Below are 144179 nucleotides of genomic sequence, written 5' to 3'. Positions count from 1 at the left end.
TGTTTAGGTCCATATCTTAGACAACATTAATACCAGAGACACAACTTCTTTAATCAGGTCGTGGTTTAACACTTATACCAAAACAGTCGCATGCTCCTCTTCAGTACGCTGCTTTTGGCTTCTGTGGCATGTCTTCGGCGAGGGGTCTGCAGTTGCCTTCTTTCCTGGTTCATTGCCAGCTTTCTTCTAACTTCAAGCTAACGCTTTGCACGTACTTATTGGGGTTGATTCTCCAAGGCCATGTTGCTGGTGCAGATTGATGCCTGCCGGCCATGCATATCGAGAGATCATGGACAGCGTGCCCATGATTTTCAAATTTGCATCCAGTAATCAAGGCTTCCCACCGGCAACATGAACTCAGAAAATCAATCCCGTACTGTCATGCTATAATTGCTTTGCTTCTCCTTACGTATATTACTGAGTTAACTGTTGGATGACGCTGTTCCATATACTACTAAAATCTATTACAATAACAGTTGTGCTTTTATCTGATTTGCATCTGAACATACTAAGGTGAAATCTCCTCCTGGGTCCCACCAGTGGGATTTGGACAAGTGGGACTGTGCCAATAATTTCCACTCTATTTGAGCAGGAACATATCAGGCAGGCATGCAGTTTGCTCATGAAGGCTTGTATTAATAGTTTGGGCAGATGTTCTGCTGGACCTTATCTCATCAAACCTAAAGCTTCAGACAATCTGACATATCAATCATTCCATTCCAATCATGTGTTAAAGGGAAGCTTGTCATGTAAATGGAAGGAGTACATGCACAGTGACAAACATGTACCAAAGCTACAGCCCACCCTGGTGTCATAAAGTGAGCAGGCATCAAAACAATAACAACAACTTGCATTTATATATCACCAATAAAAATGCCCCATGGCACTTCACAGGAGCATTATCAAACAAAATTTGACACTGAACCACATAAGGAGATCTTGGGACATGGGTCAAAGAGGTAGGTTTTAAGAAGTGTCTTAAAGAAGGAGAGAGAGGTAGAGATGCAGATAGGTATTGTGAGGGAATTCCAGAGCTTAGAGCCTAGGCAGCTGAAGACACAGCCGCCAACAGTGGAGCAATGAAAATCGGGGATGGCAAAACGCCAGAATTGGAGGAACGCAGAAATCCCGATGGGTTTTAGGGCTGTAAGAGGTTACAGAGATGAGGAGGGGCGAGGCCATGGAGGGATTTGAACACAAGGATGAGAATTTTAAAATCGAGGCGTTGCCGGACTGGGAGCCAATGTAGATCAGCAAGTACAGGAGTGATGAGTGAACGGGACTTGGTGCGAGTTAGGATATGGGCAGCAGAGTTAGATAAGGGTTTCAGCAGCAGGTGTGCTGAAGTAGGGGTGTAGAGGGCGATATTACAGAGGTGGAAGTGGACGGTCTTGGTGATGGAGCAGGTATGGGGTCAGGAGCTCAGCTCAGGGTTAATTAGGACACCGAGGTTGCGAACAGTCTGGTTCAGTCTCAGACAAGGCCAGGGAAGGGGGTGGAGTTGGTGGTTAGGGAACAGAGTTTGTGGAAGCGACCGAAGGCAATGGCTCCGGTCTTCCCAATATTTAATTGGAGGGAATTTTTGCTCATCCAATACTGGATGTCGGACAAGCAGCGTGACAAATCAGAGACAGTTGAGGGGTCGAGAGAGGTGGCAGTGAGGTAGAGCTGGGTGTCGTCAGCCTACATTGAGTTTTTCGATGATGTCCCCGAAGGGTAGCATGTGGATGAGAAATAGAAGGGGATCAAGGAAAGATCCTTGGAGGACTCCAAAGGTAATGGTGTGAGAGCGGGAAGACAAGCTATTGCAGCTAGGTTGCGTTACAGTGGCCCTGAAATTCCTGTGGGACCTCTCCACCAGCATAATTAACTTAGTCTAGTAAAGGTTTGGGAAGGATGTCGTGGAATAGCAAACAGGGCGACCACCTCACATCTGCTTCATGTCGCGACCACCTCACATCCACAGAATCAATTACCTTAATCTAGTAAAATTTTGAGGCCTTCAAAAGGCCTGAAAGGGACTTTCTCAGTTAGCATGAGCTCTGCTGAGGCCTTTTAAAAGTGTAAAGGGCAGAATTTTATAGGAAAGCTCAGGAACCCCCTCCTCTCCTCCCTCTGACACATGCATTTGACATGGGGGGGGGGGTTTAAAACCTGCCCATGCCCCACACCTGAATTTAAAGGGGCAGTCTAAACAGGTCTGAATGCCAACATGACTGGATTCCCCACAAAATTCTGGACCCCAGGTGGAAATCAGGCTTTCCGCCCTTAGGAATTTCAGGCCTCATGTCTTTGTGTGTAAAGGCTTTGAAGATGAGAGTGTGCCAAGGACTGATATTGTAATGATAGCTGTAATGTGTTCCCTGTGGGTAAGTATGGTCAGAAATTAAAGAATTGTAAAGTTGGGCAAGGGTGTGGTACAGGCCGGCAGTAAATGTGGAACAGATTAGCAGGCAACATTTGTGGCATTAATATGTGGGTCATTTCTTTGTGAATGGAAGATTATATAGTCTTACCTTGGCAGCTGCCTTAAGGTGTGCTATCTTCTTCCACATCTACTTCCAGGGGCATGATTTTAGCACAGAGGCTGGAACTCAGTGGGTGGGGACACAATCGCTTGGGAAGCCCGGAAGGAATTTGAGCACGTCAGATTGTCCGATCACAACTCAATAGAAGGCACTTAATTTTACTTCCGGGTTTCACGTTTCCAAGCTGCGCAGCGAGCATACTGCACACCCGCATGACACAGTTTAAAGCCCACTATTTAAAGGGCCAATGCAAAAATGGAGTTTGAAGGAGAAAGGAGGAAAAAGAGATATGGAAGGACATAGAGGAAAGGCAACACCCAGGTTCTCGGACCCATCCCTTGAGGTGCTAATGGCTGCTGTGAAAAGCAGGAGGGAGGTGTTTTATCCAAGTGATAAGAGGAAGAAACCTGCTTCTGCCACCAAGAAGGCGTGGCTGAGGGTGAGAGAAGAGGTCAGCAGCAGGAGCACAGTGACCAGGTCTTGGCTGCAGTGCAGGAAGTGTTTTAATGACCTAATCACCCACATCATGTGTTGTGCAACATCCCCCCACCCTCAACCTGTGTTGGCACACCCACTCCTTAACATCACTCATCACATGTAGTTAAATTTCAGCATCAAGTATCCTTCACTTTTTATGTACTTTCCCACCTCCCCATTTATGCATCCAATACTGCCACTCACCCTAATCCTGATGCAATATGATGTATCTGTCTTATAGTCACCCTCTGATGAATCTGTTGCATAGTCAGCCACACCCAAAGCAATCATTCATAGAATCATAGAATGGTTACAGCACAGGAAGAGGCCATTCGGCCCATTGAGCCCGTGCCGGCTCTTTGTAAGAGCAATCCAGTTAGTCCCATTCCCCCGTAGTCCTGCAATTTTTTTCCCTTCAAGTATTTATCCAATTCCTTTTCGAAAGCCATGATTGAATCTGCTTCCACCACCCTTTCAGGCAGCGCATTCCAGATCATAACTACTCACTGTGTAAAACAGTTTTTCCTCACATCGCCATTGGTTCTTTTGCTCATCACCTTAAATCTGTGTCTTCTGGTTCTCGACCCTTCCGCCAATGGGAACAGTTTCTATTTATTTACTTTGTCTACACCTTTCATGATTTTGAATACCTCTATCAAATCTCCACTCAACTTTCTCTGCTCCAAGGAGAACAACCCCAGCTTCATCGGGTGAATACGGCAGCTTCAGTCACTCACAGGTCTGTCGTTTCTCCCCTTGTAGGAGAAGAGAGCACAAAATGCAAGGGAAAGGATGAGAACTGGAGGTGGTCTCCCACAGATAGTGCGGAGGAGGAGGCCATGGAAATAAATTGGACAATTGCATCCCTGATCCATCGGAGATGAGAGATTGGGAACCCGCAGATAGCTGGTGACAGAACTTTAACATCTTTCACACACATGTTGAATTTATTTCATCAATGAGTGAACTGTAACAGATCTCAGAATGTTCATTGGAAAGATTGTCACTTTTCCGATTAATAATTAATATCGCTTTCTGTTGTCTTCCAGGGCCTTCACAAGTTCAAGAAGAATTAGGCGAGATGGAAGACATCGATTCCTCAGAGGACCTCATTCCTACTGAGGGTGCACCACCACAGGACTTACAGCCATGGACCAGAGCAGATATTGGCACTTCGGTGGATCCTGTTAGAAAGTTAGTTGGGTTGTCACTTGGTGATTCACCATTCACAGGTGAGCACAAGCAGACACTGGTGGCAGGGGCAGCTGTGGAAAGTCCGCGTCGGAGAGCACACTCCTCTCCAGGTTCTGTTCAGCTGGACACAGATGCTGAACCCCAGGGGCCATCGTTGAGAAGGAGAATGTTTGAGGTACAGATTCAGCTTTGCGATGTACTGGAAATAGTGCCACGTAGACTCTCCACAATAGCGGAGAGAATGGAGGAGTCCAACTCCATCACTAGTGGATTGTTGTCGCAGGTAATTGCAAGATTGTCTGCAAAGGAGAAAGTGACAGACTCCATTGAGTTTCAAGCACAGTTCCCAAATGAGTCCATTCAGGCCATGACAACAGCCGTGCAAACTCTAGATGCCAAAATGTCTGCCGCCTTAAACAGGCTGACAGATATCTTATCCATGGCCTTACAAGGCAGCACATCTGTTCACCAACCTGCTGTCCAGCAGAGTGGTAGGAGTGATGTGCCATTGGCACAGGAGAGGGATGAGGGTGAAAGGGGACATGGAAGTGGGAACTCCACTCAAAGCGCTCCTATGCCTCACCCGTTGACCCCTTCTCAATCAGTACCCGAAAAGCTGCCTCCTCTCCCGATGGCCGAGTCTGCCCCTGTACAGGTGCAAGTGGAGCAGTCTGTACATGGGGGAAACATTTTTTTACACAGCGAGTTGTAATGGTCTGAAATGCACTACCTGAAAGGGTGGTGGAAGCAGGTTCAATAGTAACTTTCAAAAGAGAATTAGATAAATACTTGAAGGGAAAAAATTTACAGGGCTATGAGGAAAGAGCTGGGGAATGGGCCTAATTGGATAGCTCTTTCAAAGAGCCGGCACAGGCATGATGGGCTGAATGGCCTCCTCCTGTGTTCTATCTACTATGATAAGATACCCATTAGGCAGGTGTGCAATGGGTGTTTGCGTGGTTGAAGGACTATTTTGTGCAAAGGGAAGGGTGGTTGTTCCAGGTGGCCTGAGTATGTCAAATTCTTCACATTGCACATCTCATTGTGAGAACCTGTTAGATATGAGGGCATCCCTGGCATCACGGGCAATAATGTGCGCAGCTTCTCTGGTGATGGGTTCCCATCCTCTTCTTCCTTCTCCTCCTTATCCTCATCCTCATTCTCCTTGTCCTTCTCATTCTCTTCCTCTTCTTCAATGTTGCCGACAGATGAGGATGCTTGATAAGTGCATTTGACCTCCTCCACCTGTAACTCTGTCTGCTGAGCTATGTTGTGCAGGACGCAGCACATGACTATTATTCTGGACACCCTCACTGGCGAGTACTGAGGGCTCCCCCAGATCGATCCAGGCACCTGAAACACATCTTCAACATGCCTATGGCTTGTTCAATGACAGACCTGGTGGTGATGTGACTATCGTTGTACCGCTGCTGTGCCTCGCTGGTGGGGTTTCTCACAGGTGTCATGAGCCACGTTTGCAGTGGAAACCCACTCCCTGCTCAATCTGGCTGATATCCTCGAGAGGGAAGCTCACGTAGTCAGTTGCCCTGGCAAACAAGCCATCCAGCACCTGTCTTACAGACTTATGTGCAGACGACTGACACAACCTGGAGATATCACTGGTGGCGCCCTGGAAGGATCCTGAGGTGAAGAAATTGAGGGCAGTTGTGACTTTAACTGCGACAGGCAATGCATGGCCACCAAGCCTAGCAGGGGGCAACTCTTCCTGAAGGAGGGTGCAGATGTCTGCGACCACCTACCGACTTAATCTGAGCCTGCATAGACACAGCTTCTCAGAGAGGTCCAGGAAGCTCAGCCTCTGCCTGTATTCCCTTTCATGTGGGTAGTGCCTCCTGCGTCATTGGCCCCTCAGTTGGTCCCCTCTCTGCTCTTCTCCAGGACCTTTTGGCGCACCTCTATCTTGTGCACCTGCAGATCCCAGAACTGGATGACGTGCCTGCTGGATGGTGATTTTCCTCCTCCTCAGATGTACTGTGGAATACATCCATTGCGTCCCCCTCCCCCCATCCTGATCTTGTCAGTTTGAGGGTCTCCAAAATGTTGGTAAATTTGTCTGAACACAAGAAATCTCAGTCTCAACAAAGAACTCTCAGTCTCAACACAAAGAACTCCCAACCAAACATTTACCTGAGAGAATTGAGTGACCAGCTGCAATACCTGACCTATTGTTGCGATATGTCAATCACAGGTTTAAAGGGCCAAATGAGCTTCGGCTGCAACTCGCCTCTGTTTCAATGCTGTGTTTCAGAAGCCATGGAAAATCTGTGCAGGAGGAGTTAAAGCCATTTCTTTTGCAGAATCCACAAAAAATTAAGTAGCTCAACTGTTTAAATTACCTATATTGCCCCTTTAACAAGCTGGCCGCCGGCATTTATTAGGGACAGGACTTCCGGGTCTCAGATGCGCGAGCGCATCCTAACACGCCTGGGTTAAACCCGAAAGTGGGCACATTGGAGCCGGGTTGCGGTCCTGCTGAAGAAATCAACAGTTTTTACTACCCGCCCGCCCCCAGCCCACCCATTCTTGGAGGTTAAAATTACCCACCAGGTCTTTGGGCTGAGAAATGCAACATTGAGCTTGACCACCATCTCCTGCCAAACCATCCTGGTGCCCTTTGGGGAGGGTGTCATGGTATGGCAACTGGGCAACCCTCCTCACATCCACCTCATGCAGCAACACCTCCACATAAAACAAGGGGTTCTAGTGCTGCATAGTTCCATCACTCCATCACACACAGTTTCCTTCCTCCACATTTATTGCACCTGACATTTTTTTGCCCCATCACCCTTTAAGAAAGACACAAGTATGTATAAGAAATGCTTACAACTTTTTTAATAGCAAGCACAATTTTTAAGAACTGCTGACACGTGAGCCCCCACCCAGTGAGCTCCTGTTGTCATTCCCAATATAGGCTGGGAGCTCCCTTACATTATTATAGTTATGTTGACCACAGAAATTGCCGTGTGGTCAGCACTCTTCAAATTAAGTAGACACAAATCCCAAAGCACCAGCCTCCCGAAAACTGGGCACAAAGTCCAAAACACCACTTGCTGAAAACTGAGGCTACTAACCCTAAGCAATCTTATGTCTTCAAATTTCTATTTAAAGCCTCTTCCTCCTTCAAACCTCCCCTGACTTCTACAACCTAAGGCAAAAACTCCCCTCCGCGCCTTAGCTTATCAAGATTAAAGCATTACTTCAGGCAATCTGACACATGAATCACTCGTCACCATTTTGGAGTTTCCGCTCAAACTATACACACACCTGTCTGAATACCATTACCCCTGAAAGGTTCTTCACTTCTGCTTAAATTGAAAATAAGTATTTATTATCTTATAGTCAATAAAACCATCTCCAAAATCCTGCTCCAATGGCCACCCTAGGGTTCAAAATAGGGTCCATTACATGATTGAATCTTTGCTTATCAAGCTTTTTCAATAATAAATAGGTGAGTTAATGGTTAGGCCTGTGAGATCTTTTCCAAAATATTTGTGAAGAAATTTAACCTATACTGTCATATTAGCTAGAGTTTTCCCTACACAAATCAATACAATACAATTCTGCCAGTGCTTATAAACTGTTTATATTCACTGTTTCATACTCAGTTCAGATGGAGACTTTGTATGGTTATTTTACATTATGTCAAAATGATATACCATAAATGTTATAGCTTTATATTTTTGCTTAATTTTTGATCAATGTGAGGCAGGTCAGAGCTGAGAAATGAAACACGTTTCTGATATTGGCAGTGAATGTGAGGTTAGGTACAACGTGGACTGATGCTCAGGAAAAGCTGCTCTATTCTGCCCAATGTACCTGAATCTCAACTTCAGCATAGCACCAGTGTTAATTTTTCAATTTCCAAAACTGACTATATTTGACACCTCTGAAAGTGAGATTGCCAATTTAGTGGTAATTTATGTCAAATTGCAGGCAGTTTTGTGCCATGAACCTGCTACAAATTGGGTTGAAAATGTTCAGATTCATTTCATCTTGGACATTTCGGCCTAATAGACAGAGGAGATTTCATTTCAGCGATCTGGATTGGATTTAAACTCAGATTCCAGAATTAAAACTGCAGTATATGAATCCACCATCCCTTCCCATACTCTAACCCATATCTTTGTACACTGTTGTATTATATTTATGAACAAACCAACACACCAACATTCCAATGAAAGTTATTATTTGAAGTTAACTCTCCCAAATAAATGAATTGGCAATGGCAATGGGGAATATGTACATAATGGTACATAGAGGCAACTGGTACATTTTATCAGATTCATAATGTGGTGTGGCTGCAATACCAAGAGCAATAATACCATTGTTTGTTGCTGACCACAGAATAGCAAATTACTTATCTGGCACAGAACAAGGCTGGAGAGGGAGGAAAGCCTGATTTCCCCTGGTGTGGGGGTGGGGGGCAGAATTTGGGGAAGAACCCATTGATGCCGGCATTCAGCATCTCCCAGTCCTGTGACCTCTACCAGTGAGAAGGTATCAGAACAGTAATATCGTGGGAACACCATCACCTTCAAGTTCCGCTCCAAGTCACACATCGTCCTGACGTAAATGTATATTGCTGCTGTTCCTTTATCGTCGCTGGGTCAAAATACTTGAATTCCCTATTTAACATCACCAGGGGAGCACTATTGGCACACTGCTGCAGTTCAATCAAAAGGGCCACCACCACCTTCTTAGGCCAACTAGTGATGGGTAATAAATGCTGCCTTGCTAGCATCATCCACATCCTGTGAACAAATCCAAGAAACTGAAGCAACATGCCAGGACTGGATCGGGTGGGTTGTCAGGTGGGATTGTCTGTGTTTTTTTTATTATATTGGAGGCCGGAGGAGAAATTTCTCAGAGCTATGCCATTTTAAAATTGTACCTAATCTCCCTCCAAAGATCAAATGAATTCAGTGGATCCCTCAATACAGCAAAAAAACTTGATGGGCCGATTGACCCTTTCTCATTCGATACTTCCATTTGTTCTTAAGTCCTTAAGTGTCGACTTCTTTTTTTATTATATTTCCTCTTTTGTTAAGCTGCGTATCCCCAATTTTAAATTAGATTAAGAGATGCTTGTTTAAAAAATGAAATACAAAGAGCAAAGAAAATTAAACGTGCGTCCAATATGCTATAATCAGGTATCATCAAAATAAGATCGTAGAACTGAACTGCTATCACTTACTGAGATGGATTACAACATGCAAAAATTGCTCAAAGTATTGTGGAGGAGGTTATTTTAAATTACTACACTAAATAAACTCATCCACAGTTCCTCTAAAATAATTCTGAAATACAAAGAGAGGACAGTTTTTGATGAAAATTGATACATGTTTTCTTTATTAATTTTCTGCAGTTACAAAGTCATCTTATCATTGCAGCCTACCATGCGGAGGCTGAACGCCAACTCTCTGACACCTCCTCCTACTTCCTCCTGGACCATGACCCCACCGCCGAACATCAAGCCATAGTTTCCCAGACCCTCACTGACTTCATCTCCTCTGGAGATCTTCCCCACATGGCCTCCAACCTCACAGTCCCCCAACCCCGCACAGCCCGCTTCTACCTCCTTCCCAAGATCCACAAACAGGACTGCCCCGGTGGACCCATCGTTTCAGCCTATTCTTGCCCCGCGGAACTTATTTCCTCCTATCTCGACTCTTTTTCTTCCCCTTGTCCAGCTCTTCCGACTTACATCCACGACTCTACCGATGCCCTCCGCCACTTTAATAGTTTCCAGTTCCCCCGGCCCTAACCGTCTCCTTTTCACCATGGTTGTACAGTTCCTCTAAACTTCCATCCCCCACCAGGATGGCCTGCAGGCCTTCCGCTTCTTCCTTGAACGGTGGCCCAACCAGTCCCCATCCACCACCGCCCTCCTCCGCCTGGCTGAACTTGTTCTTAGGTTGAACAACTTCTCCTTTGACTCTATTCACTTCCTCCAAATAAAAGGTGTCGCTATGGGAACCCATATGGGTCCTAGCTATGTCTGCCTTTTTGTGGGATACGTGGAACATTCCTTCTTCCAGTCCTACTCAGGTCCCCTCCCTCACCTCTTTTTCCGGTACATTGATGACTGTATCAATGCCGCTTTCTGCTCTCACCCCAAACTACAAAATTTCATCAACTTTGCTTCCAATTGCCACCCTTCCCTCGCCTTCACATGGTCCATCTCCGACTATTATCCTTCCCTTTCTCTATCTCCATTTCCGGGGGTAGGCCACCGACTCCCACAGCTACCTTGATTATACTTCCTCCCATCCCGCTTCCTGTAAGGACTCTATTCCCTTTTCCCAGTTTCTCCGACTCCATCGCATCTGTTCTAATGGTGACACCTTCCACACCAGTGCTTCCGATATGTCTTCCCTTTTCCTCAATTGAGAATTCCCCTCCACTGTAGTTGACAGGGCCCTCAATCGTGTCCGTCCTATTTCCTATACTTCTGCCCTCATCCCTTCCCCTCCCTCCCAGCGCCATGATAGGGTCCCCCCTGTCCTCACCTTCCACCCCACCAGCCAACACATTCAATGGATCATCCTCAACCATTTCCAACACCACCAGTGTGATCCCACCACCAAATACATCTTCCCCTTCCCTACCCTTTCAGCATTCCGAAGGGACCGCTCGCTCTGCGACACCCTGGTCCACTCTTCCATCACACCCAACACCTGCTCTCCTCCCTACGGCACCTTCCCATGCAAGCGCAGGAGATGCAACACCTGCCCCTTCACCTCTTCTCTTCCAACCGTCCAGGGCCCCAAAAACTCCTTCCAGGTGAAACAGCGATTTACTTGTACTTCTTTCAATTTAGTATACTGTAGTTGATACTCACAATGCGGTCTCCTCTAAAATAGGGAGACCAAACACAGATTGGGTGATCGTTTTGCTGAGCACCTCTGCTCAGTCCACAAACGTGACCCTCACCTGCCGGTCACTTGCCGTTTTAATTCCCCGTCCCATTCCCACTCTGATCTCTCTGTCCTCGGCCTCTTACACTGTTCTAATGAAACTCAACATAAGTTCGAGGAACAGCATCTCATCTTTTGTTTAGGCACTTTACAACTTTCCGGACTCAACACTGATTTCAATAACTTCAGTTCATAACCACTGCTCCCATTTTTTTCAGTCAATAAGTGCTGGTAATGGTTCCACTGTTGCCATTTACAGCTCCTCTAGACCCATCTTTTGTTTCTTAACCTGTCCCATTACCCACCCTCCTTGCCTTGCACCATCATTCCTTTTGTCATTTAATCACTCTTGCCCTCCTCCCTATCACAGACCTTCCCTTTTGTTCTTTCCTCCCTCCCCTCCCCTCCCTCCCCCCTTTCCCTGGCTCTGTACTTGCTTAAAAACTGTTTAATCTTCAACTTTTTCCAGTTCTGACGAAGGGTTATCCACCTGAAACGTTAACTCTGTTTCTTTCTCCACAGATGCCGCCTGACCTGCTGTGTATTTCCAGCATTTTTGGTTTTTATTTAACATTACATTTCAATGCAGAGGTAATTCTAGCATTCCCCATTTAAGAAATGAAGCTGACATTGTAAATGGCCTTGACAAGAATCCTTTTTCATTTTTGTGGTCACTGGCGTGGAAATTCCATCATGCCTCATTGGAGGACCTTTTATTGGAATCATACATACCTTTCATTTTCAGTACTTAACCACCCAAAAACTTAGGGGGTTAAATTGAACAAGGCCTGATACCGGGTGTTGGGGTCGCAGTGCGCGGTTAACCCACACCTGGTGTTAGCGATGCAGGTAGCACGCGAGATTCGTGCTGCATCCTCATTATCATTATTCCCACGTACAGCCAGTGCTACCCGTGCTGTTGAGTGGCTGAACGCACCAGTAGGAGACCCAACATGGAACTTGGCCAGCACTAGGTAAAGGCAGCTTGCACCTCTTAAAAGGGGAGTGCACTGTCAATGGAAGCAGTACAGGATGACAGGCAGAATGGCTGGAGCAGCAAGAGAGTGTGTCCCAAGGCTCTCTGACAGCACAGTGGAGGCCTTAGTGGAGGGAGTGCAGGAACAGAGAGCCATCCTGTACCCACAGGGTGGCAAGAGACCCTCCACACACCAGCTGTGGAGACAGTGGGGGGAAGTGACCCTGGAGGGGAATAACAGGAGCGTTGCACCACGCACGTGGATACAGTGCAGAAGAAAGTTCAATGATCTGACACGAGTGGTCAAGGTGAGCGAATGCAAGTGTCGAGTGGCACATCCTACCAACTGCAGCACTGGTCCACGCATGACACCCCCCCTCACCCACCCACCAACAAACGCTGCCCATCCGTACGCAACACTGCACTTCGAAAACTGCATCTCACCCTCACATAGTAGCACACTGCAATCCACACACTCACCACTCACAGGTCACACACACTAGCAGTTATACGACCAGGACAGGCACATCGCTCAAGTACATTGCAGGACACTCACTAACACACTTCCCTTTGTTTTGCAGGAGAAGGTGGCATATATCAGCCGGCAGACCGAAAGACGCAAGGGAGGACAGGCACGCCTACACGTCCTCACCCCCTTGGAGGAGGCCGTGCTGCGCATCATTGGGCGGGGGACATCGCTGCGGCCGTGGCCACTGGCAGCGCTGGAGGTCCCGACGATGAGGGTCTCTGCATACCTAATCCTCCTTCTCGTTTCCCACATTTCCCTCATCCCACAATCTTTTCTGACATACGTGCTGCAGATAGTGTCAGCACGCCAGTCTTACTCCAATCCCCGCTCCACAACTCAACCTGTGTCCCTTTGTCTTTGCAGGTAGCCAAGAACTGGACCCGACACCGTCCGAGGAGGAGGAGGAGGAGGAGGACACCGATAACAAAGCCACACCATCACTCGATCTGACCCTCACACCCACCAGCTCAGAGACTGACACAATGCTTAGTGTAGAGGCTAGGTTAGAGGAGGGATCTGCACGTGGTGAGACACCGAGCACAAGTGCGCAGGAGCCGGGGCAGGGGGAACGGATACCACAGGTGCCAGCTCGCCGGAGGGTGAGGTTGTACAATGATTCTGCTTGCAGAAGCATCAGATGATGACTTCGATGGGCCAGGCTACAGAAGATAGCTGATGAGCATACACCACCAAATGCTTGGGGCACTGGAAAGCCTGCGCACAATGACAAGGGGCATGGAGGAGTCCACCTCGAACTTGGCACAGGGCTTTGCACAGAGCTTGAAGCCCATCCTTACCCACATGGAATGGGTGGTCACCCCCATCTGCACACCTGTGGAACCCAACATGATGCAGCATCTGATGATCGATGTCGCAACTTCCATTGGAGCACGGACTGATGTCATCAAAAGTTTGCATGCTTCAGTTGAAGCTCAGGCAGCTCAGTCTGCTGCTTTGAAATCGCAGATTGCTGCTACTGTGGCTTTGGGTACCACCGTGGAATGGGGCTTCCAGGGCGTCACAGCACTCCAGCAATCCGTTCTCCAGCTAATCACCAGGAGTGATGAGGCGCTGCCGTGTGCAAGTGGCAGTGACATCATGTCAGTCGAACCTGCTGTCCTCTCTCTGGACAACAGCATTCCTGCTCTCACCCCTGCCACACCGCCAGTGCCCTTACTGTTGCCCGTCAGCCACCAGACCAGATTGCCGCCAAGATGGTGCAGTCTGAAGCTGGGCCCTCCCAGCCCAGAACTGCTCGAGGTCGTCCTCCAAGGCCATCTACACGTTCCTCAATTGAAGGCCAGCAGCCTTCCACCACCTATGCTCCAGCCATTGGGGATGCACCTCGTAGGAACACTCGGATAGGTAATGGCACACGAACAACAGGCACTAAGGGAATGCACAAGGGTGAATAGTCTAAAGTTTGATACTACAGTTAATGTGTTACGTTATAAATATGGATTTGAAGTCGCAGTTGGTGGTGGTTTTTATTTATGCGATGAGCAGTGGGAGGAGGCAATGTGTAATCATATGGAGGGCAATGTGACGGTCATGCGGGAGAGGACAGGTGGTGAGTGTAGGACTGTTGTTGACTTGGAAGGTGTCATTGAGGTTACTGATATCGCTCATGAATAAGGTGAGCACGCAGAGCCCTGGCAGACAGGGCCTGTGCACCTTTTTGCCTCCCTGCGTCTTCCTCCACTTCCTCCTTTGTCTCCTCCTCCTTCTCTGCCTCTAGCTCAGGGTCTTGGTGGTTAAGTGGTGGCAAGGGCTGTTCCCTCATAAGGGCGAGGTTGTGCAGCACGCAGCATACCACGACAAATCTTGACACCCGCTCAGCGGAGTACTGCAGGGCTCCACCAGAACAGTGCAAGCAGCGGAAGCGTTGCTTTAGGATGCCTACGGTCTGCTCAATGATGTTCTGTGTGGCCACATGGCTCTCATTGTATGCATGCTCTGCATGTGTGCGTGCCTGACTGGAGTCATGAGCCACCTCATGAGAGGATAGCCCTTATCACCCAATAGCCAGCCTTCGACTTGCCGAGCCGGTGCAAAGATAGTTCAGATGTTGAACTGCCGCATAATGAAGGCATCATGACTGCTGCCAGGGTAGCGGGCACTGACCTGCATGATGCGCTGCGTGTGGTCACACACCAGCTGCACATTGAGGGAATGGAACCCCTTTCTGTTCATAAAGATGGCCAAGTTAACATGTGGAGCACACATGACAATATGCGTGCAGTCAATGGCACCCTGCACCATGGGGAAGCCAGCAATGCGAGCAAACTCTCATGCTCACTCATTCTGCTTCTCTCTGTCAAGCGGGAACGTGATGAACCTGTTGCACAGCTCGTACAGTGCCTCCATGACCTCTCTTACGCAGCAGTCAACTGCAAACTTCAAGATGTTGCACATATCGCCAGCAGAGACCTGAAAGGATCCAGAGCCATAAAAGTTCAGCACCACTGTTACCCACAGGCAATGCTGTCCTTGTCCCGCACTGAGGCTGCAGCTGTTGAAAATCTCCATCACAACCTCTTTGGTGAACCACAGCCATTGGATGCAATAATCTTCGCTCATGTTGAAGTAAGAGTATTGTTCCCTGAAAGCCCTCATGGGATATGGCCTCTTGCTCAGTGCCCTGCGCCTCCTCCTCCTCCTCCTCCCTCTCCTCGCAGCTTGGCCTGCTCTGCATGGCCTCTCTGCATGCTCCCAGTCGTGTTCCATGCCCAGTTATGTTCAACTCCCAATGACTGCAACTTGTAGAATTTTCCATTTCAAATACCAGCACTAACATGCAAGATACATAGTTCACTAGTCTAAATAAAAATCCGTTCTGTAGTGTCCTTTTGTTTGTTGGTTATGCAGATAAAACTATGCATTGTAATTTCTAACAGGGATTCAAAGTGTAAGCATCTTTGTGTCTGCAAGAGAATGTATGGAGCACAAATGTCGGGATTTAATGGCCTAGCAGGCCACCCATGGTTGCCACGAATCTTGTTCAGCACACTGTTCTAAATGACACCAACAGTAGTGCAGGACCTGCCAGACCACTCTTTATATACTATAGCAACTCTATCCAAGTATAGGAAGCATCAACAAACACGTACAATTGTACCAGCAGCCAGGAGCAGTAATCCAGCCACTAACCTGCAACACCTGCATGATCTCTTTAAATAGCACTGGTCGGGGGTCCTCCAGGCAGTCTACAACCTGTTCAGCTGTTCATGGTTAAGAAAGTTCGTTGGCTGGAGCGTTGAGTGCAAAAATGAGCGTTGAGCGTTGCACACTGATCTAAAGTATATAGTCTCTACTTTACATGATGCCGGCCTTTGTTGTCTGCCCGTGCATAAACACCTTTACCAAAATGGTGTCCGGCGCACGTCACGCTAGAAGCATGCGCGCACATTCCGGATACCATTTTGGGACCTTAGGAGGCCACGCGGTGCCTGAAAAAATGGGTGCTACACGGCCCAATTTCTAGCCCTTCTACATTTCTTGGCCTTGGCTCCTTTTTTTCATCATATTAGAACAAGTTGAATTTTTACTCGTCAGCAGTGAGGCTCAATTCTTGTTCTGTTTCTCATCATGATTTCTTTTCTCTATTTCTCCATTGAAACTTTTCTTCCTTAATCATTCTTCTGATTTTCTGTCCTTCTTGATTCCTTCATCCTGACCTCTCCATCACTTGACACACAACTAATAGGTTTCAAATATATCAAAATAACTCTGATACTGTTTCCACAACTTCAATTGTACTATCCATAGATGTTGAACACTGTTGCTTAAAACTATTTAAATATGAAAAATTATGAAACCCTAAAATCGATGTTGAAGTGTTGTTTTGTATTACTTACACTTAGTTTTCAAGGTTAGTTTTCTAGCCAATTCTTTACTTAAAGAAGTATAGTTTTTATGAAATCATTATTTGTCCTGCCTTTTCTCATTCATTTATAAAACATAATGACATAAATTGTGTTGCAACGCATCATTTTGTCAGTTCTATGAATTTATTAGTTCTCACTCCCCAAACAATATCATGGTCCAGAAATGGCTCCCCACTCCATAGATTTATACTAACCCACAAATTTACCGCAATCTTTACTGGGTGCACGTCATCTAATAGGAAACGGAGAAGAGCTCGGCGTTAGCTCGAAAGAAGCTAGGACCCATGTGAGAAGCAAGAGGAGTACTCTCTCCCCTTGACCAATCAGATTGCAGCATTTTTGACAAGCTGCAAACATTTTCTGCAAGCTGGAACATAAAATCCAGGAAGTGAAAGGTACAATGTTAAAATCATTAGCAAAAACAGTTACAGACAGCAAAAAAAAGGGTAAAAAATAATCTAATTAAATAAAAGAGAAAGAAGGAAAAAGTAAAACAAAAAATGTTTTTAATTTTTTAATTTAATTTTTTTTTAATGACCAAAAACTATTAATATAATGAGACTACATATTTTTCAAGTTAATTTTTAGTTCTTTGGTAGTCATTAAGATCTTCCACACTGTTAAAACATAGTTTAGACCTGGTATTTTTAAGCATACCTGTTTTGTGGCGATATTAGTTACTTTCCAGCTGGGCAGAAGAGCAAGTTGGCGCTGGTCCATTGATTCCACTGATTCCAGCCGGCGATATCCTTTCATTCGAAGCTGTCATATCACCAGCGAACCAGGAAGAACAAGTTCCAGATTTCCACATTTCACTGCATATGTGCAAATGCCAGAACTTGCTCCTCGATTTCGCCACTAACAATGGTGAGCGCTGTTGCGTTCACTATTCTTTTTTAAGCAATTTCTGGCCCAATGTTTGCCAATCACTTTATTCAGAAAGACAGTTCTTCTTCAGTCAATAGTGTTTAAAACTATAAGAAACACAATGGGCTTGATTTTCAGGTGAAGGAGCGGGTGCGTCGGGGGCGGGGGGGGCTCCGAAAATCGCTGAAATCCCGAGTGGGTTCAGGGCCCGTCTCCAACCCGCAGACTTCCGGGTTCCCCAGTGATGTGTCTGGGTGCACGCGCGCCTCACGAATGTGGAAGTCCCACCGGCAATTAAAGCCGGCAGGATAATACTTTGCATAGTTTGAGAGCTAGTTGAAGTACTTGAAGTACTTAATTGTCTCGACAGGGGTGCGATTTTGAAGCATCGTCAGCGTGTTTCCTGTGCTGTGGGAAACACTCCCTGTTGCAACAGATGTGTTTCAGCCAGCAGTCAGTGCGAGATGCAAAGGATTATTTGACAGATGGAGGGAAAACCTCATTTATTGCAGCAGGGCACTCTGTCACTTCAGACAAAGTTTTGGCTGCAAGATCTTTGTGTTTTCACTCAAAATTCTTACTTCCCACCCAAAACTCTGCTGTGCAAACATATTTCACGACTTTGCGGACCCCCTCAAACCGTCAGGATGGGGGGGCGCCATGGCTGTATTCACCACTTCATCCGAGGACGAGCAACATCACCAGCCTCGCCAGGCATGGCGTCCACCTCCGCCACATGGAGCTCCACAACACAGTGCTGCGCCACAGGCACCTGCACAAGAGCACGGAGGGCAACACAGAGAGAGCGACGTCGCAGGAGACCCTACCCCCGCCACAGGGTCTACAGACCGAGGCTCAGCTTCCTGGACCTCTCTGTGGAGCAGTGCATACAGAGGCTCAGAGTCAGTCGCCAGGTAGTCGCAGACATCTGCAGCCTCCTTCATGCCGAGCTGCTCCCAGCTGGGCCGAGCAGCATCTACTTACCTGTCGCTGTCAAAGTCACCACTGCTCTCAACTTCTTCACCTCCGGATCATTCCAGGGTGCCATCGGGGACATCGCCGGGGTCAAGTGCATAAGGCAGGTCACCGATGGCTTGTTTCGGAGGGCCTTGCACTACATCAACTTCGCCATGGACAACCTCAGCCAGACGGAGCGGGCAGTGGGATTCCACGCTGTGGCTGGCTTCCCATGGGTGCAGGGTGTAATCGATTGCACCCATATAGCAATACGAGCACCTCCACACGAGCCAGGACTGTTCATCAACAGGAAGGGCTATCACTCCATCAACACTCAGCTCATCTGTGACCACCGCAAGAGATTTCTTCATGTGTGCGCCAGATTCCCTGGCAGCTACCACGATTCCTTCATCCTTCGGGAATCCAACATCCTGCCCCTCTTTCTCGCGCTGAACACCCTTAAGGGCTGGCTCCTCGGGGACAAGGGATATCCCCTGCACACGAAGCTCATGACACTTCTGAGGAACTCCTTCACCAAGTAACAGCGTCGATATAATGACAGCCACATCGCCACCAGGTCTACAATTGAGCATGCTGTAGGGCTGCTCAGGATGTGCTTCATGTGCCTTGATCATTCTGGGGGAGCACTTCAATACGCACCAGACGGAGTGGGACGCATTATAGTAGTGTGTTGTGTCCTGCACAACATGGCACAACAGAGAGGGGTGCCTCTTGAGGAGGCCCCATCCACATCTGCTACCCACATTGAGGAGGAGGAGGAGGAGGAGGGGGAGGAGGAGGATGAGCAGGAGCAACCCATGGCCAGAGCAGCGGCTCACCTGGCTGCTCATGAGGCCAGGGAGTCACTGATATGTGAATGGTTCTCCTAACATCAGACAGTGTGAAGAGTCCAGTCCTCACCACCCCCCCTCCCCCAACCACACACCCCTCCCTGCACAAAACAGTCCTACAACTACATATACACCCACTGTAGAGTGACCCAATGGGTGGCATCAAGTGTGGACGTTCATGGTGAACCTCATGAAAGGGCCTTATTACAGAAGCCAGTCAAGAATGGCCAAGACGTGGCAGTAGTGGTGACAATAATAATATTTAATGCGAGTTTAACAAAAAGCAAATATAAGTAAAAAACATGACCAACCGTCAAACACCCTTGTGCATCCCCTTTGTGCTTACAAAACCTTTGCCTTTCGTTTCCGTCTACTTCTACGTGGTGCATCCCCTGTGGCTGCAGCAGAGGTAGTGGCAGGTTGCTTTTGTTCATGCCATGACCAATTAGATGCTTTGGGCCGACGCCCTCTGGGTTTTGGTGCCCGTGAGGGCCCCTCCAAAGACTGCTCCACCTGCACCTGTGCAGGGGCAGGCTCGGCTAACTGGCTAACTCGGCTAACTAAGAGGAGGCAGCATTGCGGGTACTGTTTGAGAGGGGGGGCAACGGGTGAGACGTGGAGGCGCTTTGAGTGGTGTCCCCACTTCCATGTCCCCTTTCACCATCATCCCTCCCCTGGGCCAGGCCCACATCACTCCTACCACTCTGCTGGACAACAGTTTGGAGGACATGTGTGAAGCCTTGTAAGGCCAGTGTTAGTGTATCTGTCTGCCTGTTTAAGGCGGCAGAGTGTTGTTCACTGTGAGTCCGAATGGCCGTTGTCAGGGCCTCAATGGACTCATTTGTGAGCCATGCTTGAAGCTCAATGGAGGCTAGCCTTCTCTCCATCGCAGACATTCCCGCACTTACCCGCGACAGTATCTCAGATATGCCCTCACGTCCCTGTGACACTATCTCAGGTAGTTGTTCACATCCCTGTGACAGTATCTCAGAAATTCCCTCCTGTACCTGTGCCACCATTCCATTCATGCAGGAGTTGGACTCCTCCATCCTCTATGCCATTGTGGAGAATGCGCGAGGCGCCAGTCCCAGCACCTCGCAAATGTGCTGCTGCCCCTCGATCATTCTCCTTTTCATGGATGGCCTCCAGGGTTCAGCATCTGTGTCCAGCTGAGCAGAGCCTGGAGAAGAGTGCTCCCACCGACGCGGACTCTCCACTGCTGCCCCTGCCACCAGTGTCTGCTTGTGCTCACATGTGCGTGTTAACTCACCAGGTGCCAACCCAACTAACTGAGGACTAGGACCCACCGAGGTTTGAGTATCTCCGCTGGTGGATGGCTCGCTCAGATGTGACGGTGCATCCTCTGAGGAATCACCATGCTGTCACAGCAGTCGCAGAAGGCCCTGTAAGAGAACAGAAGGCAATATTAAGTATGATCACAGATGTGTCATGTTGCGATGAGCATACTGAGATGCTGAAGATGGCAAGGCATGTTAATATCAATTCATGTGTGTGCTGAATGTTAAAGTTCTGTCACCAGATGTTTGTCGGGTGCCAGTCTCGGCGTCCCCAACGGACAGGCACTCGAGGGTTCGGCTCAGCTCCAGCGCCTCCTGCTCCGCGTCTGTGAGGACGACAGTTTGTTGCGGCCCCCCTCCGGTCCTCGCTCTCTCCCGTGCATTCTGAGCTCTCTTCTCCTATAAGGGGAGAAAGTACAGATGCGTGAATGAGTGATGGTGACATGGCCAACCGATGAATGCATTGGCTTGGGTGCAGCTGATTGTGAAATAGATGCATCAATGGGTGAGTACGAGACAGAGCCATGACATTGGATGAGGATTGGGTTGAGTGGTAGTGGTGGGGTTACTAATGGGGAGGTGAGGAAGTTTTGAGGAAGTGGTGAGGAAGTGTAGCTAAGTTGAGGATGAGCCTTAAGTGGGTGCGGGGAGTGATGTGGAAGATGAAATGTAGGAGAATCAGTAAGTGTACTCACTTTGACTGACCTAGTTAGGCCATTGAAGTGCTTCCTGCACTGGATCCAGGGTGGGAGATGTTGCTGCTGGTGACCTCCTCTGCCACCTCAAGGCCAGGCCTGCTTGGTGGCAGAGGCAGGCCACTTCCTCCCATCCACCGGGTAGAAGCCATTCCCTCCTCCTCCTCACCCCATCCAGTAGCACCTGGAGTGAGGCATCACTAAACCTTGGAGCAGCCTTGCCCCCTGTGCTGCTCCATTGTGGTGAGTGCGCGTTTGCCCCTTTAAGTAGAGCTCCTCCAGCTGACAGCCTGTGATGCGGGTGCACAGTCCGTCCGCTGAGCAGCTTTCGGACAGCAAACCCGGAAGCCACGTTAAGTGGCTCCACATGACCTGCGATCGCGTGGGAAACTAACATTTTTTATTGGGCGGGTTACCCACGTGCCCAATCACCCCCCCCCCCCCCCCCCCCCCGCTGCCATCTTGCCTCCCCGCTAATATTGGGGCCAATATTTTCACACAATGGCTGAACCCCCATAACAATTTAACATGATTTTAGACCTATGGAGTGCTGCACATATGATTTCATCGTTTAAATTTGTATATCCAATCAAAGACGACCAGCATTGCAATTACCTATTTGAATGTCTGATATTGAATCTAAAATGGGAGGTCTCTGTTACCAGGATAACCAATAATAAAGGATAATCACACACTGAAATGTTTTGATTAAACAACTGCACTGAAAATAACAATAATGCTTTAGAATTATATTGACACTATTAGGATAGCAGTAGGAATAGCCAGGTTCTAAGATATTTAGTTGCATTCCAAAAATGAAGCTCTACACGAATGACTTCCAATTAAACTAAAATCCAGGGTAGAACAAAAATCCAGATTAGAATGTGGGACTGGATAGGAAGCTGGTTAAAAAATTAGGAAATACAAAGTGCCTTTGAGAAATGTTGTGTCAGACCTGGGAGAAGTGTTGATGGTCGTCCTGCAGAGGTCAATGTCGGATCCCTTTAATTTACACTGATCATCCGGATACCAAAACCAAATGTAAGCTTATCAAATTTACTACCAACACTAAAATAGGGGGATCATAGAGACAAAGAATGTAGCCACAGTTCTGCAGAAGGAACTGGGCTAATTATGCAACTGGCTAAACAAATGGCAAGTGAAATTTAATACTGACGAGTAAAAAGTATTGTACATTAGTTGATTAAATGTGCACCATATGTACACAGTGAATTAGGTTATACTAGCACACGAAGGGCGCAATTTTCAAATTAAATAACGGGTGGGTTAGGGGTGGGGGCATTGAAAATTGCCACCATTTCAGACCTGCCCCCAACCCGCCCATTTCCGGTTTTCACCGGGGCGGGTCGAGGGGCGAGCGACCAACCCGCTCCCAGGAGGTGGGTCGGGCCATAAAACCTTTCAAGGAGGCTTCAGGCCTCCATTTTTCACCAGTTCCCGATTTCAACCCCAGGGAACCAGGATTCCCAGGTCTTCTGTTTTACATCTCGTGAAAAGAGGCGAGATAGCCCGAGACTAACAGGTGGGTGCCTACAAAGGCACAGCTTGTGGGTCAGGAGGAACAGGAGTGCTTCCCCCAAGCCCAACAAGCCTACCTGCACCGGCCCCCCCAGCAATCGCAGACCCCCGACCCCCAATCACGGAACCCCCTCCGATCGCGAACCCCCCCGACCCCGACCCTCCGCCCCGATCCCAGACCCAGACCCTGAGAGGAGGATGGTAAGAGAAGAGAGGGAAATGAAAGAGGAGGGGAGGAATAGAGAGAGAGCAGGAGCAGGGGAGAGGGAGAAAAGATGAGGTGGAGGAGAGAAGTGATTTCATGATCAGTGCAATATAAGTAACATTCCTTTTTTGAACTTCCTAACAGCACTAGCATTAGCATTAAAAGATGAAAACCATAATGGATGTCCCTAGTAATTATATTTTGCTGCATATGGGAAATGTGGTGGATTCAATCAAAGGGCCTGTCAATCACTGCTGGGAGAAGACTCAGCTGAGGAAAAAGAAGGACCTTTAGGAACTCTGGTGTGGAAAATAAATTTATTAAAGCAGATATGACAGAGGAGGAGACAATTAGAGAAAGGGATGAAGTATTTACTGGAACTGGGGTGGGTAGAAACACAATCCAAATAGTTGTGGGAGTCCAAGCTTGTATTAAATATCTATGGAAAACCTATTGCCAAAGATGGAGAGAGAGAAAGCCAGAAAAGGAATGGAAGAGATGGACCACACGAAGGCCACTAATGGATGAGAATCGGAAACACATTTGGAGTTCTACAATTTTTATTAGCAAAACAGCCAAGTTCTTATAAAATGTTATGATTATTTCAAGTAACTCGACTGCAGAATCTTCCAATATTTCAGATGTTGTCATCATTCTTAAAAACATAAGCTTGTGCACACACTCAACATTGATTCAGGATTTTAACAATTGATTATTTTCAGTTTATTTAATTTAATTGAGTGATGGCTGAAAGGGTGAATAGAGACCCAACACAAAGAACTCTCAGACAAACGTTTGCCTGAGAGAACTGAGAGACCAGCTGCAATCCCTGAGCTTTCCTTAAGATGTGTCAATCACAGGTTTAAAGGGCCAAATCAACCTCCGCATGAATCTTGCCTCTGTTTCACTGGTGAGCTTGAGAAGCCATGGGAAACCCGTGCAGGTAAGGTGAAATTCGTTTCAGGTTCAGAATCCACAAAAAATTAAGTACCTCAACTGTTTAAATTACCTATATTGCCCCTTAACAAGCCGGCCTCAGGCATTATAGGGGACTCGATTTATGGGTTTTGGATGCGCGTGGATGGGTTAAACCCAGAAGTAGGCGCGTGGGAGGCGGGTTGCACTCCTGCTGATTAAATCAACAATTTTTACTACCCACCCACCCGTTCTTGGGAGTTAAAATTTCACCTCAGGTCACCCAGTTTATATAGACCTGGGATTTCTGGGGCTTCCTCCAAGGGAGCCGAGTGCCTGAGACATGAGTGCCAATAGGCATAAACACTGCTTTTCTCTGTAAATGAAGCAGGAGAGAATGTTTCCACCCTTCCCACCTCATTTCCTGTACTTTCTGTATCTCCTGTACTGTGGGGTGTCCATTTGGAGGGGCACCCAGAAGAAGCAGGCCCTAAAGCCTTGCCCCCAAGCTTCTCCAATTGGCTTCCTGTTAGTGATGTTGAGCTAGGGATCTGCTGGAGGTCTTCTAGTTACTGTTTTTGCACAGTAGCCAGAAGGCCGTAGCCATGACAGCCACTTGCACTGAATCAATCACCATAAACATAATGTTATGCAAAATCAAACATGAAAAATGAGGACCCAATTCTCAGCGAGGATCGGCATTCACAAGAAGCTTAGGTTGGATTATTATGGGTTCAAAGCCATTGATCTTCTGTCAATTTAAATGAATAGACAGAATAGCAGGGGCTACGGTCCCTCCAGTGCTCCCTGTGAGCAGCACTCTTCACCAGGGACACCCAATCAGGGAATCGGTCCAACGAAATATCTTTAAAGGGCAAAAGGGGTTCCATTAGTTAAAATGGAAGAGGGACATGATTTGAATGTCATTATTGACCATTCATTGTAAGTCTCCAGTCAATGTGCAGCAGCTGTTATGTGCAAAGGTATTTCGGAAGGCAATCTCAAGAGCATTTGATTATAAAACAAATCAAGTTATTTTGAGCTTGTATAGCTCATTGGAGACGCTATATCTGGAATACTGTATGCAGTTTCGAGCACTCCTATTTTCAAAGCACAATGATGATTTGGAAAGGGTTCAAATAGGAGTGACAAAGATGAAACTGAGACATGGGCTCTAATTTATAAAAAGAAATTCAAAACTGAACTTGTTTACATTGAAGAAAATATTGAGAGGAAATAATACTCCAGGTTTTTATAATGCTGAAAGAAATGAACAATGTAGAATTAAACAGATTATATAACTTTTAAGTGCAGAACTGGATATAAGTATAAAATTAACAAACATCGAGTAAAATGAGATTAGAATTTTTTTTTTGAAAGAGTAATAAATATATGGAATATAGTCCCAGTAAAAGCACTTAATGTTGTGTTAATTAACACTTCCACAAAAGAATAAAGAACCAGATAAATACCCGACCTGCCGGTCGCTTGCCATTTTAATTCCCTGTCCCACTCCCACTCAGACCTCTCTGTCCTCGGCCTCCTAAACTGTTCCAATGAAGCTCAACGGAAGCTCAAGGAACAGCACCTCATCTATCGTTTAGGCACTTTACAACCTTCCAGACTCAACACTGATTTCAGTAACTTGAGACCATAACCACTGCTGCCATTTTTTCGGACAGCGGGTGCTGGTAATTGTTCTGCTGTAGCCATTCACAGCTCCCCTAGACCCATCTTTTATTTCTTAACTTGTCCCATTACCACCCTCCTTGCCTTGCACCATCATCCTTTTTGTCATTTAATCACTCTTGTCCTCTACCCTATCACAGACCTTCCCCTTTTGTTCGTTCCTCCCCTCCCCTCCCCCCACCCTTTTCCCTATCTCTACTTGCTTAAAAACTTTAACTCTCTTAACATCTTCCAGTTCTGATGAAAGGTCTTCGACCTGAAATGTTAATTCTGTTTCTTTCTCCACAGATGCTGCCTGACTTGCTGAGCTTTTCCAGCATTTCCTGTTTTTTTTTAAGATAAATATCGAGTTGGCAATGGATGGAGGGTTAGAATAATAAGTATAGATGACGAATGCCTCTATTCAACAAAATAGTCTCTGATCCTCTAGGACCATGTAACTTTTATATTAAGGAAAGCAGTAGATCAAGGGTGAATGTAAGGTGAGATATATCTTTCTATATGGTCTATGACAGGAATAAACTTAAGGAATCTTACAACACCAGGTTACAGTCCAACTGTTTTATTTGAAAATCACAAGCTTTCGGAGGCTTTCTCCTTCGTCAGGTGAGTGTGGGAATTGGATTCCATGGAAGGTTGCCGCATTTATAGTCAGAGAGCAATACCTGGTGATTACAGATAATCTTTCCAACTGCCCGTTGTCAAGGCAATCAAAGTGTTCAGAGAGATGTTACCTACAGGACCACCGAATACACAAACGGCCAGAACAAAAGACAGACAGAGAGAGAGAGAGAGAAACATCCGAAAGGAAGAGAAAGACAGAGAATGACCCGTTGTATTAAAAACAGATAACTTTTTTTCGCTGGTGGGGTTACATGTAGCGTGACATGAACCCAAGATCCCGGTTGAGGCCGTCCTCATGGGTGCGGAACTTGGCTATCAATTTCTGCTCGACGATTTTGCGTTGTCGTGTGTCTCGAAGGCCGCCTTGGAGAACGCTTACCCGAAGATCGGTGGCTGAATGTCCTTGACTGCTGAAGTGTTCCCCGACTGGGAGGGAACCCTGTGTGAGAACCTCTCTGGATACGTCGAGGGCATCCTCAAACCCATCGTACAGGGAACCCCCAGCTTCTGTCGCGACACTACAGACTTCCTACAAAAACTCAGCACCCACGGACCAGTTGAACCAGGAACACTTCTCACCACGATGGACGCCTCGGCACTCTACACCAGTATCCCCCACGATGACGGCATCGCTGCAACAGCATCAGTACTCAACACCAACAACAGCCAATCCCCAGACGCCATCCTACAACTCATCCGCTTCATCCTGGATCACAATGTCTTCACCTTCAATAACCAGTTCTTTACCCAAACACACGGAACAGCCATGGGGACCAAATTCGCACCCCAATACGCCAACATTTTCATGCAAAAGTTCGAGCAGGACTTCTCCACTGCACAGGACCTCCAACCAACACTATACACCAGATACATCGACGACATTTTCTTTCTATGGACCCATGGCGAAGAATCACTGAAGAGACTACACGACAACATCAACAAGTTCCATCCCACCATCAAGCTCACCATGGACTACTCCTCAGAATCGGTTTCTTTCTTGGACACACGAATCTCCATCAAACACGGGCACCTCAGCACCTCACTCTACCACAAGCCCATGGACAACCTCACGATGCTCCACTTTTCCAGCTCCCACCCTAACCACGTCAAAGAGGCCATCCCCTATGGACAGGCCCTGCGAATACACAGGATCTGCTCAGACGAGGAGGAACGCGATGGACACCTACAGACGCTGAAAGACGCCCTCGTAAGAACGGGATATGACGCTCGACTCGTCGATCGACAGTTCCGACAGGCCACAGCGAAAAATCGCATAGACCTCCTCAGAAGACTAACACGGGACGCAACCAACAGAGTACCCTTCGTCGTCCAGTACTTCCCCGGAGCGGAGAAACTCCGCCATGTTCTCCGCAGCCTTCAACATGTCATCGATGACAACGAACACCTCGCTAAGGCCATCCCCACACCTCCACTACTCGCCTTCAAACAGCCACCCAACCTCAAACAGACCATCGTTCGCAGCAAATTACCCAGCTTTCAGGAGAACAGCATCCACGACACCACACAACCCTGCCACGGCAACCTCTGCAAGACATGCCAGATCATCGACACAGATACCACCACCACACGAGAGGACACCACCCACCAGGTACATGGTTCATACTCCTGTGACTCGGCCAACGTTGTCTACCTCATACATTGCAGGAAAGGATGCCCTCCGCGGAGCATGGTACATTGGCGAGACCATGCAGACACTGCGACAACGGATGAACGGACACCGCGCAACAATCGCCAGACAGGAGGGTTCCCTCCCAGTCGGGGAACACTTCAGCAGTCAAGGACATTCAGCCACCGATCTTCGAGTAAGCGTTCTCCAAGGCGGCCTTCGAGACACACGACAACGCAAAATCGTCGAGCAGAAATTGATAGCCAAGTTCCGCACCCATGAGGACGGCCTCAACCGGGATCTTGGGTTCATGTCACGCTACACGTAACCCCACCAGCGAAAAAAAGTTATCTGTTTTTCATACAACGGGTCATTCTCTGTCTTTCTCTTCCTTTCGGATGTTTCTCTCTCTCTCTCTGTCTGTCTTTTGTTCTGGCCGTTTGTGTATTCGGTGGTCCTGTAGGTAACATCTCTCTGAACACTTTGATTGCCTTGACAACGGGCAGTTGGAAAGATTATCTGTAATCACCAGGTATTGCTCTCTGACTATAAATGCAGTAAACTTCCATGGAATCCAATTCCCACACTCACCTGACGAAGGAGAAAGCCTCCGAAAGCTTGTGATTTTCAAATAAAACAGTTGGACTATAACCTGGTGTTGTAAGATTCCTTACATTTGTCAACCCCAGTCCATCACCGGCATCTCCACACAAAGGAATAAACTTGATCGATTTCTTGCTCCATACTTTCTTATGTACGTACATAGGCAAATATACTGTGTGTATAAATATATATAGGCCTGGAAATTCTGGTCCAATCTGGTTGTGGAATCGGCATTCTCTGGGCACAAAAGAGGAAATTGTGGAGGAACCCATTTGAGCTCGTTTTGCGCCTCTTCCTGGCATCTTTGAGAAACACCAACCAGAGGAAGTGGGTGTGGATGCTTGTCATGGCAGCCCATTTAGAAATAGATTGGAATTCTGGGCTGCCCAAAAATCCTGAACCTTCCCCAGGGTGTACAACCAACAATAAATACACCTGAAGAAACAAGAACACAGCACTCAAGCATAAAGAGTGAGTTAGTGAAATGTTGGTGGGTAATTTGCTACCAACTAATTACCACCACTTACTATTGTACTTGCCATACAATGGCCATAAGTGGGCCCCAAAATGTCATATCCCAATGGATCTCAAGAACAAGAGAAAGAGAATAGCCAGCAAGTTAACTTAGTGCCAATGAAGGTGCCACTCTAATTCCGCTGCTCTGCAGAACAGGTGCCCCAGTTATGGTGTAAATGGTATGACCCCATCCCTGGGATTTGGGATGGGGTCAGGATCAAGGCAGACAGGCAGGTGGTACATTCACCCCACCACACTTCTGGCAGCAAAGAGAAGCTTCAGGAATTTCCTGGCTACAGTATCTAAATCATCAGTACATTTTTATAATAACGCACCTTAATCTCAAAATATTTGCACTTGTACTATTAAACATTTCCAATTCATCTGATTTGCTTTTACTGTGCATTTGACAGCTATCCACTGAAAAAATAAGACCAGCATGACATCCCCAGTTCTTTAAATTGCCTGTTTCTGCTTTTAATCTGCCAGATGCTACTCTCCAAATTTATCTGAAAAATAAAAACATTGATTAACTGAATCTTTTAAATTATATATTTGACCTCTGTCCATTTTGTATCTCCATTTAAATATTGAATATTTCAAACTCTGCAGCTTTAAGATCCCTCACCAGCTCTCCTGGTGACCACTGCAGGAGGACACCACTGTCAGGATTGTCCTCTTCACACTCCTGGGCTCCCTTCTGGTGGCAGGAATCCCACTGGCAGGCCGTCGTGCAGCACTTATGACCCCCAACCCAGGTGAAATGGGTCGAGGTTGGGGCAGATTCTGGGGACGGGGGATGCCTTGAAATCCCATCCTGCCAGAACGTCGCCCGGAAGAGGAGAATCCTGGTCCTTGTGTCTGGGCCATATTCATGAATAAAATGGCCACACAATCTGAACCATAACAGTTCTGGTAGCAAAGAGGGGTTCCAGGAATTTACAGGCTACAGTGTGTAAATCCCCGGTGCATTTTTATAATGATGCACACTAATCTCACTATATTTTCACATGTACAATCAAATATTTCCAGTTCATCTGATTTGCTTTTACTGGCTGTTGGTTATTTATGGTTGCTGTCACTACTTCTACAGAAATTTATACAGTATATATTTAATTGTAAAAACCTTTGACAATATGAACTCTGAGGTAATCGGTTCATTTCTCCTTTAAGAAAGTAACAATATTGAAACACTTGACATAGTTCTGTTTTTACACGCTCACTAATCTGTGCAGTTGGCATTGCTGGCAAAGAGTTGTTCTACACTTTGTAGTGTCATATTCAGGATATCTATATAGCCTTTACTAGTAGGCCATTTGTGTCTATCACAGTATTTACTCTGATGAATGTCATGTGTTTCAACTGTGCAGACTCTGCCGAACGAATCAAGTGATGGAAATTGTCCTCTTGCATCTCCAGGAACTGTACCCCCTGCTAGCTACGTCAACTGTACTTTCTGCATCAGCTGTGCTATTAATGTTCCTGTGGTATTGGTATCAGTTGTAACACCCTACCCAGCTGTGTAATCACTACTAAGGCGTGTCAGTTGTGCCAGCTATGACTCGGCACCATGCTCTCTGTCAATTATTCTTTATATATTGAAAATTTAAAATACTTTAAAATATTATGTAGTATTCTATTATGACTCTTCATCTAACCTACCTGGAAAAATCAAAAGACTAAAAATACTGAATGGTGCCAAAACACAGTTAGAATAACATCAAAAGAGAAAATATTTGGTTATGGTGAAATTATTGCCATCTAGCCCGTCTTTATATTGAAGGCAGATTATAATTCTTTCCTCAGTGGTACATTAGGACAACATAAATATTATTTAGCCAAAGTGTTCAAAGTAGCCTTTAAGACATTGGAACCAATATGTGGCCAACTGGAGATAAACAATTTTATATCAAGTGTTTGTTTGATATTATAATTAAATTATATCTATAAAAACCTTTACAAATCAAATACATTGATTCTGTTGGGGTAGATTTTCGTGTGACCACTTCCATCAACCAGGAGGCAGGCGGAACAAGCCAATTGCCCGCCCGATGGATACGATCAGAGGCCCAACCAATTTTCATGGTCGGGCTTCATTATCATTCCATCGGTGAACTGCTCACGCATTTTGAGCAGCTTGCCAATCGGAAGAGGCCTAAGATCTGGCAGCTCCACCGAGGAGCCCAGCCGGTCTAGGTAAGTTAAAGAGGGGAAGAAGGAGGATGCGATCCCGGAGGAGGGCAGCGGAGAATCGAGCTTCGTGGTGGGGGGGGAGCAGATTTTTGTGGGGCCATGAGAAGTTTTAATACTCCTCCTGATCCCACAAAAGCTATTTACAAATCTTTTTTTCACCCTTTATCTCAGCGGCCATTGGTTAGGCAGCTCAATGCCAAGTACCAGTGAGTGGAGCACGCATGGCACACGTTCCAACCATAGGCATTTCAAAATTGCATCAGGGTCTTATTGACGTCATAGGACCCCGATTTATATGGGCTAATTAGGCTCCCATTGGTTTAGTGCAGGTGCCTGAGCCCCAATAAAAATTGGCGGAGACCCGAACATCGGCAGAAATGGGGGGGCAAGTGCTGCGCTGCTAGTTTAGTCATGCTACTGCCCCATTCCTGCCAGGTAAATGGGGTGAAAATCGGCCCTTATAAGTCATCTCTTATTAAAATACTGTCCCCGCCCCTTGCTTTTGGCACCCAAGCTTAAAGGGTTTGCTGTTTAAAAATGTTTATGCAGTTACTCAAATCATAAGTATCTGACTGTTAATCACAGAATTCTCCATTGTATTTCTTTGAGATAAATGCTTTTTGCATTGTTACCTACTTTCAACCTGTAAAATCTACAACGTTGTACTGTGCTACATATATGCAATATAGTTTTATTCTTCATTTTCTATTTTGCATTTAAAAATTAATGACCAATTTAGTTTTGTAATAACTGATAGCTTTATCATGCTCTAGGTTCAACCAGTTATAAATGGCATTTTCATTTGTGCAAGAAATTGTAATCCTCATTTTGAATAAATTTTGATCTGCTTTCTCTAATCCTCTATTTCATTTGCATCCTCCCTGTAACTGTTTAGTACTTTAAACAGCTACTCAGATAAATTAAGGACCAAGTCCACAAACAAAATAAAACCTGCTGCGTTCCACAATCCATTTCTTTATGTGTAAAGGATCCAGTTATAAAAGCTCATCTGTTGAAAAATCTCTTTTTCAAATGTAATCCGTTATGAATTGTGTTTTTACTACTGGGATTGAGCTAATAAACTACATGTCGCATGCTGACCTCAGTCTTTGACCATGATTCTAATCAATCTAGTAGTTGGAAACTGGGGTCAAAACACTGAGTTCAGTGGGCTACATAATTTCTCATTTTAATCTCATGATTAAAAATGAAGTATCTTCAAAATGGATTACATTTATTTTAGTAGGGTTAAGCTTGATTCACACTTTCATCCTTCCAGAGATTGTGTTCCATTTGGCTTAGAATAATCCAAATTTAAAGTGATTCCCCCCGGGAGGCTATACTGAGAAGATCAAGAAAGGCTATGTATATTCTCAATTCTCATTTGCCTGCTCCAAGTATGAACTGAGTTTTTGATTTCCTGCTGAATCAGCGGGAGATTTGCATTAAAAGAACTTGCATTTATATAGCACCTTTCATGACCTCATGACATCCCAAAGCACATTACAGCCAATGAAGCACAGACACTGTTGTAATGTAGGGAAATACAACAGCCAATTTGCACACACCAAGATCCCACAAACTGCAATGAGATAATGACCAGATAATCTGTTTTAATGATATTGGTTGAGGGATAAATATTAGCCAGGACATCAAGAGAACTCCCCAGCTCGTCTTCAAAAAGTACCATGGGATCTTTTACATCCACTCGAGAGGGGAGACAGGACCATGGTTTAACCCCTCATCTGAAAGACAACTCCTTCGTACTGCACTGAAGTGTCAGCCTGGATTATCTGTAGACTTGAACCCACAACTTCTGACACAGAAGCATGAGTACTACCAATGAGCCAAAACTGACACCAATAGTCGTCTGCTTGCTCCCAGAACCTTCCAACTCCAAAGTCAAGAATTGGGTGAGTTGACTCCAAATACTAAATAAGTTTATACTTGACCAATGTGAATTCTGCTGCAAATTCCAAATAAATGTAAAACTTCCTGAGTTTACTTTTATATGGAGACAATTATTTTTGTTGTTTTTAACTGTTAACTTAATAGTCTGTGTATTGTGAGTAATATATCATCTTCAATGCAAAACATACTATTGTAATTGAAACACTCTAGATACTTTAACTGGATATATATTAAGTTCTTTATTACTTTAATTATTGTACAGAATATATATATATTTTAAAATCCTATATTCTTTCTTTCAATGCAGTATTTTTCTGCACACATCTAAGAAATGGAAGCTATTCCTAAATTCGATGCAGTCATAATTTCTGCTGGTTTGCATCTCCCTCCTAAAATGAATAACAGATCAAATCATATATTTCTGCAGGCATACAATCATTATCATATGTTTTTCATTTTACTGAGTTTATTATTGCATTGTCATTTATTTTAGAAACAGACAAAACACTAACAACATGTATACTTGCATAAAGTAGAAGTCACATGCTTCTTTCATTTCCATGATGATGCTACAATCATTTAAATAGCTATTGTGTGTCAAACATATAATACCCTGAGTATTTTAAAGTGCAACAAATAAATAAATAATCATAGAACGCAACTTTGATTGGAAAGCAGTGAGACTAGCCAATAAAATAAATTGTAAATATTCTATTTTGCTGAACAGTTCTCAAAAGTTGTGCTGTTATGAATGGTTTCAAGGTCTTGGATGCTAGAGGCATCTATGGTGCTGTGATCGCTGGCATTGGTGCTAACCATGGAAGAGATACTAGCTATGAAAGAGTGCATATTTTTGGCATATATGTCTCGAATGTTCATGTAAGGTAAATCAGAACAATCTTCTACAAGTTCTGCATTGCAACGGTCAATGTCCACCATTTTATGCCTCCTATAGTACTTGGAAAATTTATTGAAAATGATAGTAATGGGGAGAGCAACTACCAAAATCCCACATATAATACAGATGCTTCCTATGAGCTTTCCTAATAGAGTAACAGGGTAGGTGTCCCCATATCCAACTGTGGTCATGCTAATGGTTGCCCACCACCAGCTCATAGGAATACTTAGAAGCCCTGATTCCTTTTCATCTTTTTCAACAGAATAAACAAGGACAGAGAATATGGAGATCCCAACTGTCAAGAACAAGAGCAAGAGCCCAACTTCATGGTAGCTGTGCCTGAGTGTGGCCCCCAATGACCGCAGTCCCACTGAGTGCCTAGCCAGTTTCAGGATACGGAATATCCTCATTAGACGTAGGATTTGAATCACTTTACCAACATTTTCCAACTCCTCACTGTCCTCATCCATTGTCTCCACGGCCAGTGTAAAGTAGAAAGGTAGAATCGAAACAAAATCAATTATATTCAAAGGGCTTTTGAAAAATTTCTTTAGACATGGCGTAACTGCGAACCTCACAATGAACTCCACGGTGAACCAGACCACACACGCGATCTCCAATCCTTCTATTGCAGGATCAACTATCTCTTTGTCATCTGCATCAAATCGTTGGAACTCATGCATGCTGTGAATGCACATCGCCACAATGGATGTAAGAACCACACTTAAAGATAAAACTGCCAAGATTTTGGCCAAGAGTGAGTGCCCAGGATTTTCTAACCTGAGCCACACATTCTTCCTTACTTTTCCACACCATATGTTGTCAAATTTATCTAAATCTTTATCCAAGGCTGACAGTTCCTCAAAGGAAGAATCAATACTCTCGTCGCTCTTCTGCTCCCAATCTTTATCCACAACGTCCTCCTTCCTCTCTTGGTACTTGTTGCTACAGCAGGAGTCAATGAAAAGTTCATTAATCCCCCAGTACTCGATCTCTTGGCTGAAAGAAAATGCACAGAGCTCTTCCATGACGTGCAATTTCCCAGTGTAGTAGAAGTTCAAAACGTACCGGAACAAGCAGGGATTCCGATCAAAATAATATTCCTTGTCCACAACATTGTAATCATCACAGAGCTCTAAAATAGCCTCCTCCGTGTCACAGTTCAGTAGTTTTCCTAACCTGGTGTGAGGAAATCGTAGCAGGGTACCCTGGTCGACTCTCTGTTTGAATCCTCCCACGTTTATATTGATAAGTTCATGATCAGCCGCAGTCCTTTCGAACATCTGCCTGTAAACCATCTCGACAAGTCTTTATCGCTTTGTTGCTTCCATTTAATATTTCCAAATAAGAGGCACTTTACACCTAAAATACACCAGCAATTGTTACTTAACATTACATAGTCAAAAAGGTATAGGACATGATAAGAAACATCCACTATCTTATTCTGAAACATTGAGGCCAATGGAGGACCCACAGTAAAAAAAATAGCATTACATTGTTTAAATAAATGTAAATCAAAGCATGATACAATAATCCTTTACCTGTAATGTAATAATGTGATATAGTTACTGAAGCTCTCTCATGCCGTTTACTTTCACTAGTTATTTAAGATGTATGATTCTATGATAGACTATAAAATAACTATTTATCTCAGAATCCAATGAACTAAAAGGTTTCAAAGCTTGTCCGCCAGAACATCTAACCAATCTATCAATGGAGATGAGAGTTCCATCCTTTGAAGCATAATCTGTGACTGCACATAAAGTTTACAAAGCTTGCCAAAAGGGGAAAAAATAAACAGATATAAGCCTAAAAATTAATTGCTGATGATATCAGTAAGTAGATTTTGTTTACTATTTTAGTACAGAGTTAACACTGCCATTAAAATTGAGGAAGGCCGTTGAATGTGTCAATCACTTATCCATTGATATCATCAACAGTAATTTCTAAGCAATAAAGTTTAGGTTTTAGATTAGTGGTAGGAAAAGCAGTTTGGATTTAGGTACTTCACACAGAGGACGATGAATTTTTGGAACAGACTGAACAAGGAGTCCATGGAATTGATAGCACTGGCAAATTTAAGAGGGTGCTAGATTTTTTTTGGCAAAAGAAGTAATTAATGGGTATTTTAGACAGAGTAAAGTATGGTATTTTTTTAAACTTTAAGACCAGCCAGATGAAGCACGCTAGTATTTTCCAGTCCTGCATATTCCTAGATTCTAACTATTTTAAAGCTGGAAGTCTGGAGAAAAGGCACAATTTTTTGTATTCCTCTGCACACTCTTTCACTTTTCCGCAACTCATTCAATATTTCACAGAATACTTTCTTAAAGTACAACAGAAAATATAATGGAGCCAAAAGCAAATTGTCTGAAATTTCATAGAACCAATTTATCTGAAACTTTCATAAACTGGCTCCCCATTGGCAACACAAACTCGGCAAATCAGCTCTCTTATTCAGGTGAAACCTTACAAAATATTGACTAGTTTGCTAAATGTTTTAATGCAGGTAAACAGGGAGAAAAGTATTCACCTAGAAACGTCATGTAAATAGTGTCAACGAAGAAAAAAGTTACTTGAGGAAAAAATACTTGAGGTAAAACTGTATGTTGGAAATTTGAGACTCGAGCAGATCGATTTGCTGCCAAATGCAAAGAATTTACAAACAGGTAAAAATGCTGGAGCATGCCAAATGGTTCACCATTCATCAAGATCGGCAACAGCAAATGCCTTACTACCACTACTACTACTACTACCATTATTACTACTACTACTATTACTACTACTATTACTACTACTACTACTACTACAGCAACAAGATCCATTCATATAGCACCTCTAACATAAAAATGTGTCCCAAAGCACTTCCCAGAAGACATAGGAAAAGAACAATAAGCTAGGAAAGGAGAGATTAGGAACGGTGACCAAAATCTTGGTCATAAAGAAAAATTTTGAGGAAGTTTTTCAAAAAGGAAATAAAGTTAGAGAGGCAGAGGGCTGAATTTTGAAATGGTGTCGGGTCGGCAGCGGGGGCAGGGGGGGAGGTGAAGGTGCGCGTGGCAAACCCAAATAAACAAACCTTACCGTTTCCGATGCAATCGCATCGTAATTAATGGTGGTTAACATGCTCTCTGGGTTTCGCGCCCGGCAGCCAGCCTGATTGACAGGCTGGCTGCCGTCAGGAGCTGCAACGCGAGGGGTGGGAGAGAGAGGGAGAGAGCGAGAGCGAGACGTCATCCCGTGCTGGAACGGAAGATCAGGGTGGGGAGATTGGAAGATCGGCGGGGGGGGGGGGGGAAGAGAGTGGAAGATTGGGGGGGGGAGAGGGGGGAAGATCGGGGGGGGGGGAAGGGGAAGATCGGGGAGACATCGGGGGGTGAAAAGGGGAAAATCGGCAGGCATGGGGGAGGTGAAGAAGGAGAGATCGGGGAACATCAGGGGGGTGAAGAGGGTGCCATCGGGAGGACATCGGGGGTGAAGAGGGGAAGATCGGCAGGCATCGGGGGGTGAAGAGGGGAAGATCGGCAGGCATCGGGGGGTGAAGAGGGGAAGATCGGCAGGCATCGGGGGTGAAGGGGGGAAGATCGGCAGGCATCGGGGGGTGAAGAGGGGAAGATCGGCAGGCATCGGGGGTGAAGAGGGGAAGATCGGCAGGCATCGGGGGTGAAGAGGGGAAGATCGGCAGGCATCGGGGGGTGAAGTAGGAGAGATCGGGGAACATCAGGGGGGTGAAGAGGGGAAGATCAGCGGGGGCATCAGGGGGGGATAAAGAGGGGGGATCGGGGAGACATCAGGGGGGTGAAGAGGGTGCCATCGGGAGGACATCGGGGGGGGGGGGTGAAGAGGGGGATATCGGGGGGACATTAGGGAGGTGAAGAGGGGGAGATCCGAGGGAGACATCGGACAACGGAGCAGAATGGAAAGGTAGGTTGATTTTGTGTTTTAACTTCGTGCAATGGTTTTTATTTAATTTATTTTGTTTCTTTTTGCCTGATCCGGCCCTTCGAATTGGAAGTGGTGATGTCACAAATAAAGTGCCTTAAGTACCTCAATGAGGTACATTTGGCTAATTAACTATCATCCAACTGGCTTTAATTGTCGGTGGGACTTCCAGATTTAGGACGCTTGCGCGCGCACAGGTGCGTCAGTAGGGAACTCGGAAGTCGGCGGGTTGGAGCCGGTTTCCGAACCCGAACGGGATTTCCCCGATTTTCTGAGCCCCCCGCCCCCACACACCCGCAATTTCCCAGGAAAATAGAGCCCAGAGTGTTTAAGGGAGGGAATTCCAGAGAGTAGGCTGAAGGCTATGCCACCAATAGGCTAAGAGGCTAAGAGGCTAGAGTCAGAGAAGCAAAGAGTTTGAAGTGTTATATATAACTTGGGTAGGATATTGGCAGAACCCCAGAGAAACTGCAGCCAGCTGAAAATGACCATTTACACCATTTATCTAAGGGTTACAGTGGTCTCCCATGAAAAGCCACAAGGAATTTCAGGGCCTATTTGTCTTGGCACGATAGATTCCCTAAACTGAAATGGATCAGATTTTAGTTCTGGTCCTTATCTGAAAACATGAAAGCAGCCCCATAGGCCATGGTACTGTTGCTGCGTATGGAAAATACTTTGTCCCATTAGCACCACTTCTGAGCTTGTCATAAAAGGTGGCATGTCTACAAGCCCTTTAAATATACTAAAACTGCAACAAATCATTTAATGAGACAGTCCCCTCCTTGCACTTATTGAGCATAATTTTTGTTTCTCCAACAGCTTTGGCAACCTGTTTCAAACTTGGCAATTGCATCAGAAACTTGTAATCTCCATCCCAAAGGATGAACATATCAATCCGTACAACACAGCAAGCAGAATTTCACCCCCTTGATGTGTCAAAACACCTTTGTAGACACTATCCTACTTTGAGAACACATCTGACCAATCAATTAACAGATCATTGTAGAACTGATCTGGGTCCCGGTCCCCCAACACCTGAAATTTAAAATTGTCATCCTTCTGTTTAAACATCTCCATGGCCTCTCCCTTCCTATGCCTGTAACCTTCCCACTACACTACAAACCCTCACCCCTAGGAACTCTCCATTCCTCTAAACTCTGGATTCTTCAGCATCTCCCCTCCCTTAACCCAGAGCTGGATAAAGAATTCTTGGGGCTCTGGGCACCAAACACATTTGAAACCCTTTCCATCCCGTAAACCGCACCCCCCCCCTCAACCCACGATCGATTAAAACCCACTGAGGGTTAAATTAGATAACCCCCGAAAACGGGCGCTGGGGTCACGGTGGCGATTAACCCACGCCCGTTCATTGCGATGCAGGCAACGTGTAACATTCGTGCTGCCTGCTGTTTTAAATATAGCTGCGTGCAGCCAGCGCTACTTGCACTGTTGATTGGCTGCACCCATCAGCAGGGGGCCCCAATATCGCAAGTGGCTAGTGCTACTTAAAGGCTACCTGCACCTCTAAAAGGGGAGGTGCACTGTGGCTGCAAGAAGTGGTGGGAGTCATTTGAGAAGTGATGCCTGGGCTGTGATACTTTGAAAAACGGCTGCGCCTGCGAGAGAGCGTACGCCAAGGTTCTCTGATGATGCATTAGAGGCCTTGGTGCAAGAGGTGGACAGGAGGACAGGCATTCTATATCCGCAGGGAGACATATGCTGAGGAGGCTGTGGGAGGAAGTAGCGTACGAGATCAATATCAGGAGCATAGTGCCAAGAACATGGATGCAGTGCAGGAGGAAGTTCAATGATTTAGCACGAGCTATCAAAGTGAGTGCGTTCAAGTTTCAAGTGGTACATCCTACCAACTGCACCACTAGCCTCATTCACTGCTCAATGCACCACACCCCCCATCACCCACCTACCCAACAATCTCTTTCAATCAGTACTCAATCTTCAAATCAGATGCTTTATCTCACCCTCACAAATTACCACTGTTACAAGCCACACACATACAACTCACAGGTCACACACACTGGCAGCTAGTCAACCACAACAGCCACATCATCCAAACATCTTGCATGCCACACGCTGACACACTTCCCTCTTTCTTGCAGGAGAAGGTGGCGCATAACAGGAGGCAGTAAGAAAAAACTGGAGGAGCAAGTGTGCCTACACGTCCTAACCCCCATGGAGGAGTCAGTGCTGGCCATCATTGGAAGAGCCATCGCTGAGGCCATGGCCACTGGCGGTGCTAGAGGGATCGATGATGAGGGTCTCTGAATACCGAATCCTCCTTCTTGCTTCTCACTTCTCGCTCATCCCACAATTTTTTCAGACTCACGTGCTGCAGATGGTGTAAGCACGCACTTCTTTCTTTCTCCTCTCCCCTCACCACAACTCAACCCATGTCCCTTTATCATTTCAGATACCCAAGAACTAGAACCTGCCCAGTCAGAGGAAGAAGACACTGTTGATGAAGACACACCGTCACTTGATCTTACACTCGCAGCCACCAGCTCAGACACTACACTGCGCATAATTTAGAGGCTAGGATAGAGGAAGCGTCTGCATGTGGTGAGACACCAGGCACAAGTGCGCAGGAGCCATGGCAGAGGGAATGGATACCGCAGGTGCCAGCTCGCCGGAGGGCGAGGTCGTGCACTAGTTCTGCTGCCAAGGAGTTAGATAATGACTTCAATGGGCCAGGCTACAGAAGAAGGCTGATGGGCGTACACAACCAAATGCACTGGAAAGCCTGCCAGAAAGCCTGCACACAATGTCAAGAAGCAAAGAGGAATCCAGCTCCAACTTAGCACAGGGCTTTGTGCAGAGCTTGGAGCCCATCCTTTCCTATATGGAACGAGTGGTCACCTCCATCAGCACACCTATGGAACCCACCATGATGCAATATCTGATGACTGATGTCACAGCTTCCATTCCAGCACAAACATCTGCCATCAAAGATCTGACTGCTGCATTTGAAGCGTTACAGGTTCAGACTGCTGCTATCGTGGCTCTGGGTACCACTGTGGAACGGAGTTTCCAGGGTGTCACAGCACTCCAGCAATCTGTTCTCCAGCAGATCATCAGGATTGCTGAGATGCCGCCCCAGGAGAGTGGCAGTGGCTCCATGGAAGACGAACCTGTTGCCCTCTTTCAGGATGACAGCATTCCTGCTCCCACCCCTACCACTCCGCCAGTGCCCTTGCTTTTGCCAGCTTAGACTGCTGCAACCCAGGCCAAGATGGTGCAGTCTGAAGCTGGGCCCTCTCAGCCCAGAGCTGTTCAAGGTCGTCCTCCAAGGCCATCTGCACTCTCTTCAATTGAAGGTTAGCAGCCTTTCACCACCCATGCTCCAGCCACTGGCGATGCACCTCGTAGGAGCACTAGGAAAGGTAAAGGCACACCTACGACAAGCACTAAGGGAATGCACAAGGGTGAATAGTCTCATTTGTTTCAATCATTTCATGTGTTAATTTATAAATGTGGATTTGAATTTGCATTTTGGGTGGTTTTTATTTCTGCGATGAACTGAGGGAGGAAGCAATGTGTAATCATGAGGCAGGGCCTGTCTATCTTGTAGCCTCCCTTCCTTCCTCCTCCACTTCCTCCTCTGTCTCTTCCTCCACCTCCTCCGCCACCTCCTCCTCTTCCTCTGCCTCTTCCTTTTGCAGGCTCTCGCCTGATTAGCGGTGAAAAGGGCTGTTCCCTCATAACGCCAAGGTTATGCAGCATGCAGCATTCAATGACAAATCTTGATACACACTCAGCTTACTGCAGGGCTCCTCCAGAGTGGTCCAGGCAGCGGAAGCATTGCTTGAGGACGCCTATGGTGTGCTCTATGATGTTCCTTGCGGCAGCATGGCTCTCGTTGTGTGCCTGATGTGCACGTGTACATGCATTCCTGACTGGAGCCATGATCCATTTTATGAGGGGATAGCCCTTGTCACCCAGTAGCCAGCCTTTGACTTGCCGTGCTGGTTAAAATACAGGTGGAATTGAGGACTGCCGCAGAATGAAGGAATCATGACTGCTGCCAGGATAGCAGGCATTCACCTCCACGATGCGCTGCGTGTGGTCATGCACCAGCTGCACATTGAGGGACTGGAATCCCTTTCTGTTCAAAAATATGGCCAAGTTTGGATATGAAGCAGGGATTGCAATATGAGTACAGTCAATGGCACTCTGCTCCATGGGGAAGCCTGCAATGCGAGCAAACACTCATGCTCACTCCTACTGCTCGTCTCTGACAAGAGGGAGGGCAAGAAATAATTGAATTAAACAAAAGAGATAGAATGGAAAAGTAAAATAATAAATTATTCATTTTTTAATTTTTTAATGACTAAAAGCTATTAAAATAAGGAGTAATGACACTCCACATTCTTAAAAGTTAATTTTTAGTTGTTTGGCAGTCATTAAGGCTTACCACGCTAAAACTTAGTTTAGACCTGGTATTTTTAAGCATACCTGTTTGGTGGAGTAATTAGTTACTTTCCAACTGGGCAGATAAGCAAGGTTGCACGTTTTCAATGATTTCTCTGATTGCAGCGTGCGATGTCCCTTTAATTCAAAGCTGTCATATCGCCAGCGAACCACTAGAGGCAAGTTCCAGATTTCTGCGTTTCACTGCGCATGTGTGAACTCCAGAACTTGCTCCTCCATTTCGCCACTAACGACAGAGAGTGCTATTGAGCTTTCCGTTATTTCCGGAGCGATTTCTGCCCCTTTGTAAATGATATGCTGACTGTGCTTCGCCCCCTTCTGACAGTATTTTTAATATTTTGATCCAGTGGTTGTAAGCAGTTTTTCTGCATTATGGTGAGTTTTATTGGGGGGGGGGCATATTTGGCTGGAGCACTTGAGCATGGTAACCCGTTGCATTAATCCGCCCCTGCCTTAACCCCACCATTGGTAGCAATGACTTCAGCCACCTAGGCATCACATTCTGGAATTCCATCCTTATACCCAGCCACCTCACTATAGCTCCTCCTTGTCCTTAAAACATACCTCTTTGGCAATCTTTTGGTCAACCATCCTAATATGAGTTTACGTCCTGCATCCATTTTCTCCTTGGGCCTCTGCCTTGGGAACAACTTCTTCTTCTTTATAAGTAGAAGTTGTTGTTGCTCCTATCAAAAATGGTTCAGAAAATTTGAGAAAGGTTGAAGAAAAGTCAGCTGTTTGTTTGATGGTCATTTTAAAGGCCAGTCAAGAATAACTTAAGCAAAATTGCATGGTGGGGTGGGGATATGGGGTGAGGGAGTTAATAAAGAAGTGATTATTTAATTCTAGATCAAACCTGGGCTCTGAAATTACACTGTGGGTTACTAGCATATGGACGTTTAAACCATTTGTCTGCAATTCTTTCCATTTTAGCAGCATTGTTAACCCATGCTAAAATAGTAGAGAGATAAATTTCTGACGACCACATTAAAGGTTCACATATTATTATCCCGCAGGTCCTACAAACAGATTTTAAGGCGTTAGGAAAGAGATTAATAAGCAGGACCTCATTGGTAGTAATCTCCGGATTACTCCCAGTGCCATGCGCTAGCGAGTATAGAAATAGGAGGATAGAGAAGATGAATGCGTGGCTGGAGAGATGGTGCAGGAAGAAAGGCTTTAGATTCCTGGAGCATTGGGACCGGTTCTGCGGGAGGTGGGACCTGTACAAGCCAGACGGGTTGCACCTCAACAGGGCTGGGACCAATATGTTTGCGGGGAGGTCTGCTAGTGCTGTGGGGGAGGATTTAAACTAGCTTGGCAGGGGGGTGGGAACTTGAGCGTAGATTCAGAAGGGAGAGAAGTAGAGCTGGAAATGGAAGGCTGAAAATTAGTAAGTGAGTTTGGAAGGCAGAGGAAACAAAGGTTAGAAACTAGACTACAAAGAAGTTTGGCAGTGCTTAATGGTGTATCCCTCAATGCAGGGAGTATAGTGAATAAGGCGGATGAGCTAAGGGCACAGATAGACACGTAGAAGTTTGATATCGCAGCTATTTCTGAAACATGGCTTAAACATGGTAGCTCAACGTTCCTGGTTACAGGGTTTTCAGACGAGATAGAGAGGGGGATAAAAAAGGAGGGGGGTGTGGCAATATTGGTTAAAGAAACAATTACAGCCATGAGGAGGGATGATATGTTAGAAGGATCATCAAATGAGGACATATGGGTTGAGCTAAAGAACAAAAAAGGGGCAATCATACTGCTGGGAGTGTACTATAGATCCCCAAACAGTCAGAGGGAGATAGAAGAGCAAATATGTAGGCAAATTTCTGAGATGTGCAAAAACAATAGAGCAGCAATAGTAGGGGATTTCAACTACCCTAATATTAACTGGGATACAATCAGTGTAAAAGGTATAGAGGGCGCAGAATTCTTAAACTGCATTCAGGAGAACTTTTTTAGCCAGTAGGTAGCAAGCCCAACAAGAGGGGGGGGGGGGGGAGTTGTGGATTTAGTTTTAGGGAATGAAGCTGGACAGGTGGAAAGAATATCAGTGGGAGAGCATTTTGCAGGTAGTGATCATAATTCAGTTAGATTTAGCATAGTTAAGGAAAAGGACAAAGATAGAACAAGAGTAAACGTTCTAAATTGGGGAAAGGCCAATTTTACTAAGCTGAGAAGTGATTTAGCAAAAGTGAACTGGAAACAGCTACTTAAAGATAAATCAGTGTCAAAGCAGTGGGAGGCATTCAAGGGGGAGATTCAAGGGGTTCAGAGTAAACATATTCCCACAAAGAAAAAGGATGGGACTGCCAAATCTAGAGCCCCTGGATGACAAGGAGCGTACAGGGTAAGATAAGGCAAAAAAGGGAAGCTTATGTCAGACACCGAGAACTCAATACTGCAGACAGCCTAGAGGAGTATAGAACATGCAGGGGTGAAATTAAAAAGGAAATTAGGAATGCAAAGAGATGGCATGAAAAAATACTGGCAAGTAAAATTAATGAAAACCCAAAAATGCTTTATAAATACATAAAGAGCAAGAAGATAACTAAGGAAAGAGTAGGGCTATTAGAGACCAAAAAGGTAACCTATGTGAGGAGGTGGAAGATGGCAGTATGGTTCTTAATGAATACTTTGCATCTGACTTCACAAACGATGTAGGGATTGTAGTTAAGGAGGAGGAGTGTGAAATATTGGATGAGATAAGCATAGTGAGAAAGGAAGTATTAAGGGAATTAGCATCTTTGAAAGTAGAGGAAAGCTGTAGACTGCAGAAAGATATCAATGGACTGGTCAGGTAGGCAGAAAAGTGGCAAATGGAATTCAATCCAGAGAAGTGTGAGGTAATGCATTTGGGGAGGGCAAACAAGGCAAGGGAGTACACAATAAATGAGAGGATACTGAGAGGTGTAGAGGAACAAAGGAACCTTGGAGTGCATGTCCACAGATCCCTGAAGGAGCAGGACAGGTAGATAAGGTGGTTAAAAATGCATATGGGGTACATTCCTTTATTAACCGAGGCATAGAATATAAGAGCATGGAGGTTATACTAGAACTGTATAAAACATTGGTTAGGCCACAGCTTGAGTACTGCATACAGTTCTGGTTACCACATTACAGGAAGGATGTGATTGCACTAGAGGGAGTACAGAGGGGATTTACGAGGATGGTGCCAGGGCAGGAGCATTTTAGCTATGAGAAAAGATTGGATAGGCTGGGGTTATTTTCTTTGGAACAAAGGAGGCATAGGGGAGATTTAATTGAGGTATATAAAATTATGACAGGACTAGATAGAGTGGATAGGGGATTCCTATTTCCCTTAGCAGAGAGGTCAGTGACCAGGGGCCATAGATTTAAAGTAATTGGTAGAAGGATTAGAGGGGAGCAGAGGAGAAAATGTTTCACCCAGAGGGAGACAGGGGTCTGGAACTCACTGCCTGAAAGGGTGGTGGAGGCAGAAACCCTCAACTCATTTAAAAAGTACTTGGATGAGCACTACAGGGTTATGGACCAAGTGCTGGAAAGTGGGATTAAGCTAGATGGCTCTTTCTCGGCTGGCACGGTCAACATGGGCTGAATGGCCTCCTTCTGTGCTGTAACTTTCTATGATTCTATGATTCTATCCCACGGCAACATTTCAAGCCCTAGTGTTAGTGAGCTTGACTGAAGGACACAGGTGGAAAAATTTAGGAAACTTCAAAAGGCTACAATAAAAAAATTGTTGCATTCAGACTGCAGTGGTTCAAGAAAGCAGCTCACCACTACCTTCTCAAGGGCAATAAGGAATGGGCAATAAATGCTGGCCTCGCCAGCGACGCCCACATCCTATGAACGAATAAAAAAAGAATTGGCGTTCACCACAGGAGCCAGCAGCCTGTCCCAGAGGTCCACAATTCTCTGGCAAAAGAATCACCTTCTAACACCTAACCTAGATCGTTCCTTGTACAACTTAAAATTGTGACCCCTGGTCTTCCCTAATATATTTAATTGGAAGCTTGATATGAATTGATAAGTTGCTTTATTTCACAGTAAGTCGAACATACAGAATGACAGTTATGATTGGGCTCACCTAGTTCAAACAGTACAACTTATCTTGCCTTAATAATACAAAATAAAGAACATTCCACACTTCCCCACATCAGTGGGTCACCTTACTTGACTTAAACAAGATAATACGAACTGTTCTCCCCTGCACTCCAGTCTTCTCGCAGCATTTTGCTGCTTCGTGGCATACTGTTTCAAAAACCTCTGCTTGGTTGCCTGTATATGTGTGTTTTATCTCTCATTGTTCACAACCAGCAAGGGAAGACACCTCCTGCTGAGAATCCAGGACCAGACACAATGGGTGTGAGATGTTTATCAATTACCAAGGCAAGCTAACGGATTGCTTATTATTTACAGTCGATGAGGAAACAACATTAAAACTAGCTCCTTAGCACCCTTATTAACTACCATCTCAGACCCCTTTTTTAATTTGCATTAATACACTATACTTCAGAATGCAACATTTAAAGTAATTTTTTTCTAAACTCTTTCTATGGAGTAATGTCAAAAGATCCAAAAATGTGACAATTATTATTGCAGGTTTATTGCGAACAGGCACTTTTTTTTGTCCCCGCTAACAAAACCAATTGCGAAAGTACCATGCTCTTGCACCATATCATTCACAGGTCATAAAAATCCAGAAAACATTGGCATTTAACTCATTTTTGGAAAATGAAAATAAATATGTCTTTGGGATAAATACATATTTACAAATATCTTCACAAATTATAGTGCTAAAAGGACATGCATCATTGAAAAGAAAGACTTGTATTTATATAGTGCTTTTCATGTCCTTTGTGCGTTTCAAAGTATTTGCAACCAATGAATTACTTTATGAACTGTGGTCACTGTTATTTCTGTAGGCCATTGAAACAGCCAATCTGCACAGCAAAATCCTTTGAACAGCAATGAGATGAACGGCCAATTAATTTGTTTTGATAGAGTTGGTTGAGTGATGAATGTTGGCCAGGACACCGGGAGAACTCCCTGCTCTTCTTTGAAAAGTGCTATGAGATTTTTTTATGTCCACCTGAGCAGGTTGATGGGGTCTCAGTTTAAAAACTCAGCCAATTGGCACCACCCCCTCAGTACTTCAGTGAAGTGTCAGCCTGGATTATGTGCACAGTTGTACTTGTACAGAGAAAAGGCAGAAGTGCATCATACCAGAACCGAAGTATAATCAAAAGACTTAAATATCAACAATATTTAGATTTTGTTGCACTCTTAAAGATGGACACTTAGAATTTCCACACAGGTTCTTCCATCATTTACACATTTCTCTGGCATTTCTGCATAAGTTGCAATGGGAGATCAGGAATCCGCCACACAAATTCTACTCCTCAGTCTTTGTAATCAGTGATTTTAGGGTCAAATCTAATTCAATCTGATACCTATTTCCCCAAGAGATGAATTTCAAAATTAGGATTAAACCTAATAAAACCTAGAAACATCAACATCAGTACTTTTTTTAAACAAGCAATTACAAAGAAATATAAATAAGCTCCCATTTAAACTAATGCAGTGTGTGGGAGATTTTTGCTGCATTGATACTGCATATTTTGCTTCAATGTTGTTTTGTGGGTTGCACTACTGCACATGCAGTATAACTGCAATATTACTACACCGAGCTAGCATTCAGTTTGCATTTTTCTGGTGGTTTAAGATCACCTAGAAGAGGCAGTCTTGTACTGCTTGCACAGCACATTGGCTTCAGTATAACTATAACTGTGTGAAGCCAAATTTGTATATGTTAACACTAACATCTTAAAAGAATTCAAAGGTTCTGCTAAATTGTCTTTAAGTCTCCAATAACTATCCCATTTTATCTTTTCTAGCTCTAAAAATGTCACTGGCAATTGGAGCCATTAACCAAAGCCACGTGCATGGGACTCTGCTAATGCCAGTTTGAAAGCAGTGTGAGCAAGCAGTATAATTCTATATTATTTTACACTACCTATTAGGATAACTCCAAGAACTATATCAATATCATGTCAGCACCAATAATACAAGAAGAAAGAATCTGAATTTATATAGTGCCTTATCATGTTCTCAGATGTCCTTTTAAATCCAATGAATTACTATTGAAGTCTAGTTACTGTTGTTATGTAGGCAAATACAGCAACCAATTTGCACATTTCAAAATCCCACTAAAAGCAAATTAGATGAATGACAAGTTAATCTGATTTTCTTTTTGGTGCTATTGGTTGAGGGAGGAGTGTTGGTTAAGATACCAGGAGAACTTTCTGTTCTTCTTCAAATAATACTGGGAGATTTTTACAATCAATCTTAACAAGCAGGCAGTCCTCAGTTTAGTGTCCAATCTGAAAGACAGCACCGCCAACAATGCTGCACTCCTCAGTACTGCATTGAAGTGTCAATCTAATTTATGTGATCAAGTCCTGGAGTGGGACTTAAACCTACAATGCTTTAACTCAGAAACAAGAATGCTACAACTGAGCTAAGGTGACACTGAGGAACAAAACTGGTGTAAGTGGTCAGGCATGCTTATAATCCCTACCATGATAAGAATTTATGCCAAGGAAAGTAGAACTCTGAAATATATACAACTAAAAGTTTATATGGAGCTCTATTCACTGGTCTCTGACTCTTGGTGGTATTCACAAAGTTGGGAAGGAGGCAGCAGAAAGTACAATGAATCCTTCACATTCCACTGATGAAACAATTCATTTTAACAACACTAATGTTGTTGTCACCAAAAAAAAAATCAAGCAGCCGAAGTGCCTAATGCTTTCCTTTAAAAAACATCATAACTTTGTCCTGATCAATTCAGTGAGGCAGACAGATAAAACAGCAATAATGTAAGCCTTGTTTGGCTGATAAATTAGAATTTTAAATCATTTTTTAGCCAATCAGTGGCTAATATTGATAGCATTTATCCTAGCGCCAAAATAGGTAGTGGGGTCATAGGAGTACAAAAAATAAAAATAAAAAGTTATTCTAGAATAATAGAAACTGTTTAAGTGTTTGTTTTTGTAAAATATTAATGCTACAGTAAGAATATACTTCCAACATCTGAACAGAATTATTACTATTATGGTTTGTTTCAGCATCACAGTTGAAAGCTCAAAACATGGCTAGCTCAAGGAGCACAGAACTTCCTGGAGGTTGCGTAAAGATTCAAGGTGGTTCAGCAGATTGCCTGAGTTCTTTTTAAACTTTAATTTTCCTTATGGCTGAGCAAGTTTATACAGTGAACATGTGAACCATACAGAAAGAAGGTTCCAAGCAGTCTGAATTACTGACTGCACATACTCATGTTAATTCTGTTGCCTCACATTATCAACTTCCAAAACTCCTCCTATTATGCCATCAATAAATATTCAAAAGAACAACAAAAATAAATAAAATGATGCTTACACTGTCTCTATGCAGCTGATCCCAAAAAGTGATAGATGTTGAGATAGCTTCTTTAAGCAAGATCTTTAGAAGATCCATAAAAGGCAAGCAAGCTCTTGAAATTACTTTGTTTTGACATGCTTTCTACAATGTACTGTATTATCAGGCAGATTATCAGACAATGCAATCCAATTCTATGCCACAGACAGCATCTTGTTTACTATTATTAATTGGAATGGAATAGACTCAAGGTAGTTCTTACTACTCGCCATTCTAAAGTTGTGCAATATTAACCCTCAGGGCATCCACCCCCCCCCACCCCCACACATCCCCCCCCACCCCCACACATCCCCCCCCACCCCCACACATCCCCCCCCCACATCCCCCCCCCAATCATTTGAATATCTTTCCTGACAGAAAAAGAATCGAAGAATTTTATAACAACAGAAAACATTGTTTGTTTTAGAGATCAAACTCTAAAGTATTTTAACGATCAATGAAGCAATGAAACAAGTACTTTAAAGGAAATAGATTGTTCATCTTAGAATCACCTGAAACAACTGCTTGTCAAGTTGATAAACAGCGCTGCTTCTAAAATAAGTTGTAAAAGAGGCAGATATGTACACCGTTGAAAAATGACTTGGTGGCAATGGTGAAATCGGAGTTGCTTGCCCTTTTCCCCCTTGTTACATAAAGTGGATATCCCCTTGAAAAAAGTCGACTGGCAAATCAGAAGAAAAATCGGTAAGAAACCATCACACTACTTCTGCTATAGATCCACGAAGCATGCACATATAGAAATAACAGTTGTAATAGGTCTGAAGAATGAACAAATGCCGAATACCTAAAATCACAATTCAGCAATACAAATTCAGCTCCATGTAAACTGATTTGATTATATGGCCTCGAAATCCTATCATAATTTTTTTCAAGTTTTTCCCGATTGTCTTACAAGCACTTTCGATTATGCGGGTCATTGCTTGTTTACAACGTATAATTTCGTTCGGATCTGTCATGCTGCTAAAGCATATCTGCACACTCGGCCATCAGAGTGAACTGTCCGTGGAGGTACATTGACTGGATATGATGTAAAAGTACCCTTGTGAGCACACTTCTGCAGTTCAAATACTCACTGTTTAGTGTCTTAATATCACTTTCTCTTACCTATTCTAAACTTCGGAAGACATTTGTTGAAGTTAGGATTGTTGCTAATGTTATAAAAGATAAACGCTAAATTTTGACTAATTGTAACACGTTTAGATTCAGTACAGGAGTTTTGAAATTCGGTGAATTTAAGAACTTATAATATTAGCATGTATGACTATCTGAATAATTTAACATATAACTTAAGTCTGAACTTGAAATCTCACTCAACAATTGACTGAAAGTGCCCCGTAGCTAATCATTTTGACATTTTACTTATAATAATGACAACTGTACTTATAACAAGAAGATAATGTTCAGTGTGTTTTATTAGTTAAATTCAACCTCGCAAATGAAAGGATGAAAAGTCCTGGGAGATATACAAAGGTGATGGAGACGCCGGAATTAGAATTTTAGTAATAACGCTTAAGGGTGAAAACGCACTTAAATGAAGAACGAACAGTGCAGTGAGAGTGAGTGATTTACAAAACTGTGGAGGAGAGTTTGGAAATCACTGCCAATGTGACATGAGGCTTTCAGAAAGATTTTAAATAATTTATTTATCCTAACAATCCTAATGGGTCCAAAGTGATAACGCTACAGGATGTAACAGTAGTACGTTGTGAGCATCAAATCACATTACGATTTACTTTAAAAAACTGAAGAAATGACAAGACCCATCTAACCTATAACACGTTAAATCAGGATGTGGAGATGCCGGTGATGGACTGGGGTTGACAATTGTAAACAATTTTACAACACCAAGTTATAGTCCAACAAATTTATTTTAAATTCCACAAGCTTTCGGAGGCTTCCTCCTTCCTCAGGTGAACGGTGTGGAATTTAAAATAAATTTGTTGGACTATAACTTGGTGTTGTAAAATTGTTTACATTAAATCAGAGGAGTGTATCAAGTACGGAGGAAATGCAACATAACTTTAAAAATGCAGATATCTACAGACGACTTTTTTACTAGAAGTTCGAGACACAAAACGTGACTATACATGTGTTTTTGGATGTTGTTAAGACTTTTTCGAAACTGGAATCTAGTAGGTGTATTAATATAATCATTAATCTGTAATGTAGCATTTCTGTGTCAGATAAGTTTCATGCTGCGAACAATCACAAACAATTGTTGCTAAAAAAAATCAAATCCAAATTAACAAATCGAGCAGTTTAGCTAAAATAGGGAACACCCACACAGTGATTGATAACTTTGAAATATAAGAATACATATACATAGCACATACATACATATAAGAATGCATGTGTATTACCTTTCTCTGGCTTTTGATGTTGTGGCTTTCGTCCAAAAGTACACTTTCACAATGCAGTTGCAAAAACACACAAAGCTCTTTGAAGTCTATCCTGGCGATTTAATTGAAATAGAGCTTATGCGACTTGAAGCTGGTCGCTTCCTAGGTTACGCCTCAGGCTCTGAGCTCTGCTGCTGTTGCAGTCCGAACACTGGATTATATCTGAAGGCGGGACTTTACTCATTCGCTCGCTGGTTGGCTTGTCCTTACCTTTCTGCTCCTTTCGATTGGCGAATCGCTCTCCATTCTCTCTCTCCTGATTGGAATGGTGTAAAATGAAACCTTTGCAGTTCCTTTCACCAAACTGACATTGTTGCAATGATCCGAATCACTAATATCTCGGTAGGAAAGGGACTGTAAAATATCGCCGAAAGGAATGCAGTATTACTGAAGAGTTTTATCAGCCTTCACAGTGACAACTGAAGGGCGTATCTGCAAGAACTGTGTTGCTGTTATTACCACCAGACTGGATAAAAAGTAACGGAACTGTCCGACCCCAATGTGCCCTGTCAAATATCCAAACGTAGTCAGTTGACAGACCTATTCGGAAATACGCATAGTTTCCATTTTTTGGCCATGTGTATAAATAGAACAATAAACTAACATTAGATTACAAAAAGTAGAGAATTGTTTGGCATGCATGAATGAAAACATGTTACATTCTGAATTTAAATGATGTATTATGAAAAGACGATGCGATGTTAAGTAATCCCATCACGAAATAGAAAGGCTTGGGTTTGTTGTGACTGGCACACTTTTAGACTGGTGTCAGTTTTGACCGATATAAAAAAACCGACGCGTCTACTTTATAGTTAAAAAGGCGACGTGACTGCTGGTAACTATAGTTTAACGTTTCAAGCACCACTGAATCGAAAATGGGCAATATCGGCAAGAATGGCCGGATACTAAAAAAGCAGAAAAGCCAGCGACTTAGAACAATAAAATGGAAGTAGTAGTGCCTGTAAAATTAGCAAGAATTATCCAATATTAAAAGCAATAGGGTGATTGAAGGTTAAACATTAAATATTATTGCAATATCCGCCTATAAATGACTACGATATTTGCTTCTGAGACCGTTTTTGATACAATACGTGATGCAATACTACTTGTTACAATCCCCCCACCTTCCTAATAAGAATTTAAAGATGTACATAGTCAATTTATAATCTCATACTAACTTAATTTAGTTTCAGCATGTTGCGCTGTTTTAATGGTCATCAACAGCCCATGTGCTCTTGCGACCTGATCCGAATGAGAACGAGTCAGTCATAGTATGAAAACCAAAAAAGGTTCAGCGATCTACACCGTAAAGTTGTGAGAAGTATGGGTTTGTTAGTTGATTATAAGTACATCTGCCGAAACTGTTAATCTTGGAAAAATAAGTGAACACCGATAAAGCTCCCGATTGGTTTCTATAATCCATATATAGCGGATAGGAATTCCAAACACGTCCAGAATTTGCTGTCAAAATATTGATGAGGCTAGGGGCGCTCACCCTCATGGCAAATCGGATAGAAACTTCAGGTTGGGGCAGATGCATGGTTAAACATGGAAATCCAAAAGTTGCTGTCCGAGATGCGCCACTCTGCTGTAAGCTTCGCGAAAACGGCATTTTGCTGTCTGCCTCACCATTGAAATTCATTGAATGGCGTGAAGTCGCTGTATTTGCACAGTAAATACTAACTAAATCTGCCACAGAAAGTTAAGGCAAGTCACTTCAAGTCTAAGTATGCTATTTTTTTTTATTCGTTCATGGAATGTGGGCGTCGCTGGCAAGGCCAGCATTTATTGCCCATCCCTAATTGCCCTTGAGAAGGTGGTGGTGAGCCGCCTTCTTGAACCGCTTCAGTCCATGTGGTGAAGGTTCTCCCACAGTGCTGTTAGGAAGGGAGTTCCAGGATTTTGACCCAGCGACGATGAAGGAACGGCGATATATTTCCAAGTCGGGATGGTGTGTGACTTGGAGGGGAACGTGCAGGTGGTGTTGTTCCCATGTGCCTGCTGCTCTTGTCCTTCTAAGTGGGTTTGGGAGGTGCTGTTGAAGAAGCCTTGGTGAGTTGCTGCGGTGCATCCTGTGGTGCACACTGCAGCCACGGTGCGCCGGTGATGAAGGGAGTGAATGTTTAGGGTGGTGGATGGGGTGCCAATCAAGCGGGCTGCTTTGTCCTGGATGGTGTCGAGCTTCTTGAGTGTTGTTGGAGCTGCACTCATCCAGGCAAGTGGAGAGGATTCCATCACACTCCTGACTTGTGCCTTGTAGATGGTGGAAAGGCTTTGGGGAGTCAGGAGGTGAGTCACTCGCCACAGAATACCCAACCTCTGACCTGCTCTTGTAGCCACAGTATTTATTTGGCTTGTCCAGTTAAGTTTCTGGTCAATGGTGACCCCCAGGATGTTGATGGTGGGGGATTTGGTGATGGTAATGCCGTTAAATGTCAAGGGGAGGTGGTTAAACTCTCTCTTGTTGGAGATGGTCATTGCCTGGCACTTGTCTGACGTGAATGTTACTTGCCACTTATCAGCCCAAGCCTGGATGTTGTCCAGGTCTTGCTGCATGCGGGCACGGACTGCTTCATTATCTGAGGGGTTGCGAATGGAACTGAATACTGTGCAATCATCAGTGAACATCCCCATTTCTGACCTTATGATGGAGGGAAGGTCATTGATGAAGGACACTGCCCTGAGGAACTCCTGCAGCAATGTCCTAGGGCTGAGATGATTGGCCTCCAACAACCACTATCATCTTCCTTTTGCTAGGTATGACTCCAGCCACTGGAGAGTTTTCCCCCTGATTCCCATTGACTTCAATTTTACTAGGGCTCCTTGGTGCCACACTTGGTCAAATGCTGCCTTGATGTCAAGGGCAGTCACTCTCACCTTGCCTCTGGAATTCAGCTCTTTTGTCCATGTTTGGACCAAGGCTGTAATGAGGTATGAAGTCTGGAGCCGAGTGGTCCTGGCGGAACCTGAACTGAGCATCAGTGAGCAGGTTATTGGTGAGTAAGTGCCGCTTGATAGCGCTGTCGACGACACCTTGCATCACTTTGCTGATGATTGAGAGTAGACTGATGGGGTCGTAATTGGCCGGATTGGATTTGTCCTGCTTTTTGTGGACAGGACATACTTGGGCAATTTTCCACATTGTTGGGTAGATGCCAGTGTTGTAGCTGTACTGGAACAGCTTGGCTAGAGGTGCAGCTAGTTCTGGAGCATAAGTCTTCAGCACTACAGCTGGGATGTTGTCGGGGCCCGTAACCTTTGCTGTATCCAGTGCACTCAGCCATTTCTTGATATCACGTGGAGTGAATCGAATTGGCTGAAGATTGGCTCTGTGATGGTGGGGATATCGGGAGGAGGCCGAGATGGATCATCCAACTCAGCACTTCTGGCTGAAGATGGTTGCAAACGCTTCAGCCTTATCTTTTGCACTCACGTACTGGACTCCGCCATCATTGAGGATGGGGATGTTTACAGAGCCTCCTCCTCCCGTTAGTTGTTTAATTGTGCACCGCCATTCACGACTGGATGTGGCAGGACTGCAGAGCTTTGATCTGATCCATTGGTTGTGTAATCGCTTAGCTCTGTCTATAGCATGTTGCTTCCGCTGTTTAGCATGCATGTAGTCCTGAGTTGTAGCTTCACCAGGTTAGCACCTCTTTTTTAGGTACGCCTGGTGCTGCTCCTGGCATGCTCTTCTACACGCCTCATTGAACCAGGGTTGATCCCCTGGCTTGTTGGTAATGGCAGAGTGAGGAATATGTCGGGCCATGAGGTTACAGATTGTGCTGGAATACAATTCTGCTGATGATGATGGCCCACAGCACCTCACGGATGCCCATTTTTGAGCTGCTCGATCTATCCCATTTAGCACGGTGATAGTGCCACACAACACGTTGGATGGTCTCCATGAGGACTGTGCGGTGGTCACTCCTACCAATACTGTCATGGACAGATGCATTTGCGACAGGTAGATTGGTGAGGACGAGGTCAAGTAAGTTTTTCCCTCATGTTGGATCGCTCACCACCTGCCGCAGGCCCAGTCTGGCAGCTATGTCCTTCAGGACTCGGCCAGTTCGGTCAGTAGTGGTGCTACTGAGCCACTACTTGGTGATGGACATTGAAGTCTCCCACCCAGAGTACATTCTGTGCCCATGCTATCCTCACTGCTTCCTCCAAGTGGTGCTCAACATGGAGGAGGACTGATTCATCAGCTTAGGGAGGGCGGTAGGTGGTAATCAGCAGGAGTTTTCCTTGCCCATGTTTGACCTGATGCCATGAGATTTCATGGGGTCCAGAGTCAATGTTGAGGACTCCCAAGGCCACTCCCTCCTGACCATATATCAATGTACCACCACCTCTGGTGGGTCTGTCCTGCCAGTTGGACAGGACATAGCCAGGGATGGTGATGGAAAAGTCCGGGACGTTGGCTGAAAAGTATGGCTATATCAGGCTGTTGCTTGACTAGTCTGTGGGACAGCTCTCCAAATTTTGGCACAAGTCCCCAGATGTTAGTTTGGAGGACACTGCAGGGTCGACTGGGCTTGGTTTGCCTTTGTCGTGTCCTGTGCCTCGTGGTCCGTCCGGTTTTATTCTTATTATGACTTTTTTTAAGCGAGATTTTACAATTGAGTGGCTTGCTAGGCTATTTCAGAGGGCAATTAAGAATCAACCACATTGTTGTGGGTCTGGAGTCATATATAGGCCAGACCGGGTAAGGACGGCAGGTTTCCTTCCCTAAAGGACATTAGTGAACCAGATGTGTTTTTACGACAATCCGGTAGTTTCATGGCCACTATTACTGATTCTAGTATTTTAATTCCAGATTTTATTTAATTAATTGAATTTAAATTCCCCAGCTGCCATGGCAGGATTTGAACTCATGACTCCGGATTATTAGTCCAGGCCTCTGGATTACTAGTCCAGGAACATAACCACTATGCTACCATACCCGATATTACAGTATGCTATTAACAATGTGATAACTTGAATCTGCTTCCACCACACTTCCAGGCAGTGCATTCACTGTGTTAAAAAAATTGTCCTCATTCCCCTCCTTGGTTCTTTTGCTAATTATGTTAAAACCATGTCCTCTGGTTATCGACCCGCCTGTCAGTGGAAAAAGTTTCTCCCTATCTACTCTATCAAAACCATTCATAATTTTGAACACCGCTATCAAATCTCCCTGTAATCTTCTCTGCTCTAAACAGAACAATCCCAACTTCTCTAGTCTTTCCATATAACTAAATTCCCTCATCCTTAGTACCATTCTGGTAAATTTCTTCAGCTCCCTCTCCAAGGCCTTCACATCCTTCCTTTAGATTTCATCAAATAACTCAATCAAGTTTGTGAGGCAAGTTTAACAAATCCATGTTGGCTGTCATTTATTAACCCATGTTCTTCCAAGTGACAATTCATTTTGTCCCGGATTATGGCCTCTATAAATTTCCCCGCCACTGACGTCAGGCTGACTGGCCTATAGTAACCAAATTTATCCCTCTCCCCTTTTTTGAATAAGGGTGTTGCATTTGCAACCTTCCAGTCCTCTCCAAGGAGGATGCAAAGTCAGAACCTCCACTATTTTCACCCTTACTTCCCTCAGCAACCTAGGATGCATTCTTTCCAGATGGGGTGACTTTTCTACTTTGTGTACTGCCAATCTTTTTAGTGCCTCCTCTTTATCCATTTTTATCCTATCCAATTTCTCTAGCCCCTCTTCCTTTACTTTGACATAGGCAGCAAGTACTCATTTAGTACATCCTCCATGCCCTCTGCCTCCACAAGATTTATTTTTTGATCTCTAATCAGCCCCACCCTTCCTTTGACTATCCTTTTACTCTTTATATGTTTATAAAAGGCTTTAGTGTTCCCTTTTATGTTACCCACTTATCTTTTCTCATACACTCTCTTAGCCCCTCATTTCTTTTTTCAGTTCTCCTCTGCACTTTCTGCTTGATGCTCTATTGTATTATGTACATGACATTTATCATAAGCCGCCTTTATCTGTCTCAATTTAATCACAATTTCTTCAGTCATCTAGAGAGCTCTAGCTTTGAATGCCTTTGATTGAGTTCTTTGATGAAGTAACGGAGAGGTTGATGAGGGTAGTGTGGTTGATGCTGAATATATGGGCTTTCAAAAGGCGTTTGATAAAGTGCTACATATAGAATTGTTAGCAAAATTGAGGCCCATGTGATTAAAGGGGCAGTGTCTTCAATTAGCTAAGGGACAGAAAGCAGAGAGTAGGGGTGAATGATTGTTTTTCAAACTGGAGGGATGTGTGCAGTGGTGTCCCCCAGGGGTCGGTGTTAAGACCACTGCTCTTTTTGATATATATAAATGACCTGGACTTGGATATACAGGGCATAATTTCAAAGTTTGCATATGACACGAAACTCAGAAATGTAGTAAACAGTGAGGAGGGCAGTAGCAGACTTCAGAAGGATATAGACAGGCTGGTAAAATGGGCAGAAACACGGCAGATGTAGTTTAATTCAGAGAAATGTGAAGTGATGCATTTTGGAAGGAAGAATGAGGAGAAGAAATATAAACAAAATGGTACAATTTTAACGGGGTTGCAGGAACAGAGAGACTTGGGAATTTACATACACAATTCTTTGAAGGTGGCAGGACAAGTTGAGAAGGTCGTTAAAAAGCCATACGGGATCCTGTGCTTTATAAATAGAGGAATAGAGTACAAAAGCAAGGAAGTTATGCTAGTCCTTTAAAAATCACTGGTTAGGCCCCAGCTGGAGTATTGTGTGCAATTCTGGGCACCACACTTTAAGAAGGCCTTGGAGAGGGTGCAGAGGAGATTTACTAGAATGGTAACAGGGATGAAGGACTTCAGTTACATGGAGAGGATTAGAGAAACTGGGGTTGTTCTCCTTACAGCAGAGAAGGTTAAGAGGAGATTTGATAGAGGTGTTCAAAATCATGAAGGGTTTTGAAAGAATAAATAAGAAGAAACAGTTTCCGGTGGCAGATGGGTCTGTAACCAAAGGATACAGATTTAAGGTAATTGGCAAAAGAACCAGAGGTGACATGAGGAAAAAAAATTTACACAATGTGTTTTTATGATCTGGAATGCACTGCCTGGAAGGGTGGTGAATGCACTAAGCATTCATAATAAGGTAGAAGAATTAACAGCGCAAATAGATGTAAACAGATACGATATAATTGCGATTACGGAGACATGGCTGCAGGGTGACCAAGGCTGGGAGCTGAATATCCACGGGTATTCGATATTTAGGAAGGACAGGCAAAAAGGAAAAGGAGGTGGGGTGGCATTGTTAGTAAAGGATGAAATCAGAGCAATAGTGGGAAAGGATATTGGCTCAGAAAATCAAGATGTAGAATCAGTCTGGATGGAGTTAAGAAGCACCAAGGGGCAGAAAACATTGGTGGGAGTTGTCTATAGGCCTCCAAACAGTAATGGTAATGTAGGGGACGGCATCAAACAGGAAATTAGAGATGCATGTAACAAGGGTACTACAGTAATCATGGGTGACTTTAATCTACATACATACTGGCCAAACCAAATTAGCAATAATACTGTGGAGGATGAATTCCTGGAGTGTGTACAAGATGGTTTTTTAGACCAGTACGTTGAGGAGCCAACTAGGGAACAGGCTATCCTAGATTGGGTATTGTGCAATGAGAAGGGGTTAATTAATAATCTTGTTGTGCGGGGTCATGTGGGGAAGAGTGACCATAACATGATAGAATTCTTTATTAAGGTGGAAAGTGAAGTAGTCCAATCCGAAACTAGGGTCCTAAATCTAAACAAAGGAAACTACAAAGATATGAGGAGTGAGTTGGCTATGATAGATTGGGGAGCTTCATTAAAAGGCATGACGGTGGATAGGCAATGGCTAACATTTAAGGAACGAATGCATGAATTGCAACAATTATACATTCCTTTCTGGCACAAAATCACAAAAGGAAAAGCGGCCCAACTATGGCTAACAAAAGAAATTAAGGATAGTATTAGATCCAAAGAGGAGTCATATAAAGTTGTCAGAAAAAGCAGCAAGCCTGAGGATTGGGAGCAGTTTAGAATTCAGCAAAAAAGGACCAAGAGATTTATTAAAAGGGGAAAAATAATGTATGAGAGTAAACTTGCAAGGAACTTAAAAATGGACTGTAAAAGCTTCTACAAGTACGTAAAAAGAAAAAGATTAGTGAAGACAAATGTAGGTCCCTTTCATTCAAAACAGGTGAATTTATAATGGGGAACAAGGAAATGGCAGAGCAATTAAACAAATACTTTGGTTCTATCTTCACGGAAGAGGACACAAATAACCTCCAGAAATGCTAGGGAACAGGGGGCGCTAGATTGGGCCGTGTAGCACCCATCGTTTTGGCGCTGCACGGCCTCTATGACATCCAAGATGGCGTCTTGGATGCGCACACAAGTTTCCTGTGTGAAGTGCGCCAGACGCCATCTTGGTATAGGAGTTTGTGCAGATGCAGATAACAAACGCTGGAATCATGCAAAGTAGGGAGAAAATGGCTTTAATCAGTGTGCAACGCTGATTTAAAGTGATAGACACCATTTTGGGGCTTAACGCTCAACTCAACGCACAGTCTTAACCCCAACCATCTGAACGTGTCTTAGAGTACCTGGAGGACCCCCCACTACCAGTGCTATTTAAAGGGACCATGCAGGATTTACAGGTTAGTGGCTGGATTATTGCTTCTGGCTGCCGAGACATTTGTAACTGTTTTTGGAGGTCTCCTATACTAGGACGCGGGGACATAGCCTAACATCTAGAGCCAAGATGTGCAGGAGTGAAGTTAGGAAATGCTTCTACACGCAAAAGGTTGGAGATGTTTGGAATGCTCTTCTGCAGACACCAACTGACATTGATAGATTTCTGTGAACCAAGGGTATTAATGGATATGGGGCTAAGGCGGGTATATGGAGTTAGGTCACAGGTCCACTATGATCTCATTGAATGGTGGAACAGGCTCGAGGGCTAAATGCCATGGCCACTTGCTGTCTCCTGATATGCACCACCTTCTCCTGCAAGAAAGCGGGATGTGTGCCTGGGTGATGTGCCTGTCATAGTCGGATAGCTGCCAGTATGTGTGGCCTGTGATTTGTGGGTGGGTGGCTTGAAACATGGTAATGTGTAAGGGTGAGAGGAAGCATCTGATTGGAAGAGTCGAGTACTGATGGAAAGAGTTTATTGGTATGTGGGGGATGGGAGGTGTAGTGCATGGTGCAGTTGGTAGGAGACGCCAATTGACAGTTGACCTCACTCACCTAGACCATTCATGTCAAATCATTGAACAACTTTTTGCGCTGCATCCATGTTCATGATGCTATGCACCTAGCTTTGACTTTGTCCCCGCTGCCTCCAACTGTCTTTTGAGCATATGTCTGGAGGGCCTCTTGCATCCCCCCACCCCCCGCCACTGCGGATATAGGATGTCCCTCCTTCTGTCTACCTCTTGCACCAAGGTCTCTAGTGCATCAGCAGAGAACCTTGGTGCATGCACTCTTGCAGGCCTGGTACCAACTCAGATAGGCAGATTGGTGAGGTCTGGTGTGCAGATTGGAGGATGTGGGATTTAGTTGTATGCGACCTTTATTCAATGTTTTAACATAATTCATCAGTGTGTAAACATAGGGATGGGATCTGCATCTGTGTTTTAAGTGTGTGATGTCTCATCTCTGTTCAGACTCCATGCAGACAGTAGACTGTTATTTTCAGCAAATAACAGGTACCAGCTACCTTTAAGAGATTTCTGAGAAACATCCTCCCTTTAAGAGATTGAGCTCCCTCTGGTGGTGGAAAGTGAAAATTACATTGATTCCACATGCAAGGCCTGGAAAGGAACACTGATTGCAGGTAAGTGCTCTAGTGGGTCCAAACTTGTGTCCTGCCAGCGGAGGGTCCGTCGGGCGCAGGGGGGTAGTGCATCGCACTACCGACTCCCTAAACGGACCCTTATCGAATTTTCCCCCCAAGGGTCTAGTGAGAAGGAGGAATTAAAGGAAATTAGTATTAGTAAAAAAATAGTGCTGGTGAAATTAATGGGACTGAAAGCTGATAAATCCCCAGGGTCTGGTAATCTGCATCCCAGAGTTCTAAAAGAGGTAGCCATGGAAATAGTGGATGTATTAGTTGTCATCTTCCAAAATTCTATAGATTATGGAACAGTTCCTGCAGATTGGAGAGTGGCAAATGTAACCCCACTATTTAAAAAAGGAGGAAGAGAGAAAACAGGGAACTACAGACCAGTTAGCCTGACATCAGTAGTAGGGAAAATGCTAGAGTCTATTATAAAGGATGTGATAACAGGACACTTGGAAAATATCAACGAGATTAGACAAAGTCAACATGGATTTATGAAAGGGAAATCATGTTTGACAAACCTACTGGAGTTTTTTGAGGATGTAACTCGTAGGATAGATAAGGGAGAACCAGTGGATGTGGTGTATTTGTCTTTTCAGAAGGCCTTTGATAAAGTCCCACATAAGAGGTTAGTGTGCAAAATTAAAGCAAATGGGATTTGGGGTAATATACTGGCATGGATTGAAAATTGGTTAACAGACAGGAAACAGAGAGTAGGAATAAATGGGTCTTTTTCGGGGTGGCAGGCGGTGACTAGTGGGGTACAACAGGGATCAGTGCTTGGGCCCCAGCTATTCACAATATATATCAATGATTTGGATGAGAGAACCAAATGTAATATTTCCAAGTTTGCTGATGACACAAAACTAGGTGGGATTGTGAGTTGTGAGGAGGATGCAAAGAGGCTTCAAGGTGATTTAGACAAGTTGAGTGAGTGGGCAAATACATGGCAGATGCAATATAACGTGGATAAATGTGAAGTTATTTAAAAAAGGAGGAAGAGAGAAAACAGGGAACTACAGAAAGGCAGAGTATTATTTAAATGGTGATAGATTGGGAAATGTTGAAGTACAAAGGGATCTGGGTGTCCTTGTACACCAGTCACCGACAGCAAACATGCAGGCGCAGCAAGCAGTTAGGAAGGCAAATGGTATGTTGGCCTTCATTGCAAAAGGTTTTGAATACAGGAGCAAGGATGTCTTACTGCAGTTATACAGGGCCTTGGTGAGACCACATCTGGAGTATTGCGTGCAGTTTTGGTCTCCTTACCTAAGAAAGGATATACTTGCCATAGAGGGAGTGCAGCGAAAGTTCACCAGACTGATTCCTGGGATGGCAGGACTCTCATACGAGGAGAGATTGGGTCGACTAGGCCTGTATTCACTCGAGTTTAGAAGAATGAGAAGGGATCTCATTGAAACATACAAAATTCTGACAGGGCTAGACAGACTGGACGCAGGGAAGATGTTTCCCTTGGCTGGGGGGGTCTAGAATGAAGGGTTACAGTCTCAGGATACGGGGTAGGACGTTTAGGACTGAGATGAGGAGAAATTTCTTCACTCAGAGGGTGGTGAATCTGTGGAATTCTCTACCACAAAAGGCTGTGGAGGCCAAGTCACTGAATATATTTAAGAAGGAGCTAGATAGATTTCTAGACACAGAAGGCATCAAGGGGTATGGCGAGAGAGCGGGAATATGGTATTGAGATAGAGGATCAGCCATGATCATATTGAATGGCGGAGCAGGCTCGAAGGGCCTAATGACCTACTCCTGTTTCTATTTTCTATGTTTCTATGATTCAATAATAACTTTCAAAATGGAGTTGGATAAATCCTTGAAGGGGAAAAATTTGCAGGGCTATGGGGAAAGAGCAGGGGAGTGGGACTAATTGGATAGCTCTTTCAAAGTGCTAGCACAGACATGATGGCCTGAATGGCCTCCTTCTGTGCTGTATCATTCTATGATTCTATGATTCTGTCCTCCTCATGGGAATGTGTTTAGTCTGCACCAGAACTATTTCATCCTTGAAGGCCTCCCATTATTCATTTGCTGTTTTACCTGCCAATCTTTGTTTCCAATCCACCTAGGCCCGATCCTTTTTCATCTCACTGAAATTAGCTCTCTTCCAGTTGAGTCTCTTCGCCTTTGATTGTTCCTTGTTGTTTTCTAAACCTAATTATATTCTGATCAATGTTTCCCAAATGCTCTCCCACTGAAACATGCTCCACTTGTCCCACGTCATTCCCCAGAACTAGATCCAACACTGCTTCCTTCCTCACTGGGTTGGAAACATACTGATCAAGGAAGTTCTCCTGTACACATTTCAAGAATTCCTTCTCCTCCTTGCCCTTCACACTGTTTTTTCCCAGTCTATATTAGGATAATTGAAGTCCCCCATTATCAATACTCTATTGTTTTTACATCTTTCTGAAATTTGCTTGCAGATTTGCACCTCCATCTCCTTCCCACTATTTGGTGGTCTCTCATAAACACCCAGGAGCTCCTTAACTCTAACCAAATAGATTCTGTCTTTGAACCCTCAACTACATCATCCCCTTTCAGGTCTGTAACGGTATCTTTGATCAATATTGCCAACCCTGTCCTTTTTTCTTTCCCTATTTCTCCTGAATACATTGTAGCCAGGAATGTTTAGTTCCCATTTCTGCCCTTATTTAAGCCAGGTCTCCAGTATTGCCACTATATCATAACCCCATGTGGCAACTTGTGCCTGCAGCTCACCAACCTTATTTGTCACACTCCATGCATTTTCGCACATGCACTCCAAACCCGCCTTCGTCTGCATTTAATTTCTATCCGTTCTGATTGTTCCTTTTTCTGGACTACTCTTTATTCTAATGCTGTTCGCCTCTCCCTATCCTCTATTCACCATATTTCTTCTCTCTGATGCTTCATCCTGGTTCCCCTCCTGGTAGATTTGTTTTCTGTTCTTTATTTCTCTATTTTTGTACAACTTACACATGTTTTCTTTTCATTGTGGTGTATGTGTGTCTGTTTGTGTCCAAGTCTTTTTCTCTCTATTCCTCCATCACTTTTTTCTGTAAATCTCTCCTTTGCTCTGTCTCTTCTCACCTCTATATCTTTCCCAGTCTCTCTATATGACTCTAACACATTTTCCTTTACTGATGTAGATAATTTCTATGTTTTCCCTTTCTTAAAGCCCAGAATATACAGGAAGATTGTTGCAAACATGGAAGGGGTCAAAGGTGGATACTCAGATAGGTGGGGATGGGTTGTCTGGAAACTGCTGAAACATAAGTGGGTGAGAGAGGAGGTTGATGCCTGGGATTGGCACATTCAAGCAAAGAACAGGAGAAAAAGTCACGGATGAGAAAAGATCTTTCACCTCATCAAGCTTCCCCTTCAATTATTTCAACTCACTCTAGCATCCAAATGTTTTTCATTCTATTACCTTAACGGGTAGATCATTCTTTGAGAAAAGATTTTTTTTAAGGTCGGGTTTAAATTTACTTTTCACTAGTATATGTTCTATTGTTTTACTAACTGACCAGAGGGTAATATTCTGGAGTCACCATATTTAGGTTGTTTAGTATTTAACCTTCTTTGTTAAGTCTGTAGAATTTAAGGTTCTCTAATCTTTTCTCACAGTTTATCCCTTTTACACTTGGTTACACTGGGTGTCATTCTTGTTGCTCTTCCCTTTCCTATGCTTATATGCCCAGTTTGAAATATGGCTATCAGAATTGCACTTAGTATTCCAAGTGAAGTCTGACCAGCATTATAATACTTCTGCATAGCCTCTGCAGACCTATATTCAACTATTCTGTCTTTATATCCCAACGTGTTCCCAGCAATGATCAGGAACAAGGTTTGGGCATTGAAACATAGCAGAGTCCTGAGAGTGGCCTCGGGAAGTGGAGCTGAGAAGTCTGGCTCTTAGATCACTATCAGGAAGAAAAGCTTGAGGACTCTTATAAATGTTAGTGATCTGGCAATGGGGTATATAAATAAATCTTTCTACTTAAATTTTAGTTCCATATCAATTGAATGAGGATGACGAACACTGGCCATTGCACTTGCCCTCACAAAGGATGGTGGAAGTTCAGGAACTCTAGATACTGAACTACATCATTAGCCACCTCCTTGGGGAAATTAATAAAACACAGGCAATAATACTTAATTTCCCAGAATGTTCGGGGGCTGGAATGTGGGCATGTTTGTCAGATATCATCACCTGTTCTGCAGATTGGATTTACAGGACACAAAGATGGAGACCCAACAAATATCAGGACCCTAGACAAAGCCAAATGATAGGTAATGGATCAGAAGGCAAGTTCATGGGGAATTTTAGTGATATTTTTCAGAATTTAAAAAAATTTGTAAATGTTTGCAACAATTTGGGCAGTTTTTGGGAAGTTACTGATTCTTCATTGGCCACATTGTAGTGAATGAAAAAATAGAGACAATGAGAAAATAGCTTTACAGATGGGCCTGGAGTTTCCATATGATTCCTACCCAGATAACAGCTTAATCTGTGCGGAATCAAATCAAATAGCGGAAAAGATCCTGGAATTTTAAGCGTGAGTTGCGTCCATACCTACATTATGCTCAAGTATCCGTGCTTTTTTACGCTGGTTCAACAGTTCCTTCACCTGAAGCAGTCCCCGCCCACAAAACTGGCCACGCCCCCGGTCGGAAAGACGAGTTTTCGCCAACTGCACTCGTTCTCAGGCGCGCAGGCACCTGTGGTCACATGAATCCAGCGTTATTCACCTGATCTGCAGTGGCCAGCAGTCAACGGAAGCCACAGGTCTGCCCTGCTGCTCCAGAAAACATCAATAGTTTAAAAAGTTGAAGAATGGTTCATTCCTGGCAATCCCACTCCCCCATTACTCCAGTACTTCTTGTGCTGCTTGATTGCGCCAATTCATGGGAGATGTTACGTTCGGGCTTATGTTAATGAGTTTGCGTGGAAACTTGAGCGTAACTTCACCTCGACAAAACTAGCACAGTGTCCAGCACATTCTGGCCGCAATTTGCCGATTGTGCCAACTCCAGGCCAGGGTCTTTTTTAGTGAATGAAATGGATACTTGAGCCAATTAGTATTCTGTATGCCCCATGGATACATTTTGTGTGTATCGTGTGGACGGAAGGACAGACAGATAGATGGATAAACAGCATCCGGGTGCAGTCAGAAACAAGGGCTAATAAGGGCAAATATCTCATGGTTTCGACCTTGATGGTCGGAGGGAGCTCAAAAAGAGTGGGAGAAATTGTTTAGTATACCAATGTTAGACTTACTGTAGCCTTCATATTCCAATAGCTCTTGTTCAGCAAGTGATGGTTAGTTCTGCATACAAGAGAGTTATTTTGCCCAGCAGAGAATACCAGAGCCAGAAATGTTTTGCCTCCCTCTTGAGGTTTGTAAAGAAATCTCAAAAACAAATTAACAAGCCTACTCTATTAGAGTGAAATTAAACCCAGCTAAAATGCATACTTTAAGCATGGGTTACAGTTGATCACTTTGAAATGTTAACTTTTATGATGAAAACTTAATTTAAAAATTAAATAAGAAATGTAAGGAATGCAAATATAAAGCAGAGATCATTAAAGGGACAAAAAGAAACAGAAATTAAACATATTGATGAGGAAGACAAATAAAGTAGTTCATAAACATCTAGAAAGAACTAACATATTATCCAAGATCATCACTGACATTAGACTAAATATTGTCTCATTTTTCCTCCTCACCAATTTTTTCCATTCACAAAATAAATAAATGATGAATGTACTTGAATTCACCTTAGATTATCCATCAAGAACCTAAAGGTCCCCCTATCACAACATCCAACTGTTTCTTAAATAATTTAATGTTTTTTTGTCTTCAATTCCCTGTCCGGATGTCTATCCCATAAGTGTTGATCCCTCTCTGTATGAAAATCTACACCACATCAGTCTTTTACTTGTATGAGCCTGTACCCCTTGTTCAATTTGATTCAATTTGAACTAGATTTACCTTTCAGTTTACTATAATATCACATCTCAGTCACTCATTTCAAGGCTGAAAAAGTCAAGTTTTTCCAGTCCTTCTTCATAACTCAATCCTCTAACAATAGGGAATCCATTTTGTAACTCTTCTTTGAAGTCTCTCCAGGCTCTGAATGTCTTCCTTTTGTCTCGGTGACCAGAACTTATCACAGTACTCAAAGTGAGGTCTTCCAAAGCACTAACAGGTATATGCATGTCAGACTGCCTCAGGCGTGTATGCTATTTTGGTTATATAGTTTTATATAGTTCAACATTTTATTTGCTTTGTTGATTGCTTCTTTGCAGGGATTGAACATGCTAACCATATAGTCTTCTAAACACCCTTGATCTTTCATAACTTTACTCTTGAAATTAATTCAACACCATTTGTGGCAAACTTATGTCACTCATTTATTTTTCCAATATGCAGTAATTTATACTTGTCCATATTAAATTTAATCAGCCATTGCTCCACCCACTTACATATTTTGTTCAACTTACTTTGGAGTTCATGAGCTGCCTCCTCAGATTCAATTATGTCTCCTAGTTAGGGGTCATCTGTGAATTGAACAAGTTTGCATTGAATCCAAGTAATTAATGTAAATTAGAAATAGTAGAGTTCCAACACTGATCCACTCAACTCAGCACTTTCTCTCTTCCGTCTACATAATTCTAACAAGTACTTACAGCTTCCTACCTTTCAGCCAATTTCTTAGCCATACCTAAGTTTTACATTAATTATCCACTGCTTTTAAGCTTAGTAGACTCTCAGTCCCCTCTTGCCAGTTTTCTCCATCTCCCTCTTCTTCTGAAGCCATTGACTCCTTCTATAGCATGGTTTCATGAGCATTGGCTGCCTTTTGATTACTTGTTCAAGGAGCCAATCTTTATGTGAGCTTGCAATGTGAGTGTTACCAGGCTATTGGGCCATATGTGGTTGTGGGGGTGGAGAGGGGGTGTAAGAAAAGAAAAATCACAGCCAGGTTCAATTCTGTCTTCACTTAATATCTACAGATGCACACTTTCAAGCAGGCATCATTGGATAGCAATCCCTCCCTAGATTACGAGCCTTGAGGCCAATTGTAGCATCCTGTGTGTTACCTCAGCTGAGTTCAGCAATCTCAGCAGAGATCTGCAATTAAACCTAGGTACTCTGGTTTAAATGGCTGTTACATTTTGTCTTTACCAATTGAGCCATTGGGGAAGCCAGTTGGCATCATTTTCTGATTATGTGCTAGTGGTGAGGAACCTCACTCATTGCCAGTGTCTATCAGAAGATAGTAGGCACATACTCGGGAAATTACCTCCTGTGGTGTCCTAAGCTTATTACATTTATTCAGAATGGAATAATTCTAGGAGTAAGACACAACAATTGTTTGCATGTTCAGGGAACATCTGATAATAAGGTAAATATGAAGTTTATAAATGCAATCAACACACAAAATAATTTATGGTGGAAGAAAATTTACCACTGTTGTGCAAACTACAGTGGAACCATGATATATTTACACAACTTTAGTTAGATCTGTGTTGTGAAAAAAAAATCTATGTGTAAATAATTTGAAAGGTAAGGCAGTGTTTCCCATGAATTTGCAAAATATATGTACAACGCTATATGTAATATTCTGTGGTAAGTCCCACTCTGTTTTACCTGGCATTAGGAGATTTAAATAAAAATTACTGAAGTTGCTGCAGTTCCTCGAGTGCAGTTTTATTTTGCTTACATTGCATTAGGTTAAGTAGGGGGTGACATTCTTATCCTGACTAATTTTCTAGGTCTATAAAATGTTGTTAGTGAATACAGGAATATCACTCACCTCTTAGTGAGTCAGTTTGAGCTGGCACTGCATGTGTTGCTTTCATTGAACAGCACTACCTCATTAAAAAAAATGTGAATATGTTCACTAATATAAATTCAAAATACTGGGAGGAAGCTGTCAGGATCTAACAACTTATCTGGCAATTTTTAACATAATAAAAAGAAAGATTTGCATTTATATAGCACGTATAACTGTCTTAAATGTTTCAAAGTGCTTCATGCATACTCACTTTGAAGTGCAGTAACCGTTATGTAGGCAAATAAGGGGTAATTTTCTACCTTTGCATTCCCAGTGGGAAGTCTCTTGTGCGCTGCACATGATTTCCAACCATTGAAAATTTGGCATTGTTAATTGTTAATTTTAGTCTTCGTCTTTATGCTCATGTCAAAACTGAATTATGCAGTAATCACTGGAACCCATTGTTGAATATCCCTGAATTCTATTCATGTTCACAGCAAAAGGAAATTTCAATACACATACCTAGATCTATAATCTGAAATTTATAACTTTATGCATGCCATGAATGAGAGTGTGCCACAGGATCAACAGTTACACTTTTACTGCAGTATTTCACACTAGAGATTATGTGGGATACCCACTGTTACAAATTTCAGGTGTGCTCCAGATATTCTCTCAGGTTCAGTATTTCTGGTCTCTGCCACAACCAGTTCCTATGTCTCCATATGCACTTGTCCAATCTTCCAAAAGGCGGACTGATTCACACTTTAATCTGACGAGACGAAAAGCAAATCAACAAACTAGTTTATTTTGCAATGTTAAGTGAACGAACAAAGAAACTTTTGTAGTAAATCGCATTGCACTTCAACTTGATTCTGTGTCACTCCTCGTAACAAATAAAATTTAAAAAACATGCCACACTCTTCCTGTTAGCATTTTCTGATCATGGCCTATTCTGGATTTGGTCAGCTCTAATCTTAAGGAATATTTGCCTCCTGTCTATTCCCCTCACCAGTTATTCCAGATCTGACTCTAGATCATGCGGTTCTGTCCTTTGTTCCTAGCTGGACAGGAATCCAGCAGTTTGACTTCTGAGTCGCTTCCTGTCTGGGGGTTCACTAGTCGGGCTGCCAACTAAACCAACCCTGTGGGTGTAGCCCTTAGAAGGTATCAACTGCTGTTTTTCAAGCGAATAAGGCCATCCAGATATAATGAGCCTATATGTCTCACGGGAAAGAAGTCATATCTGCATAATAACCCAATCTCTTATCTGGGATCAGTTAATAACTCTTATTCTCTCCAGCTGGAGTGATGTGTAAGTAGCACTGCTCCACAAACTGGCTCATCGAGCTTTAATAAATAGCCCTCCTGTTCAGAGCATTTAACCCCTTGAGAGCAAATTTTAACTTAAATGTAATATTTTAATGTAAGTCATACTAGGATCCCTAGTGAAACATTAAGGAATCCTGAAACATGAGTTTAATTGAGTTCTTTGATGAAGTAACCCTTTGATGGTAGGGTTGATGAGGGTAGTGCGGCTGATGAATATGGAAAGTGCACATGGACTTTCAAAGGGCGTTTGATGAAGTACCACATAATAGACCTGTTAGCAAAATTGAAGCCCATGAGATTAAAGGAGCAGTGGCAGCATGGATATGAAATTGGCTAAGAAACAGAAAGCAGAGAGTAGTGATGAACAGTTGTTTTTCAGACTGGAGGGAAGTGTGCAGTAGTAACCCCCAGGGGTCAGTATTAGGACCACTATTCTTTTTGATATATATTAATGACCTGGACTTGGGTATACAGGGCATAATTTCAAAGTTTGCAGATGACACGAAACTTGGAAATGTAGTAAACAGTGAGGAGGATACTAACAGACTTCAGGAAGACAAAGGCAGACTGGTGAAATGAGCAGACACATGGCAAATGAAATTTAACGCATAGAAGTGTGAAGTGATGCATTTTGGTAGGAAGAATGAGGCGAGGCAATATAAACTAAATGGTACAATTTTAAACAGGGTGCAGGAACAGAGAAAGCTGGGGGTGTACGTAAACAAATCTTTGAAGGTGGCAGGAGAAGTTGAGAAGGCTGTTAAAAAAGCATATAGGATCCTTGGCTTTATAAACAGAGGCATAGAGTATAAAAGCAAGGAATTATGCTAAACCTTTATAAATCACTGGTTAGACCTCAACTGGAGTATTGTGTCCAATTCTGAGCATCACACTTTAGGAAGGATGTCAAGACCTTAGAGAGGGTGCAGAGGAGATTTACTAGAATGGTACCAGGGATGCAGGACTTCAGTTAAATGGAGAGACTGGAGAAGCTGGGGTTGTTCTCCTTAGAGCAGAGAAGGTTAAGGGAAGATTTAATAGAGGTGTTCAAAATCATGAAGAGTTTTGATAGAGTAAATCAGGATAAACTGTTTCCAGTGGCAGAAGGGTCAGTATCCAGAGGACACAGGTAATTGGCAAAAGAACCAGAGGTGAGATGTGGAGAATTCCTTTTACACAGCGAGTTGTTGTGATCTGGAATGCACTGCCTGAAAGGGTGGTGGAAGCAGATTCAATAATAACTTTCAAAAGAGAATTGGATAAATACTTGAAGGGGAAAAATTTGTAATGCTGTGGGGAAAGGGCAGGGGAACGGGACTAATTGGATAGCTATTTCAAAGAGTTGGCACAGGCACAATGGGCCAAATGGCCTCCTTCTGTGCTGTATCATTTATGATTCTATGATATCCACCATTCACTCACATCGACTCTGAAAGGTAGAAAACACCACACTTAAATGCATAATGGAATTTGATACAAATAAAGTGCATTTAATGACTTTACTTCAGGAAACCAGCTGTTCACCTGTCCCAGAAACTACTGGTTATCTTTATACAAATATGTATTGTCTTACTTGTTTGCACATACCCAAGTGCCTAAGAACAGCTAACAGAATAATCGATTGTGAACTTAAAATGAACTGCTATCTAAAAAAGGATATAATAGAAATGGAGATTGAAGCAAAATGGAGCTTTGTTTCTGACGCACTCAGGGAAGATCACTGTATCTCAGGTATATTGCCATTTTTTTCCTTCCATTATCCAGCATGAAACCTTAATGGTCTGCATGGCTTAGGAGACTTGATATTGCATTTAACCCACTAAGCTATCACGCTTAACCACTATTTGCCCAACTGTTTACCAGTAGTACAAGGAGTAGATGTGCATAAATTGTGAATTTGTGAGTTATCTACTCAGCCAGAATGACAGGACAGATACCATGACTGTGAATTTAAAATGAATTTCTACTAGCCCAAATTATATTGGATACAGAAAAGTGTTGGGAATAGAATAAAGCTGACATTGTTATGTCATTAAACATTTTTACGTCTGTGAAAGCCATATAATAAATTGTACATACTCAACACAACCAAGATAGTGAATCAATTCTTGGCCAAAACCACATCTTGAAGGTAAACTATTACACTTAAAATGAATTGGTCCATTACATCATAAATATTCCCATGGCATAATCAAAATTTGCCAGGAGGTTGGAAATCTTTACCCTGTGAACAAAAATGCTCCAAACATAGGAACTAAATAGTTACATTTTATATCATAAACTGTATTATGAAGCCCATACCATTCCTCATAACTACGTAACACAGAACCAGTTTATATTGCTTGTGCAGATACTTCAGAGCATGCTGAACTTTTGAATTGAAGTGGAGATGAGTGAAAGCAACAGTTTCTCTATCCACACACTACAGAACATTTGCTTTTAGAATGCTTCAACTAACAAAGCAGTCACAACACTAGGTGGCAATCTACTCCATAACATAGGAACAGGAGTAGGCGATTTAGCCCCTCGAGCCTGTTCCACCATTCAATGAGATCATGGCTGATCTGTGACCTAACTCCATAGACCCGCCTTAGCCCCATATCTCTTAATACCTTTGGTAACTAAAATCTATCAATTTTATATTCTGAATAAGATTCTATTATGAACCCAGTTAGTTTAACCCTTACAATGCCAGCAGCTGCAGGAACATTTATTCAGAGCTGGCTTTTTTAAATTAGTATGCACACTGATTCATACCAATAAGCTTCAGTAATAACTCTACAATTACTGTATTATTCAAAATATTTAAAAAACTTGCAACAATATTCAATACACAAAAATAATTGCACAAATTGGAATATTGTATATGCATAGAAGCCCCCAAAAAACAGCATTGATGCTGCATGAAGAGGTCTGTAAAACTACTACTGAGGTTGCGCATGCATGGAAGTGGAGAAAAATCAGGATAGAAAGGCCAGCTAAAAGATTTTACCTCTGAAAATGGAGCCTAAGGCCTCCGAGAGAGTGGCAGGCAATTCAGTGGAAAGTTATTGGAAATATTGAGAGATTGGATTGGTATGTTCAGGATTTTTTTTCAGAATTGTTCAATTTTGCATGTGTATATTTCATAAATATTATTTTTAGCCGGTTAGTGGGGTGAATGCTTAAAGATTTTGGCTGAGAATTTCTTCAGATCTGCTACCCCTCGGTCACTATAATTTTGCTGGAAGAGCAGCGGAAACCCCGTTTAATCGTGTGGTCTAATTACAGACTGCAGTACAGGTAAAAAATGCGCAATCACATCAAGGGATAGGCATTGGGTTTTACATTGACTTCGGTACTACAGTATAACTCGAGTCTACTAATGATGAGAAAATTTAAATAAAAGGTATTTCAATAATTAGTGGTGTACCCTGACCTCTGAAGACCCAAAGTGGAAAATGACAAAAGTCCCTTTATCAACACTTCACTTAAAAGTTATGCAATTTCAGAGAATAATGCTGCAGTTATATTTCACTTAATGAGCTGAGACAGACATTTTCTAGCTTTGATGCACAACCAAGAATAATGCTGCAGTTATATTTCAGCTAATAAGCTGAGACAGACATTTTCCAGCTTTGATGCAGTGAGTAAAACTTTGTTATAATACACACAGGCTTGAGTCTGAGCATCGTCTGAGCATCAAGTACATAGAAGTTACAACGTGGAAACGGGTACAGATGTTATACAATTTGTCTTTACTTTTATATAATTTAGTTTTATAATATATTTACAGATAAATAGCAAAAGTGACTTTAATTTTGGAAGCGAGAAGTGTAGATGCTTGAAGCATAGGAGTTTCGCCGCTGTATACGCTGAGGAGCTCGGAGATACAAAATTGAGACACTATAGTGCCACCACTGGCAGAAGGATGTAATTACATTGTAATAGGTTTATAAATGCACTTTCCATTATTAATGTGGACATAGGAATGTATAATGGAAAATGTGCACACAAAAATGTGACAAAACATGACAACAGGAAGAAAAGTTTTGTAAACAAGATCTGTGCACAGGTGTAAGATTTTTAATATAGTACTAGTTGATCTAACTTGATGGTGCTCAAGGGGAGTCAAGACCAAATGTAGTCTTCAAGTGATGTGCTGCACAGTCTCATTTTGCCTGTGGCCAAGATGAAACCACCTTCCACATTTTTTTTCCCAGTGCCCATGGTTTCAACCACCTTTTGCATTACCTGATTTTTGGCTGCACTTTTCACTGACAATATTAATCTTTGTTAACCCAGTATGTGGGGCCAGTAGGTTGGAGGACCTCCTGGCAGGCCTGGCGAAAGCTGCCATATACAGGTCCAGGATGCCTGGGACCTCTCAACCTGCTTGCTTATGTTTAGAGCTCTGAGCCTGGAGTTTCCTCCTTGGGTGCATCCTGGAAGTTAGACCGGGAAATGTACCCAATGTTGTGTCCATTTTGCCGATGTCACATTACGCGCAAGTATCTTTCCAATCTCATTAGAATATGTTTGAACTTAAAATGGGCGTAAATCAGCGTGATCAGTGAAAGCCCAAGGGAAGCGCCGAACCCACACCATATACTTCTTTAAGTATGAAAATTTAAGTTTGAACTCATTTAACCATCAGTCATGCAGATCAGGCACAATATGTTTAGAAACCTGTTTAGAAGCTTTTCAATATTTAATGTGACTTATACTTATACCATAAAAATCCATTCAAAGAAACAGAAAATACAGAGCAGGTCTCAGTGAGGATAAATTAAAAAAGCACTCCAAAATTTGCAATTAAACGCTATAAAAAAAGGATCTGGGGTGGAGTGTGTTGCATGGAGCAGTCCCCACAAACCAGCTTTTAAGCCACTTTACGGACTCCCAGGCCTGTACCTTTTGCAGCCTGGATGAGTCCATCATCCACACCCGAGCAGGACCGGGACCAATGTCCTGGCGGGGGTGTTTGCTAGTGCTGTTGGGGAAGGTTTAAACTAGAGTGGCAGGGGGATGGGAACCTGAGCGGGGAGTCAGAAGGGAATAAAGTTGAGAGCAGCAAGAGAGGGGAAGACCCAGGGGAAATCTACAATACAAATAGTACAAACAGTTGTTCAAGAACAAGTGAAAGGGAAAAGCGTAGAGCAGCGGAAAGAAAGTGTACTTTAGGCACGAGAGATAAAATAAAAACTAGAAGGTGCAAGGCGATTAACCCAGCATCAAAGCTGTGGCAGGGGGTTGGGAACCTGAGCAGGGAGACAGAGGAAAGCATGTCAGGAAGGGACAGAAGGTATGGTGAAAAAGGTAAAGTGTTAAAAAAGGAAAAAGCAGGAACTAAGTGTCACAAAACATATTTGAAAGTTCTTTATCTGAATGCACGTAGCATTCGTAACAAAATGGACGAGTTAACGGCACAAATAACGACGTATGGGTATGATCTTGTGGCCATTACAGACACATGGCTGCAGGGTGACAACGACTAGGAATTAAATATGCCAGGGTATTTAACAATCAGGAAGGACAGGCAGGAAGGAAGCGGAGGTGGGGTGGCTATGTTAATAAGGGAAGGAATCACTGTCATACAGAGAAAAGATATTGGGACAAAGGATCAGGATAATGAAACAGTTTGGGTAGAGATAAGGAATAATAAGGGGAAAAAAACACTCGTGGGTGTAGTATATAGGCCTCCTAATAGTTGCAACTCTGCTGGAAGAAGTATTAATCAGGAAATAGTCGGGGCGTGTAATAAGGGAACAGCTATAATTATGGGGGATTTTAACTATCATATTAACTGGACAAATCAAATTGGGCAGGGCAGCCTTGAGGAAGAGTTTATTGAGTGTATTAGGGATGGATTTCTTAAGCAGTATGTAACTGATCCTACAAGGGGGCAAGCAACCTTGGACCTGGTCCTGTGCAATGAGCCAGGATTAATTAATAATGTCCTGGTTAAGGATCCCCTTGGAATGAGTGACCATAACATGGTTACATTCCATATCCAATTAGAGGGTGAGAAGGTTGGTTCTCAAACAAGCATACTGAGCTTGAATAAAGGAGACTATGATGGTATGAGAGAGGAATTGACTAAAGTGGACTGGGAAAATAGTTTAAAGGGTAAGACGGTACATGAACAGTGGTGTTCATTTAAGGAGTTATTCTATAACTTTCAAAAAAAATATATTCCACTGAGGAAAAAAGGGTGTAAAAGAAATGACAGCCATCCGTGGCTAAGTAAAGAAATTAAGGATAGTATCCGACTAAAAACAAGGACATATAAGGTAGCCAAACTTAGTGGGAGGATAGCAGATTGGGAAGTCTTCAAAAGACAGCAAAAAGTAACGAAAGGATTGATTAAGAAAGGGAAGATAGATTATGAAAATAAATTAGCAAAAAATATAAAAACAGATAGCAAGAGTTTCTACAGTTATATAAAAAGAAAAAGGGTGGCTAAGGCAAACGTAGGTCCCTTAGAGGATGAGACCGGGAAATTAATGGTGGGAAACATGGAGATGGCAAAAATGCTGAACAAATATTTTGTTTCAGTCTTTACGGTAGAGGACACCAAGAATATCCCAACAGTGGACAAACGGGGGGCTCTAGCAGGGGAGGAGCTAAATACGATTAAAATCACTAAGGAATTGGTACTCAGTAAATTAATGGGACTCAAGGAGGATAAATCCCCTGGACCTGATGGCTTACATCCCAGGGTCTTGAGGGAAGTAGTAGTAGGGATTGTGGATGCTTTGGTAATAATTTTCCAAAATTCTCTGGACTCGGCAAAGGTCCCGGCAGATTGGAAAACTGCTAATGTAACACCGTTATTTAGAAAGGGTAGTAGGCAGAAGGCTGGAAATTATAGACCAGTTAGCCTAACATCTGTGGTGGGTAAAATTTTGGAGTCTATTATTAAGGAGACAGTAGCGGAACATTTGGATAAACATAATTTAATAGGACAAAGTCAGCATGGCTTTACGAAGGGGAAGTCATGTCTGACAAATTTGCTTGAGTTCTTTGAGGATATAACGTACAGAGTGGATAAAGGAGAACCAGTGGATGTAGTGTATTTAGACTTCCAGAAGGCATTCGACAAGGTGCCACATAAAAGATTATTGCTCAAGATAAAGAATCACTGGATTGGGGGTAATATTCTGGCATGGGTGGAGGATTGGTTATCTAACAGGAAGCAGAGAGTTGGGATAAATGGTACATTCTCGGACTGGCAACCAGTAGCCAGTGGTGTTCCGCAGGGGTCGGTGCTGGGTCCCCAACTCTTTACAATCTATATTAACGATTTGGAGGAGGGGACCGAGTGTAACATATCAAAGTTTGCAGATGATACAAAGATGGGAGGGAAAGTAGAGAGTGAGGAGGACATAAAAAACCTACAAGGGAATATAGACAGGCTGGGTGAGTGGGCGGAGATTTGGCAGATGCAATACAATGTTGGAAAATGTGAGGTTATGCACTTTGGCAGGAAAAATCGGAGAGCAAGTTATTATCTCAATGGCGAGAAACTGGAAAGTACTGCAGTACAAAGGGATCTGGGGGTCCTGGTGCAAGAAAATCAAAAGGTTAGTATGCAGGTGCAGCAGGTGATCAAGAAGGCCAACGGAATGTTGGCTTTTATTGCTAGGGGGATAGAATATAAAAACAGGGAGGTATTGCTGCAGTTATATAAGGTATTAGTGAGACCGCACCTGGAATACTGCTACAGTTTTGGTGTCCATACTTAAGAAAAGACATACTTGCTCTTGAGACAGTACAAAGAAGGTTCACTCGGTTAATCCCGGGGATGAGGGGGCGGACATATGAGGAGAGGTTGAGTAGATTGGGACTCTACTCATTGGAGTTCAGAAGAATGAGAGGCGATCTTATTGAAACATATAAGATTGTGAAGAGGCTTGATCGGGTGGATGCGGTAAGGATGTTCCCAAGGATGGGTGAAACTAGAACGAGGGGGCATAATCTTAGGATAAGGGGCTGCTCTTTCAAAACTGAGATGAGGAGAAACTTCTTCACTCAGAGGGTGGTAGGTCTGTGGAATTTGCTGCCCCAGGAAGCTGTGGAAGCTACATCATTAAATAAATTTAAAACAGAAATAGACAGTTTCCTAGAAGTAAAGGGAATTAGGGGTTACGGGGAGCGGGCAGGAAATTGGACATGATTTTAGATTTGAGGTTAGGACCAGATCAGCCATGATCTTATTGAATGGCAGAGCAGGCTCGAGGGGCCGATTGGCCTACTCCTGCTCCTATTTCTTATGTTCTTATGTTCTTATAGGGAGTGTGAGAGGTTGCAGCCCCTGTTCCATTATTTGAAGGGGCTGTTCCTCAATTTCTGGTTGCACTTCAGTCCCATGCTCCTGATCTTTGGCCACCCAGTGAGGCGGGGGATAGGCAAGTCGGAGGATCTCCTCCTGGGTCTGCACCAGGGCCTGGCCAAGATGGCCATCTACAGGTCCAGGTTAGACCCTGCCCATGGGGAGTGGTCGTTCCAGCTGCTTGCCTCTCTTCTGTGGCTTTCTCCGTGCCTGGATGGCCCTGGAGAAGGAGCACGTGATGTTGCTGGTGCGCTTGAGGCCTTCCACGACTGGTGGGCAACGCAGGGACTGGAGTGCATAGTAGACACTGATGATAATATTGTGATTTAATTTGCTAAGTTGACTTTTGTAATTGATCCATAAAGATGACATGGGTTGCCCCAGTGTTATAAACAAATTTACACCTGACCCCCCCCCCCCCCGCCCCCATTTTTAAAGGGCATAAACTAAAAAAAACACAAGAATTCCATTCATAAGTCCACGTTGGACGCAGCCGTGGGGATGGTCGCTCATGCTGCCTGCCTCTCTTCCACGGCCTTGACCATGCCAGGGTGGCCCTGGAGAAGGAGCATGCAGTGTCTACCGGTACGCTTGAGGCCTTCCGCAACCGGTGGGCTTCGCAGGGACAGGAGTATATCGTGGATGGGGACAATGACATTATTATTTAATTTAATAAGTTTCCTATCTCTTTTGTATGGTTTGGGTGCTTGTTGTTTGTGCCACTTCAAAATAAGGGGGCACTTGTGTTGATTTTCCTTAATTTGGGTTGATGATACTGAGGCAACCAAGTGTCTCCTTACAAAAAAAAACCAGAAGAATTACTTTCTTTTCTGCTGCGACTGAATATCTGGTCACAATGTTAAAAGACCTCCTAGAACAGGCGAATTTGGAGAATACTCACATTTGAGAGTCAGGGGCATGGCCAGTTTTGTGGGCGTCGATTTGTTTGGACGGAAGGTTTGATGGATGGATATAAATGATCGAGGAGACTTTGGCATATTGTCGTTTTGCGTGTAACTCATTTACACCCAAAATTCTGCAATCCTTTAAGCCGTGTAATTGGTTTGCGCCCAGGTGATACATCTCTCCAGTCACAAATGCAGAGGAAAATCTAGCCCTTGGTGCCTATCCAATTGGCTATTGAGCATAAACCTGTATTGTCCACTGGAAACGGTTGCCAACCCTAGATGGGTGTATTCCTGGAGGTTTCATCACATGACCTCCTGCCTCAAAGCGCCCCGCCTCCACACTCTCGCAATTGTACCATCTTCTAGGAGCACTGCCTTCCTCTGCCAATTGCAAAGGGAACAGATTCTTTGTTACCCAACTGGATTCATCTTGACTGTTAGTGAAACAGCCTTTTTTCCCCATCTCCAATATTTTTTATAACTAATAAATGAAAGTGTTGAAAGAAAATGAAAAAAAGCACCATTTTGTCTAATGCAACTCTGATTTTCTCTCCTGGGTTGCTTGCAACAGTGTCCTTGCAATTAATCTTCAATTCCAGGACAATCCTGGAGGGTTAGCAACCCTACCACTGGATCGCTCGCTGTCTTTCATGACGGGTGGGCACCGCAGGAGATCTAAAGTATTAATCCTGCACGTGTAAAAACTGACAGATAATTTTAGCTTAGGTGGTTCAATTTTAAACTTATAGGAACATAGGAACAGGAGTAGGCCATTCAGCCCCCCATGCCTGCTCTGCCATTTGATAAGATCATGGCTGATCTGTGATCTAACGACATATACCTGCCTTTGGCACATATCCCTTAATACCTTTGGTTGCCAAAAAGCTATCTATCTCACATTTAAATTTAGCAATTGAGCGAGTATCAATTGCCATTTGCGGAAGAGAGTTCCAAACTTCTACCACCCTTTGTGTGTAGAAATGTTTTCTAATCTCACTCCTGAAAGGTCTGGCTCTAATTTTAAGACTGTGCCCCCTACTCCTAGAATCCCCAACCAGCGGAAATAGTTTCTCTCTATCCACCCTATCCGTTCCTTTTAATATCTTATAAACTTCGATCAGATCACCCCTTAACCTTCTAAACTCCAGAGAATACAACCCCAATTTGTGTAATCTCTCCTCGTAACTTAACCCTTGAAGTCCGGGTATCATTCTAGTAAACCTACGCTGCACTCCCTCCAAGGCCAATATGTCCTTCCAAAGGTGCGGTGGCCAGAACTGCTCATAGTACTCCAGGTGCGGTCTAACCAGGGTTTTGTATAACTGCAGCATAACTTCTGCCCCCTTGTACTCTAGTCCTCTAGATATAAAGACCAACATTCCATTTGCCTTCTTGATTATTTTCTGCACCTGTTCATGACACTTCAATGATCTATGTACCTGAACCCCTAAGTCCCTTTGGACATCCACTGTTCTTAACTTTTTACCATTTAGAAAGTACCCAGTTCTATCCTTTTTTGATCCAAAGTGGATGACCTCACATTTGTCTGCATTGAATTCCATTTGCCACAGTTTTGCCCATTCACCTAATCTATCAATATCCCTTTGTAATTTTATGTTTTCATCTATACTGCTTACAATGCCACTAATCTTTGTGTCATCGGCAAACTTAGATATGAGACTTTCTATGCCTTCATCTAAGTCATTAATAAATATTGTGAATAATTGAGGCCCCAAGACAGATCCCCGCGGGACTCCACTGGTCACATCCTGCCAATGTGAGTACCTTCCCATTATCCCTACCCTCTGTCGCCTTTCGCTCAGCCAATTTCCTAACCAAGTCCGTACTTGTCCTTCGATTCCATGGGCTTCTATCTTAGCTAACAGTCTCTTATGTGGGACCTTATCAAATGCCTTCTGGAAGTCCATATAAATAACATCCATTGGCATTCCCCTGTCCACTACTTTAGTCAACTCTTCAAAAAATTCAATCAGGTGTGTCAGGCATGACCTATCACAAATCCATGCTGGCTCTCTCTGATTAACTGAAAATTCTCCAGGTGTTCAGTCACCCTATCCTTAATTATAGACTCCAGCATTTTCCCCACAACAGATGTTAGGCCAACTGGTCTATAATTCCCTGGTTTCCCTCTCTCTCCTTTCTTAAAAAGCAGAGTGACGTGCAATTTTCCAATCCAGAGGGACAGTTCCTGAATCTGGAGAACTTTGAAAGATTATAGTTAGGGCATCTGCAATCTGCTCACCTACTTCCTTTAAAACCCTGGGATGGAAACCATCTGGTCCTGGGGATTTGTCATTCTTCAGTGCTATTATTTTCTTCATGGCACCCTTCCCCCAAAGGAGAATGCTTGAAGAATGATCGGTGACTCGCGGAGTAAAAAGCAGAGTCACCCTATTTGAATCACTGACACCGCCTTGCGGCTCCCCGGAGTCAGCGCCAGGTGCTCGCGCTGCTACTAACGAGCGCGTGACGCTCAGTCCGGGCTCGGCTCCCGGTATAAATGGCGCGCGCCCTCTAGTTCCTTTAGATCATTTCATTTGTGTTTTTTTTTTGAACAAAAAGTGTTGTGGCTGTAGCTAGAGGATACAGGCTGGGTAGGATTCGTACTATGGCGCGTGTCCTGTTATTTGGGTACGTTTTTCGCGATGTCAAAGTTGTACTGTTTAGTGGATTTCTCATCTTTCTAAAGGTTGCTCATTTGTTTAACAGGTTCATATTGTCGGTGGCTGCGATAGTCCCTGAAGTATGGATGCAAACTGCGCCTCCAGGTCAGATATCGTGCAGATCCCATGTGTTGTGTTGTCACATTCACTTGTGTTGATAGTGAAGGAATGTCTCTGATCCCTTTCTGTAGGTTTTCTGAAGACTGAATGCCGCGACAGTGTCTTTTGGGTTGGACTGAATAAGCACTTTCTTGCAGGGAAGTTCTGGCAGATTAACGTTGTTGGTAAGTTCAGCGCCGTTATCTTGGAATCTGTCTCTATTTAACACCACTCGGCTCCTGGACCCGGTAGTGGTGTGGCGGCACTATCTATCTGCACCGGCTCAGGTCCCACAATCTGGAGTTCTACTCTTTCTTTCACTGCAACCTAAACTGACGATCACCGCTACTTGCTGCATGTGCAGTAATAGTGCAAGTACAGTCTTGGATTGTTAAACTCCTGAGGTGCAAAAAATGTTTTTTTTTAGTTTTAATATCTGCGTGCTGGAGGATCAAAGTTTGTTCATACCACACTAAAGCGATATATAACAGCAACTTTTTCCTAAAATGTGCATTCAGTTTACTTGGTGATTTTTCTTTTTTTTACGATAAGCTAGCAGATTTTTTTAAGTCAAATGTCCCACTGGCCAGTAATTAGTAACATTATCAAGCTGTGTTATGTACCTTTTTTTCAGTTGAGATATCTGATCACTATATTCTCATATTTAGACTATGTATGGAATGAGTGAAATATAATGTAGTTGAGTAAGTTGCACTTATGGTTAAAACACTACAGAATTAGAGCCCAGAAGTATTTGATGGAGGTAAGTGATATTGTGAAACTGAGAAACAAAGGAGGATGCCATTCTAAATGTTGAAGTAATGTATGAATGTTCTCACCTTGTGGAGAAAGCTATAATTGCCTCAATCTGACTCAAGGGTGCTTCAGATATGAATCAAGCAACTTGATCAACTGCCACAGGTAGTACAACTAACAATTTGTAAATGGCATAAAGAACACGTATTTCCTTGGAACAAAACATTGGGCCAAACTTTTTTTCAGTAACCTGGAAAAGCTAATGACTCTGCTTTTTTTTTCAAGGAGCCGATCACTTTAAGTCTAGCTTTCTGATTTGCAGAGAACAAAACATTCACCAATAGGTGTACTTAAAATTCAGTTTGGAGCTAACTCTGTTTTGCTGTCTCAGATCAGTCTGGTTATATCTTTCCTGTTACACCACGATTTGCATCCCAGTGTGGTTATACTGTTGCTGTGGATCACTGGAGTGTTGAATTCCGTGCCTCTGTCCTCAGTTGTTGTGTCCATATTGTGGTAAGTAAATCTTGGGAAATTTAGTGTGGAGAGATTTGTGTACATAGTTTTTTTTTAAACATATAGCTTTGCCTTGAACTGAGATTAGACCAATGAGATGCAAATGTTGCTTTAATCTCTTTCAATCTTGAAAGATTCATCCAATAAACATTTTAAGGCAAATGCAGGCTACTGAAGTTTGAACTGTTTTTAAATGCTATCTAAATTTCATGAATCATGTTTGGAGGCATAATTTCTTAAAACAGTGGAAATGGGGTGGGTGGGATGGCAAGATTGCCAGAGCCCTACATTCTAATTGCAGTTGGGAGGATGTTTCTCAATGTACTGCATTAAGGAAGGCTGTAGATGGACACCTTATATTCACCATATTGGGGATATTGAATGGGAGTTATGTGCTCTCCTTAGTGTGGAGTGCCTAAAGAAGCTCTTCCAGGGTTGTTACTCCAATAGAGTTCTTGGTCACTAACAAGCAAAATGTTATGCAGATTTACTTTTAGATGTGTCACCAACTGTATTTTGATATCATTGGTCATATTTCCAATTTGTTTGCAGAATGATGAGCAATTCAACCTCACTATACAAGTACAAGTATCAGGAACTGATGGAGTAGCTTCAACATATATTCAAACTCTGTCTTGCCTGTACTCTCCATGGGCTGCAAGGGAAATATTCTGTGAAGAAAACTACATGCAGGTAAAGACAGCAATACTGAATGACTCAAATATTTCAAAACTGAGAATGGAGGCTACAGGATCAATGCAATACTTCAAATACAGCTCACTGACATGATCTGAATTAATTGTGTATATAAGATTCATTTGCTGATAAGTGTTTTACTTTTTAAATAAACATGGTAGACTTGCATGATTCTGGGTGGAGTACTCTACATTGGCTCATAAATCCTTGCATCAGGATTGATGTCTTAGTTGTAAATTAAGCTAATGGGAAATGTTTCTGATTTAATAAATAAAAACTAACAACCAAGTTGTGTATATCCAGTGGGTTCTCTTGGATAGAATTGTTATCTTTCTGAAGATAATTTGTACTCTTAATCCACTAAACTGTCTGATAGACCATATGCCTGGATTTCAATAGGTGACCTTATTGAACTTGGGCAATGAGTGTTCCTGTCACTTTCCCAGTGACTCTACTGGAACTGTAGGCATGTAACTTGTTTCAGTAACTAATAAATACAAGATCTATTACACCAGGTTGAAGATTCACTAACTTTGTCTTGCCATCAATCATGCCCAGATCTCTGTAGAAAGAAATATACCAACCATTGAGGAGGATTATGCCCAAGATGCTGAAGATTGGGCTTTAGTATTGCCAGAAGTAAGTAGCTTTTTTCTTTGCCCTCACTCTCAAAGTCTTTAATACAAGTTTCTAATATTGGAATGGAGGGGAAACTGAACTCAATACTCTGGACCACACTTTTACATAATTGTAAATGTCTAACATATATGTCAGGAGGTGGTCAAACCATACAAATGAGATGGGAGGACTTTATTAGATCTGTTTATCTTGGCCTCACATTGGATTAAAAGATGAGAATCAAAACTTGACCTGGACCCTTGCTTTAACTGATGTTACACCTACAATAAGCACAGACACTCATAGAAAATGCTGGAAACACTCCACAAATGCTGACTAATTTGTTGAGACTAGATGAGATCATGTTTTAGATCTAGTTCTTCAGAACTGGAAGAAATCAGACGAATTGAAGGAGGGAAAACCAATGCATGCACCAACATTGAAGTGCAATGTATTGCAGGCTGTCAACAGCCTTACTGTATTTTTCCTCCTTGCCTCATGGCCAGTATTTTAAATGCTGATTAAGCCATCTTGTAGATTAAGGGCACTTATTTTTCCTCTACATCAATCTATACCCTTTCCCCACCATGAAGTAGTATTGTTTAGGATATGGAGGCATGAGCATTTTATTTCCCTGTTATGGGAGTTTCACTAGAGCCAATAACTTTCCCTAGAAAATGCATACATGGACTTGAATCCCCTAAGAAATGCAGTTAGCAATAGGAAGTGGCCTTCTCTAAGAATTTAATTGGGGAAGGTTGCTGTTTGAGTTTGCTGACAAAACTGAGGAGTCAAGCTTATTGCCAGCTGTTTGATGTGCTTTGTCAAAGGCATTCTGAGGTCGCTGGGAGAGCCCAACTGTTTATAGCTTGGATATCACTTCCCTGAAGTGATTAGAGAAGTTGGATATTTCAGTATGATATTTAAAGTTGTAAAAACCTTCCTCTTTTCAAATCTCTTCACCTCATCCATTTTGACTGCAATCACACCTGCTGGCCCTTACTCCATTACAATCCTATATTTCTGAATTATGTGCCCTGATCAGATCACATTTTTCTAAATTGTTTTCAATGTGTAGTATTCCCAATCTGCTAGTTACAAGAGGACCCCTACTGAAGTTATGGGTGATCTTTTTATATAACATTCAAATTAGGGAAAATTAAACTTCTGGATCTCCACATATTTGACTTGGATATGATTTACTTCTGATTCTCTTCTATAGTTTTTCTCTTAACTGGAAAGACTCATCCACCCTTTTGTGGTCTCTACTGTTCATGTAGGCAAGTAGTGCAGGCAGTGGAATATGGCAAGTGGTATTTCATGTCCCTGGTGGTAAAAGGAGTATGACTGTGAAAGAAGCACATGAGAGAGGCTATGGCATCAACACAACAGTATCTCGTATTTTGCTTCGAGCTCCATATCATGCAAATGAGGCTCAAATAGTCTTGGTAAGTTCACTAATCCTATTCTCCTTCATGCTGGTTTGGGCTCAAAATTCTTGACTGAAGCATTCCTATAGGTAGGAGTTGAATATTTTGGCTTTTCATGTAAATTTCCCTTTCCCATTAGGTCCAAGGTGTGCCCTTGTCTGTAATCCGATCGACCAGCTTTTACAAACTGCATTGGGTGATTCTGCTAATTGATACAGCAGTGGCTTGTCCTGTTGGTAAGAACTTGCATATTATGCTCTCAGTTGTACCAGACATTCTTCACCCTCCTGTCCCTACGGAAATGAATAGATCAAGCCATGCAAAACTGGATCCAGTTCTATAACAACTTAAAGCAAAAGTGTATTCCTTGTTTAGACTAACCTGGGCAGAGTTTCCAATTTCTGTGCTTGGGGTCAGCTTGTTTTTATTCATTAAATTAAATGAGTTTTTTTTAAAAAGCAAGCCATTTTCTGTCACTATCCAAGAATGTCACCATCTATAGTACTGGACTCTTGATGCACTGTGTAGGGGAGCCATCCATTGCTTTCAGAATGTTATTTGCATTCTGTCTGGAATAATTGAAGCCACATTTTAAAAATGTACCATTTTGTTAAATCAACATTTTTTTTCTTCCACCACCTTTTCAGATGGAATTACATTCACTGATAATATAATCACCTGGACAGTGCCAAGAATCTTCACTCCAATTGTGACCAGTGCAGTTCATCAGGACAACACCTCCATGGGAGTAAATGGCATCAAGTTGGGTCCTACAAGAATGGCAGAAAGAAATTATACCCTGGATAAAAATGATACTGCTCTTGCTATAAGAGTCCCAATTGGAGCACAAGATGGATACTATAAGGTTGGTGACAAATTAGGTTTTTGCATTGCAGATGGAAAGCAGATATATTGTCCACAATAGATACCCCTTGGACATGGATTGCAGCCCACAATGTTGTACCTACTTGAAGAAAACTCCTTCTGTAAATGTGGCAAATCGAAGATTGTTGCTATCATGGTATTGGCTTCTGTATATTTGGACGTAGAGATTGGAAATGTCTTGTATATTTTGATATGCAACCAGCAGATTCTGTCTGAAGGCAAGACATCCAATGCCTACAATGTGGGTTTGGCTTTTCAGGTTTTAATTATCACCGTCATCTTTTTAAATCTAGGGCTATTTTGTTGAAATTAAGCAAGGCAGCGACTAGACAGACAGTTAACCACCCCCTACTCTGTCCAGTTTACATTGCAGCTTAATGTAGCTGATTTCAACTATCTTGTAATGTCCCTGAAGCCTTGCTAAGGCTATAGCTTGTTTTCTGTTCATTTACTGCCAGATTCAACAGCAAACAGATTTTTGCCTAAGCTGCAGGTAGTGAAGGATTTATTCAATCTGAGCTTGAGAATGTGACTTTAAACAAGCTTTAAAAAGTGGAGGGGTTTTTGGCCCTTGAGCTTGTTAGAAATTTCCTAGAATTCTGGCTCACTTACAGGAGTGGTTTGTGACTGAACCTGCTGAAAATATCAGCCAAATATAAAATGTTGCTATAATCAGTGTTTAAATTCTAATAGAACTGAGTGACGTTACAATAGCTGAATTGTTATCTTGCTTTCAGAGCCATGTGGTGGATGGCCAGTATGGTATCAAATACAGCATTAACCTATTCTTGGAGCACCTGTGGGAAGATGAGTCATGGGGATGGAATAAAATCAATGTGATTCATCCAGTCACCACTCCCTTTATTCCTCAGCCCCTTGTTCTCACTGATGGTATGTAGTGTGGTCTTAAATACAACTGGCATATAGTCTTCCCTAAATGGGATGTTCTTGGTTATTAAAATTGACATGAACTGGATCATACATGCAAAAGTCCCATCTTTGAATTTATTAATTCCTTGGATGTGGGCATCACTGGCAAGTCTGGCAGTTATTGGCTATCCTTAATTGCTCTGAGAAGGTGGTGGGCTGCCTTGATCTGCTGCAGTCAATGTTGGGAAGGTGCTCCCACAATACTATTGGGAGTTTGCTGGGTTAAAATCCTAGATGATCTGTGATGTGTCCAAATCAAGATGGTTGTGTGTGACTTGGGAGGAGGTGTTACCAGCACCTGCTGCCCTTGTCTTCTGAGCTGGCAAACGTCACAGGTTTGAGAGGTGCTGCCGAAGAAGCCTTGTTGAGTTGTTAGTACACATTGCACCACTATACCAGGGATGGACTTTTAGACTAGTGGCTGATCAAGCAGACTGATGTGTCCGCTAACAAAAATGGCATGGTAAATTAGTAATCCAGAGTGCATGGCTCTAAACCAAACAGCCATTTGAATCCTTGGGCTCATAGGAGTTCTGAGAATGCCCTGCTTCCACATTCTTGTGCTACTGGCAAATAGTGTGACCTGAGTCTATATTGCATGCATGTGTCTTGTCATCTCCACTACTATGAAATGCCCTCTTCCCCATCAAAACTGCTCCAGTTGAATGTATGGATTTCATGAAGTTCCCATGCTGGATGGCTTAAAATCCAGGCCCCAAAGGGGACAATGCCTTTAAATCTGCTCAACATTACTATAAACAAGCACTGAAAATTGCATCAAGTATCAGTCCAAGCTGATCAATTTGGTTACATCACTTGTTTGCTGCATGGGCAATTGATGTTTCATGCAGATATTGACCAATTCACACACCTGTGACTTAAATGGGTTTATTATGCTGCTACATAAATGTGTTCCAGATTGGAGTTCAACTTTTCTATATCTATTCCAGATACCATTCCTGAGCAATGGCTATTCAATGTCACACTAGGCAACTTTCTTCCTGATGTGGAACTAAAAAAGCTCACTCTGGGCTCTCAATCCTTCCCTGTGGATGAAGAAAACCAGATATTTAATATGTACAACTGGACTACCACAAACGAGACAACCCTAAATAGAATCTTCATTCTCGAAGTTCCAATGGAGTCACCAGTTGTAGACCGAAAGGTAATGGAATATTGGTGAGAAATGTGGGTTCCTACATGGCCTGAAATGTTGTTGACTCTTTGCTTTCTTTTTAGTATATAGGAGATGGTGTTGAACAATACACCCTTGACATCATTTACACCCTGACTGTGGTACCGGAAAATGTAATATTCACACATACAGCTCGTTTAATCCATAAACATAAAATAGGTAAGTTTTTCTCCTTGTGCCCACTAAGTCAGGAATGCTTTCTTTAAAGGCTTCAAATAATACTGTTTACTTTAGTACTTCCTGTGGCAAATGGCTTTTGTGATGAAGAAAACATGACACTGGTGATAACCCATGGAACCTTAGATCAGTACTGGATTCCTTTCATTGGCAATGTACAGTTAACCCGTCACTCTGCTGAGCAGAATGGTTATATGCTGAGAGATAATGGCACCCACTTAATACTTGTTGTTCCACATGATGCAGCTGAAGTTGTCCATGAGGTAAGCTGCTTTTACCTAGTCCCTCTTGGCTTTTAATTTGAGCTGATTCTGACTAATTGTGGTTTCATTACAGGCAATGAATAACCAAGGCCTTAGAAACAGATTTGACTTCAGGCTGAAGGATAATAAAACCCTGGATGTGCTGACCAACTTTTCTGTTTCCTGTAGCTTTTCTACAGCAGACTTCATAAGTAAGCTCTTGGCTTTCACTCATAATAGTGCAAGGCAGGCTTTGGATGACATACTGAGTTTTTTTTTCTTCTCTCTCTTAGCTTGTTTGCCAAATGGAAGAATGGTTATTACTGTTCTAAAACTTGAAGCCTTGTTGGGACTAGATGCTACCAAAATGATGCTGAAGGATAGAAGCTGCAAGCCAAAGGAGAGTGATGAATTCAAAGCTGCCTTTGAATTTTCTGCCAACTCATGTGGCACAATTAGAAGGGTAAGCTAACTATGGCCTTCTGTTGAGTGACATAAGCTGGAGGCTACAGGAAGGGCTCAGCAAGCATCTAGTAATTGACTAATTGGCTTCTCTTGTAGTTTGAGAAGAATTACATGATCTATGAGAATGAAGTGGTGTACTTCAGAGAATCAGAACCAACTAGTGACCCAATATATCGGTAAGAATCTGAGCCAAGGCTTTTCCTTTTTGTGGGTATATAAATAGTAAATAACACGTGTTTGCTCTTTTTTAGGCTTGCCATATCTTGTCATTACCACATAAATGACTCCCTGCATATTCAGTTTGAACACCAAGTAAATCCTCTGCCAGCTGTTGTACCTGGATATGGACCTATTGTCTTAGTTATGCAACTTTCCAAAGGTAAAGCTCCTAAACTACAGTTCTATACTAGCTTCCATTTTAAAATAGTTGTACCTCACATGTCCAGTATGCAATCATGTGACTGAATATCCAAGATTGCTTAATATTGAAATAGGAAGAGCCCCTCTCTGGAACTCACTTTTTTTGGCTTGGATTCTTGCAGATGTGTTGTATTCTAACCTGTATGAAGAAGGTGACTATCCAGTAGTGAAGTATCTGACTGATCCCCTGTATTTTGAAGTGCAACTGTTGCACATAGAAGATCCACAAATTGAATTGTTCTTGCAAGATTGCTGGGCAACTGCTTCACCAGACAGAAATGATATTCCACAATGGCCAATCATTGTCAAAAGGCAAGTATGAGCCTCTTCTTTCTGGAGAAGGTGGGGAGCTAATTAACTTGAATAACTAACTAACTTTTTTTAAACAGCTGTGAGAACAAGGCTGACGTGCATATGACCATCTTTCATCCAGTAACCAGTAATGAGAGGGTCAGATACCCCACTCACTACAAAAGGTTTGAGGTCAAGATGTTTGCTTTTACTGTGGGCAACCTGAATACCATAGTGAGACAGGTGAGGATTGCTTCAGATAAACATGTTGGTCAGTGCTTTCCACATAATGTCCTGCTATAATAATGCTGTACTTTTATTTTAGGTGTACTTTCATTGCAGTGTAGTCTTGTGCAGGAAGGACCCAGTAAGTGGGCAACTTTGCCCTGGTCAATGTATACCAGGAAAACAGAGGCTGGGTAAGGTATTAAGATTGGAATAAAACTTGTGGTGGTGCCTGTTGCATGCTACTGACAAACTGTGTAACTGCAGGTCGAAGTGCAGGTGCAGAGCACCATCTGCAGGGATCTGTATCATCAGGAGCAGTGGTGATCGTGGCAGAAATCCCTACCCTGGAAAGCAAGATTGTGACAGGTGAAGAACCTTTCTTGAGCTTCTCCCAGCAGTGATTCTGTAATATATTTGCTGACTTGTCTGGCTTTTTTTTCATCAGATATCGCAGTGAAGTCCTACTCCTGGCCATTGCTACTGATTGGAGGTGTAACAATAATTGTTGCTTCTGTTGTTCTTAGAATTATTGGTCACAAATGCCAAATGAACAGATTATATTAATCTTGAATAAAAACAACTCTAATTCAAATAGTGTATTTCTGTTTTTAGTGTTGTCACTGTTATGGCATTAGCCAGAAGCACCTGATGCAGTAAACTGCTTGTATGAAGTCCTGTGCAGAGTTGTGATTTAGGTTTGCAGTGAGTGCATATCACTATTTTCCCAAGTTGCTATCTAGCAGAAATCACTAAAGCAATTGGGATTAGGAAGCAGCAAGGATTGTGATCTTTTTGCAGATTGGGCACACTGAGGCTAATTGTGGGATAGTAAGTATGTTGTATTAGTGGCTGGGTTTTTATTCATTCTTTGGCAATTGGGGCCATAGCAATATGGATACAAAATTGGTTAAGTGACAGGAAACAGTAGTGGTTACTAGTTTTTCACACTGGAGGGAGTTGTACAGTGGTGTTTCCTAGGGGTTGGTGCTGGGACCACTACTTGTCTTGATACATATTAATGACTTGGACTTGGTGTATGGGTCACAATTTCAAAATTTGCAAATGACAAAACTTGGAAGGGTAGTACAGTGAGGAGGAAGCAGATGAAATTTAAAAAGGGAGGTAGGGGGGGGGAGAAATGTGAAGTGATGCATGTTAGGAAGAATGAGAGGCAATATAAACTGGAGGGCACAACTCTTAAGGGTCCAGGAAGAGCAATCTGGGGGTACATGTACACCTCATTGAAGGTGGCAGGTTGAGAAAGTGGCTTGAAAAAATTATATGGGAGCCTGGGTTTTATAAATAGGCATAGAATCCAGAAGTATGGAAATCATAATTGTTGTGGGACTTCACCACTCGGAGTCAGACTTAAAGATTCAACATGCAGTTCATTGGACAAAGCTTTGGGAGAAGCGCTTGACACTCCGCAGGGTACACAGTCACCTTCTCAACTTTAAAATGGTCGTCGTGCTTCTTGTATACTTTACAAGTACAGACATTCAGCAGCTATTACATTATTAGCCTTTGGTTAGTTACACATTAGCCAATTAGGCCCCAACAGCAACAATTGACCTCCAATCACATTAAAACAACTTATCAACTTAAGCCAGTCTGGTCTTTGTCTGTCCTGTAACTTTTATCAGTTCATTGTGTTAAGTCAGCATTTTTAATGTCTTTTCAGAGTCCATTTTGTTTAGCAATACACTAATTTTGTTAATCATGTGTTATGTTTAAGCTTTTAATTATGGTTAGTCTAGTCCGCGCAAGGCGCATTTCAGCGTGGTCTCTGGGCAGCGACCGCAGCCACGCACACGCTAGTCGCCTAAGGTCATCTTTGCCTTTAACCCAACAGCTTAAATTTTACCTCAACAATAATGAACCTGTTTATAAAACACTAGTTCCACCACAGCTGGAGTATTGTCCCGTTCTGGGCACTGTACTCTTGAAAGGATGTGAAGGCCTTTAGAGAGGGTGCAGAAGAGATTTACTAGAATAATTCCAGGGTTGAGTGACTTTAGTTATGTGGATAGACTGGAGAAGCTGGGGCTGAACAGAGAAGGTTGAGGGGTGATTTGATAGGTAATTTAAAATTGTGAAGGGTCTAGGCAGAATAGATGGAGAAACTGCTCCCATTGGTGGAAGGGTGAAGAACCAGAGGATATAGATTTTAAGGTGATTGGTAAAAGAACCAAGAGGGTGGAAAAACTTCCTTATACAGTGAGTGGTAAGGATCTGGAATGCGCTGCCTGAGGAGGCTGATGGAGGCAGATTCAATCGTCACCTTCAAAAGTGAACTGGATAGGTACTTGAAAGGAAAAAATTTGCAGGGCTCTGGGGATAGGGCAGGGGAGTGAGACTAGCTGGACGGCTCTGGCATGGGTTGACTGGCCTCTTTCTGTGCTGTAACCTTTCTATGATTAATTGAAAGTTCAAGAATCTCAATTGACTAGTTTTTGCTGTCCTAGTTAATAAGCACAAGTGCTATCCAAGCTAAGCCACCTCTGTCTCTAAGTGCTGGTAGACACTATTCCCTGCAGTACCTATTGGACAGTTGTATAAGTTACTGTAGGTTTGTTGAAATGGGACTTTGTTTTATTAAGCATCTTTTGGTTTAATTAGACCACATGTTGGATTGTAATAGCGGTGCTGTCCAAAAGGGATATGTCAGGTGATGCTGGTCTAATTAAAATAGACCAAGTTTCAATCTTGGGTTTTCCCATTAAATAGTATCACTTCAGTTTATTTTAGTTTTTGCTTTGGCATAGGCACCTATGAATAATTTTTTTTTTAAAAAGCCAAATCTGGTTAGTAGTGGTGCCTAACAGGTTATCCCCATTCATTTAGCCAGCCTCTTAGCTGAAGCATTGTAGCCTGAAGATCACTCGACCCTCTTGGATTATGAGGCCGTTTCCCCCAACCTTGCTTCCTTTCTTTAAGCAGACATGATATATGGGATCCCTTCTATTGTATCTGGCACCCCTACCTAACATTCTGCTAGGGCTTGTATACTAGTGACTATTAGCTATAACTGAAGCCAGAACGGTCTGCCTCCCTGATGTGGGTCAGTAAGCTGAACCTCTTTAAGCCCACTCTGCTTATTTTAGCTAGGCTTGGTCTACCTCTTCATTCTCCTAGCGTAGGACTTGCTGCTGATATCCATAGAAAAGATACCAGCTTCCAGCACTTTAGGTGCAGATCCAGGTACTACCACCAATTCAGGCAGTGAATTCCATGTACCCATCACCATCTGGGTTTTAAAAAAAAGTTTTTCCTCATGTCCCCTCTAATCCTTCTGCCAATCAGCTTAAATCAATGTCCTCTACTTCTTGAACTCTGCTAGGGGAAACAGGTAGTACTTGTCTACTCTATCTAGGCCCCTAATAATTTTGTACACCTCAATCGAGTCTGCTCTAGCTGCAATTTTCAAGCCCTAGCAACATTTGTAAATCTTCTGCACACACTCCAGAGCAATTACATCCTGTAATATGACCAGAACTGCACACAATACTCAGCGTTTTATACAGTTCCATCATTACATCCCTGCTTTTGTATTCTATACCTCAGCTAATAATGGAGAGCATTCCATATGCTTTCTTCACAACCTTATCTACCTATACTGCCCACCTTCAGGCACCTGTGCACATGCACTTCAAGGTCTCACTTCCTCTATCCCTCTCAATATAGTCCCGTTTACTGCGTATTCCCTATTACTGTTTGCCCTCCCTAAGTACATTACCTCACACTTCTCTGGGTTGAACTCCATTTGCCACTTTTCCACCCGTTCCACCAACCCATTGATATCTTCTTGGAGTCTACAGCTATCCTTTTCACTATCAACTACATGGCCAATTTTTGTGTCGTCTGCAAGTTTGCCAATCATGCCCCCTACATTCAAGTCCAAATCATTAATATATATCACAACCAGCAAGGGACCCAACAATGAGCCCTGTTGCACACCACTGGAAACGGATTTCCATTCGCAAAGACATCCATCGATTTTTACCCTTTATTTCCTGTTACTGAGCTAATTTTGGATCCAATTCGTGACATTTCCCTGTATCCCATGGGCTTTTACCTTTCTGACCAGTCTGCCATGTGAGACCTTGTCAAATGCCTTACTAAAATCCATGTAGGTAACATCTACTGTACTACCCTCATCAATCCTCCTTGTCACTTCCTCAAAGAATTCAATCAGATTTGTAAGGCATAACCTTCCCTGATTAAACCATACCTTTCCAAGTGACAGTTTATCCTATCTCTCAGTATTAATTCTAATAGTTTGCTCACCACCGAGGTAAGACTGATAGGCCTATAATTGTTCGGCCTTTCCCTCGTACCCTTTTTAAATAATGGTACTACGTTTGCAGTCTTCCAGTCCTCCGGTACCTTCCATGTATCTAGTGAGCATTGGAAAATGATCCTCAGAGCATCCGTTATTTCCTCCCTGGCTTCCTTCAATAGCCTAGGAAACAATCCATCCGGCCCTGGTGACTTATCAACTTTCAAGGATTCCAGTCCCTCAAGTACTTCCTCTCTTGTTATGTTTACCTTATCCAATATTTCACACCTCTCCTCTTTAACTACTACGTCCGGATCATCCCTTTGTGAATACGGAGACAAAATATTCATTTAAAACCCTACACACATCCTCTGCTTCTACACACAAGTTACCCTTACCATCCCTGATAGATCCCACCTTTTCCTTAGTTATCCTCTTGTTCTTAATGTACTGATAAAACATCTTTGGGTTTTCTTTAATCTTAGTAGCTAATATTTTTTCATGCCCTCTCTTTGCTTTCCTTATTTCCTTTTTTTACTTCATCCCTGTACTTTCTCTACTCCTCTAGGCTTTCTGCAGTATTTAGTTTTCTGTGACAGTCATAAGCTTTCTTTTTCTGCTTTATCTTGCTCCGTATACTTCTAGACAACCAGGGGGCTCTAAATTTGGCAGTGCCACCCTTTTCCTTTGAGGGGACATGTCTGCATTGTACCCGTAGAATTTCACCTTTTGGTGCCTCTGGCTTGCCACTGATTTCTCCTCAAGTAGTTGTGTCCAGTCCACTTCTGCCAAATCACCTCTTAGTTCTGTAAAATGTGTCTTCCCCCAATTTAAAACGTTTACTTCTGATTTAACTCTGTCCTTTTCCATAATAATGCTAAAACTAACTGAATTGTGGTCACTATCCCCAATATGGTCACCCACTGTCATTTCACCCACATGCCCATCTTCATTTCCCAGGACTAAACCTAGAATTGCATCCCCTCTTTTTGGGCTTATCACGTACTGGCTAAAAAAGTTCTCCTGGACACCGATCAAGAATTTTGCGCCCTCTTTGTCCCTCACTGTTTGAATCCCAGTTGATGTTAGGGAAGTTAAAGTCCCCTACGGTTAATGCCCTCTTATTTTTGCACTCGGAAATTTACCTACATATTTGTTCTTCTATCTCCCTTTCACTATTTGGGGGTCTATAGTACACTTCTAATAGTGTGACTGCCCCTTTTTTATTTCTTAGCTCAACCCATATGGCCTCGATTGACGATCCATTTAGCATATCATCCCTTCTCATAACTGTAATTGATTCTTTAACCAATAATGCTAACCCCCTCCTTTTATCATCCACTCTATCCTGTCTGAAAACTCTATATCCAGGGATATTGAGCTGCCAATTATCCCCCTCTTTAAGCCAGGTTTCTGTTATAGCAATGATATCATGCTGCCATGTGTCTATCTGTGCCCTTGGCTTATCTGCTTTGTATGTGATACTCCTTGCATTGAAGTATATGCCCTTTAACCCCGTCAAATTCCTGTGCTGAACACTATTTAACCTGTCCTTCTTTTGCCTTTCTGAGTTGCTAACTATGTCACTAACTGCTTTTCTACTTCCCGTTTCCTAGTCTGAATTTGTCCTATCTGTACCTGCCATTTGGTTCCCATCTCCCTGCCATACTAGTTTAAACCCTCCCCAACAGAACTAGCAAATGCCCCTACGAGGATATTGTCCAGCAGGTCCTGCCTTTCCCAGAATCGATCCCAATGCCCCAGGAATTTAAACCCCTCCCTCCTACAACATCTCTCAAGCCACTCATTCATCTGGTCTATTCTCCTATTTCTGCTCTCGCTAGCACGTGGCACTGGGAGTAATCCTGAGATTACTACCATAAAGGTCGTGCTTTTTAATTTATTTCCTAACTCCCTATATTCTGTTTGCAGGACCTCATCCCTTTTTTTACCGATGTCGTTGGTACCGATATGGGCCACGACCTCTGGCTGTTCACCCTCCCCCTTCAGAATGTCCTGCAGCCGCTCCATGACATTCTTGACCCTAGCACCAGGGAGGCAACATACCATCCTGGAATCACGTCTGCGGCCACAGAAACGCCTATCTGTTCCCCTTGCGATGGAATCCCCTATCACTATTGGTCTCCCATTCTTTTTCCTCCATCCCCTGTGCAGCTGAGTCACTCGTGGTGCCACAGTCTTGGCTCTTGCTGTATTCCCCTGATAAGCCATCTCCCCCAACAATATCCAAAGCGGAATATCTGTTTGAGAGGGAGATGTCCCCAGGGGACTTCTGCTCTACCTGTCTAGTCCTTTTACTCTGCCTGGTGGTCACTCATTTCCTTTCTGCCTGCGGTGTGACCACCTCACTGAACGTGCTATCCACGATAATCTCAGCATCGTGGATGCTCCACAGTGAATCTACCCGCAGCTCCAGCTCTGAAATGCGGTTAGCCAGTAGCTGCAGCTGGACGCACTTCCTGCACACGTGGTCGCCAAGGACACCGGTAGTGTCCATGACTTCCCACATAGCGCAGGAGGAGCATATCACGAGTGCGAGCTCTGCTGCCATGACTTGCCTTAGGTTAAGCTCGTTAGTTACTCCCTTTAAGAAGTTTTACTCCTTTAAATTACTCTTAATTTAGAGAATGTTAACTACACTAGGGACCTTGATTCACTAAAAAAAACGCTATTTGCCATAACTAAATTAAGTTTAGTTTTTTTTTAAATTTAGTTTTATGCTATAAGTTACTTAGCCCACAGTCCTAAGAAAGAAGGAAACAGAAGAGACACTCACCACCAACCACCTACCTGCCTTACCTGTGACGTCACACAGCAATTTTGTTTTGTTGTTGCTTTGACCCGCTCTCGGTACGCTCCACTCTGCTGTCCAAACAAATGCACCTCACCCCTTACTGCACCGAATCCCCTCACTCACCAAATTCCATTGGCCCATTGGCTCTGCTTGGGAACTCACTGAGTAAACACAGTGACCCTATGGATTTTGTTCAGAACATTTGATCTCTGCACAACTCTCAACATTTATTCCAGCTAACTGTTGATCTAGCATAATCTGGGTGCACTTGGACCTCCTAGCCTTTTCTAAGATAACTGACCAATAACTTCCAAAATTATCAGCTTACTCCCCAAAAGAACCTGAATAGTCAAAGAACTCCTTTCACAGCAGTGTTAGAATGCAATGCTTTGCCACAGGAATTGGTTGAGGCAGATGCCATTGCATACATTAATGGAAAATTGGATAAACGTTTGAAGCAGTGAACAATATGCCAGGTTATGGGGGAGATCAAGCTGGTAGTGCTATTTTAGGACAGCTCTATTGAGTTAGGACAACCACACTAGGTCAAATGCCCAACTGTGCTGTATACTTCTGGTTCTATATCTAATACTTAATGTAAGAAATTCTGCCCTTCACAGTTACATAAGACTATATCCTGGGCTATATAACTCCTTGTTTGACTCTCCACTAAGACGGCAAGTTTTTTCTTGCATATTTGTAGTCAATCCATAACCAATCTTCCCAATTATTTTTGCCTACATTGCAATAAAGACTGCACTTAAAATACTTCATTTGATGTGAAGTGCTTTGGGACATCCTGCTGACATGAAAGGTGCTATATAAGTACAAGTTCTGTTTTTGTGCTACAGATATGGACAGATACTTTGATCAACCTACCTCACTTAAATGCCTATCTTTAGCAGTTTGATTGTTTGGCTTTATCAACTCAAGCTCCAGTGCACAGGCGAAGGTCCGCATGAAGCAAGTGACTTCCCATCTACAGAAGTTGCTTAATGCCACAAAATGATTGACGTCGTTCAGTAATTGGTAAATCTTCCTAAAACAATTCAGACACTGGTCTCCACATTAGTGCACATCTGACAATATTGTATTCCTCCTAGGCCACACATCTCAAACCAATTCCTTTTACGTATGATTTGGCTCTTTTGTGTGACATCTGAAAGGGCTGTACTTCTGGTGAAATTACAAGACTTGAACAATAGTCAATTCTAAATGTGAAAATACAGTTAAAGCTTTCCCAATGATTAGCATCAGTATCCCTGTCCAAGTAGTATAGTTTCACTTATCCTACTTCTGCCAAAGCAAAATCCTGTGGATGCTGGAAATCTGAAATAAAAAAAGCTGTTCATCTCTAACATCTTCCCGTTCTGATGAAAGGTCATTGACCTGAAACGCTAACTCTTTCTCCACAGATGCTGTGTGAGTGTTTCCAGCATTTTCTATTTTTATTTGTATTTCTGCTAGCAATTCAAATATTCAGACTTACTGACCATTTCCCAACATCAAACTTTGAACTAAGATTTGCTGTGTTTACCTTGTAGCAGATCATGGGCTGAATCTTCATTCAATTGGAATGATTATTGTAAATGTCCAGCCATTAAGTTCATGTTACTTTTCTTTAATTTGCTAATGTATAGCCTCTACATGCTGTTTCTTTTTCCTCCACCTTAAGCATACATTGATGTTCCTTTTCATTAGCCTTCAGTTTGCACTGATACAACTCTCCCTCCACCCCAAATCTATACCATTGTTCCTTCAGTCTCTTGTAATGTAGTTCAGATTTGTTTCTTTTTCCACTTGTGATCACACTAGCTCACGATCTGCATCTCATATTCTGAATACTGCTGTTTGCTACTATTTAATTTAACTATAAAAGTTGAATAGTATGTTTTTAGTCTGTCACTCTAATCTCATTTGTTTTCAGTTATTACTTGCATTTCTTATGCTTGGGCAAAGACCACTCCTGAATGAGCCCTCATTCCTTGTCACCTGGAGTGTACCTTTCCATGTCCAAGACCATTCCCAAAGCTAGTCTGGAGGTTAAACAGAATAGTTTGTTAGTGCATTTAGTTTACTAGATATATCTCATTCTCTCTCAATCTACTAGGCTTTAGAAAGTAGTGTTTGATCAGACTATGCCTTAAGATATAAACTATGGAAGTTTATTTGAAAATAGCAAATGAGTAGTTGCAATAAATGTTACAGAACATAAGATATTTTCCCAATTAATACTGAACCTAATAACTTCCCTCAACTTTGTGGTTCTTTGCTTACTTATCATAGTCTCCAATTTTTCTCACTGATTTTTAGAAAAGATGGCTCAAAATATCACTGCCTGGACAGAGCTGTCAATCAACTGCAATAAAGGCTACTTATGTTCATCTGCCAACTCCCAGTATAAAAGAATTCCAATCTTTTTAAAAATAATGCTGTCTTACCTACATGTAAGGCACTGAAAACGTCTGTGGTCCTAGGGTCTACCCCCCCTCCCCCTTTCCTGGAGTGTGAGAGATGGGGAAGATTGTGCTTGGTGGTGGGATCATGGCGATGGCAGAAAATGATTAGGTGAATGGGGAGGTTGGTGTGATGGAAGGTGAGGACAAGGGGAAGCCTCTTGTTTTAATGAGACAATTGGGTAAGAGCAGAGGCATGGGAAATGGGACAAACATAGTCAAGGGCCTTGTCGGTCACTGTGGAAGTACACTAAGAACCATAATCTAGGTAGTTGTGGCAGTCAATGGGCTTGTAATAGATGTCTATGGAAAGCCCATTGCCAGGAATAGAGAGCAGTCTGGGAAGAGAAAAGTCAGACGGACTAAGACATTGACCTGAATTTTGTGCTGAGCGGTGAATGAATGGCACCTGCTGCTCGTTAGATTTGAAATTGTCCACAAACTATCCATTGGCTTTTGGACACCAACTTGCTGAAATAAGTGCAGCGTCCTCTGTTGGGCATCTGTGAGCTGTGTGAACAGGGCAAGGAATTGTATCCCCTTAACCAATTAGATTGAAGAATTGTTAATGAGCAGCACAGACACAGAAGCTGGAAGCGTCAGTTAGAATAGTAAATTCAATGTAAAATCAATTACAGAAAGTGAAATAAGGAGAAGGTAAGAAATATTGAATTAAGAGACAAAGAATTTTTTTTTAAATGTTTCAATTTTTTTTTAAATGGCCAAGAACAATTATGTGAAGGAATGAGACTCCATGTTGGCAAAAGAAATTTTTCAGTGCCAGAGACATTGTTTTGGCTGTCATTAGACTTACCATGCTGTTAAAATTTTGGTTAGACTAAAAACACTGGATGGACCTTTTTCTGGCAAAAATAATTTGTTTCCAGCTGGGCAGGAGAGCAACCTCACGCCATTGCTGCCATTTGAATAGTGAGTTAGCCAGCGAGATTGCCTTCCCGCAAAGCTTCTGGACGAGCAGGGCATCTGGTAGAGGAACCTCCGGATTTCCGCATTTAACTGCACGTGTGGTCACCGGAAGTTCCTCTACCATTTGCATTGAAACAACTGAGAGCCCTATTAGGCTGCCCATTACTTTTAGAGCAAATTCCAGACCAAGGGAAAGGTGGAAATTGGAAGGATAGTTAAAGGAAATTAGTTTTTCAGCTCATTGGGACAGCAATTAGTCTATTCATACAGTCCACTTTGTGTATTTTGGGAAGTAGAGTTGGAGAACAATGAGATTGGGCGGGGAGGGGGGAGATTTCTAATTGAGATGAGATAGATAACTGTCTGGAAAATTATGGGGTGGGAGTTTGATTATTAGGAGCGAGGTCTAGAGGGAGATAGAGGAATCATCCAATAGTTGGCATTCAGCCTTAGCAGGTAGAGGTCCTTCCACCATATGAGAACAGTGCCCCCTTTTGGCAGCAGGTTAGATGATGTAAGAATTAAAAGACTGGAGAGCTATTAATTCAGAAGGAGATAGATTAAGTAACAGGAGTAGAGAAACTAAGGCAGCCACTATCATGGTAGCAGGTCTCAATAAAAAGATCAAGAAAAGACAAATTATCTAGAGGGAGGGATTCAAGTTGGAGAAGGCTGGAGACAAGAGAAGGGAGGCAGATTTAGGGAGAGAGGAGTCAAGCCTCCTGGACAAAAACAAAGACACAGAGGTGGTAGAAGATCTCTGTCATGTCAATCTCAGAAGTGATTGAGGTGCTGGTATGGGGGATGAAGCTAAGTCCCTTGCTGAAAACAAATCATTCGGGGTCAGAAAGGGGATGGTTAGAGGGGAAGGTTAAAACCCATCAAGAAGCAAGGTTAGAAGTGTAGAGAGAGAGGGTCAGAAGAAAGTGAAGGGAAAGGAGAATCGAGGGTTGGGATCCAAGAGTTACTTTAGGTTCCAGCCCTTACTACCTGAAAGGAGGAAAAAAGAGTTTTTCATTAAAGTGCTGGATGAAACAAAGGATGATGTGAAGCAGAGGACCAGGACAGCTGCACTTAAGTTTGGGACAATAATGCTGAGTAGAGAGATAGGCATGGTTCCTCATTAAATCTGATCTGCAAACTGAATTTGTAATGACCTGGTCCTAGTCTTTAAATTCTGAAAGAGTCAGTAAAACTTTGGCCTTAAGAGGTTTCCTCTTGCTATTGGCCCTGAATAATTTTGATTTTGCAGTGAGGGATGGGAGGTGGGGAAGGGCTTTTAAAATGTTTTCTTGCAGAAAGAACTGGTTTCTTTAAACTATAAAATTATTTCCTGTACAATGGCTATGTGGCTTTCCTAATCAGCAGTAGGATAGATACATGATCTATTTTACTACTATTTGAATAAAAATGATCATCAGTGTGAATTTCAACATGGACCTTCCCTTTATTGCAAAAAGCATCCTGATTTTGCATTATGGTAATATACATATCCAGACAATGTAATTTTTTGCATACAAGTTATAACTGAACTTTCTAAATCTATTTCACACTACATACACTTTACATGTATAGATGAGAGACTTTGAGTCATCTGCTGTATCAGTGGAAAGAGACCAGTTTAATAAAACTTTGCAGAAAGGAAAACAGACTAAAGTTCAAGCTGCTCTGCTTAGAACAAGTTGTCCTTTCAATGTTTAATAGTAATCATTCATGGTGACTTGATAGATCTCTGGTTTTATCAAATATTAACGGTTCTCCCTATATGTTGCTCATAATATGTCAGAGGATACGTTCTTTTAATCATAGGATGCACAGTGTATTACCAAGGCTATTGGCTTACAGTGACAAAGTCAAATAGTGTTTTCATTACATAGTAGTCTGGGATCTTTATCAGTGTTTTGGGAATCAAATTATGCACTTTTCTCTGAAAACTAAATCAGTGGCCTTGATTCATTTACCTATGTACTCAATTTTCTTTTCTATTTAAACACAGATCTACTATAAGCCCACCGACTCCCACCTTGATTACACTTCCTCCCACCCCGCTTCCTATAAGGACTCTATTCCGTTCTCCCAGTTTCTCCGTCGCATTTGTTCTGACGATGTCACCTTGCACACCAGTGCTTCCAATATGTCTTCCTTTTTCCTCAACCGAGGATTCCCCTCCACTGTAATTGACGGGGCCCTCGATTGCGTCCGTCCCATTTCCTGCACTTCTGCCGTCACCCCTTTCCCTCCCTCCCAGAACCACGATAGTGTCTCTCTTGACCTCACCTTCCACCCCACCAGCCTTCACATTCAATGGATCATCCGCCGCCATTTCACAATGCCACCACCAAACACAGCTTCCCCTCCCCTCCCCTCCCCTTTCAGCATTCTGAAGGGATCGTTCCCTCTGCGACACCCTGATCCATGCTTCCATCACCCCCAACACCCATTCCCCTTCTCCAGGCACCTTCCCATGCGAGCGCAGGAGATGCAACATCTGCCTTTTCTACTCCTCCTTCCCACCGTTCAGGGCTTTGCTAAACACCTCCGCTCAGTCCGCAAGAGTGAACCTGATCTTCCAGTCGCTTGCTATTTTAATTCTCTGGCCCACTTCCGCTCTGACCGCCCTCTCCTCGGTCTCCTACACTTGCAAGGAAGTTTGAGGAACAGCACTTCATCTTTCGATTAGGCACTTTACAACCTTCCAGACCCAACATTGATTTCAATAACTTCAGATCATAACCACTGCTCCCATTTTTTTGGACAGCGGGTGCTGGTAATGGTTCTGCTGTTGCCATTTACAGCTCCCCTAGTCCCATCTTTTACTTGTCCCATTACCATCCTCCATGCCTTATGTAATCATCCCTTTTGTCATTTAATCATTCCTGCCCTCCACCCTATCACAGACCTTTCCTTTTCTTTCCTGTCCTCCACCCAATCACAGACCTTTTCTTTCCTCTCCACCCACCGGCCCACTGCCCCACTCCCCCCCCCCCCCCACCCCCCACCCTTTCCCTGGCTCTGTGCTTCCATAAAAGCTGTTAACGTTTCAGGTAAAAGACCTTTAGAACTGATTTAACTCTGTTTCTTTCTCCACAAATGCTGCCTGACTGGCTGAGTATTTCCAGCATATTCTGTTTTTATTACAGATTGCTGATATTCTTTCATATAAAAATCCCTACTAACACAGTTGTACTAACATTTTTGCATTGATATGCAATGGTGTCAAATGCACAAGAGAAAATCAAGAAGCAGGTTGTCAATCTGACCGCAGACAATACCAAAGGCAAGACGCATTGAACCGCATTCATGAGTAGTGTCAGTTTGGCTCACTAGTCGCAGTCTCACTTCTGCTTCAGAAGGTTCTAGATTCTAGTCCCATTTCAGGACTTGAGCACATAATGTAAGCTGACATTTAGTGCAGTACAGAGAAAGCTTTATTGTCAGAGATGCCATCTTTTCGATGAGACGTTGGAGTAATATTTTTGTAAGGGTTCTCTGATCTCTCACCATAACTTCAGCAGAAGATCAGTAGACACCCTGGAAAAACGGCATGAATAGCCATTTATGGTATTTCTCTGGGGTTTCTGTCGAAGTTACAGCAGGAAATTGAAGAACCCTTGCAGAGATTCTATCCTGTTAAATCAAGGCTTCATCTGCCTGTTCAGGTGAATATAAAAGATCCCATGACATTAATCAAAGAATAGCAGGGGAGTTATACAGGACAAGATGTATCCTTCAATCTACACGACCAAATCAAATCACATAGAAACATAGAAAAATTTACCAGCACAGAAGGAGGCCATTTGGCCCATCGTGTCTGTGCCAGCCGAAAAAGAGCTACCCAGCCTAATCCCACTTTCCAGCACTTGGTCCGTAGCCTTGTTATGGTACTTCAAGTGCACATCCAAGTACTTTTTAAATGTGATGAGGGTTTCTGCCTCTACCACCCTTTCAGGTAGTGAATTCCAGACACCCACCACCCTCTGGGTGAAAAATATTTTCCTCAGCTCCCCTTTAATCCTTCCACCAATTACTTTAAATCTATGCCCCCTGGTTATTGACATCTCTGCTAAGAGAATTAGGTCCTCCCTGTCCACTCTATCTAGTCCTGTCATAATTTTATGTACCTCAATTAAATCTCCTCTCAGCCTCCTTTGTTCCAAAGAAAACAACCCCAGCCTATCCAATCCTTTCTCATAGCTAAAATTCTCCAGCCATTTCAATATCCTCGTAAATCTCCCCTGTACTCTCTCTAGTGCAATCACATCTTTCTTGTAATGCGATGACCAGAACTGTACGCAGTACTCAAGGTATGGCCTAACCAATGTTTTATACAGTTCTAGCATAACCACCCTGCTCTTATATTCTATGCTTCGGCTAATAAAGGAAGGTATCCCATATGCCTTTTTAACCACCTTATCTAACTGTCCTGTTACCTTCAGGGAATTGTGGACATGCACTCCAAGGTCCCTTTGTTCCTCTACACCTCTCAGTATCCTCCCATTTATTGTGTACTCCCTTGCCTTATTTGCACCCAAATGCATTACCTCACATTTCTCTGGATTGAATTCCATTTGCCACTTTTCTGCCCACTTGACCAGTCCATTGATATCTTCCTGCAGTCTACAGCTTTCCTCTACTTTCAAAGATGCTAAACTCCTGAATACTTCCTTTCTCACTAAACTTATCCCATCCAATATTTCACACTCCTCCTCCTCCTTAACTACAATCTCTGCATTGTCCCCATCCTTTGTGAAGTCAGACACAAAGTATTCATTAAGAACCATACCCACATCTTCAGCCTCGTCATATAGGTTACCTTTTTGGTCTCTAATAGCCCTACTCTTTCCTTAGCTATCGTCTTGCTCTTTATGTATTTATAAAGCATTTTGGGGTTTTCCTTAATTTTACTTGCCAGTTTTTTTTATACCCTCTCTTTGTTTTCCTAATTTCCTTTTTAATTTCACCCCTGCACGTTCTATACTCCTCTAGGCTTTCTGCAGTATTGAGTTCTCAGTGTCTGACATAAGCTTTGCTTTTTTGCCTTATCTTACCCTGTACGCTCCTTGTCATCCAGGGGACTCTAGGTTTTGCAGTCCTACCCTTTTTCTTTGTAGGAACATGTTTACTCTGAACCCCTTGAATCTCCCACTGCTCTGACACTGATTTACTTTCAAGTAGCAGTTTCCCATCCACTTTTGCTAAATCACTTCACAGCTTTGCAAAATTGGCCTTACCCCAATTTAGAACCTTCACTCCTGTTCCATCTTTGTCCTTTTCTATAACTATGCTAAATCTAACTGAATTATGGTTAACTGCTTATTTATTCCTTACTGCTTGTGGAACCTTGCTGTACACAAATTGGATGTTGCATTTGCCTACCTAACAACAGTGACTGCACTTCAAAAGTTGAGGTGTCCTGAGGATGTGAAAAGCACTATATAAATGCAAGTTCTTTTCTTTACTCCTACTGCTTGGGTTTCACTTTGACTGCAGTATAACTCAAATATGCTAATAAGAAGAGAAAAATTAAATAAAAGGTATTTCAAGCCCCAAGGTGGAAAATGATGGATAATGTTCCTTTAAAAACACTTCACTTCAAAATTAAATTATTCGAGAGTTTAATGCCACGATTATATTTCAGGTAATAACCCGAGCCAGACATCGCTAACGGTGATGCACAGTCAGCAGAGCCTTGTTATAATGCACACAGACCTGAGTCTGAGCAGCTCAGTGTAGCCGCAGAGCTTTGCACACACGTACTTTGATATAACCTCTAAGCTCGCTACTACAACAGCTAACTTTTAAGGAGAGCATTAGGAGTGCCTGTTTTTTCCTTATAATAAGAATATTCTATTCAAGGAAGAGGCTAAACAGGATGCCAGAGCACTTTTGAAATGTTACTTCATACTGCTCTCTGGCTATACTGCTGCTATGCTTGGGTATTTTCATCAGGACCATTCACCTCAGTTATTTTGCCACTTTTTGCTTTGAAGTGCAGCCAAACTGCTAACCACCCAAGTTCCATTCCTGGCCCACATGCTAGCTGACATTGTAAATCATTCCCACTCCTCAGGTACTGTCACCCTCTCTTTCAAAACCATCATCATCGCCGCCCCCCTCAAAAATCCCAACCTCAACCCCCATGTCCTTGCAAACTACTGTCCCATCTCCAATGTCCTTTTTCTCTACAAAGCCCTTGATCATATTGTCACCTCCAAATCCTTGCCCTTTTTCCCTCCACGTCATAGCACCTCGTCCTATCTACAGCCTTTGACATGGTCAAGCTCACCTATCCAATTGTAGCCAGAGCATCTCCAGCAATGGTTCTCTTCCTTACTGAGGACCATTATTTCCAGAGTCTCCCAGTGATCTATCCTTGGCTCTCTTCTCCTCCTCATCAACATGCTCCCTTTTGGCGACATCATCCGCAATGAGTCAGCTTCCACATGTATGCTGACAACAACCAGCTCCACCTCTCCAAAGCCTCTCTCAACCCTTCCACTGCCTCAATGTTGTCAGACTGCCAGTCACCCGCTTTACCACAACATTGGCAGCCATATCTTTCAGCAGCATTCACCCCACATTCTGGAATTCCCTCTCTAACGATCTTTGCCTCCCCACATCCCTCTCCCCCTTTAAGATCCTGCTTAAAATCCTCCTCTTTTACCACCTTTCGAATAGCGCCTGCTCTGGCTTGGTTTCCATTTCTTTTATTACACTTCTGTCAAGAACTTTCGGACTTTTTTAAAGTTAAAGGCAGTATATAAATGCAAGTAGTTGGTATACTGTTCAAATCAAATTAGTCATTGTTTGATATTATGAAATGTGGAGTTATGCCCTTGGCTATGTTTCTGCACTGTTTCATGAGCTTCACTTTGCTTCACTCCTGTGCGGCTCCCCGGAGTCAGCGCCAGGTGCTCGCGCTGCTACTAACGAGCGCGTGACGCTCAGTCCGGGCTCGGCTCCCGGTATAAATGGCGCGCGCCCTCTGGGTGCTTTGGACCATTTCATTTATTGAGTGGCGGTGGGACTGCAGCAAAAGACACGGGCTGGGCAGTGGGGCGGGATTCGTACTATGGCGCGTGTCCTGTTATTTGGGTACGTTTTTCGCGATGTCAAAGTTGTACTGTTTAGTGGATTTCTCATCTTTCTAAAGGTTGCTCATTTGTTTAACAGGTTCATATTGTCGGTGGCTGCGATAGTCCCTGAAGTATGGATGCAAACTGCGCCTCCAGGTCAGATATCGTGCAGATCCCATGTGTTGTGTTGTCACATTCACTTGTGTTGATAGTGAAGGAATGTCCCTGATCCCTTTCTGTAGGTTTTCTGAAGACTGAATGCCGCGACAGTGTCTTTTGGGTTGGACTGAATAAGCACTTTCTTGCAGGGAAGTTCTGGCAGATTAACGTTGTTGGTAAGTTCAGCGCCGTTATCTTGGAATCTGTCTCTATCTAACGGTACTCGGCTCCTGGACCCGGTGGTGGTGTGGCGGAACCATGGGCTTCATTTTAGCACCCGCTATTGGGTGCGTTCCTGGCGCGGGGCTCCGAAAATCGGGGAATTCCGGAGCGGGTCGGGAGCTCTGCTCCAACCCGCCCACTCCGGGTTCCCCGCTGACGTGCACGCGCAGCCCCGCATGTGGGACTCCCGCAGGCAATTAAAGCACATGGGGTGCCACTTGACAATATTTACTCAGGTATTTCAGGTCATTAACAGACCTGATTAAGGGAATATGTGAGGAGGGGTGGGATTTCAGAGACAACTGGGACTGTTTCCCATACTGGGAAAACACTCCCAGTTGAAATGGACGTGTTGTAGCTATCAGCCTGTGGCAGCTGCAAAGGTCCATTTGATAGGTGGTGGTGGTGGGGGGGGGGGGACCCTTGCTCATTGCAGGAGGCCACTCTGTCACTTTGGACAAAGTTTGGCCTCCACCACCCTCCTAACAATAAAATGCACCAACTTGCACACTTACCCCAGGGTCCAGAGACATGTACCTACCTTGCGGACCCCCTCCGATGTACATCTTCTGGATTGGGGGCCGCTGTAGCTGCAGTCATGACCTTCTCGGCGGGCGAACAGCATCACCAGCCTCGCCGGCCACCTCTGCCACGTGGAGCTCCACAACAGAGTGCTTTGACACATCCACCTGCACAGCAGGAGGGAGGGCAACCGCAGAGAGATGCGTCACAGAGGGCACTACCCTCACCACAGGGTCCACAAACCGAGGCTCAGCTTCCTGGACCTCTCTGAGCAGCAGTGCACACGGAGGCTCAGTCACTTTACATGTAGTCGTGGACATCTGCAGCCTCCTGCATTCCGACCTGCTCCTGGTTGGCCTGAGCGCCATCTTCTTACCTGTCGTTGTCAGTCACCACTGCCCTCAACAACTTCTCCGCATCCTTCCAGGGTGCCACCGAGGACATCACCGACGTCTCTGTCGTCTGCACAAAAGAGCCCTGCAAATACACCTACACCCACTCTGCAGTGACAGTGGGTGGCATCAGTTATGGGTCTTCATTTTGATCCTCAGGAAAGGGCATTATTGCACAAACCAGACAAGATTTGCAAAGATGTGGCAGTAGTGGTGCCAATATAATATGTAATGTGAGTTGGTCAGAAATTAAATATAAGTAAAAACCATGACAAACCCTCAAACATCCTTCTCATGACATGTTTGCCTTATGCTTCCTACTGCACATATGTGATGCATGCCCTGTGGCTGCAGCACAGGTAGTGGCAGGTTGAGTGAGGCTGACAGTGAAACAGATGCATGAGAGGGTGAGTATGAGGATTGGGTTGAGTGGTAGTGGCGGGATGAGTTCTGGTGAGGTGAGTAAGTGCAGGTAAGATGAAGTTTGAGTGGGTATGAGGGGTGATGTGCCAGAGTAGTGTTGGCAGTGCAGAAGGAGATGTGGGGTGGGGGCGGTGATGTGGCAGATGGAGTGTAGGGGAATGAGTAAGTGTACTCACTTTGGCTGACCTACTTAGGTCATTGCAGCGCCTTCTGCACTGTATGCAGGTGGGTAATATGTTGGTGGTGCAGGTGACCTCTTCTGCCACCTCGAGCCAGGCCTTCCTGGTGGCAGAGGTAGGCCGCTTCCTCCTGTCTGCTGGGGGGGGGGGGGGGGGGGAGAGATCTGTCCTCCCCTCCTCCTCACCCTGTGCATTGATACCTGGAGTGAGGCATCATTAAACTGGGAGCAGCCTTCCCCCTGGGCTGCTCCATGCTGTAATTTTTGCTATTTGTTGCAGCATCAGTCAGTGGAGGACTGCCCCTTTAAATAGAGCACCTCCAGCTGACAGAGCTTACTGCGCAGTCTGCCCGAAGCGCAGATCAGCAGTGGGGAACCCAGAAGACCAGGTAAGTGGATCCAATTAGGCTGCGATTGCGCGGGGGGCAGACTGATTTCGCCGGCCGCGAACCCGCAGCCCTGGTAACATCGAGCCCATCTATCTGCACCGGCTCAGGTCCCACAATCTGGAGTTGTAACTCTTTCACTGCACCCTAAACTGAAGATCACTCCAATATCTGCATGTGCAGTAATCGTGCTAATATAGCCTTGGATTGTTAAACTTCTGAAATACGAAAAACCCAAATCACCTTTAGCTCCAATATCTGTATGCTGGGGGATCGAAGCTTGGTCCTGTGCCACTATAGCTATAAGTAATGCAACTTTTTCATGAAGATGCATTCAGTTCACTTGATTTCTTTTTCTGAGATGTGAGGTGCTGGTTGACTTTTTTTTTAAAAAGTCATTGACCAGTAGTTAGTAGCTCAATCTGTTTTGTACATTTTTTTCCAAGAGTTGAGATTTGATATCTCTTAATATGACAATGTAGTGAAGTAAGTTGCACTTGAGGTTAAAACACTGCAAAATTGAAGGTGGGTGATCTTGTGAAAGTGAAGCTGAGAAACAAAGGAGGGTTGCAACAGTAGGGAGTCTGGAGCTATGACATTCTCCAGAAGAGTGGCCATGACTGCTATAGCTCCCAGAACAGATCTCTTTTGTTGGTGGTTTGCTCCTAGCAGAAATGTAGTGGTGTCCTACTGCTATGATCATATTTCTGATTTGTTCTTACTAGAAGGCTGTCATAAAGATTAAAATAACATTTGTGTGTAGTTGTCTAATTTGAACAGACTTGAGCCTAAATTAGATACATACTACACCTGGCAAGCTCAATAGGCAAAATGTAGTTTGTATGATGCAATAGGTATTCTGCAGTCATGCTTGTTTTAGGGGATTTAGTCTTGGTGGATTGATAACTATCTTGATGATTACTCTTGGTTGGCATGGATATGCTATCCTAAATTGACTTGGCTTCCAAGATGATTATTCATTTGTGATCAATACAATCCCTCATTTCTGGGGATGGTAAGTTCCATACCAGCTGATACAACAGTTTCTCAATACTGTACTGCATAGGGAGTGCACCCTTTTTTTTTCAAGGAAGAAATCACTTTCTTCCCCCCGCCCCCCCCCCCCATTTTTAAGTCTTGCTTTCTGATTTGCAGACTATTCACCAACAATAAGTGCACATAGAATTCAGTTTGGAGACTAACTTTGTTTTGGTTTGCTTTCTCAGATCAGTCTGGTTATATCTTTCCTGTCACACCAAGATTTGCATCCCAGTGTGGTTATACGATTGCTGTGGATCACTGGAGTGTTGAATTCCGTGCCTCTGTCCTCAGCTGTTGTGTCCATATTGTGGTAAGTAGATCTTGGAAATCTAGTGTGGAGAGATTTGCAAAGGACATGTGTTTAAAAAAAAAATTATTGCTTTGCCTTGACCTATGGTCCAGTGAGATGCAAATGTTGCTATTGTTTGTTTCAATCTTAATATGTTTACTGGATGCATTTTTCAAGGCAAATGCAGGCTACTGAAGTTTGAACTGTTTTTAAATTCTGTCTAAATTTCACCAAGAATCTTGTTTGGAGGCATATTTTCCTAGAACAGTGGACATAGGGGTGGGTGGGATGGCAAGATCACCAGAGCCCTACATCCGAATGGAAGGATATCCTCCAACTGGAATCAGATGATGTTTGCGGTTCAGTGTGTACTGCATTAAAGGAGGATGTAGATGGACATCTTCAATTCACAATATAGGGGATATTGAATGGGAGTTATGTGCTCTCCTTAGTGTGGGAGTGCCTAATGAAGCTCTTCCAGGGTTGTTACTCCAATAGAGTCCTTCGTGCTTGAGAACAGTCACTGACACAAGCCAAAATGTAATGCTGATTTGCTTTTAAATGTATAATGAAATGGTTCACCAACTGTATTTTGATACCATTGATCACCTTTCCAATTTGTTTGTAGAATGATGAGCAATTCAACCTCACTATACAAGTACAAGTATCAGGAACTGATGGAGTAGCTTCAACATATATTCAAACTCTGTCTTGTATGTACTCTCCATGGGCTGCAAGGGAAATATTCTGTGAAGAAAACTACATGCAGGTAAAGACAGCAATACTGAATATCTGTCCAGACTGTCAAATATTTCAAAACTGAGAATGGAGGCTTCAAGATTAATGCAACACTTCAAATACAAATCACTGATTTATAATCTGTGTGTGTGCTTCTGGGTCAAATACTCCACATTGGCTCATACATCCTTGCATCAGGATTGATGTCTTAGTTGTAAATTAAGCTGATGGGCAATGTTTCTGATTTAATAAACAAAAACTAACTACCAAGTTGTGTATATCCAGTGGGTTCTCGTGGATAGAATTGTCTTCTTTCTGAAGATAATGTGTCCTCCTAATCCACTAAACTGCCTGATAGACCATGTGCCTGGATTTCAATAGGTGACTTTATTGAACTTGGGCAATGAGTGTTCCTCCCATTTTCCCAGTGACTCTACTGGAACTGTAGGCATGTAACTTGTTTCAGTAACTACAAAGGTCTATTACACCAGGTTGAAGATTCACTAACTTTGTCTTGCCATCAATCATGCCCAGATCTCCGTACAAAGAAATATACCAACCATTGAGGAGGATTATGCCCAAGATGCTGAAGATTGGGCTTTAGTATTGCCAGAAGTAAGTAGCTTTTTTCTTTTCCCTCACTCTCAGAAACTTGTACTAAAGATTTTCCAATATTGGAATGGAGGGAAATTGAACTCCCAGTACTCTATATTGCACTTGTAAATGTTGAACATATTTGTATGGTTTGACCATCTCCTGATATGAGATGGGAAGACTTTATTAGATCTGTTTATCTTGGCCTCACATTGGGTTAAAAGATGAGAATCAAAACTTGACCTGGACCCTTGATTTAACTGATGTGTGTGAAACATGCATAGAAAATGCTGGAACCACTCAGCAAATTAGTCAGTATCTGTGGGGAGATTAGATCCAGTTCTTCAGAACTGGAAGAAATCAGATAAGTTGAGGGAGGGACAACCAATGCATGCACAAACATTGAAGTGCAATGTATTGCATGCTGTCAACAGCCTAATTGTATTTTTTCCTCCTCGCCTCATAGCAAGTAGTTTAATGCTGTTTAAGCCATCTTGTAGATTAAGGGGACTTGTATTTTTCTGCCATACATCCATCAATACATGTTCCCCACCATGAAGTCGTGTGGCATGAGCATTTTTTTCCCTGTTAAGGGCGTTTCACCATAGTCAATAATTTTCCCTGTAAAATGCACATTGTCTTGAATCCCCCAAAAAATGCAATGTAGTGGCCTTCTCCAATTAAATTCTTGAGTAAGGTTGCTGCTTCAATTAGCAATAAAACTGAGGAGTCAGGCTTATTGCCAGCTGTTTGGCATGCCTTTTGACAAAGCATGCCAAAGGTCATGTCCAGAGAATTTAAGCTTGTAACTTGTCCTGAAAAATGTAAAAAATCTCTTGACTCCTTTCCGATCTCCTTCAGCCCCATCTGATTTGACTACAATCACTGGTCCCTTTTCCTCATTAGATTCCTATATTCCTGAATTGTGATCTGATCTGATCAGCCACATGATGGTGTACTCCTGCTCCTATCTCATGGTCTAATTATTTTCAACTGGCCAACATGTGTAGTATTTTAATCCCAATCTGATGGTTAGATAGAAAGATTGCCAGTAATTTCAATGTAACATTCAAATTAGGGAAAATTAAACTTCTGGATCTCCACATATTTGACTTGGATATGATGTACTTCTGATTCTCTTCTATAGTTTTCCTCTTAACTGGAAAGACTCATCCACCCTTTTGTGGTCTCTACTGTTCATGTAGGCAAGTAGTGCAGGCAGTGGAATATGGCAAGTGGTATTTCATGTCCCTGGTGGTAAAAGGAGTATGACTGTGAAAGAAGCACATGAGAGAGGCTATGGCATCAACACAACAGTGTCTCGTATTTTGCTTCGTGCTCCATATCATGCAAATGAGGCTCAAATAGTCTTGGTAAGTTCACTAATCCTATTCTCCTTCAAGTGGTGCTTTGGGCCCAAAATTCTTGACTGAAGCATTCCTATAGGTAGGAGTTGAAATATTTTGGCTTTTCATGTAAATTTCCCTTTCCAATTAGGTCCAAGGTGTCCCCTTGTCTGTAATCCGATCGACCAGCTTTTACAAACGGCATTGGGTGATTCTGCTAATTGATACAGCAGTGGCTTGTCCTGTTGGTAAGAACTTGCATATTATGCTCTCAGTTGCACCAGACATTCTTCACCCTCCTGTCCCTACGGAATGAATAGATCAAGCCATGCAAAACTGGATCCAGTTCTATAACAACTTAAAGCAAAAGTGTCTTCCTTGTTTAGACTAACCTGGGCAGAGTTTCCAATTTCTGTGCTAGGGGTCAGCCTGTTTTTTTTAATAAAATAAACACTTTTTTTAAAAAAGCAAGCCATTTTCTGTCACTATCCAAGAATGTCACCATCTATAGTACTGGACTCTTGATGCACTGTGTAGGGGAGCCATCCATTGCTTTCAGAATGTTGTTTGCATTCTGTCTGGAATAATTGAAGCCACATTTTTTTTTAAATGTACAATCTGTCAAATCAACAAAACTTTTTGTTCCCCCACTTCAGATGGCATTACATTCACTGATAATATAATCACCTGGACAGTGCCAAGAATCTTCACTCCAATTGTGACCAGTGAAGTTCATCAGGACAACACCTCCATGGGAGTAAATGGCATCAAGTTGGGTCCTACAAGAATGGCAGAAAGAAATTATACCCTGAATAAAAATGATACTGCTCTTGCTATAAGAGTCCCAATTGGAGCACAGGATGGATACTATAAGGTTGGTGACAAATTAGATTTTTGCATTGCTGATGGAAAGCAGATATATTCTCCACAATAGATACCCTTTGGACAGGGATTGCAGCCCACAATGTTGTACCTACTTGAAGAAAACTCCTTCTGTAAATGTGGCAAATCTATGATTGTTGCTATTATGGTATTGGCTTCTGTATATTTGGAAGCAGAGATACAAAATGTTCACTCTGGAAATGCCTTGCATATTTTGATATGCAACCAGCAGATTCTGTCTGAAGGCAAGCCATCCAATTCCCACAATGTGGGTTTGGCTCTTCAGGGTTTATTTATCACCCAGTCATCTTTAAATCTAGGGCTATTTTGTTGAAATTAAGCAAGGCAGAGACTCTACAGACAGTTAACCACCCCCTCCTCTGTCCACTTTACATTGCAGCTTAATGTAGCTGATTTCAACTATCTTGTCATGTCCCCGAAGCCTTGTTAAGGCTATAGCATATCATATTTCTGGTCATTAACTGCCAGATTCAACAGTAAACAGACTTTTGCCTAAGCTGCAGGCAGTGAAGGGTTTATTCAATCTGAAGTTGAGAATGTGACTTAAACAAGCAAGCTTAAAAAGTGGAAGGTTTTTTGGCCCTTGTTAGAAATTTCCTAGAATTCTGGCTCACTTACAAGAGTGGTTTGTGACTGAACCTGAAGAAAATAGCAACAATTTACATTTGTCTGTTATCCGTGTTTAAATTCTGATGTAATGTCACTCCGTTCTAATAGCTGAATTGTTACCTTGCTTTCAGAGCCATGTGGTGGATGGACAGTATGGTATCAAATACAGCATTAACTTATTCTTGGAACACCTGTGGGAAGATGAGGCATGGGGATGGAATAAAATCAATGTGATCCATCCAGTCACCACTCCCTTTATTCCTCAGCCTCTTGTTCTCACTGATGGTATGTAGTGTCGTCTTAAATACAACTGGCATATAATCTTTCCTAAATGGGATGTTCTTGGTTATTAAAATTTACATGATCTGGATCATACATGCAAAAGTCCGATCTTTCAATTTATTATTAATTCCTTGGATGTGGGCATCACTGGCAAAGCTGGCATTTATTGACTATCCTTAATTGCTCTGAAAAGGTGGTGGACTGCCTTGATCTGCTGCAGTCCATGTTTGGAAGGTGCTCCCACAATGCTGTTGGGAGTTTGCTGGGTTAAAATCCTGGATGATGGATCTGTATGTCCAAATCAAGATGGGGTGTGTCACTTGGGAGGAGGTGTTCCCATGCACCTGCTGCCCTTGTCTTCCAAGCTGGTAAAGGTCACAGGTTTGAGAGGTGCTGCCAAAGAAGCATTGTTGTTAGTTCACATTGCATCACTGTATACCAAGGATGGATTTTTAAACTAGCGGCTGATATGCTGATCAAGCAGACTGATTTGTCCGCTAACAAAAATGGCATGGTAAATTAGTAATCCATAGTGCATGGCTCTGAACCAAACAGCCATTTGAATCCTTTTGGGCTCATGGGAGTTCTGAGAAAATGCCTGCTTCCACAATCTCATGCTACTGGCAAATAGTGTGACCTGAGTCAATATTGCATGTGTCCTGTCTCTGCCACTACTATGAAATGCCCTTGTCCCCATCAAAACTGCTGCAGTTGAATATATGGATGTCAGATGTTCCCATCATGCTGGATGGATTAAAATCCAGGCCCCAAAGGTGAAAATGCCTTTTTCTAACTCTCTGCTCCAACACACTTCTGTGCTTGTTTATAGTAATGCATCAAGTATCAGTCCAAGCTGATCAATTCGGTTACATCACTTGTTCACTGCATGGGCAATTGATGTTTCATGCAGATAAAGACCAATTCACACACCTGTGACTTAAATGGGTTTATTATGCTGCGACATAAATGTGTTCCAGATTGGAGTTCAACTTTTCTATATCTATTCCAGATACCATTCCTGAGCAATGGCTATTCAATGTCACACTCGGCAACTTTCTTCCTGATGTGGAACTAAAAAAGCTCACTCTGGGCTCTCAATCCTTCCCTGTGGATGAAGAAAACCAGATATTTAATGTGTACAACTGGACTACCACAAATGAGACCACCCTAAATAGAATCTTCATTCTCGAAGTTCCAATGGAGTCACCAGTTGTAGACCGAAAGGTAATGGAATATTGGTGAGAAATGTGGGTTCCTACATGGCCTGAAATGTTGTTGACTCTTTGCTTTCTTTTTAGTATATAGGAGATGGTGTTGAACAATACACCCTTGACATCATTTACACCCTGACTGTGGTACCAGAACATGTAATATTCACACATACAGCTCGTTTAATCCATAAACATAAAATAGGTAAGTTTTTCTCCCCTTGTGCCCACTCAGGCAGGAATGCTTTCTTTGAAGGCTTCAAATAATACTGTGTTTACTTTAGTACTTCCTGTGGCAAATGGCTTTTGTGATGAAGAAAACATGACACTGGTGATAACCCATGGAACCTTGGATCAGTACTGGATTCCTTTCATTGGCAATGTACAGTTGACCTGTCACTCTGCTGAGCAGACTGGTTATATGCTGAGAGATAATGGTACCCACTTAATACTTGTTGTTCCACATGATGCAGCTGAAGTTGTCCATGAGGTAAGCTGCTTTTACCTAGTCCCTCTTTTGGCTTTTAATTTGAGCTGATTCTGACGAATTGTGGTTTCATTACAGGCAATGAATAACCAAGGCCTTAGAAACAGATTTGACTTCAGACTGAAGGATAATAAAACCCTGGATGTGCTGACCAACTTTTCTGTTTCCTGCAGCTTTTCTACAGCAGACTTCATAAGTAAGCTCTTTGCTTTCACTCATATCCAAAGCCTGGCTTGCATGTTGATATACTGACTTTTTTTTCTTCTCTTAGCTTGTTTGCCAAATGGAAGAATGGTCATTACTGTTCTAAAACTTGAAGCATTGTTGGGAATAGATGCTGCCAAAATGATGCTGAAGGATAGAAGCTGCAAGCCAAAGGAGAGTGATGAATTCAAAGCTGTCTTTGAATTTTCTGCCAACTCATGTGGCACAATTAGAAGGGTAAGCTAACTATGGCCTTCTGTTGAGTGACATAAGCTGGAGGCTGCAGGAAGGGCTCAGCAAGCATCTAGTAATTGACTAATTGGCTTCTCTTGTAGTTTGAGAAGAATTACATGATCTATGAGAATGAAGTGGTGTACTTCAGAGAATCAGAACCAACTGGTGACCCAATATATCGGTAAGAATCTGAGCAAAGGCCTTTCCTTTTTGTGGGTATATAAATAGTAAATAACATGTTTGCTCCTTTTTTAGGCTTGCCATATCTTGTCATTACCACATAAATGACTCCCTGCATATTCAGTTTGAACACCAAGTAAATCCTCTGCCAGCTGTTGTACCTGGATATGGACCTATTGTCTTAGTTATGCAACTTTCCAAAGGTAAAGCTCCTAAACTACAGTTCTATACTAGCTTCCATTTTAAAATAGTTGTACCCCACATGTCCAGTATGCAATCATGAGTGAATATCCAAGATTGCTTGATGTTGAAATAGGAAGAGCTCACTTTTTTTTGGCTTGGATTCTTGCAGATGTGTTGTATTCTAACCTGTATGAAGAAGGTGACTATCCAGTAGTGAAGTATCTGACTGATCCCCTGTACTTTGAAGTGCAACTGTTGCACATAGAAGATCCACAAATTGAATTGTTCTTGCAAGATTGCTGGGCAACTGCATCACCAGACAGAAATGATATTCCACAATGGCCAATCATTGTCAAAAGGCAAGTATGAGCCACTTCTTTCTGGAGAAGGTGGGGAGCTAATTAACTTGAATAACTAACTAACTTTTTTTAAACAGCTGTGAGAACAAGGCTGATGTGCATATGACCATCTTTCATCCAGTAACCAGTAATGAGAGGGTCAGATACCCCACTCACTACAAAAGGTTTGAGGTCAAGATGTTTGCTTTTACTGTGGGCAACCTGAATACCATAGTGGGACAGGTGAGGATTGCTTCAGATAAACATGTTGGTCAGTGCTTTCCACATAATGTCCTGCTATAATAATGCTGTACTTTTATTTTAGGTGTACTTTCATTGCAGTGTAGTCTTGTGCAGGAAGGACCCAGTAAGTGGGCAACTTTGCCCTGGTCAATGTATACCAGGAAAACAGAGGCTGGGTAAGGTATTAAGATTGGAATAAAACTTGTGGTGGTGCCTGTTGCATGCTACTGACAAACTGTGTAACTGCAGGTCGAAGTGCAGGTGCAGAGCACAATCTGCAGGGATCTGTATCATCAGGAGCAGTGGTGATCGTGGCAGAAATCCCTACACTGGAAAGCAAGATTGTGACAGGTGAAGAACCTTCCTTGAGCTAGTCCCAGCAGTGATTTTGAAATATATTTGCTGACTTGTCTGGCTTTTTTTCATCAGATATCGCAGTGAAGTCCTACTCCTGGCCATTGCTACTGATTGGAGGTGTAACAATAATTGTTGCTTCTATTGTTCTTGGAATTATTGGTCACAAATGCCAAATGAACAGGTTATATTGATCTTAATTAAAAACAAATCTCTAATTTAAATAGTGTATCTCTGGTTTTTTATTCGTTCATGGGATGTGGGCATCACTGGCAAGGCCAGCATTTATTGCCCTTGAGAAGGTGGTGTTGAGCCACCTTCTTGGCTGGTTTGCTAATCCATTTCAGAGGGCAATTAAGAATCAGCCACATTGCTGTGGGTCTGGAGTCACATAGGCCAGACCAAGTAAGGACAGCAGGTTTCCTTCCCTAAAGGACATTAGTGAACCAGATAGGTTTTTACTACAATCCAGCAGTTTCGTGGCCACCATTACTGATACTAGTTTTTTCCAGATTATTTAATTAATTTAATTATTCCCCAGCTGCTGTGGTGGGATTTGAGCTCATGACTCCAGATTATTAGTCCAGTCCTCTGGATTACTAGTCCAGTAACATAACCACTATGCTACTGTACTTTTGTAAACAATTTTACAACACCAAGTTATAGTCCAGCAATTTTATTTTAAATTCACAAGCTTTCGGAGATTCTCTCCTTCCTCAGGTAAATGTTCAGGATCTCCTTGAAGCCTACGCATTTATACATATTGAATAATACATGGTGTTTACAGACTGCCCCTGCAACTGCCCGTTGCAGGGGCAGTCTGTAAACACCATGTATTATTCAATATGTATAAATGAGTAGGCTTCAAGGAGATCCTGAACATTTACCTGAGGAAGGAGAGAATCTCCGAAAGCTTGTGAATTTAAAATAAAATTGCTGGACTATAACTTGGTGTTGTAAAATTGTTTACAATTGTCAACCCCAGTCCATCACCGGCATCTCCACATCATGACTACTGTACTTTGTCATTGTTATGACATTAGCCAGAAGCACCTGATGCAGTAAACTGCTTGGATGAAGTCCTGAGCAGAGCTTTTTACTGTGTTCCCTAATTGCTATCTAGCAGAAATGACTAACAATTGTGATTAGGAAGCAGTGAGGATTTTGTATTCTTTTGCAGATTGGGGACACTGAGGCCATTTTTTTTTGGGGGGGGGGGAAGGAGGGGTGAAGAAAGGAGGAATTATAAAATAGTTAGTACACTTTTTAAGCAATTCTTGAACTTTCAATTTAATCCCAATTGACTATTTGTTTACAGGTTGTTTTTGCTGTCCTAGTTAATGGCACCACAGGAGATGTTAACAAAATTGATCAATTCTATGCAAGCTAAGGCAACTCTGTCTCTTTGGCTGGTAGACACTATTTCCTGTAGTGCCTAATGGTCCTTTTAATGTGGGGAAAGGGTGGGAAAGTGGAGTTGAGGTAAAAATCAGATCAGCCATGATCTCAATGGCAGAGCAGGCTCGAGGGGCCAAATGGCCTGCTCCTATTTCTTATACAAGTATCTATTAGACCATACAATTTTCTGTAGGTTTGTTGAAATAGGACTTTGTTGCTTTTATTAAGCATATTTCAGTTTAATTGGACCACACATTGGATTGTAGTAGTGGTGCCCTTCGAAAGGATACTTCTGGCAGGTTACATCAGGGCAACTCAGTGCTGCCCCTATTGGTCCAATTAAAATAGGCCTAAGTCTCCCTCTTGCCTTTACCCATTAAATGATCACTTTATGCTAACCCCTGCCCACATTCTTTCCAATGCAAAATCATAAAAATTGCTGAAGTATTTTTGCCCCATGAACAAATTCTCTTAAGCCAAATCTGATTAGTGGTACCTAAACATTGTGTGTGTATATACATGTATTGGCCCACTCATTTTATGAAAAGTTACTTAAATTCCTTGGTCAAATCCCACTACAAAAGGATTCCAATCTTTTTTAAATAATTGTCTTAAATGTATAACAGCATATGTGTAGTTCCTAGGATGAGATGGGCAAGGTTGTGCTTGGTGGTATCATTTAGATGGCAGAAGATTATGGTGAGGTTGGAGTGATTGAAGGTGAGGACAAAAGGACGCCTCTTCATTTTATGAGACAAATGGATAAGAGCAGAGGCATAGGAAATGGAACTGACATGGTCAAAGAACTTGTCGGTCACTGGAAGTGCCATAAGAACCATAATCTAGGTGGTTGTGGTGGGCAATGGGCTTGCAAGCCCTTTGCCAGGAATTAAAAGCAGTCTGGGAAGAGAAGGCAGAGACCAGGACATTGGCCCAGATTGTTCCCTTAGTGGTGAATGAATGGCACCTGCTGATCATTAGACTTGAAATTGCCCACATACTATCCATGGGCTTTTGGGTGCTGGCAGTTCCTCTACCATTTGCACTGATAACATGAGACCTGTTAGGCTCACCATTTTTGGCACAGAATGCAGGTGAAGTTGGAAATTGGAAGGATAGTTAATGAAAGGTTAAAGGAAATTTTAGGGTTTTTTTCAGCTCATTGGGATAGCATACAGTCCTTTTTGTGAATCTTGTAGAGTTGGAGAACAAGAGTGGATGAAGCAAGAGAGATTTCCAATTGAGATGAGAGGTAACTAGGGAAATGGTTTACAGTTTGGTAGCAGGAGATAGGAGTCATTTAATAGTTAGCATTCAGCCAGGTAGAGGTCCTTCCACCATATGAGAACAGTGCCCCTTTTGTCAGGTTAGATGATGGGGCAAGAATTAAAAGACTGGAAAGCTATGAATGCAAAGGAGATTAGCTAATGGGAGTGGAGAAACTAAGGCATCCAATATCATGGCAATTCTCAAAGATGAAGGCAAATGATCTAGAGGGAGGTTGCCAGAGTGGAGCAGGGGACAGATTTATGTTGAGTCAAGCCTCCTGGATTAAAAAGCATGTGGTAGAAGATCTGTCATGTCAATCTCGGAAGTGATTTGAGGTGCTGGCATAGGGGATGAAGCCAAGTTCCTTGCTGAAAACAAATCATTTGGGGTCAGAAAGGGGATGGTTAGAGGGTAAGGTTAAAACCAACAAGAAGCGAGTTAGAAGTTGTGAGGGTCAGAAGAAAGTGAAGTGAAGGGAAAAGAGGAGCGTGGGTTAGGATCCAAGAGTTACTTTAGGTTCTGGCCCTTACGACCTGAAAGGAGGAAAAATAATCAGTTATAACTGAACTTTCTAAACCTATTTCACACTACATACAGGTCAGAGGCTGGGTGTTCTAAGGCGAGTGACTCACCTCCTGACCCCCTAAAGCCTTTCCACCATCTACAAGGCACAAGTCAGGAGTGTGATGGAATACTCTCCACTTGCCTGGATGAGTGCAGCTCCAACAACACTCAAGAAGCTCTACACCATCCAGGAAAAAACAGCCTGCTTGATTGGCACCCCATCCATTGCCAAGGCTTCTTCAACAGCACCTCCCAAACCCACGACCTCTACCACCTAGAAGGACAAGAGCAGTAGGCACATGGGAACATCACCACCTGCATGTTCCCCTCCAAGTCACACACAAACTAGACTTGGAAATATATCGCTGTTCCTTCATCGTTGCTGGGTCAAAATCCTGAAACTCCCTCCCTAACAGCTGGTGGGAGAACCTTCACCACACGGACTGCAGCAGTTCAAGAAGGTGGCTCACCACCACCTTCTCAAGGGCAATTAGGGATGGGCAATAAACGCTGGCAGCGCAAGTGATGCCCACATCCCATGAACAAATTTTTAAAAAAACATTCACTTTTTACATGTGTGGACCGCCTGAGGAAGGGGAAAGCCCCCGAAAGCTTGTGGGATTAAAAATAAAATTGTTGGACTATAACTTGGTGTTGTAAAATTGTTTACAATTGTTAACCCCAGTCCATCACCGGCATCTCCACATCATGCCCATTTTTTTGGACAGCGGGTGCTGGTAATGGTTCTGCTGTTGCCATTTACAGCTCCCCTCGACCCATCTTTTGTTTCTTTACTTGTCGCTTTACCACTCTCCTTGCCTTGCACCATCATCCCATTTGTTATTTGATCACTCCTGCCCTCCACCCTATTTCACCTCTTTTGTTCTCTCCTCCCAACCCCCCTCCCCCCACTTTGGCCTGGCTCTGTACTTGCTTAAAAACTGTTAACTCTTTAACTTCCAGTTCTGAAGAAAGGTCTTCAACCCGAAACGTTAACTCTGTTTCATTCTCCATCGATGCTGCCTAACTTGCTGAGTATTTCCAGCATTTTCTGTTTTTATTACAGATTGCTGATATTGTTTCATATAAAAATCCCTTCTGGCACAGTTGTACTAACATTTTTTGCATTGATATGCAATGGTGTCATATGCATAAGAAAAAATCAATAGCAGGTTAGCAATCTGACCACAGACTTTACTAAAGGCAAGAAGCATTGAACCGCATTCATGAGTAGTGTCAGTTTGGCTCACTAGTCACAGTCTCACTTCTGCTTCAGAAGGTTCTGGATTTGAGTCCCATTTCAGGACATGAGCACATAATGTAAGCTGACAGTGTGGTACAGCAAGAGCTGCGTTGTCGGAGATGCTGTCTTTTCGATGAGACGTTCGAGTAATATTCTTGCGAGGGTTCCCTGATCTCCCACTGTAACTTCAGTGGAAGATCAGCAGATACCCTGGAAAATGGCACAAATGGACATTTACGGTATTTCTTTGGGGTTTCTGTTGATGTTACAGCAGGAAATTGGAGAACCCCTGCCGAAATTCTATCCCATTAAATCAAGGCTTCATCTGCCTGTTCAGGTGGATATAAAAGATCCCATGACATTAATCAAAGAATAGCAGGGGAGTTATACAGGACAAGATGTATCCTTCAATCTACACCACCAAATTAGATTAACTGCTTATTTATTCGTTGCTGCTTGTGGGACCTTGCTGAACACAAATTGGATGCTGCATTTGACGACCTAACAGCAGTGACTACACTTCAAAAGTTGAGGTGTCCCATTGATATGAAAGGCACTATATGAATGCAAGCTCTTTACTCTCACTGCTTGGGTTTCACTTTGACTGCAGTATAACTCAAATATGCAATATAATCATAAGAGAACAACTAAATCATACTATCATAATAGGTACAGCACATGAGGAGGCCATTCAGCCCATTGTGCCTGTGCCAACTCTTGGAAAGTGCTATCCATTTAGTCCCACTATCCCTGCTCTTTCCCCATAGCCCTGTAAATTTTTTCCCTTCAAGTATTTATCCAATTCCCTTTTGAAAGTTACTATTGCATCTGCTTCCATCACCCTTTCAGACAGTATATTCTAGATCATTACAACTCGCTGCATACAAAAATGTTTCCTCGTGTCACCACTGGCTCTTTTGTTGATCACCTTAAATCTGTGTCCTCTCGTTACTGACCTTCTGCCACTGGAAACAGTTTCTCCTTATTTACTCTGTCAAAACCGTTCATGATTTTGTACACGTTGAAAAATATCTCCCCTTCACCTTCTCTGTTCTAAGGAGAACAACCCCAGCTTCTCCAGTCTCTCCATATAACTGAAGCCCCTCATCACTGGCACCATTCTAGCAAATCCCTTCTGCACCCTTTCTAAGTCCTTGACATCCTTCCCAAAGTGTGGTGCCCAGAATTGAACACAATAGTCCAGCTGAGGCCTAACCAGTGTTTTATAAAGGTTTAGCATAACTTCCTTGTTTTTGTACTCTATGCCTCTATTAATAACGCCCAGGAACCCATACACTTTTTTTTAAGCAACCTTCTCAACTTGTCCTGCCACCTTCGAAGATTTGTGTATGTGTATCCCCAGGTCTCTCTGTTCCTGCACCCACCTTTAAAATTGTGCCATTTAGTTTATATTGCATCTCCTCATTCTTCCTACCAAAATGCATCATTTCACATTTCTCTGCGTTAAATTTCATCTGCCATGTGTCTGCCCATTTCACCAGTCTGTCTATGTCCTCCTGAATTCTGTTATCCTCCACATTGTTTACTACATTTCCAAGTTTTGTGTCATCTGCAAACTTTGAAATTATACCCAAGTCCATGTCATTAATAAATATCAAAAAGAGCAGTGGTCCTAATACTGACCCCTGGGGAACACCACTGTATACTTCCCTTAAGTTCACCAGTGCTCTTTGCTTTCTGTCCCCTCGCCAATTTTATGTCCACGCTGCCACTGTCCCTTTAATCCCATAGGCTTTAAATTTGCTAACATGTCTATTATGTGATACTTTATCAGATACCTTTTGAAAGTCCATATACACAACCTCAACCGCACTACCCTCATCAACCCTGTCTGATACTTCATTAAAGAACTCTATCAAGTTAGTCAAACACAATTTTCCTTTAACAAATCCATGCAGACTTTCATTTATTAGGCCATACCTTTCCAAGTGCCAATTCTTTTTGTCCCAGATTATTGTCTCTAAAAGTTCCCCACCACCGACGTTAGGCTGACTGGCCTGTAATTGCTAAGTTTATCCCTCCTCTTTTTTGAACATGTGTGCAACATTTGCAGTCCTCCAGTCTTGCGGCACCATCCCCATATATAAGGAGGATTGGAAGATTGTGGCCAGAGCCTCTGCAATTTCCACCCTTACTTCCCTTAGTAACCTAGGATGCATCCCATCTGGACCAGGTGACTTTTCTACTTTGAGCACTGCCAATCTTTTAAATACCTCCTTTGTATCTATTTTTATCCTCTCCAAATCACTATTACCTCCTCCTTTACTGCTACAATGGCAGCATCCTCTTTAGTGAAGACGGATGTGAAGTAGTCATTTACTACCTCAACTATGCCCTCTGCCTCCACAAGAAGATCTTTTTTGTCCCTAATCGGTCCCACGCTTCCTTTGAATACCCTTTTACTATTTATATGTTTATAAAAGACTTTTGTGTTCCCTTTTATGTAAGCCACTAATCTATTCTCATACTTTCTCTTTGTCCCTCTTATTCCCTTTTTTAGATCTCCTTTGTACTTTTTGTATTCAACCTAATTCTCTAATGTATTATGAACCTCACATTCGTCATCAGCCTCCTTTTTCTGTTTCATTTTAATCTCTATATCCTTAGTCATCCAGGGAGCTCTAGCTTTGGATGCCCTTCCTTTCCCCCTCGTAGGAATGTGTCTACTCTGTACCCAAACCGAATCCTCCTTGAAGGCCTCCCATTGTTCAATTACTGTTTTGCCTGCCAATTCTTGATTCCAATCTATCTGGTCAAGATCACTTTTTAACTCACTGTTGTTCCTTGTTCTTTTCCATAACTGTTCTAAACCTAATGATATGATCACTGTTCCTCAAATGTCCACCCACTGAAACATGCTCCACCTGCTCATTTCCCAGAACTAGATCCAGCACTGTTTCCTTCCTCATTGGGCTGGAAACACACTGTTCCAGAAAGTTCTCTTGTATACATTTCAGGAATTCCTCCCCCCTCCCTTTGCCCTTTACACTGTTACTGTCCCAGTCTATATTGGGATAATTGAAGTTCCCCATTATCACCACTCTATAGTTCTTGCATCTTTCTGTAATTTGCCTGCAAATATTCTCCTCCATCTCCTTCCCACTATTTGGTGGCCTATAGTATACACTCAGTAGCTTAATAGCTCCTCTATTGTTCCTTAATTCTAACCAGATAGATTCTGTCTTTGACCCCTAAACTACATTATCCCTTTCCAATGCTATAATAGTTTCTTTGATCAATACTGCCACCACCCCCCTCCTTTCTTTCCTTTCCTATCTTCCCTGAATACCTTGTAGCCAGGAATATTAAGTACCCAATACTCCCCTTCTTTGAGTCAGGTCTCTGTTTTTGGCACTATATCATTGTCCCATTTGGCAACTTGAGCCTGCAGCTCACCAACCTTATTTACCACACTATGTACATTTACGCACATGCACTCCAATCTCACCTTAGTCTGCCTCGCATTTGCCCCCATCTGATCCCTCCTATTTCTGAACTATTCTTTACTCAAGTGCTATTTGTCTCTCCCAGTCTTATTTGCACCTTGTTTCTCCTCTCTAATGTTTCCTCCTGGTGCCCAGCCCCCTACCAATTCATGTCAGCGGTTGCAGGAACGCCTGTCTATTCCCCTGAGTATCGAATCCCCTATAACAGCTGCATTTTTCTTGCACCCCCCACCCCGTGCAGTTGAGTCTCCCACAATGCCGTGGATTTGTTCCTGACTGTACCCCACCCCCCGAGGTGTCAACACCCTCACTGGTATTCAACACTGAATAGCGGTTTGTGAGTGCCACACACCCAGGGGACTCCTGCACTGCCTGCTCATTCCTCCTAGTCTGTCTGGTGGTCACTCGCTCCCTCTCTGCCACTATCTTTAGCTGCAGGGTGACCACCTCCTGAGATGTGCTATCCACGAAACTCTCAGCTGCCCCTCAAGCTCAGAAACTCTGAGCTCGAGCTCGAGCATTTGGCAGCACTTCCTGCACGTGTGGTTTTCCAGGACACATGAGGTGTTCTGGAGTTCCCACATGGCACAGGATGTGCTTGCGATGGGCCCCAGCTGTCCTGCCATGTTAGCCAACAGTTATTTAAACTGTTTGTTTAGCTTTAAGTCACTTTACTGGTTATCTGATACTTAAACACTAACCTCTAAAAGAAACTTTAACCAATCACTAAAACACACTAACCACTAAACACTATATCTACAAAAACACTTACAATAAACTAAACACTTACACTGACTTACCCTCGGTGCTAAAGGCAATTATGTTCTTAATACTTAATAAACAATTAGCTCTAATTTCTAGGCTCCGTCGCTCCTCACTATGGCGTCACTTTTTTAGTTTTCCCTTTGTTTGTTTCCCCTCTGCCGCACTGGGTCCATTGACAGGCTCTGCTGCTGCAGGTATTTCAAGCCCCAAGGTGGTAAATGATGGATAATATCCCTTCATAAACACTTCACTTCAACATTAAGTTATTTGAGAGTTTATCGCCATGATTATATTTCAGGTAATGTCCTGAGCCAGACATCACTAACTGTGATGCACAGTCAGCAGAGCCTTGTTGTAATGCACACAGACCTGAATCTGAGCAGCTCAAGTGCAGCCGCAGAGCTTTACACACACTTACTTTGATATAACCGCTAAGCTCCCTACTCCTCCAGCAGCTAACTTTTAAGGAGAGAGCAGTAGGAGTGCTTGTTTTTTGCCTTATATTAAGAATATTCTATTCAAGGAAGAGGTGCAACAGGATGCCAGGGCACTTTTGAAATGTTACTTCACACCGCTCTCCAGCTATACTGCAGCTATGCTTGGGCATCAGATCAGGACCATTCACCTCAGTTATTTTGCCACTTTTTGCTTTGATGTGCAGCCAAACTGCTAACCACCCAAGTTCCCTTCCTGACCCACACGCTAGCTGATATTGTAAATCATTCCCACTCCTCAGGTACTGTTGCTCTCCCTTTCAAAATCATCTTTATCCCCGCTCCTCAAAAAACCCACCCCCAACCTCTAGCTTCTTGCAAACTATCAAACCATCTCCAATGTCCTTTTTCTCTATAAAGTCCTTGAACATGTTGTCACCTCCCTTTTCCCCTCCCCTGCCATAGCACCAAAATGGCCCTAACCAAAGTCACAAATCAAATCCTCTATGACTGTGATTGTGATGCATTATCCCTCTTCGTCCTATCGACAGCCTTTGACATGGTCTACCTCACCTATCCAATTGTAGCCAGACCATCTCCAGCAATGATTCTCTTCCTGTCTGAGCACAATTATTTCCAGAGTCCCGCAATTATCTAACCTTGGCTTTCTTCTCCTCCTCATACATGCTCCCTTTTGGCGACATCATCCGCAGACAATGAGTTAGCTTCCACATGTATGCTGACAGCAACCAGCTCCACCTCTCCAACAGCTCTCTCAACCCTTCCACTGCCTCAATGTTGTCAGACTGCCTGTCGAGCATCCAGTCACCCCTTTACCCCAGCATTGGCAGCCACATCTTCATCAACATTCACCCCACCCTCTGGAATTCCCTCTCTAAAGATCTTTGTCTCCCCACATCCCTCTCCCCCTTTAAGATCCTGCTTAAAATCCTCCTCTTCTTACACTTCTGTCAAGAACTTTCGGACTTTTTTAAAGTTAAAGGCAGTATATAAATGCAAGTCGTTGGTATACTGTTCAAATCAAATTAGTCATTGTTTGATATTATGAAATGTGGAGTTATGCCCTTGGCTATGTTTCTGCACTGTTTCATGAGCTTCACTTTGCCTCACTCCTGTGCGGCTCCCCGGAGTCAGCGCCAGGTGCTCGCGCTGCTACTAACGAGCGCGTGACGCTCAGTCCGGGCTCGGCTCCCGGTATAAATGGCGCGCGCCCTCTGGGTGCTTTGGACCATTTCATTTATTGAGTGGCGGTGGGACTGCAGCAAAAGACACGGGCCGGGATTCGTACTATGGCGCGTGTCCTGTTATTTGGGTACGTTTTTCGCGATGTCAAAGTTGTACTGTTTAGTGGATTTCTCATCTTTCTAAAGGTTGCTCATTTGTTTAACAGGTTCATATTGTCGGTGGCTGCGATAGTCCCTGAAGTATGGATGCAAACTGCGCCTCCAGGTCAGATATCGTGCAGATCCCATGTGTTGTGTTGTCACATTCACTTGTGTTGATAGTGAAGGAATGTCTCTGATCCCTTTCTGTAGGTTTTCTGAAGACTGAATGCCGCGACAGTGTCTTTTGGGTTGGACTGAATAAGCACTTTCTTGCAGGGAAGTTCTGGCAGATTAACGTTGTTGGTAAGTTCAGCGCCGTTATCTTGGAATCTGTCTCTATCTAACGGTACTCGGCTCCTGCACCCGGTGCTGGTGTGGCGGAACCATGGGCTTCATTTTAGCACCCGCTATTGGGTGCGTTCCTGGCGCGGGGGCGGGGCTCCGAAAATCGGGGAATCCTGGAGCGGGTCCGGAGCTCTGCTCCAACCCGCCCACTCCGGTTTCCCCGCTGACGTGTGCTGGCAGCCCCGCATGTGGGACTCCTGCAGGCAATTAAAGCCCATGGGGTGCCACTTGACAATATTTACTCAGGTATTTCAGGTCATTAACAGACCTGATTAAGGGAATATGTGAGGAGGGGTGGGATTTTAGAGACAACTGGGACTGTTTCCCATACTGGGAAAACACTCCCAGTTGAAATGGATGTGTTGTAGCTCTCAGCCTGTGGCAGCTGCAAAGGTCCATTTGATAGGTGGGGGGGGGAGACCCTCGCTCATTGCAGGAGGCCACTCTGTCACTTTGGACAAAGTTTGGCCTCCACCACCCTTCTAACAATAAAATGCACCAACTTGCACACTTACCCCAGGGTCCAGAGACATGTACCTACCTTGCGGACCCCCTCTGATGTACATCTTCCGGATTGGGGGGGGCGGCCCCCCGCTGTAGCTGCAGTCATGACCTTCTCGGAGGGCGAACAGCATCACCAGCCTCGCCGGCCACCTCTGCCACGTGGAGCTCCACAACAGAGTGCTTTGACACATCCACCTGCACAGCAGGAGGGAGGGCAACCGCAGAGAGATGCGTCACAGAGGGCACTACCCTCACCATAGGGTCCACAGACCAAGGCTCAGCTTCCTGGACCTCTCTGAGCAGCAGTGCACACGGAGGCTCAGAGTCACTCTACATGTAGTCGTGGACATCTGCAGCCTCCTTCATGCTGACCTGCTCCCGGTTGGCCCGAGTGCCATCTTCTTACCTGTCGCTGTCAAAGTCACCACTGCCCTCAACAACTTCTCCGCATCCTTCCAGGGTGCCACTGAGGACATCACCGACGTCTGTCGTCTGCACAAAACAGCCCTGCAAATACACCTACACCCACTCTGCAGTGACAGTGGGTGGCATCAATTATGGGTCTTCATTTTGATCCTCAGGAAAGGGCATTATTGCACAAACCAGACAAGATTTGCAAAGATGTGGCAGTAGTGGTGCCAATATAATATGTAATGTGAGTTGGTCAGAAATTAAATATGAGTAAAAACCATGACAAACCCTCAAACATCCTTCTTATGCATCCCCTTCATGCTCATGACATGTTTGCCTTATGCTTCCTACTGCACATATGTGATGCATGCCCTGTGGCTGCAGCACAGGTAGTGGCAGGTTGAGTGAGGCTGACAGTGAAACAGATGCATGAGGGGGTGAGTATGAGGATTGGGTTGAGTGGTAGTGGTGGGATGAGTACAGGTGAGTGAGTGCAGGTAAGATGAGGTTTGAGTGGGTATGAGGGGTGATGTGCCAGAGTAGTGTTGGCAGTGCAGAAGGAGATGTGGGGTGGGGGCAGTGATGTGGCAGACGGAGTGTAGGAGAATGAGTAAGTGTACTCACTTTGGCTGACCTACTTAGGTCATTGCAGCGCCTTCTGCACTGTATGCAGGTGGGTAATATGTTGGTGGTGCAGGTGACCTCTTCTGCCACCTCGAGCCAGGCCTTCCTGGTGGCAGAGGTAGGCCGCTTCCTCCTGTCTGCTGGGGTGGGGAGATCTCTGTCCTCCCCCTCCTCACCCCATCTAATGATACCTGGAGTGAGGAGTCATTAAACTGGGGGAGCAGCCTTCCCCCTGGGCTGCTCCATGCTGTAATTTTTGCTATTTGTTGCAGCATCAGTCAGTGGAGGACTGCCCCTTTAAATAGAGCTCCTCCAGCTGACAGAGCTTACTGCGCAGTCTGCCCGAAGTGCAGATCAGCAGTGGGGAACCCAGAAGACCAGGTAAGTGGATCCAATTAGGCTGCGATTGCGCGGGGGGCAGACTGATTTCGCCGGTCGCGTGGCTGTGAACCCGCAGCCCTGGTAACTTCGAGCCCATCTATCTGCACCGGCTCAGGTCCCACAATCTGGAGTTGTAACTCTTTCACTGCACCCTAAACTGAAGATCACTCCAATATCTGCATGTGCAGTAATCGTGCTAATATAGCCTTGGATTGTTAAACTTCTGAAATGCAAAAAACCCAAATCACCTTTAGCTCCAATATCCGTATGCTGGGGGATCGTAGCTTGGTCCTGTGCCACTATAGCTATAAGTAATGCAACTTTTTCATGAAGATGCATTCAGTTCACTTGATTTCTTTTTCTGAGATGTGAGGTGCTGGTTGACTTTTTTTTAAAAGTCATTGACCAGTAGTTAGTAGCTCAATCTGTTTTGTACATTTTTTTCCAAGAGTTGAGATTTGATATCTCTTAATATGACAATGTAGTGAAGTAAGTTGCACTTGAGGTTAAAACACTGCAAAATTGAAGGTGGGTGATCTTGTGAAAGTGAAGCTGAGCAACAAAGGAGGGTTGCAACAGTAGGGAGTCTGGAGCTATGACATTCTCCAGAAGAGTGGCCATGACTGCTATAGCTCCCAGAACAGATCTCTTTTGTTGGTGGTTTGCTCCTAGCAGAAATGTAGTGGTGTCCTACTGCTATGATCATATTTCTGATTTGTTCTTACTAGAAGGCTGTCATAAAGATTAAAATAACATTTGTGTGTAGTTGTCTAATTTGAACAGACTTGAGCCTAAATTAGATACATACTACACCTGGCAAGCTCAATAGGCAAAATGTAGTTTGTATGATGCAATAGGTATTCTGCAGTCATGCTTGTTTTAGGGGATTTAGTCTTGGTGGATTGATAACTATCTTGATGATTACTCTTGGTTGGCATGGATATGCTATCCTAAATTGACTTGGCTTCCAAGATGATTATTCATTTGTCATCAATACAATCCCTCATTTCTGGGGATGGTCAGTTTCATACCAGCTGATACAACAGTTTCTCAATACTGTACTGCATAGGGAGTGCACCCTTTTTTTTTCAAGGAAGAAATCACTTTCTTCCCCCCGCCCCCCCCCCCATTTTTAAGTCTTGCTTTCTGATTTGCAGACTATTCACCAACAATAAGTGCACATAGAATTCAGTTTGGAGACTAACTTTGTTTTGGTTTGCTTTCTCAGATCAGTCTGGTTATATCTTTCCTGTCACACCAAGATTTGCATCCCAGTGTGGTTATACGATTGCTGTGGATCACTGGAGTGTTGAATTCCGTGCCTCTGTCCTTAGCTGTTGTGTCCATATTGTGGTAGGTAGATCTTGGAAATCTAGTGTGGAGAGATTTGCAAAGGACATGTTTTTTAAAAAAAAAAATTATTGCTTTGCCTTGACCTATGGACCAGTGAGATGCAAATGTTGCTGTTTGTTTCAATCTTAAAATGTTTATTGGATGCATTTTTCAAGGCAAATGCAAGCTACTGAAGTTTGAACTGTTTTTAAATGCTGTCTAAATTTCACCAAGAATCTTGTTTGGAGGCATATTTTCCTAGAACAGTGGACATAGGGGTGGGTGGGATGGCAAGATCACCAGAGCCCTACATCTGAATGGAGGGACATCCTCCCAACTGGAATCAAATGATGTTTGCGGTTCAGTGTGTACTGCATTAAGGGAGGATGTAGATGGACACCTTCAATTCACAATATAGGGGATATTGAATGGGAGTTATGTGCTCTCCTTAGTGTGGGAGTGCCTAATGAAGCTCTTCCAGGGTTGTTACTCCAATAGAGTCCTTCGTGCTTGAGAACAGTCACTGACACAAGCCAAAATGTAATGCTGATTTGCTTTTAAATGTATAATGAAATGGTTCACCAACTGTATTTTGATACCATTGATCACCTTTCCAATTTGTTTGTAGAATGATGAGCAATTCAACCTCACTATACAAGTACAAGTATCAGGAACTGATGGAGTAGCTTCAACATATATTCAAACTCTGTCTTGTATGTACTCTCCATGGGCTGCAAGGGAAATATTCTGTGAAGAAAACTACATGCAGGTAAAGACAGCAATACTGAATATCTGTCCAGACTGTCAAATATTTCAAAACTGAGAATGGAGGCTTCAAGATTAATGCAACACTTCAAATACAAATCACTGATTTATAATCTGTGTGTGTGCTTCTGGGTCAAATACTCCACATTGGCTCATACATCCTTGCATCAGGATTGATGTCTTAGTTGTAAATTAAGCTGATGGGCAATGTTTCTGATTTAATAAACAAAAACTAACTACCAAGTTGTGTATATCCAGTGGGTTCTCGTGGATAGAATTGTCTTCTTTCTGAAGATAATGTGTCCTCCTAATCCACTAAACTGCCTGATAGACCATGTGCCTGGATTTCAATAGGTGACCTTATTGAACTTGGGCAATGAGTGTTCCTGCCATTTTCCCAGTGACTCTACTGGAACTGTAGGCATGTAACTTGTTTCAGTAACTACAAAGATCTATTACACCAGGTTGAAGATTCACTAACTTTGTCTTGCCATCAATCATGCCCAGATCTCCGTACAAAGAAATATACCAACCATTGAGGAGGATTATGCCCAAGATGCTGAAGATTGGGCTTTAGTATTGCCAGAAGTAAGTAGCTTTTTTCTTTTCCCTCACTCTCAGAAACTTGCACTAAAGATTTTCCAATATTGGAATGGAGGGAAATTGAACTCCCAGTACTCTATATTGCACTTGTAAATGTCGAACATATTTGTATGGTTTGACCATCTCCTGATATGAGATGGGAAGACTTTATTAGATCTGTTTATCTTGGCCTCACATTGGGTTAAAAGATGAGAATCAAAACTTGACCTGGACCCTTGATTTAACTGATGTGTGTGAAACATGCATAGAAAATGCTGGAACCACTCAGCAAATTAGTCAGTATCTGTGGGGAGATTAGATCCAGTTCTTCAGAACTGGAAGAAATCAGATAAATTGAGGGAGGGACAACCAATGCATGCACAAACATTGAAGTGCAATGTATTGCATGCTGTCAACAGCCTAATTGTATTTTTTCCTCCTCGCCTCATAGCAAGTAGTTTAATGCTGTTTAAGCCATCTTGTAGATTAAGGGGACTTGTATTTTTCTGCCATACATCCATCAATACATGTTCCCCACCATGAAGTCATGTGGCATGAGCATTTTTTTCCCTGTTAAGGGAGTTTCACCATAGTCAATAATTTTCCCTGTAAAATGCACATATTGTCTTGAATCCCCCAAAAAATGCAATGTAGTGGCCTTCTCCAATTAAATTCTTGAGTAAGGTTGCTGCTTCAATTAGCAATAAAACTGAGGAGTCAGGCTTATTGCCAGCTGTTTGGCATGCCTTTTGACAAAGCATGCCAAAGGTCATGTCCAGAGAATTTAAGCTTGTAACTTGTCCTGAAAAATGTAAAAAATCTCTTGACTCCTTTCCGATCTCCTTCAGCCCCATCTGATTTGACTACAATCACTGGTCCCTTTTCCTCATTAGATTCCTATATTCCTGAATTGTGATCTGATCTGATCAGCCACATGATGGCGTGCTCCTGCTCCTATCTCATGGTCTAATTATTTTCAACTGGCCAACATGTGTAGTATTTTAATCCCAATCTGCTGGTTAGATAGAAAGATTGAAATTACTGGCAATGTAACATTCAAATTAGGGAAAATTAAACTTCTGGATCTCCACATATTTGACTTGGATATGATGTACTTCTGATTCTCTTCTATAGTTTTCCTCTTAACTGGAAAGACTCATCCACCCTTTTGTGGTCTCTACTGTTCATGTAGGCAAGTAGTGCAGGCAGTGGAATATGGCAAGTGGTATTTCATGTCCCTGGTGGTAAAAGGAGTATGACTGTGAAAGAAGCACATGAGAGAGGCTATGGCATCAACACAACAGTGTCTCGTATTTTGCTTCGTGCTCCATATCATGCAAATGAGGCTCAAATAGTCTTGGTAAGTTCACTAATCCTATTCTCCTTCAAGTGGTGGTTTGGGCCCAAAATTCTTGACTGAAGCATTCCTATAGGTAGGAGTTGAAATATTTTGGCTTTTCATGTAAATTTCCCTTTCCAATTAGGTCCAAGGTGTCCCCTTGTCTGTAATCCGATCGACCAGCTTTTACAAACGGCATTGGGTGATTCTGCTAATTGATACAGCAGTGGCTTGTCCTGTTGGTAAGAACTTGCATATTATGCTCTCAGTTGCACCAGACATTCTTCACCCTCCTGTCCCTACGGAATGAATAGATCAAGCCATGCAAAACTGTATCCAGTTCTATAACAACTTAAAGCAAAAGTGTCTTCCTTGTTTAGACTAACCTGGGCAGAGTTTCCAATTTCTGTGCTAGGGGTCAGCCTGTTTTTTTTTCACTAAATAAACTTTTTCTAAAACAAAAAGCAAGCCATTTTCTGTCACTATCCAAGAATGTCACCATCTATAGTACTGGACTCTTGATGCACTGTGTAGGGGAGCCATCCATTGCTTTCAGAATGTTGTTTGCATTCTGTCTGGAATAATTGAAGCCACATTTTTTTTTAAATGTACAATCTGTCAAATCAACAAAACTTTTTGTTCCCCCACTTCAGATGGCATTACATTCACTGATAATATAATCACCTGGACAGTGCCAAGAATCTTCACTCCAATTGTGACCAGTGAAGTTCATCAGGACAACACCTCCATGGGAGTAAATGGCATCAAGTTGGGTCCTACAAGAATGGCAGAAAGAAATTATACCCTGAATAAAAATGATACTGCTCTTGCTATAAGAGTCCCAATTGGAGCACAGGATGGATACTATAAGGTTGGTGACAAATTAGATTTTTGCATTGCTGATGGAAAGCAGATATATTCTCCACAATAGATACCCTTTGGACAGGGATTGCAGCCCACAATGTTGTACCTACTTGAAGAAAACTCCTTCTGTAAATGTGGCAAATCTATGATTGTTGCTATTATGGTATTGGCTTCTGTATATTTGGAAGCAGAGATACAAAATGTTCACTCTGGAAATGCCTTGCATATTTTGATATGCAACCAGCAGATTCTGTCTGAAGGCAAGCCATCCAATTCCCACAATGTGGGTTTGGCTCTTCAGGGTTTATTTATCACCCAGTCATCTTTAAATCTAGGGCTATTTTGTTGAAATTAAGCAAGGCAGAGACTCTACAGACAGTTAACCACCCCCTCCTCTGTCCACTTTACATTGCAGCTTAATGTAGCTGATTTCAACTATCTTGTCATGTCCCCGAAGCCTTGTTAAGGCTACAGCATATCATATTTCTGTTCATTAACTGCCAGATTCAACAGTAAACAGACTTTTGCCTAAGCTGCAGGTAGTGAAGGGTTTATTCAATCTGAAGTTGAGAATGTGACTTAAAGAAGCAAGCTTAAAAAGTGGAAGGTTTTTTGGCCCTTGTTAGACATTTCCTAGAATTCTGGCTCACTTACAAGAGTGGTTTGTGACTGAACCTGAAGAAAATAGCCACATTTTACATTTGTCTGTTATCCGTGTTTAAATTCTGATGTAATGTCACTCCGTTCTAATAGCTGAATTGTTACCTTGCTTTCAGAGCCATGTGGTGGATGGACAGTATGGTATCAAATACAGCATTAACTTATTCTTGGAACACCTGTGGGAAGATGAGGCATGGGGATGGAATAAAATCAATGTGATCCATCCAGTCACCACTCCCTTTATTCCTCAGCCTCTTGTTCTCACTGATGGTATGTAGTGTCGTCTTAAATACAACTGGCATATAGTCTTTCCTAAATGGGATGTTCTTGGTTATTAAAATTGACATGATCTGGATCATACATGCAAAAGTCTGATCTTTCAATTTATTATTAATTCCTTGGATGTGGGCATCACTGGCAAAGCTGGCATTTATTGACTATCCTTAATTGCTCTGAAAAGGTGGTGGACTGCCTTGATCTGCTGCAGTCCATGTTTGGAAGGTGCTCCCACAATGCTGTTGGGAGTTTGCTGGGTTAAAATCCTGGATGATGGATCTGTATGTCCAAATCAAGATGGGGTGTGTCACTTGGGAGGAGGTGTTCCCATGCACCTGCTGCCCTTGTCTTCCGAGCTGGTAAAGGTCACAGGTTTGAGAGGTGCTGCCAAAGAAGCATTGTTGTTAGTTCACATTGCATCACTGTATACCAAGGATGGATTTTTAAACTAGCGGCTGATATGCTGATCAAGCAGACTGATTTGTCCGCTAACAAAAATGGCATGGTAAATTAGTAATCCATAGTGCATGGCTCTGAACCAAACAGCCATTTGAATCCTTTTGGGCTCATGGGAGTTCTGAGAAAATGCCTGCTTCCACAATCTCATGCTACTGGCAAATAGTGTGACCTGAGTCAATATTGCATGTGTCCTGTCTCTGCCACTACTATGAAATGCCCTTGTCCCCATCAAAACTGCTGCAGTTGAATATATGGATGTCAGATGTTCCCATCATGCTGGATGGATTAAAATCCAGGCCCCAAAGGTGAAAATGCCTTTTTCTAACTCTCTGCTCCAACACACTGTTCAGTGCTTGTTTATAGTAATGCATCAAGTATCAGTCCAAGCTGATCAATTCGGTTACATCACTTGTTCACTGCATGGGCAATTGATGTTTCATGCAGATAAAGACCAATTCACACACCTGTGACTTAAATGGGTTTATTATGCTGCTACATAAATGTGTTCCAGATTGGAGTTCAACTTTTCTATATCTATTCCAGATACCATTCCTGAGCAATGGCTATTCAATGTCACACTAGGCAACTTTCTTCCTGATGTGGAACTAAAAAAGCTTACTCTGGGCTCTCAATCCTTCCCTGTGGATGAAGAAAACCAGATATTTAATGTGTACAACTGGACTACCACAAATGAGACAACCCTAAATAGAATCTTCATTCTCGAAGTTCCAATGGAGTCACCAGTTGTAGACCGAAAGGTAATGGAATATTGGTGAGAAATGTGGGTTCCTACATGGCCTGACATGTTGTTGACTCTTTGCTTTCTTTTTAGTATATAGGAAATGGTGTTGAACAATACACCCTTGACATCATTTACACCCTGACTGTGGTACCAGAAAATGTAATATTCACACATACAGCTCGTTTAATCCATAAACATAAAATAGGTAAGTTTTTCTCCTTGTGCCCACTAAGTCAGGAATGCTTTCTTTAAAGGCTTCAAATAATACTGTGTTTACTTTAGTACTTCCTGTGGCAAATGGCTTTTGTGATGAAGAAAACATGACACTGGTGATAACCCATGGAACCTTGGATCAGTACTGGATTCCTTTCATTGGCAATGTACAGTTAACCCGTCACTCTGCTGAGCAGAATGGTTATATGCTGAGAGATAATGGCACCCACTTAATACTTGTTGTTCCACATGATGCAGCTGAAGTTGTCCATGAGGTAAGCTGCTTTTACCTAGTCCCTCTTTTGGCTTTTAATTTGAGCTGATTCTGACTAATTGTGGTTTCATTACAGGCAATGAATAACCAAGGCCTTAGAAACAGATTTGACTTCAGACTGAAGGATAATAAAACCCTGGATGTGCTGACCAACTTTTCTGTTTCCTGCAGCTTTTCTACAGCAGACTTCATAAGTAAGCTCTTTGCTTTCACTCATATCCAAAGCCTGGCTTGCATGTTGATATACTGACTTTTTTTTCTTCTCTTAGCTTGTTTGCCAAATGGAAGAATGGTCATTACTGCTCTAAAACTTGAAGCATTGTTGGGAATAGATGCTGCCAAAATGATGCTGAAGGATAGAAGCTGCAAGCCAAAGGAGAGTGATGAATTCAAAGCTGTCTTTGAATTTTCTGCCAACTCATGTGGCACAATTAGAAGGGTAAGCTAACTATGGCCTTCTGTTGAGTGACATAAGCTGGAGGCTGCAGGAAGGGCTCAGCAAGCATCTAGTAATTGACTAATTGGCTTCTCTTGTAGTTTGAGAAGAATTACATGATCTATGAGAATGAAGTGGTGTACTTCAGAGAATCAGAACCAACTAGTGACCCAATATATCGGTAAGAATCTGAGCAAAGGCCTTTCCTTTTTGTGGGTATATAAATAGTAAATAACATGTTTGCTCCTTTTTTAGGCTTGCCATATCTTGTCATTACCACATAAATGACTCCCTGCATATTCAGTTTGAACACCAAGTAAATCCTCTGCCAGCTGTTGTACCTGGATATGGACCTATTGTCTTAGTTATGCAACTTTCCAAAGGTAAAGCTCCTAAACTACAGTTCTATACTAGCTTCCATTTTAAAATAGTTGTACCCCACATGTCCAGTATGCAATCATGAGTGAATATCCAAGATTGCTTGATGTTGAAATAGGAAGAGCCCCCCTCTTCTGGAACTCACTTTTTTTTGGCTTGGATTCTTGCAGATGTGTTGTATTCTAACCTGTATGAAGAAGGTGACTATCCAGTAGTGAAGTATCTGACTGATCCCCTGTACTTTGAAGTGCAACTGTTGCACATAGAAGATCCACAAATTGAATTGTTCTTGCAAGATTGCTGGGCAACTGCATCACCAGACAGAAATGATATTCCACAATGGCCAATCATTGTCAAAAGGCAAGTATGAGCCACTTCTTTCTGGAGAAGGTGGGGAGCTAATTAACTTGAATAACTAACTTTTTTTAAACAGCTGTGAGAACAAGGCTGACGTGCATATGACCATCTTTCATCCAGTAACCAGTAATGAGAGGGTCAGATACCCCACTCACTACAAAAGGTTTGAGGTCAAGATGTTTGCTTTTACTGTGGGCAACCTGAATACCTTAGTGGGACAGGTGAGGATTGCTTCAGATAAACGTGTTGGTCAGTGCTTTCCACATAATGTCCTGCTATAATAATGCTGTACTTTTATTTTAGGTGTACTTTCATTGCAGTGTAGTCTTGTGCAGGAAGGACCCAGTAAGTGGGCAACTTTGCCCTGGTCAATGTATACCAGGAAAACAGAGGCTGGGTAAGGTATCAAGATTGGAATAAAACTTGTGGTGGTGCCTGTTGCATGCTACTGACAAACTGTGTAACTGCAGGTCGAAGTGCAGGTGCAGAGCACCATCTGCAGGGATCTGTATCATCAGGAGCAGTGGTGATCGTGGCAGAAATCCCTACACTGGAAAGCAAGATTGTGACAGGTGAAGAACCTTTCTTGAGCTAGTCCCAGCAGTGATTTTGAAATATATTTGCTGACTTGTCTGGCTTTTTTTCATCAGATATCGCAGTGAAGTCCTACTCCTGGCCATTGCTACTGATTGGAGGTGTAACAATAATTGTTGCTTCTATTGTTCTTGGAATTATTGGTCACAAATGCCAAATGAACAGATTATATTAATCTTAATTAAAAACAAATTTCTAATTTAAATAGTGTGTTTCTTTTTTATTCGTTCATGGGATGTGGGCATCACTGGCAAGGCCAGCATTTATTGCCCTTGACAAGGTGGTGTTGAGCCACCTTCTTGGCTGGTTTGCTAATCCATTTCAGAGGGCAATTAAGAATCAGCCACATTGCTGTGGGTCTGGAGTCACATAGGCCAGACCAAGTAAGGACAGCAGGTTTCCTTCCCTAAAGGACATTAGTGAACCAGATAGGTTTTTACGACAATCCAGCAGTTTCGTGGCCACCATTACTGATACTAGTTTTTTCCAGATTATTTAATTAATTTAATTATTCCCCAGCTGCTGTGGTGGGATTTGAGCTCATGACTCCAGATTATTAGTCCAGTCCTCTGGATTACTAGTCCAGTAACATAACCACTATGCTACTGTACTTTGTCATTGTTATGACATTAGCCAGAAGCACCTGATGCAGTAAACTGCTTGGATGAAATCCTGAGCAGAGCTTTTTACTGTGTTCCCTAATTGCTATCTAGCAGAAATGACTAACAATTGTAATTAGGAAGCAGCGAGGATTTTGTATTCTTTTGCAGATTGGGGACACTGAGGCCAATTTTTTTTTGGGGGGGAAGGAGGGGTGAAGAAAGGAGGAATTATAAAATAGTAAGTACACTTTTTAAGCAATTCTTGAACTTTCAATTTAATCCCAATTGACTATTTGTTTATCCCAATTGACTATTTGTTTACAGGTTGTTTTTGCTGTCCGAGTTAATGGCACCACAGGAGATGTTAACAAAATTGATCAATTCTATGCAAGCTAAGGCAACTCTGTCTCTTTGACTGGTAGACACTATTTCCTGTAGTGCCTAATGGTCCTTTTAATGTGGGGAAAGGGTGGGAAAGTGGA

At 43.0% G+C, this 144179-nt stretch overlaps 4 protein-coding genes across 4 annotated transcripts; 3 read left to right on the top strand and 1 right to left on the bottom strand.

Annotated features, from left to right (window-relative positions):
* Positions 1–33308: 33308 nt before the first annotated feature.
* Positions 33309–52295, bottom strand: kcns3a (potassium voltage-gated channel, delayed-rectifier, subfamily S, member 3a). Its single transcript, XM_067983761.1, has 2 exons — positions 52133–52295; positions 33309–35279 (listed from the first exon to the last, which is right to left on the bottom strand). The coding sequence occupies exon 2, from the start codon at positions 35213–35215 to the stop codon at positions 33731–33733; it is 1485 nt and encodes a 494-aa protein (XP_067839862.1). The 5' UTR covers positions 35216–35279; positions 52133–52295; the 3' UTR covers positions 33309–33730.
* A 30652-nt stretch (positions 52296–82947) lies between these two features.
* Positions 82948–92597, top strand: LOC137321375 (uncharacterized). The gene is made up of 22 exons (XM_067983760.1): positions 82948–83025; positions 83104–83162; positions 83249–83341; positions 84304–84428; positions 84981–85121; positions 85683–85763; positions 87023–87190; positions 87312–87408; positions 87820–88037; positions 88795–88948; positions 89938–90152; positions 90227–90341; positions 90417–90622; positions 90696–90813; positions 90895–91064; positions 91163–91242; positions 91318–91445; positions 91609–91798; positions 91876–92020; positions 92103–92196; positions 92270–92371; positions 92451–92597. Exons 1-22 carry the CDS (start codon positions 83003–83005, stop codon positions 92567–92569), a joined length of 2841 nt encoding a protein of 946 aa, XP_067839861.1. The 5' UTR covers positions 82948–83002; the 3' UTR covers positions 92570–92597.
* A 16893-nt stretch (positions 92598–109490) lies between these two features.
* Positions 109491–121297, top strand: LOC137321374 (uncharacterized). Its single transcript, XM_067983759.1, has 22 exons — positions 109491–109577; positions 109656–109714; positions 109801–109893; positions 113067–113191; positions 113799–113939; positions 114443–114523; positions 115708–115875; positions 116000–116096; positions 116505–116722; positions 117492–117645; positions 118652–118866; positions 118941–119055; positions 119135–119340; positions 119416–119533; positions 119609–119778; positions 119877–119956; positions 120031–120158; positions 120308–120497; positions 120575–120719; positions 120802–120895; positions 120969–121070; positions 121149–121297. Exons 1-22 carry the CDS (start codon positions 109555–109557, stop codon positions 121265–121267), a joined length of 2841 nt encoding a protein of 946 aa, XP_067839860.1. The 5' UTR covers positions 109491–109554; the 3' UTR covers positions 121268–121297.
* Positions 121298–131471: 10174 nt separating this feature from the next.
* LOC137321373 (uncharacterized) lies at positions 131472–143300 on the top strand. Its single transcript, XM_067983758.1, has 22 exons — positions 131472–131546; positions 131625–131683; positions 131770–131862; positions 135053–135177; positions 135785–135925; positions 136429–136509; positions 137696–137863; positions 137988–138084; positions 138496–138713; positions 139483–139636; positions 140645–140859; positions 140934–141048; positions 141126–141331; positions 141407–141524; positions 141600–141769; positions 141868–141947; positions 142022–142149; positions 142315–142504; positions 142578–142722; positions 142805–142898; positions 142972–143073; positions 143152–143300. Exons 1-22 carry the CDS (start codon positions 131524–131526, stop codon positions 143268–143270), a joined length of 2841 nt encoding a protein of 946 aa, XP_067839859.1. The 5' UTR covers positions 131472–131523; the 3' UTR covers positions 143271–143300.
* The last annotated feature ends 879 nt before the right edge of the window (positions 143301–144179 follow it).

This window comes from Heptranchias perlo, chromosome 5 (genome assembly GCF_035084215.1).
Source record: "Heptranchias perlo isolate sHepPer1 chromosome 5, sHepPer1.hap1, whole genome shotgun sequence".
NCBI lineage: Eukaryota > Metazoa > Chordata > Chondrichthyes > Hexanchiformes > Hexanchidae > Heptranchias > Heptranchias perlo.
Note: the sequence above shows the minus strand (reverse complement) of the source record. Positions and strands in the feature narration are given on the sequence as shown.

Bases quoted from the DNA above. Each gene is read 5' to 3' on its own strand.
- LOC137321375 (XM_067983760.1), top strand. From the start codon at position 83,003: ATGGCGCGTGTCCTGTTATTTGG. The intron at 87,191-87,311 runs GTAAGTTCACTA...CTTTCCCATTAG, and splicing joins ATGAGGCTCAAATAGTCTTG to GTCCAAGGTGTGCCCTTGTC. The intron at 91,243-91,317 runs GTAAGAATCTGA...GCTCTTTTTTAG, and splicing joins ACTAGTGACCCAATATATCG to GCTTGCCATATCTTGTCATT.
- kcns3a (XM_067983761.1), bottom strand. From the start codon at position 35,215: ATGGTTTACAGGCAGATGTTCGAAAGGACTGCGGCTGATCATGAACTT.
- LOC137321373 (XM_067983758.1), top strand. From the start codon at position 131,524: ATGGCGCGTGTCCTGTTATTTGG. The intron at 131,547-131,624 runs GTACGTTTTTCG...TTTGTTTAACAG, and splicing joins GCGCGTGTCCTGTTATTTGG to GTTCATATTGTCGGTGGCTG. The intron at 140,860-140,933 runs GTAATGGAATAT...CTTTCTTTTTAG, and splicing joins CACCAGTTGTAGACCGAAAG to TATATAGGAAATGGTGTTGA.
- LOC137321374 (XM_067983759.1), top strand. From the start codon at position 109,555: ATGGCGCGTGTCCTGTTATTTGG. The intron at 119,341-119,415 runs GTAAGCTGCTTT...GTTTCATTACAG, and splicing joins CAGCTGAAGTTGTCCATGAG to GCAATGAATAACCAAGGCCT. The intron at 120,159-120,307 runs GTAAAGCTCCTA...GGATTCTTGCAG, and splicing joins AGTTATGCAACTTTCCAAAG to ATGTGTTGTATTCTAACCTG.